We start from the raw sequence: 144,179 nt of genomic DNA, 5'->3' as shown, positions 1-144,179 counted from the left end.
AATATGACTTTTCCAAAAGTGACTTAGGCACTTCAGAGCCAAGATCTCTTTATTTGATAATAGGGCTGGGGCTTATCTATTCAGGGAGGCAATACAGCTTTGCTGCCTTTGGTGTTGACCTCCTGATATGTACACAGCCCAACACAAAAGCTCCTCTTGTACTTCTGAAAATGTCACCCAAAGCACACAGTGCTCTGGAAACCACGTTTTTTATAGGGCTAGTCCAGGATCAGTGAGCACAAACTTGCAAAGAGCAGACAGACTCTGCTCTGCCCTCAAGGGAGGGCTTGCCAGTGTGAAAGGGCAAATAATCAGGAGCCACTTGTACGTTGATTATATAGTTCAACAAACTGAGCACTGAGACTGTCTAAATTGTGAGAAGTTAGGTGGTCTCATTTTGCCCATGGGAGAGGATGTGGATTTTTATCTGGGCCCAAGTTAATGGGCATTGCAGCAAAGCAGGAGCTCAGCATCCCCATTTACTGGCCAAACTTGTATTGTGCAGGTGTCATGACCAGAAAGACCACTGGTACTGCAGAATAACATGACCAACCTGAGGTGACCATGGCACCTTTCCTGCTGTGTGCTACATCAGCTGGACACAGTGTGCATGCTCAGAAGTATAAAAATTCTATTGGCTGCTCTGAGGCTTCCTGAGCAATGACCAGGTTCCAGTGTCTGGTGATGCCCCAACGCAAGGTAATAAAATAATGTGCCCATTTAACACATACCTTATATAGTATCCAAGTACTTGTTTTAAAACACCCAGATTGCAGCCTTCTATACTATACTACACAGCAAAAACTGCTTAGAATGTGATGGTTCATTACAACAGAATGATCCAGTGAATCGTTCATTCTTAATACTTTTTTTGTTCTGGAATTGTGATGTTATTAACAGAACAACAAAACAATTCAGCAAAACCTTTAAAAATTTTTAAGTTCCTCCCATGGAAAAGAGCTCAGTTTTTCTTTCAAGAATATCTTGGCAACCCATGCTTCTGATATTTTTCATTAGCATTCTAATGTAAAATGTACTAGTTACAGTATTTTGATTTTTCAAAGTATTGGTAAATAAGACAACCCACACAATGTTTTTAATCTCTATGATTAGAATCACAAGAATTACACAAGAATTTATTGAAATGGAAAAATGTAGGCAATGCCAATATTTTCTCATGAGTATTTTAACCTATATTTAGCATTTAAAACTTTTTTATTTGACAATATTCAAAGTTTATAATGTTATAAGTTTTGTGGACTACCTATTTTACCTTTTTCCCCATTGAATCCTTTTGAAACCTGGAAAAGCTTTAATGCTTATATACAGATTCTGTTTCCACTGCTTTACTACTTCTTGAAGAGTGCTAAAGTTAGCTTCTTTACCTGAATGTCTTACTGCGAGATTCCTTTTGTAGTGTCATGAGGAATTATATTAATGGCATGCCTTAATTTCCAGTAAAAATTTTGGTCACAATTGCAGACTTTGAAAATCAGTGTTTTAACTTGATCTTATTTCTTGATATTCATATTTTTTCTCTTCCTTTCATCCACTCTGCTTTTGGTGTCACAGTATGTAATATTTTTTTCTGGTGAAGGATTAATTCAAACTCAATAAAAATAAGAAAACATGACACAAATACATACACAGTGAAATTCAGTCCATGGTTGGAATGCTGCAGCATTTATGTAGATGTCCCAAAAAATGTAGGATGTATTTTGGACATTTCTGGCTATCATAAAACTTCTGGTAGTTTCCACTACTGTATTAGATGTCTTTGTTTGGACATTTTCACAAGTGAGTGAATTTGAGCATGAAAGTAAAATCTGTTATTTATTTAAAAAACTCTATCTATACCTATATCCAACTTGTTTTACTTACATATCCATTTTACTACATAACCACCTCCAGTGAATTTGACTTGTAACTTATTTTTGTATCAATGTTTGGGTTATTTTAAACATACAATTTTTAAAAAAATGTACAACTATATCAGTCACAGTGGAGGTATGTGAGTTAGGTGACCCTCTGAGCAGGAAGTCTAATAAGAGAAATGAGAATCAGACATTTCTAGCAATTCTTGGTTCTTATCTCACCTTATCTCAGGTACATGACATCATCCAGTGCAGCAGCACAGACAGACTCTGCCAGGTCTGCTCTGTTCTCTTCTTGCAAATGTCATATGGTGGAGAGTTTAAAGACAGAATCGTAGAAAGGAGACAAGAATGAGGGACTGACAGAAAATGTGGGAAAAGAGGGTATCCTAGCCTAAGAATGAAAATCTCACTTGGCCTTGCTTTTAATATAGTCCATTTAAGAGCTTCCATTCATTCTGGTACACTGTTTAAGCACACTGTTTGGACACACTGTTTAAGCTAGAGGGACACGATTCCAGATTCCATCAAGTCATGATATCTCCAAAATATCTCCAACTGGGCACTTATTTTGCTCCTATTCTCTGATTTACATTTAATTAGATGTGTCTGATGTTGTGATTTAAAGCAGGAGTTGTTTTAGGTAGAACACTCTTCTCAAGGGCGATTAGCACCAGTAGTCCTCTTCTAACTCTGGCTCCTTCATCTGGCCTCCTGCAATGGTTATAAAGTTTGGACAGGGAGGAAAGCAGTCACAAATGAGAAATAACTCAAGTGTAATCCTCAGTGAAAATCTGTTTGTACACAATGCCTATTCTCCTTGCATGCCTCTCTGGCAACAGTATATCACTACGTAGTAGTAGCGTACAGGAAAGCTAAACTGAGTCATTCATGCACAGGAGAAATGCAGTCCTGACAGAAGCAAACAATCTAAAGTGCTGGTGTACCTATGCAATGAAATAGTATAAATCTTGTTTCTCCGCAGTGATTTGAGTGAAGAAGGGTTCAACTCTATATGCAAATACATTCAGAGTATATGATTCTGTTGAGATAAAAGTAGTCAGTAAAAATTATATTATTTCTGGTTTAGACATAAAAACAAGATTTCTTCTGAGCATTAGACAGTTGGCAGCTATTCCAATAATTTCTAATTTGGTTATATTCTCACATGATAACATATCCTGCTTTCATGCAGCACATTTTCTTTAGAGCGGTCCAAAATTAGCATTGCTCATTAAAATAAAATAAGGGTAGAGAGGGCAGTAGAGTGATGGGGTGGTGCAGTGGCAAATATAAGCCAAAAGAAATTATAAAATATCTTCTACTTTTTGAGTTTATGAAATATTACACTGGCATTTCAGTTCCCAGCATCCCATCCAGTTCCCACCTTCCTAGACTCATATGGGCACACACACCCTTCAAACTCTTTTCCTTAACCATGCCAAGTGAAGATCAGCAACAGAAGGAAATTTCTGTTTCATGCTGCAGAGTCTACATGACCACCATGGAAGGCTGACCAGAGCTAGTATGGGATTGTCTGCAAAGGTGAGTAGTAACACCAGGAACATGAAAGGCCTGGTCTATATCAGTGATAAGTGTAATTAATTACAAATGCTGTTGATTGAAGGCATATGTAAAATAATAAATTATTTTGATGATAACTCTAGCTACAGCTGTTACAGTTCTGAGTGGATCTGCTGATGTCCTGAGTCTTTTTCCTGGTGTAAGCTGCTCCTGTGTGCCAGTAAAGACCAAGTGTTGATGATGGTGACTGCATGAGCACCAAAGATTGGCGCTTTCATGCAGTTTAACTGGAATCTTTTGTACAAATATCTGCAATTGGATAGGGAGAGAAAATGCTAGAGATATTTGGGAGAAAAATGCCATTTATTAATAACAGCCATTGAAATGCATTCTTCAGACCAGAAAAAACCCTCAGAATCTCATGTGCATAGATTAATCTTCTGTGCATTTCTTACTAGGTGAAGCACCATCTTGACTGCAGTGAACAGCTGTGTACTCTGGTGAGGAGCAATCTCTTGTTCAAATTAAAAATTTCAGGATTCGACCTCAGGAGAGTTTTTCTTGACTGAGGACTTTGAGATCTGATTTTAAAAGGCCAATCATTTGTCAATAAATTGTCATCTTTCATCAAATAATGTGTATGATAAATCAGTTACTCTCATATTCAATCAACTTTTTTAGGCTGCTCATAAAATGTGATACTTGTCACAGAAAGCATTTGTCAAACAAACATTGTTGATAAATTTCTGCAACATCCACTCATGTCTAGTTTACAGGTTTGCCTTACAAAGCTCCTTCCATTACTTATAGTCCTGTCTTCCTCCTGCATGCTCCCCTCCTCTCCCCCCACAGTGCAGCAAGAGGAATAAATATTTTCCTTGTCATCACTTCAGTGTTTCTTCACAAAGTTTTGGAAGAAGAGGAAATAAGAAGCAAGGGCAAAGATCAGAACTTTTTATCTTTCATTGCAGTACTTCCTTCTAAAACACTACAATTTTAAACATAAAGTTATTTATGACTTCAAGAACCATTGGAGATACAGGTAGAAATGGAGAATCAGTTAAACTCCATTATAAATTTTTAGTTAGAGTAATTATATGTTACAGCATTGTGATTTGATCAAATGTCTGGGAGAGATTTACTATAAGCAAGAGACTCAGGAAAATTTGCACATGTCTGATCTGCCTGTGGGGATGGGTCAGGCAAAGTATGGGTTGTAGGACACCAGCTGTTAAGAGGAGCTTGACAGAGTCTAAGGAAAGAAGTTCAGTCTCACAAAACAAGCTCTGTTTCCAGAGGGCTGATTCTGCTGAAGAGCTCTGAAATATTCCTCATAAGTTCAGGAGGCTAAATTTTGAGAGAAGGTGTTCTCTGTGTGCGTCCATGTGTGTGGAGGTGGTGATGTGGGGGAGGTGAGAGTCTTCCCAGTGGAGTTTTGTGAATTCATTGTTCCTACATGCTGTGCAAAAAAACGGAAGGTCCCTACTTCTTAGAGTTTTCCATCACAGAATGGACCCATTTGTCATCACTGTGTAGCTTTGTCTTGTAGACCACATGGAAAAGAGATCTTGACCTGTCCACTAGGAATCCTAATTTTAGTGGGAGTAGAAGTTGTCTGTGGTATTTTATCCAGAGTTTTTGCCTAAAGGGCCACAGCTGACTCGTCAGACAGGCTGTCTGACACTAGAGCCATTTCTGCTGGAATCTGAGGTAAGCAGAAGTTGGTATGTATCCAAGCCAAGAAAGACACAGGGCCACCCTGTGTGCACTGTGGCTGCAGTCAAACCCGGCCACTCAGACACAGTGAGGGGTATGGTTTCCTTTGGTGGTATAGGCGTACACCCACATTAGCTTCTGAAGAATGTCTTTAAAATGTAATAAAGAAATCTGCTGTCTTTGAGTGCCTGTGTCCTTAGAAAAGGATCTTCATTAGGAGGAAGGAACATGATCCTGAGTAAATTAGCTTATCAAATTATGTTGTCTGCTCCGTCTGTCACTTTCCCTTTAGCTTCCTCCCAACAGCCCACACCTTTCATGCCCAGTAGGTGTGAAACCCATTCATCAGCTTAGGAAGTATTGGTAGCAGAAGGATAAAAAATATCATCCTGGGTAGATGGCATGAAATGGCTAGGTAGAAACCATAATGAATGTTCTGGAGAGAAACCCTGCTGGGATTCAGTCCATTATCCATTCTGAGAGGGGGCATCTAAGTGGCCAGTCAATGTATGTGCTGACTGGCTGAGCATTGCAGCATAGCTCTGAGCCAGACTGCTGCATAATGCTTTGTGTGTGGCAGGACAAATGAGGAGAGCAGTATGTGAAAGATTATTTTTTTGTGGAAATGGAAGGCACCGGAATTATTAAAAGAGTGAATTAGAGACACACAGACTTCAAGTTTCATTATGAAAAGAACAACATGTTTTTAAAGAAGTAAAAAAAATTATGTTGTGCATCATCCTGTTTATGGTTGCTGCTGTTGCATGCAGCCCTCCCACAGGAATGGCTACTTGCAGGGTATATTTAGATTACAGGGATCAGATTCCACTACACCACTCTACAGTACAGGTCAAAACTGTCCTGCTTGTTTCCATTTTCATTAGAAATGTTAAACATTTCATATGTGAATGCATAAATTCTTTCTTTTTAACTAAGAATATAAACAGTAATATCTCTTCCCAAGAACTTTTTTTTTTTGGTGTGCGTAAAACTAACTGCCCTCTAATAAGTGTTACAAGAACTGACTTTTTTTCATGGGATCAAAGCCATACGGCCTTAATGGTGACTGGACTATCTCTGTGCTGTCAATATTAACGCCAGCCTTGACTTCAGATGGCCCCCACCATTAAATATCTTACATGGTTTACAAATTCTGCTTGTCTAATTGGGTCTTCAGATGGAGAAATTTCTAAGAGTCTACAAAGCCTAGTAATTAGCTTTGCTCAACAGAGTTGGGACAATCCTCACTGCATCCATCAGGCATTATCAGAGATTTACTGTGTAATAAATCTTCCTTCATAAGCTGGTCAGAAAGTGAGTTGCCAGTGGTAGTCAACTCCTACAACTGGGTTTAAAATTCTGGGGGCAGGTCTGTAGTTGATTAACATTTTCCCATAGTCTTGTAGGGAGACTCTGAAGTTTAAATTTCTGGGACTACTTTGTGTTTTAAGGGAACCATAGTGAAAATGGTTGGATGGACAACTGGCTGGTCTGAGGAGCTCGCCAGGAACAAATGTTGCTGACAGAACATGGTATCTCAGAGCAGGAAGGTCTCTGAGGAGTGGTTCACCTCCCAAGCCTCATCTTAGATGTGTAAGCATTAGAGACCCCCAACTATCCATGTGTGTAGGACACTGGCAACCTAGACTGCACAGAAGACATCAAGCAGCATGATCTGGTCTGACAATTGCTGCAGAAAAATTAACACATGTGTAACTGGTGTGGCTGAGACTGTGTCTGCTGCATGCAGTGACAGGCTTCTGGAGGCTCTTGTTCACTCTGAACTCTGGCAATGAAGCTGTAGGATGGCTCTTCAAGTTGCCATCGGTTTCCTGCAGCTTGCAAATTTTGCTAGTTAGATGAGGGATGTCTTCCTGCTACGTCCCTTGGGGAGTTTCTGAGCTTTGGGTTGTGACTGGAATTATTGCTAGTAAAGGCACTGCAGCTAGGGATGAGGGCAATTCTAACATGCAGCAGTGACTCTCAGTGGTCTTGGACAGCCTGGAGAAGGCAGCAGTGCTTAAAGACCAGTGGTGGCCAGCTGTGGGCTCTGGGTTGAATTTTTTTCAAAGGCAGCTTGTGTGTAGGAGTTCCACTATGAAATGGGCTGGAATTCCTATGCCAGTCACCCACACCAACATCTGCATCCAGAGGGTCACTTGGATTAGCAGAATATCACCTAACCAATTGTTAGGCAGGCAGTGGTGGAAAAGAGCTGGAGCTCCATTAGCACTGAGTCACGCCAGCCGAGGCATGCTGGCTTTTCTTTTGCCTGGATTTGCTAGTTCTCTTCGCTCCCACTTTGTCTTGTCTAGAGGATTTAACACGTCCTGAACTTGTGTAATAACTGGCACTAATTTTATTTTAACTGAGGCAACCTAAAATGTAGGCATGTAGTCCATTTTTCTGCAGTTGATGAAAAAGCGTCCAATTCACATCCAGCATCTGACTCATCTGGTGTGTCTTGGGCACCTCTTCCGAGACACACAGAGTTACCTGTGTGTTGCCTGTTACCTCTACCATGCCAAATGCAGCTGAAATTAGAAAATGGTATTAGTCCAACTGAAGCCAATGAAAACGTTGGTGATGCTCTTTGCCATGGCTTGTGCTAGTGTCTTCAGTGGCTGTGATGAGACATAGTGATGAAATTTATTTTCTCCATGATCGATAGAAGTCTAGCCAAATGCAGAATGATACTGCTATCCTGCGTGGTGACTGAGGCGAATGCTGAAATCTTGGTCAGGAAAAGCAACCCACACAGGATCAAGAAAGAGACTTCATATACTGAGGACCATCTGGTGGATGCTGTATCAGTGTTTTGAACTACAGTTCAGTCTTACACCACATTTCTGAGATGTAACATATGATTGGTAATTATTCAGGAGGGGAAATGTGAATACAGGCTGGCCTTACTTCATCAAATGCTTTCCTGTCTATAATGAACTGTCACTGAGATTTTTGTACATGTGTAGATGTCCTCAGAGATTTGTAAAAAATAGTCTTTTTGTTCCAGCCCAATCAATTGCAGAGACTGTGTGTGGAATGAGTATGACTCCAGTTAGGGTGGCTCCCAGACCCAAAGTGTAGGATCTTTTTGTTGAAAACCCTTAGTGTGAGGTAGCCTTAGACAAATAAAATGGGGCTGGTGCAGGTGGGTGACTGTCAGCACAGAACAGTCAGCTTTTTGGCCAAGATTTCAGGGCTTAACTGCATCCCTAGAAAATGACATTAAGTCTTCCTCTCTGAATGACCAGAAAAAAAGGCTATATTTTCTAGTCTGTGACAAGCTGATCCATTGCTTGATTCTGGTTTATGGGTAATGGCAAAGTTCCACTCTCCAGAAAGCCCTGTCATGGTATTTTTGGGAGGTCTGTCTTCATTGGGTGAAATGAACTAACATTAGAGGGCATCCTCAGGCGCTCTGGAGTGCTCCCTACTAAAGGTATGCTAATCTTGCAGCACCAGATTGTCTCTTCTTTGGCTTTGTTTGTACACTTGTGGAACCCAGTCTTGGCCTGTCTTGTTCCAGGTTGCTTTGGAACCTACACTGAAGCATCTGTGCAGAAGAGAATGGCAAACAGTTTCCTAATGTGCACTGCCAGGGTTCTGGTCAAGCCAACAGCTCTGGTTTGGATACCAAAATACAGACCTTCAGGATAAGGAAAGCACCAAACAGACAAAAGCAGAGTCATGAAATGGACAAACTCAGACATTGTTTATGCCAGCTGCTGGGTGCCGAGGGCTGGCTCAGAGCTGGCACAGGAGTCCATGATCAAGTAAGGTTCAACCACAATGAAAAACAAAAATGGGAATACAGCAAAAATGGAAGTTCTGAGATCATGTTTAAAGAAGGCTGCTGACATGCAGAGTACTCTGAATATAAAGAGCAAGAATGGCAGGACTAGACCAAATGGGGAAGTCCAGAGAAACTCTTTCACAGAACAGATGTTCACAAACCAACATATCTGTATGGAAGCAGATTGTCAGAAAAAAACGGGTAAATTTTTTGCAAGCCTATGAGTTTCAGGCAGAGCTGGACTATGTGCTGTATTGCTACACCATTAAGTTGGAGAACTCAAGGCAGATTTATGGTGCCATCAAACCTGAGCCATGGTTTTACTAAATACTCTGTCTTTTTAATGGTACTTAAGGGCTTTACTGCATTTGGGCATTTTTACTGTGTTTAGACATGGTTTTATCAACTGAGTTAACTCTCATGATGCTGCCAATTGCTGTCAATGTGGAGAAATAGAAGTGTTTTTTTCAGGACCATAACCTAGTAGACAGGGTTATATTTTTGTCTTGCAGGATTTAAGAATGACTAGAGACCATTATGTTGAGCACAGCTTCTCCCTGTATTTGCTGAGTTCATATGGTGTCCACTAAGCTCATTTGTTAAGAATTTTACTTAAACCAGCTAAAAAATTTCTAATGGAGCAAACCTTTAGAAGTTTCTTCCACCCTTGAGTGACTCCCCATGGAGATTGTGAGTTGGGAGGAAGTGACAAAGAGAAAAAAAGAAAATGCAGGCAGATCCAACCTAAAGTCAAAATTGTTGCTTCATGCTGAGAAAAAAAAAGACTAACTGTTCTCTTCTAACCTTTCTTTTAAAATAGTTGAACTTGTTTGAAAAGTAATAACATGGCTTACTTGACTTTTAAAGCACAAGATTATTTCAATTTCAAAGGACAAACCCAAAATCTAAAAGTTATGAAAGGGAGAGAGAAAATTTAGCTTCTATTCCACAGCTTCCATGTTCATGCAGGAGTCATATACCCTGCAGGAGGCTGACTCAACTTTTTTATGACCCGTCTGTGATTTAATAGAAATCCTGATGTTGTTCCCCAAGCAACAAACATATTTCATTAGGCAGCACGAGATAGCATAATGGACTATCCGTTGTGTTGTTCTCCCTTTTATCACATTCTCTCTTCCCAAAATACAGTTATTATAATGCAGCATTGGGTAGGGATGTGAGTTCTGGAAGCCAAAAAGTCCAAGGGATATTATTTGGCATGGTAGCATTATACTAGGATTTGCTAAAATAAGGTGTGAAGCAGCATACCTTGGCTACTTTAAATAGGGCAGAAACACCCTAAATTTATCCTAAAAAAGAGTAGTGTAAGGTTACTATTTATTATTAGTCACAGCTGATTATTTCAGAGATAGCTTTGGCTTTATTCAGGGATAAATCTGCTGTCACCAGTTATACACTGTGGCCACTCTCCCTGCCAGTAGTCAGCTTTGGGCAGAGGATCAACTGAATACCTTAAATTCTCTGTTGAACCTTGGCATTATTATGGAAGAAGTCCGCAGCCAACTCGTCCCTGGTACAGCTCCAGCAACTTAACAGATGGATCACTAGCAAGCCTCTTCTCAATTTCTCTGTTAAATATTCATGGAGCCAGCATGTGCATAGGCCCAAGCGTGCCCCTGGAGGTGCCAGCAAGGGTCTCTGATCTGGGGAAGATGTCAAATTGGCTAGTGGAAGTCTGAGGGCAGAAATGTTTTCCACAAGGATCCATCCTTCAGTGCAGAACATGGAGTGACAGCCATATGTGCAACTGTGCTGGTGAATATGTCTGCAGTGCATGCTTATACAAGCTATTAATAGGCCAGTGCCACACCGAATGCTAATGTGGGGAAACAGGGAGTGAAAGACAATGAAGAAATGCCTTGGACTAAGTTGAAGCATCAACCAAAGTAAAGTCTTCTTGTTAATTTGCAGTGAAGGTAAAGGAAAAAAAAAGAGCTGCATTTCCCACTCACCTTTAGGATATCCCATCTTATTTTCTGAATGTGCTTCTGAAAAAATTGCTAAATGCAAGCTCATAAAGCCCTGGGGATTGTTTTCTGGTTTTAGATACATTCAGAGCTAAATAATGTTTTATTTGCTATTGTTTAATAGCAGTAAAGTATGCTTCTGGCATATCAGGGTCCATATATGAGTTGGACTAGGGTTTTGGGCAGTACTGCAAACCAACATCTAAAATTATATATGTATATATTCTTTTTTAAAGTCTGCAATATCTACAAAGTCTTAGGAGCGCTCTTTTAAGTCTGCCTGGGGAGGAAAGGAGGTTGCAATTTTCTTACTTTGACAAATTTCTGTTTCCCTTGCTTTACCAGAAAGAGTGTTTATCATTATGTCTCATTAAAAATGTTGCAGAGAAGTTGTGGTTGTTCCAATGGAGTGTACAGCACACAGTATGGAGAACTAAAAACCAAAAAAAATCCTGGGAAAGAACATACTTATTCCCTCTTGAAAGATTTATGTCCAGCACTCTGAAATTACACAACGCTGACAAGCTACTATATAACCAGAATTCCTAATATAACAAATTTGAATAAAAATGAAATATTTGAAGTCAACTCAATGCAAGCCTATTTGCAATATGATATTACAGAAGATATGTAATATGCATATGTTGTAATGAAGAAACAAACATTTCTGTGTTTTCCAGTGCTAGTCATAAGCACAATGTGCATTAACATTAAGGTGGGATACCTGGAAAAAGTTGAATTGTAGCCTCGTCGTTCCTTTTACTTCGCAGTGTAAATAATAAAGTATGACAACAGAATTTCATCTAGAAAAGTGAGAATGGACCGTGTCACCCAATGGTATCTGTATAATCTCAGGAGAGAAAAGTGGACTTTTGTAAATGAATATGCTTGAAAAAGTAAATGCCTTTGTACTTTAAAACCAAGATTATTTCTGCTGTGCTTACAATCAGCTGGATGGGGGAAGGAGAAATAGGAAAGTACCTCTAATGGAAAATTTTGTTTTTTTCCTTCAATAAAGATTTGTTCCCTGGGATTGCTTGTTCATATGTTCCATGAAATTCCTTGGTAGAGAAAAATAGTGAACAAAAACTGTTTTCAAATATAGCCAGAGTACTGGCATTCATTTCTGGAATTTGCAAGGCTGGCTAGATGGTTTCAGAGCTTCTAAGCAGTTACAAGTGATTTGACTTGCTGGAGTGTACAACTATTTGGTATATTTGACCCATTGTGTTTAAGATGAACAGCTTTTATTGCTGATTCTATGTGTGACCATGATGACTTCACTTAATTATTTGTATTTCACCATGTCTATTACAAAAAATGAGTAATAGTTCTTGCCTGCAAGTTGATTCATTCAAGCATTGAATCTTAAAAGCATGGATTACTGACTAATTACTGATTAACTGTATCAACATCTTTAGTCAGAATATCCCCTCTAAGAGTACAAAGAACATATTAATCAAGAACATATTATCATATGCTTTTGGGGAGTAATTTAGAAATTATTCTATTCCTTGAATACTAGCAATTGAAAAACTGTTTTTCAGAAATGTTGGGCACCTAATTTAAAACTTTTTAGAGTGTAATTTTGCTTAGCTCTTGAAATCTCATGGCTCATTTATTACACAAATGGAGTGAATAGAATAGGTCACTTTGTGAAAATTAATCCAGTAAGTGCAAATTTTGTTTGTTCTGGAATATACTTTTGCTAGCTGGGCCTTTAAATTTATAATCTATTTCTTAAGAAAGACACCTTTAGCAACCACTATCATCAGCCTTCTACCAGTGTTGGAAAATTTCAGTTAAAGCTCAGAAGGAAACAATTGTTGTGTTCTAGTAAAACATCAAAAAACCTGAAACATGTTAGCTGGCTAATCATGAAGTTTTTAATTTTTGATGACTGCTACAAATAAAAAAAATCAAAATAGGAAGTAGATTATAACTGGAGTGATTTTATTTTTGTAGATATTAAAAAAAATGTTGAGATCTTCAGAAAAATGTCAACAATTTTTCTGTGTAAAAAATGCATAAAACCGGATCTGTTCCCGGGAACAACTTTGGCTTTTGGCAGTCTGTTTTCAATAGAAGGCAAATTACAAAAAAAAGCTCTCAATTTTTCATTTTAGTAGTATTTTATTAGTATTTATTTCACAGTTGTTCTGTTTGTTAGATAAGTGAGAAGTGAATTTCACAAACACGAGTGTTAATTATAGTAAGCTAACATAATTAACTGAAAGTTCTCATTTCCACTTTGATAGCAAAATAGCCTGTCTTGTGACATTTTGACATATCTCTTTAAAACCCTCTGCTAAATCAAGATTATAGGAAATAAATATGTGAAAACAGAAAACAGAGGGAAAATAATATTTTAAGTATACAAGGAGGCTTGAATTATCTTATTATTCTCATAAATGTTTATGGCTAATTCTTCAGTAGAGTGGAATTTTGAGTCACAGTATGTCATATTCCCTGCTTGCTGGTTTGGTGCTACCACAGTATTTTTTTGGTCTGTCCACAGTAGGTCAGACAACATATGCACATACAGAGAGCTATTTACGATAGAAAAAGAGGGTAGAAATAATGCAATAGTGAGAAACCAATGTCCTTACACATTGCAACATTGTCATCTTCTGTTCTTCCTGATGAAAATCAGTCATTTGTACTACAGAGTTTTATTATGGATATTCGCGAATTGTGTAGTAAGCGCATGCTCCAGTGTGTCCCATTGGGTCCTATTCCTCTCATCATCCAGGTGTGTGGCCAGCACCATACCATGTTAGGCTCTTAAGGCCACCAAACTCAGTTTTCACTCTCAAAGGAAACAGTGATACAGTGGAGAAGCAGAATACAGCATAATTAGGTCTCGTTCCAGCAGGGATCTTGGCCAGAGAAGTAACTTGGACTTGTGCAGCTGAGAAGAATTCCCAGGTCCCTGACCTCTAGATGACAATGTTCATAAAAGAACCATCTAGATCCTTAATGAAACTCCTAAATTACTTTTAAGGAAACCACTTAAAATTTCTGTCAAGAAGCAACACATAGGTCCAAACACAAAAGGAACGCAATAGGTTTTCTTTTCTGCATTCATTTACGCCTTGTGAAATTGTTTTCTGCACTGCTGTGATATAGTTCCTTCCATTATTCTCTCAAAGGAATTATAGTCTCATATTTCTTTTCCCCCTTTGGTGTGTTTGGCTTCCTGCTTTAATCTAATTCTTACAGCTCAGGGGAATCATCAGACCTGGTTGAGATTTGTATCTTTTCAGAGAGCTCATCAATAGTTTACATAATGCCGTGGCAGGGCTAGGGTTCACACAGCTGGAGAGGTACTCGGCAACAGTCCCGTGTTAAGGAGAAAAAGCCTTATTGAGAATCTCAACTTTGTTTAAAGAGGTTTTTTCTTCTGAAGAAGCCAAAAAAACACAAAAGCAGTGTGTGCAGGTTTGCTGGCAGCTGGTGTGCTGTGACTGATGATGCTTGTGTTAATTATGCTCTCACTATTACCATGTGATCCACCCATCTGCTTTTTGAAGCCAGCTGTTTTCCTTTATCTTCCTGTTGAACTACCAGTTATTCAGGGCAGTGACCATCTTTATGCAGTGAGCAAGGAGAGAAGCAAGACCACTGAAACTCTGATTTGGGGGTAGCACTGTTGTGGCTCAAATAATCAAAGTAAAAAGCTAGTAAAACACAGGTTTGGCCACATTATCTTTTCCAGGTTTTATGTCTTTACAACTGGACCAAGAATTATTGAGAAGATTAACTTGTTAAGTTTGACCATTCTTGGAATTCAGAAAATGTCCCTAACCATCGTCTAATAATGCAAGTTTCAATAAAAATGTGTCTTCCATACAATTAATAAAAATGTATTTTACCCAATTAACTTACCTGTCTCTAATTTGTGACTGATTGCTGAAGTGCTGCAGTATTCTTGCTGCTCTTTATAGAACAAGCCGTACCATTTGGCCTAGAAAAGCCACATCCTTTAGTCTTTTGTTATATCAGAACACTGGCATTCATGTGGAGAGCAGCCATTCTCCAGGCAGTCATGCACATGCCAAAATAAATAAACAGATGAATAAATAAATGAAGAAATGAATCCTGTTCTTGTAAAATAATGGAAAAGGTTAAAACAAACGATCCTTCAGAACTAAAAAATAAAGTTTGTGAACTGTTGCTTTGCAGTGTTTGTCCTGTTCTTGATTAAACAGCCAGGGATATATATATATAAACACCCCAAACATAACAGCATAAACAAAGCTGTTATTATAATTCCAGAATTCCTGTTGTGGCCTTTAACAAACATGATCTTGTACTCTTCCTTGGAAGAGCACTCTCCCCTTCCACCTTGTCATTAATGGCTCCCTGTGTTTTTTCTTGATCTCTTAACATATTTCCTCTAACAAGCAAAAAATTCCAGTCAACAGCAAAAAAGAAAATTAGTTAACAATATTTCTAGAAGACCTTGCCCACATATAAAGGAAAAAAAAAACCCACACATTATTTAGAATTATCTTAATGCTGCTGGTGGAAATTTTAGTAATATTATTATTGTTCAGATTAACTTTCCTCATTTCACTGATTTCTGTGAACGACACTGCAGAGCCTACTTTGTTCTCTTGAACGTGCTTTGATCAAATTGGTTAAAAGAGAGTAGAATTTGGAAAGGAATAAAGTTGCATGTAAGAGACTGGGAATTTCTGCAGGATAGACTTGTTCGTATTGCACAAACATTTAAACCTTTCCTTTTATTATACCAGAAGAGTAAAACTATTCTGAATATATGTGTTGATATAAAGGTATGTCAGGAAAAAAAATTTACATTTATCAAGGTTTTTATTGTAATTGAGAAGTATCAGAGAACCTTGAGGTTTTCCATTGCTTTTCTTGAAATTTCATGGCATATTCACAAATCTGAGTCACGTGCTGTAATTCTTTGTTGAGTCAGTTTTTTCTAGCTTTTGTGAAGCAGCAAAATAACTTTTGTAATTGGAAAGATCTTAAGTGCACAATTTAAATCAGAATTTTAAAAATGCAAAAAATTTAAAACAAAACAAAGTATAAACAATACAATGTAAACCTTTGGAATTTTTGTAATGAATGAAAGCATATCTGCCAGTCTGATATTGCAATATAATGATAAAATTTGTTTTTCAACCGAAGGAAAATCTTATACCACTAACATACTGCAGTCTGTATTTCAAACTGAGAAGAAAAAGTTATCCAAGGCTATGAATGAAATAATTCTCAAGGGAAAACTGAAGTCCCTCACTTGAAGATGTGACTGCTATTGCTTTAGCTTACTGCACTTGAGTGGGTATTGGAGGGATTTATGAGGAATGACTTCCCTTTTTAGCAGTGGGTTACAAATAACTTCAACATGGCAGCTGAAATAAAGGTGACGATTCTTCCTGTCATCCTAGTCCTAATGCATTTAGCTCTTGCACTTCTCTTTAGCCCAGATTTTGGTCTTAAACTTCAATCTGAATTTTTCCAGATCTTGATTTTTCATAATCTGAACTGGTGAAATAGAGATTTTTCTTGTTTTATTTTTCTTGTGTTTTCTTTAAATCTTTAGCCTCTTCTTTGTGAGAAAAGTCAATAATTGCCATGTGAATTACTCTTGAATAAATAAACCAGTTCTTAGGAAAGATCCCATCAGCTACCAGCTGTCTTCAGTTTTTCAGTTACATATAAACATTTTTCCATGTTAATTCTTCCTGGCTGCAAATATTACTTTGAAAAGACAAGTGACTGGACTGCTCTGCGTGCATCTAACATCTGAAGCAAAGTGGACCCCTTACATGTATATCCGAGCAATTAACCTTCTTATCGTGTGCTTGGGAGCATGCAAGGTGAAGTAGCACTCTGGTGACATCATTGTCAGGTCACTGTACAAGAATAATGAAATCATATAGAGAGGTGTGCCCTGAGGCATACTCTGTTGCCATAATTAGGTTGAAGGCTCCCTTGGAAATGATGCCTTGTTGCAAGAACATTTGCAGGAACTAATTGTGGTATGTTTTTGCATCAGTATTGGCATACTGCATCATTTATGATCTGAAAATAGCTGTAATTGTGTGCGTGATTGAGTCATTTCCTGAATTTAGTATTCTAAGCAGAGTACATATTAAATGACTAACACACTCTTGACTTTGTCATCTTTTTTATCTCTGGATGGATTCTTAAAAAGATCTCTTTGTGCTTTTGCATTTTTAAACCAAATTAGATTTGGTGTATTTTAGTGCTGCTGAGACTGACAAGTTAGCAATAATCCTTGTTCCCAGACAGAGCTGCGCAGGTGCTGCAGGTTGTCCCCACCGTCTTGCAACTCTGCCAGTGCATTTCTGATCAGTACCACCTCTACTGTGCCAGAGACCGCAGGTTTATTTTGAACAGTAGGCGCAGGGAATTTTTGAAATGGAGAAATGGTCAGTAGGGGATGAGGCTGAGGTCATCACTCCTGTTTCATTTGCAGCTCAAGTTGGAAATAAATGTACTCTCCTCGGGTACTTCCACTCCGGCTATAGCAGTCTGCATCTTAGGAGGCCCGGCTTCCTCTGAATTTTTTTCCTGTGGTCCCCTCCTACTTGTAGGGGCGCCTTTTCTTTGTTGTGAGGTTGCACTCTTGTCTTTTTAACTGGCAGATCCTCCAGAAAAGATGAAATGACAGTTGTTTGCAGTCTTGTGAAAGCAAAATAAACAACTGGCACTGGTTTTTAGAATGCTGCTGAAGATCTAAAATCCTGCTGCCACTCAGAGGGTGCTGCATATTAATTATGAATCATCAATATTTTTGGTAGCATCATTATCACACACACAAAAAAAAAGCACCCTACAGTACTTGCATTCATATCAACCCTTTTTATTTAATTTATTTGGACTGCTTTTCTATCCTGTACCAGTTAATCGCTAGCCCTATTTCAACTCAGAATCTGAATGTTATTTACCATCTGTCTCCAAGGGATGCACTTGCCAAGTCCCTTAATTTGCTATAATTGGCAGGTTTTCAGTGTACATAATTTATATTAAAAAAAAAAAGCTGCAATCCTGAAAAAAAAGAAGATTAATTAAACCATTTCTTCTGGGCCCCTAGAAGTGTTCCAAAAGGATGGCTTTAAGGCCACAAGGTCTACTCTGTGTATGTGCTGTCACAGCTGATCACATTAAAAATGTATGTTGGGTTGGTCCCTTGTGCCTCTGCGCTGGTCAGAAGGATGTCACTGGCACCTGGGTAACATCACACATAAACAGCGAATTAAACATCTTGCATTTGCATTTGTGCCTTTTGTTCACACACTACAAAATCCTAGGCTGCAGTATAATTTATGGATACCTCCATGTAGGGAATTCTGTAGCTGATATGATAGGAAATGCTATGGAAAAAAAAAAATCAGCCCCCCAAGCAGATGTACAGAATACTAAAAGAGCTATGGAAAGACCACGAATGGACTGAAAGACATTGCACATGTGGTTTGTAAACATGATTTATACCTCAGTTTCTCTTAGCTCCTTGCTGCTGGCAGCACTGGGTGAGCAGGAGTGCATGGTGCAGTGACACAGTGCCCTGTGCAGGCAGCTGTCAGTCCAGGGGATGTCAGCAATGCTCCTGACCTACCCGGATCAGGATGACTACAGCTGACTACAATGGCTCTTCTGCTGCAGTTCTCCCACTGTCCTTTCATGGCACTGACAGAGGAAGGGTTGATGGAGAGAGGGATGGGTGTGATTCACTGTATTTGCCCTGGAAACAGAAAGGCACAGATGAAAGTGTAAATTTCCTTGTTGCCTTTACTGGATCTGTGATGATATCCAAGAGATATATGTGAGACCTTCACCAGCCTCAAAAACTGATATGTGACCATGCAACCTTCTTTTGTGTCAGTCACTGTACATTTATCTATATGAATCATCCAAAAAAAGCATGAATTAACTGAACTGTGTGAAAACAAACCTGGATAGGTCTGTTGTCTCCCTGTTCCATTACAATTCGGCATGTACCATTACAAAGTCACATGAAATGTTTTTTTCTCATGATGCTCCTTTTCCAGTGGCTCAAACTGCCCCTTTTTCAAAGCTGGGTATCCATCCATGTTTGATAAAGCTAACTCTCCAAACATAGAATGAAAATGTAGGTGATGTTGAAAGGAGCTTTCTGTTCTTCATTGACCTTTTGAAAATTCAGTCTTCCTTTCATCAGAGAAAACGTATTTTCAGAGAAAACATATTTTCCAATGTCATAACTATTTCTCATAGTATTGCAAATGGAAATACTTAGGCTCTGTAACTGAACATAACCTATATTGATAATGATGTATTTGGAAGTTATTCTGGAGGGGGAAGGCTGACTTCAGTGATTGTAGTGCATACTAGATTAGCTACTGTCAGTTCTTTGAAAGTTATTTTTAAGATTACAGAAAAACACATTCATGGGGTTTCATCCCTTCTCTTACCTGAAAGGCATCATTAAACAAAATACTTTCCTTGTCATGTTAAGGCCTGGGAAATAGACATGGTCTGTGATGGATGGTTTCTCTGTTTTCCTGTTAAAATGGGAATAGCTACTCAAGTGCTTTAGGATATTTCAAACTGTACTACTGTTCTGCAGCTGAAATACACTAATTCAGAGCCAAGCTTATTAAATATTGATTTACATCAGGGATGTCATGCTTTTTTCAAATAACATTTTATGCATATTTTGGGGTGTATATTGCCCAATTCCCAATGTAAAATTGGAAACATTACCAGTGCCATCGAGCACCTGTACAAGATTTGGGCAAATGGATGGCTAAATAGGTACAGTAAATATACAGAGGAGTGGACATATTCCCTTTTGCCTCTTTGTGAATTAATTACACCAGCAGTAAGTGAATATTCTTATACAAGTCACAAAGAAATCCAAATGGTCCAAAAAGAGAGGGTAAGCTTCCAAACACAGGTCTGTGAAAACTGAAATAATTGTCTAGACTTGTTTTCTATAATCTTCTATATTATAGGTCATATTTGAAGACAAAGTGCTTAAAATACTGTTGCCATGATGATCTGATTATTTTTCTGTTTCCATGCACATTCCTTTCAGGGACTTAAGTTCTTGCAAATGCAGTGCAAGTTCATTTGTTATCGCAGGCCTTTTTGCAGGGATAGCAGAACAAACTCCAGCTTTCCTGTCATTTTTGGTAAGATGCATAGAATTTGGTCTGCTCTAGGTAATTGCTCACAGTGTCTGAATCATTGACTGCTCAGTGCATTTTGACAGCTATGAGAGAGGACGAGGACCACAGTTATTTTGCCCAAACTGATATAAGCATGAGTGAGACAGATGGTTATCTTAGATAAACCTTGCACCTTAGGAGAAACTGTCCCATACATTACATGGCAGTCCTAGATTAAGTTTTCTTCTTGACTGATGGCAAAGTCCATATCACAAATCTGTTTTGAGACTGAGAGCACCTGAGGCTAGGGCATTTCAGGGAATTTCAGTCTGGAAAACCCAGCACCTCTCTGTGTCTACATATCTATCTACTTGTCTATCTACCTACCAATCTAATCTCATCAGACTATTGCCGTCGCTTTAAACAGCATTGAATTTCTCATTAAAATAATTTTTATCTAGCCTTTATTGCAAGGCTGGAAGTATCTGATTTTGCACGGATCTAACAAATGATTTGGAGGTTTTTGGAATTAGCAAGATGCCAATCTTAACAAATTATTTTTCAAAGCACGGAGATTAACTTTGATAAACGTGTCATGTTCGCCTATTCTTGTACATACATCTAAGTATCATCTAAGTGGGGTAATTTGAGTTTTAGTCACATTCAGAAGAAACAGATACAATGCAGAAAACCATATTGATCTTTTAAAGGCGGGAAGGACTTCAACTTTAATCTGCTTCTGCCTTGTTCTGTAAAGAACAGGCACTTTAAAGTGGAACATGTTTGTGAAAGGTCTTTTGCTGTGTTTATTTGGGAGATGTGAGGTTTTTTTGGTGGTTTTTTGGTTTTGTTTTTTTTTTTTTTAATTTTTTGATATTTCATCAATAACAGTCACATTCTAGAAAAACCCTGGAATTTTCCTAATTCATCTTCTGTAAAGAATATTTAGGAGAAAAAACAATTAATTCTCAGATAACCTGTAATGGAAGGAAAAATACAGAATTATTTACAGAGGCTGCCTATATATAGAGGCTACAGAGTTCAGCTAAAAACTACTTCCTTTCATACCTAGAATGTATCAAGCTGAATTAAAATGTCTTTTGCTTCTCAAATTAAAAAAAAAAAAAAAGGGGAAAAAGAGGAGGAGTAAGGAGAATAAGGGTAACAACCACATTCCTACATTTCTACATAGAATTCTCATTATGCTATCTATGAGGAGGACCTTTTTACATACAAACTTTTTATGGTACCCAGGTGGTCTCATCTAAATATCAGCGCTAGCCCTCTGAAAAATGTCCTACTGAAATTCTGGCTTGCTGAGGTCTTTAAACTCTGATAGTTACTCTGATAGTACTTCTTTAAGAGAAGCTGAGTCCTCTGGGAAATCTGGCCTTTGACGTAGGCATGGTGACATTTGTACACAAGTCAGTCTATGGGTAAGATTTCAGTGCTTGGTGTTTTCAGAGCAATGGCTCTGCTCTAACCCTGGACTATTTGTCCTTTGCACTATGGTGCTTTTATTTTGTTATCAGATTCATGCAGCTCTCAGTGGCTATTCCAAAGAATGTCTGCAAGGTCATGGGAGTCTTTGCTGATTCAGGAAAGACGTGTTTCATTGCAAAAGGCTGCTTTTATTTTGTTTTTGTTTTCCAGCATGTACGCATGGAATGCTGTTGTGGTTGTTTCAATGTTTACAAGATATTTCCTTCAGTGATAGTTTCACTTCTGCCAAAAGAAAAGTTAAAAAAAAAAATCCATTAATGAGCTGACAGTGCTTTTAATACTGCTTCAAAAGGAGAGGGAATTCTCGTGTGCCAAACAAATGTTTGGAGCAGTCTCAGACAGCAACATTTGTTCTGCAAGGGAATGAGCCACAATAGGACACTTCAGCTGCTGAACATCTAAAAGTACTCAGATGATGTAGAGTTCAGATGCCCAGCCAGCTTCCAAGATAAGTAGCCTTTCTGTTGATGTGGCAAAAGGCTGTGCTCTACTTAATGCAAATGGAGGGAAAATCTCCCAGCTCAAGGTTTAGGACTCCCTGCAGGAAAAAGTTACAGAGCTTTAGGCAGAAGTGTGAAATTGGGAGTATTACATGTCTTGGCTCATCAAGAAGGGGGATGCTCTTGACAGAATAGAGGCACATTCTTGATGTTTGTCAAATTTTCTGACACATTTTTATCCATTTTGAGACAGTGACAAAAACGTTGCAAGCATTTTTGTAAAATGTTAGTCTCATTTTCTGACCAGAATTTTATAAGAAAATGACAGCAAAAATTGAAAAGTGGGATTTCTTGCTCTCACAGGTACTACGCTGTCTCAAATCATCCCCAAAAGAATTACTATGAGCCAGAAAATAACAAATACAGCTTCTAAAACATTCATCCTCTTTTATTTTTAATTGTTGCTCTCTCTTTCAAGAAAGTTTCACCAAACATGGAATTTTGCATTGTGTTTTGAGGATTATTCAAGGGCACAGTTGCTCTTTTCTGGCTTTCACAAGCTTGGGCTAGCAGTCAGGCAACATAGTTCCTCTGTCTGAAGACCTGAACACTTGAAGTTGATGGCTACATTGCTTTTGTTCATGCACTCTGGGTGAAGTCTTACCTTTTAGACGATTTGCCTTTCTGTTGCAGGAGGTCTTAGCTCTGAGAATCACTAACTTGGAATTATTCTGATGTTCCTAACAAGTACAGGTAGCTAAGTTATACTTAGATCATGTTAAGGAGGGAATTTTTCTGCAGAGTGCAGTGGAAATCAGTGTACAGTTCCACCTGGGAAAAGCATCATAAAACGGTCCTGTGCACTCAAGACAGATTTGCTATTCCATCAGAACAAAAAATGTGGATAATCTTACTGATATTAAGGCACATGGCTTTCGATTTACTCCTCAGATCATCCTTTGGACCAATATCTCAGCTAGCGCTAATTGATGTAGCTCTGAATTTAATTAAATTTTGGAAGCTCTTACTGCCTGAGAATCTGTCCTATAGATTGCTTTTGGAATAAGCATATAAGCTTGATCTATTCAGAATTGCAATTTATGCTTTAACTGAAGGTAAATGATGGCTATTTGGTGATTAATATCCCGTTCTTATGCCAAGTCAACTTAAGATGTGCTAACTTAATTTATCACTAACCAGCAGTTACTATCTAACTGCAATTATTAAAAAAACTCCATATCATTTTGACCTTTGAGCAATCATGCGGGCAGACCATCCCTTAAAGTTTGCCTCTAATTTTCTATAACAGTAGCACTTCCTTTTCTACAGAAGTAGCATTACAGGGAAGTGGAGGCTGAAGTTTTGATGGTGGTTTATGAACCTGAAACTGAGGAGGGAGACTTTCAGAAGGATCAAAGGCAGCAGAAGACAGTGTTTGTTAGACAAAAAGATCAATTTCTAATTACAAAATTACCACAGCGCTGGTGGGCATGTAAGGGGTAGTGGTGTGTAAAGTGTTAATCGAGGTGCAGAAGGGCCTCGATTTTTAAACAAGTTTTAGGTCCCAGGGCCCCTTATGGAAAAATGCTGTGGGTGCAGTCAGTGCCCTCATCAACTCTGCCTCTTTTGGAAATGACAAGGAGTTGGGCTGCTTTGAACCTTCTGCGGAGTCCCCGCTCTGAGCACTGGTTGCAATGGCATGATTCACTGCTGCAATGGAAGAACTTCAATAATTATTACTAGGGGGTGCAATGGGGACCTTTTTGTTCAGCACTGCATTTTGAGATTCATTAAGATGAAAATTAATGTCTACTCAGATGTGCTGTGTTTTGGGGACAAAAATCTGTATGCATGTTCTCTTTTCAAATAATAGGAGAACTCCAAGTATAAAAAAGCTGTTTGAGCTCAGAAAGGCAGTAAAGAGGTGAGATTGCCTGCAGTTGGGTCCATGCCTGTCTTTTTCCAAAGGCAAGGAAATTATAATTTTTTCAAATTCCCTCAGGCAGCACTAACCAAGCCAAGTTGGCTCTAGCCAGCTCTTGTTTGTAAAATGTAATTCTGTGGTAATGAGCTGGTGACAACTTGAAGAAAAGAGTCTAAACATCCTGAAAACAATTCCAAACATGACTAAATATGAGAAGGAAACTTCTAATAATTGCCTCATGAGAATAAAGAATAATACATATAAATGCAAACATAATTTATTTTCTAGATAAGAACATATATATTATGATTCTCTTCCATTCTTTTTCTCCCTGAATATATGGGTAAGTATACATCTCTATACCTGTTATCTGTCTCTTCAAATGACCTATATTTCATGCAGGAGCTAGCAGTTTTGTCATTGTTGGAAAAAGCAGAAATTGAACTCTTAGCCAACACCTGATGTGACCGCAGGAGATGCTAGCAGATTAAACCTGTATGTGTGATGATGTATCTGCCTGGAGATTTTTATGCTATTTTTATGCTTGTTCTGATTTCACAATTTATAAGGCTTGCCCAAGGCAACAATGCAGCAAAAACAATCCAGTAATATAGAACAATATTGCATTACATATTTTAACAAATAAAGAAATAATCAATGTAATGCATGCTAGGTAGAACCAAGCCAGTTTTTTTCCCCTCTGAGAAAATTCACGGTATTTAAAAGCAATTTAACTCCCTCTTCTTTTTCTGATGCTTTCCCCTTTATCCATTTGTGTCTTGCTTACGTAAGCCAGTGTAAATTTCTTGTGTTCCTGATATTTAAAATAAATATCTAAGAGGCAAGGAATTTTAGTTCATTCTAAAACACTGTGAACAGTGGTTTTTGGACCTCAAGATCATAGCATCATCCTGGTGTCCTTGTTCTATGTCCCAAACCAGTAGGCTTCTTGGCATAATTTCTGTCCAAACCATGGTTTTTGGTTTTTTTTCAGCCTCCTGAGCAGTGACAAATGGTTTATAGAAAATCATGACTTGGTCTTAAAAAGTTTCAGACCAGTGCAAGACTTCAGGGACAGTTTGCCAGGAGTCAGTGCTGTCTGTGTGTGAGTGAGACTGTGCTTGCATTGGCCATCCTTGTTCAAAGCAAGGATACAAGCCCCAGGCTGTAAAACAGCTTGCTGGGGGTCGACTCTTCAGCGTTACCTGTTAGTGGAAAAGCAGGGCAGGAATACTCAAACCATCTTATTCCAGAGGAAATCACAAGCAAGTATACTCCTTGCGGAAACCTGAGACTCATCTGAGGCACTCAAAGAGCATGTCATCAATGATTGCATTTTAAGGAAGTTCTTGCTTAAAATAAAATTACTAAGGAAGCATGTGACGACTCATGAAACAGAAATTCAGCCTTCACTCTGCTTTCTACAGCTTATAGTACATGTTTAATACTTGGAAGTTCTTCTAGAGTAATGGGAAGGTAGGGGGGAAAGGGGTAGGAAAGGGAATATTTCAGATGGCAATCTATCCCTTTAATCATAAGCCATTTTTTTTTTCTCTGTGAGAATCATGCTAGGCGAGTCTGATAACCAGTCAGTAACATCAAGCTGAATTTCTATCATGGTAATTACTTTTGTGGTGGTTTGCAGTGAAAGATAATACAATGAGGTGGGTGGCTATTCAGTGTCTTTAATATCCACACTACATTATCACTAAATATAGCCTTGAAAGCATTTTATGGAGTGTGAGAGGGCAGAAATATAACTGGATGTTCTCAAACTTAGAAAAACAAAGGCAACAAATAAACTGTAGGAGAAATGAAGACCCAGTTGTAAGATCCATTGTATCAGAGACTGTGCTGGCCTTTATTGTCCCTGCAATATTAACAGAATAATAATTTCAAACATTTAATGATCCAGCATCCCAGTCCTATCATCTTCTCCATGGAAGCCAACAGTAAACTCTTTAAGAGCCTCTCCCACACGTTCTGAAATTACCACTTAGCACCACTTAATAGAGTGATATTATTTTTTTACATTACTGTGTTACAAATCTATTTAAACTCCAAATACCTATTGTATGCCCACGGTATGTGTAAGCACATGGATTAAGGGGAGCTGTACCAGGTTGTGTGAATGTGTTTTGCTTTGTTTCGCTGCAGCAAGGGAGCTCACTCTTTGCAAGGTTGATAGGAGAAATTTTCTCTGTGGTTGTCCAACTGGAGAGGTGGAGTATCTACACTCACTGCGGATGAACGTGTGTGCTCAGCATAACTGCCCTCCAAAATCTCTAGCTGGGTAGGTATATAGTTTAAAATCCACAATAGCATGAGGCATTTTTTCTTGCATTTCTGCCTCTTATTCAGGAGATGCAAAGCCTCCTACACCAGTGGGTAAGTAAGCCTCATGGATTCAGTATTAATGCACATCACGCAGCAAAGTTGGAGGGAGCTTCTTGGGGCCAGCTAGTGAGTCAGCAGCAGGGCTGAAAACACTCCAGGAGCCCTCTGAGGTAATCGCTCTTATCTATTTGACCACCAAACTGCTGCAAGTACTTGCTTAAGTGCTCAGCTGCTGTTAAACCCTGAACTTTCAAGGACAGGAGGACAGCAGATAAACGCTGAGGAGCCCGAGAGCAGACATCCACTTTTTTCAGCGGAAGGGAATTAGCAGCCAAAGGGTTAATGGTAGCAGTTGAATGCTCGCTGCCTTTTTCCCGGGGCTGTCTCTGAGGGATTTCATGAAAACAAGGCCAGGACTCTTTGAGGGAAGCCAAAAGGTACAAATGGCAGAGGTTTCTTTGGCCACTGTGGGAAAAAACAACTGTGTATCTATTTGCATTGTTTGGGCAGCTTTTATTCAGACTCCAACCCTCTTGATCCTGCTGCTGAGCGTTCAGGGCTAATAATTAGAGAGCCGGTGGTGGCCACTGCGGCTGGGCAGTGCCCTGGTGCTGCCAGACATGAGAAGGAGTCCTGCAAGCCCCTATGGACAGTGGCTTTCACTGCTTGCAGAAATATTTCCTTTATGGAGAAAAATATTTTTTCCCCTCTCCTCGATTCTTTGAAATCAGATTTACTCAAAGCCCCTCCAAGAGGTCTGTCTGTGTTGAGAGGGGACTGGGCAGATCTAAGCCCCTGAGTTTGGAAGGCACAAGCACATGATGTTAATGGCACCACTTGCTTCACATTAAATTAATCACGTCTTTTGCAGAGCCAAGACTATGATGAACTGTCAGAGAGTATAAAGCAGAAAAAGGGCTGATTTTACAGTTGCTGTGGATGCCTGATATCAGCTTCTCTGGAAACATTCAAGGATATTTTTGGTTCAAGATTAAGAAGTCACCAGATAAATTATTAACCAACTGAATCCTACTTATTTTATGTATATGAGCAAACTGCACTATTGAAACAATATTCTGCACTCAGGGCTGTCAGTGGATATTCACACATTGTTCTTAATGTGTTGCTTCTTTCCTAAAGCAATATCAGTTTAGATGTTTTAAACATGAACCTGATTTTACATCTTCATTTGCAGCCTTTTTTCCCCAATATTGACAGGATGAGAATTTTCTTTCTACAATGAAGCTGCAGACCGGATTTTCACTCTCTACCTATGGTACTGTACAATGTCACTATACTGGTGTAATAAAATGTTAATAAAGGTGTTTTAATGAGGTTTGAGCCTTTGCAGACTGCCTGCAACAGACAAAATGCTGCCATGGGGTTGTCTCATGCAACATTGTTGGGTGTCTGGCTCAGATTAACTGAAGAATTGTTAATTTTAAATTTGTTTAGTTTAAAAAGAAAGAAATGCAAATATAGAGGAGACAATGCCCTAAAATAGATAAGAGTGCCAAGTTATTCTTATTTAAGAAAAACTCCTGTCTCCTCATCTTCACCTCCAGCTGGATCTTTTGCAGAATTTGCCCACTCCAGCTCCTGAATGTCTTTTGATAGTCCTCTGCAGCTTCTGAAATATGGCTGTGAAAAAAAAAAAAACCAACATAATGAAGCAAAAGAATTCTCCTGGATGCTCCCGAATGACCTAGTGTGCCTCGAAAGGGAAGGACTGCCTGATTTTATCATGCAAGGCTTTCCTTGCTCTTATCTTAGAACGTGTAATGTCTCTTTTTTCTACCTTCGTATTGTTATGGTGATCCCTGGTTTCCTCCCCCCTCCCCCACCTTTCCCTCCCCCTCCCCAGTGGCAGTAAAGCTAAAGGGAGAAGGAACCTTTAAGAAGTGGTGTAATTATTAACGAATTTTGATCTTGGGAAGGAGAGCAACCAAAGTATTTCCTGTTTCCTATAATTAAGGGCCCAAGACTCAGTTCTGCCACACACACACACACACGAATGCATTGTTTATTTTTAATGCGCTCTCCATGGAATATAATCTGCTGTTTTATTTCTATATCTTAGGCCAAATTCATAATTGGTGTAAACAGCTGCTGCTCAACTCTCAAGTTCTAAAATGGGGGCAGAGGAAAAATGAGGTTATAAGATTTCATCTGCTTACATCAGGAATGCATTTGTCCTATTTGTTCTTCCCTTTAACCACCTAGTGCTCTTGGGAATAAACCCCGTGGAATCAGGTGAGTGTCTGAACTAGTATGAAGCAGAACAATTGGCCTTGCAAATTTAAAAGAACCGAGCAATCTATATATCCATGGGACAGGCTGTGAACATTTGGCTACAGGTACTAAGGACGCACAATCCCATACATCCTGCTGGTAAAATTTCCACACAGTCTGTAAGAGCTGGAGCCTGCTTAAGGAATCAGGCCAATCTGTAAATATTGGGGTGGAAAAATTAGATGCTATAACTTGGAATGACTTAAATAATTTCATTGGAAGACTCCTGTGCAAGTTGCTGAACATACCATTGGAACTCAATAAATAACAAACAGCCATATGTGTGCTGTTTTTAGTGTATTTTATGTGCTGCCTGTTTTTCTGTGTGTCTAAACACCACATTCTCCCCAGAATGGAACATGGGATTGGCTGAACCATTGCCTTGAACCATTGCTTGTGTTTGATCCACACTTGAATGCATTGCTGTTGAGAGCTGAATGCCAGACCTCCTGTCACAGTTAGGCTGCCATTAATGCAGGCTTGGTACTGGAAAGAGTAGAGTGATGTGCTTTTGGAACTGGGTGCTGATGACTAGCAGTCAGAGGAGGACATCACTGTGACTGTAATCTCTCCTCCCACCGACTTCCTGATGTTTGGTGTACCCATTTTCTCTCTTCTGGGGCACTGAGGTTATAATAAATACTAACAAAGAGTAGTAAATATTCTTACCAGTCACTCTTTCTCAAACAAGGGGCTTGAGAAGTGATGACACAGAATATCCATCTCTCATTTTCCCATTTTAGTCCTTCTATATTTTATATTTAATTTATTTGGCACCAAAGTGTTTGTTTGTCCACTGTGCTGCCTGCATAGAAACACATTTCCAAGGTTTATTCCCAAAAGCAGTCAAATTTTCTCAGCAGTATAAATCTGTATGCAGTGTATAAATATTATTCCACTTTAGCAGCTCTGTCACACATAAGTGACACTTATGACTTTTACTATCACCTGCTCTATGCATACTCACTATTTGAGTAATTTCTTCTTTACAGCATGTATATTCATTTTTTGCAGCTGAAGTAATTGGTTCTGCTTTACCCCCAAAGTACTGAAGTTGCTCATCAGCAAAATTTAGGCTGTCCTGCCCTGTTTAACCTCACAGCAGAGCAATATCCATTTCCTAACAAACAATAAAAGATATTTGAAAGCAGCAAGACCAAACTGGAGCTCAGTAACTGTGACTCAGCAACACTAAATGCTTGTGCAAATTTAAACCCTCTTTCATTGCAGCACAGATGAGGGAAGTGAATGAACTAGTGCCAGCTTGAGACTTCAAAATTAATAAAATATTAACAGAGTGACTAGAAGACTTTGGCTACATAGCTAGAAAAATCTCCACTAGAATTTAAGAGATCAAGTTTTGGGTTTCTATTTGGATTTGATAAGCATCCAAGGACAAGACAATGGACTAGGTGAAAACCAAGGACAAGACAATGGTCATGCTGCTTCTCTAGGACATAGACCCGATGGTGATGGGGATATTCAGGGATATCTCCAGCACCTGCATTTCTTCAGCAGCACAAGCCTCAGTGGTGCTTGAAATGGTGAAACTTTCGAGAGTACAATGTCACACAAAGAGATTTACTACCCAGCCATACCCTCAAATGAGAGGACTTGGCTTCCTGGACCACTCTGAAAGTGGGGAGAAAGGACTACATAGCCTCAGCTTCCTGCTGATTGAATGCCAAAAGATGAACTTTGCAGATCTTGCCTTGCTGTATTGTAAAAGAAGAAATTAATGAGTTTTGATCTGTGGACTCCTTCTGAAATCAAGATTATTCTCAGCCAGTTTGTTCTTCTTAGATTTTATTTGTATGCCATTTAGCCCATGGCTTTGAGGTGATCAAGGCTGGAAACTTGTTTTGGAAAATGTGTACCTGATTCCTTCCCCTATCTTCCTTTGTTCCAAGGAGTCTGAAAGTCATGAAGTACTTTGTAAGAACATTCAAGGATGTGAGGAATTGTGGAAACTGTCACTATTCATATTTTGGGATGATTTTTGTTTTTAATAGAAATTCTTACCACTTGGAAACTGATTCAGAAGAGTCAGAAATCCAAATTACTGGAGGGCTCTTATTTCCAATATTGATTTACTCTCCAAGGGTCATTCCAAAACACATTAATTACAGACACAATATACAAATTCACGATAACATATCAATCACCAGGCTGTTTGAATCAGGAGAATAAACTGAAACCGAGCAATATAATTCAATACAATTACTGGTGGTTTTATTTCTTCATTTAAGCTATAGTCTGCTCTTACATTTTTCTGTTTCATGTGTGATCTGTTTGAAATTTTGAGTGCTCTTGTTTCATGTAGAATTATTTTATTACTGTTACTCCCCCCGTCCCCCAAAAAATTGTGAAATAAGAACAGAATGGAATCTTGGATCAAAATGGACACCAGTGAATTGACAGTGCTGTTAACTTTTTTGAAAGTGCATGCATTTTCCCACGCATGTATCCTTACTCTGGGGTTCTGCAGTTATGTTTCCTCCTCATTTGTGTGTTGATATAAAAATACAGCTAAAAAGAAAAGGTCTAGGAAGATGACCTTATCCTATTTGGTCTAGTTAAGTCCTAAGAAAGCCCAGCTTTTCCTCAGCTGTCCAGGGATGCTATAGATTTTGCCAGTGATGGGAAGGAGCCTGGCAAAGGGATCTCCTGTGTCCCTCTCACCTGCAGTTACCCTGTCGTCATGCTGGCCCTGTGCTGTGGGACAGGTAGTGCCAGCCTGGGGGCTGTGGGGTAGAGAAGCCCCAGAAGGCAAACGGACAAGCCAGGCTGGCCCCTGGTGACTGGCATGGGAAGGCCATGGAGACCTTGCTGCAGAGCTACCTTGAGGGTGCTTTTGGTAGGCAAAATGAAGTTACTCTATCCAGGGTGGTATTCCTGGGCGTGCCCTGGCATGCTCTGTCATGGGAGGAGTAAGGACATGCTCAGAGACAAGGAGTGGCAGGGAAAGGTTTAAAAATCCAGCTTCATGGGGAAATGGGAAAGGAGCAGCAGGGCTGCGTTTCGTGCGTCTTTCTTTAGCAACAGCAGTAGAGTCAGACTATTAACTGAGAAGAAAAAATAAAAATAGAAGTAGGCAGTGGTGTCCTGGCCTGTGTATCTCCACCTGCAGCTGCCTCCTTTGTGTGTAGCTGTATCTGCATACACACACACTCACACAGAGTCATGTGTACAGCCAGATATTGCTGGCTAGGTACTGCACAATCCATAACCAAGCAGACAGGATCAAGAGATGGATATTTTAATCCCATGTTCCTACTCCTTGGTTTCCTCTGTACTTACCTTCTTAAGTTGGAGGGTCTTTACAGGGAATTTGCATGAGTTTTACATATATAAATAATTTGTGCATCCTGCTCTAAGCTCAGTTCTCTTTGAAACATGTACTCATGCAAACCTGTTTCACCCATTCTGGGATCTGAGCAAGGAAGCAGAACTGTATTCCCTGAGGGAAATGATCCAGCTGCTCTCTGCTAAGGCTAGAGCTTAAAGAAACAGTGTTATCTATTGTTAATTCTCTTCATTTATCAGATATTTTCTCATTTTCTTGTGTTGAAAGGCTAACAGGTAAAATGTGGTCTTGACATAAAATAACCATGTAAAACATGTATGAATATTCTGCTTAAGTTTTTTTTAGTGTTTTTTTTTTAGAGTAAATTATAAAACAAGATTAAAAAAAAGTTTCATTTGGTTTGGAATAGTTTTCCACTGTGCAGAAAAATGAATTACAACTTCCAAAACGAAATGGAGCCCTAGAGCTGCTTCATCTTTGTCCTTGAAACTTCTGAAAAAGTTTGAATCAAGGTCTACAGGAAACTTTTTTCCCCCTTCCTTGCAGCTGAGCTTCTTAGAATCGCATACACGCTTTTCTATTTTTACTTTCCGACCTGGGCCCATTTCCAAATGCGAAGCTGAGGAATTCCTGCACTCCTACATATGTGAGTCCCAGACTGAACTCAAAGGGCTGGCCAGTTTACCCCCCTTTTCCTCCCAGACAGCCTACTTTCATCACAGTGCACAATTGAAATTGGAGACCACTTGGGCTTCCTTACTTTGAAAGAGCTCAGAAGCAACCTTTACAACTTCTAATGAAATGCTGCAGAGAAGAACTGAAATTAAGTCAGCAGAGTTCACGATTTGTCTTGGAGCAGAGCCTAATTCAGTTTATAATGCAAGGTCTATGCTGGAGTCCCAGCATCAGGTAGGTTTGGGCTGTCCTCCCTGTGCTCTCTTACAGCCATCCAGTGCTTTAGTGTATTTTTGCCACTCTATAATCCAGTGCAGTGGTAAGCTCCCTTCCTTCTCTGTTATTTGAGGAAGAAAGATGTTGTCAATGCCTTTTGCCTTGAAAGGGATGACAAGCTTGATCTTCAAGCTGGGCTGGCGTGGGGGAGGAATGAGAGCAGAGCTCCCTTCCCCCAGCTGCTGTTTGTCTGACGCAGAGCTTGTACTTCTGTTGTTATCAGCTGCTTTGGTAAGATCACAGTGTGCTGGGATTGCTCAGAAGGTTAAAATATGTTGACTGAATTTTCTTCAGCTACCAACGCAAAAGGCTAGCTAACAGCATCACTGGCTGTCAAAAGCAGCCAGTCCCTTCATTTCTCATGGTAATGAAACACACTGGAGTTTTTCATGGTTTATATACATCATGATACCTGTGCTGTGTGTGTCATGTCAAGGATAGGAACAATAGGCATTCCAGCCAATAGATCCATCAGAGCTTGCAAACAAACACACAAAATTGCCTCTTTCTGTGAATTACTTGTTTTGTATTGATTTGTGATGATGTATGGAGGGAGATGAGGACTTTTAATTTTGAACCTTTTTCTCCTGGTCTTTCTCCTGTGAATATCAGCTTCTGTAACAGATATCCTGCTGTTTGCTTCGGTGACCTCCTGACTGTCTTCAAATCCCATTTCAAGAGCAATCTTTTCTCCCTGGCCTCTGACTCCTATGAGTCTGTCTAATAAAACAATCAAATGGTAGTCCCTAATCCTGCCAGTTTCCCATGCTAAGTTCTGCTCTCTAAACCCCTCTTTTCTTGTGTCTCAGCATCCGGTATCCGTGGATATCTAAAAATAGGCCTTACACAGGCATCAATCCCTCTCCCTGAAAAGTTCAGCTGTGGGCCATTCATACATGGTGTAGGAGACCTCACTTGAGCTCCTTTTGCCAAAGGTGATTTGAAATGATATCTCATCTGCCAGGAAAGTGCCTTGACATGCATGCTAGTCTGGGATGTGTTTTTATCAATTGTCCTGTTGATGTACAATTTTTGGGAGACATTTGCTAAGATAGGGTTACATCCAGAAATACCAGTGTTTAGGTAAGAAAGCTCTTAGACAGAATTTAAAGAACCAAGTCCTTAAGCCATTTTAATTCATATTTAAAGCCACTCCTATAAATCCATATTCATATTCAAGGCAAATACAGATTGAAGAGGCATCTTGTCTTTCTTGCATTTCTCTACCCCAGGGTACCTTACAGAACAGTCAGTGAGTAAGATGTTTCCTTGGGAGATGAAACACATGCCTTCAAATCCCCTTGTGCTGAGGAGGGATTTTAACCTGAGTTTTGTTCAGCCTCCGTAAAATCCCTACTAGTGAATCTACTGTGAAAAAAAAAGTCACTTCTGCTGCTTCCTTCAGTACCAGTGTGGATTTAGCTCTTTATTTCCTTTGTATTTGTTGCGTGTGCCCGTAAATGAAGTGCTTCAGAAATGTCAGAACAGTTCACTCAGATTTTCCACTTTCTTTTTCTTTGGTTGAAAGCATTGGGCAAAACATAACCTTTGCTATCAAGCAGTTTTGACTTTCCTGGAACAACTTATTAAGAATACGTGCCCAGTTTTACCAAGAAACTGTAGTCATAAACTAGGAAAAAACCCCAAACAGAACAACATTATCCACACCAGAAAAGTCCTGCCAGTAATCTATGATGAAATTTAACCTCATCTCAGCAAAATCATCTTGTTGCTCTGAGGAAGGCTACCCTGGCTTTATCACATAAAGGTTCTCAATAGTTCAGTTAGAAATGTTGCTTAAAATCCTGCTGTTGCTGGGCTCTGACTTCATTTTTCTGAGGTAAATACAAGACTTTTCGCCTTTTTTTTCTTTTTCCTTTTTTTTTTTTGGCTGTGAAAGGTCTTGCGTGAGAAAATATGTTCAGTGGTCCTTATTGTGATCAGCATAGATCAAAGTGTTCTTGACCCAAGTTACCCTTTCCCATCAGTTGAGGGGGAGAGCTTCCTTGGGGCTATGATTGCATGGCAGCCAGGACCTACTCTTTTTAACTGGGGCTATACTCTTATATCACAGCATTGAACTGCTTTGGGCCAAAAACATTGATGGAAATATGAAACTTTGTTTTTGTACTTAGGAGTTGGGTGATATGTACATTCCTATGGCACCATATAGCTCTATTAGATGATCCTGCAGTTCCTACAGAGGTGCAGAGGTTTTTACTGTGAGATCAAAGCCTGGGAAAAGGGGAGGGCAAGCACTGGCTGTAGTATTGTCAGGCAACATCACTCACAGCATTCACAGTGAGGAAGAATGAAGTCACAAACTCTTGCATGAGATTCCAAGGAAGAGAAAGAGAAATCGTATCTGCTCTTTATTAGACATTCAATTAGATGCTCTTTTGGGGAGAGTGAGATTTCCAGGCCTCTTATAAATAGAAGACTGCATCTCAGCTTGATTACTTCAAAACAGCTTCCTGCAACCTCCCACTAGGAAGATGAGCAATTAGTATAATCACAGCAATAACTCAAAGATGTTTAATGCTGAAACTTCCGTAACAACTTTTCTGCTCCTGGTTCTCTGCTGGGCTATAGGCAAAGAACAGTAAAATGCACATTCCCGTTGCTGAAGATGCATCATCCAATAGGTCTTCTTTGCTGGATGCAGTTAATTTGATGCCATTAAATGGTCTAGCAGAGATGTGGGTTAGGTGGGGGCCCTTCCTTATGAAGCACCGTCATGCAGGTGGAAGTGTTGTGAAGAAATGGAAAGCAAAGGTTCTAACTGTGAGTCAATCTGCTGGTAATAAACGTGCCACTGGAGAATATTCCAGTTAATTTTCTGTCAGAAATATTCCAATAACCCAAGGTCAGGAAGTCGTAACATTTTTTTTTTTTTTTAAATCGTGTAAAAAAGGAATGAACTAGCCCCCTCTTTTGGCTAATTGGGAAACAGTAGCAGGAATTGGTATTGGCTAAATTGCAGGTCCTGGAAGTATTCCTCCTCCTCCTCTCACACAGGAATCAGTTGTGCTTTCAGATATCATTTATCCATGTAGCCACTCAGCCTTCACTGTCAGTAGGTGTTATTTTTAAATGTAGGTCTTCCAGTTAAATCAAGATTTTGCATCTTAGGATGTAAGCTCCATATCTACAAACATTCTCTGCATCTACTAGTTCTGCAGCTCATTGATAGCATTTACTAGCACAGGAACTTCAGAGCTGTGTGCAAGGTCCTCCTAGCACAGAATTTACAGGAGTAAATGACCTGTGGGAATAATCTCCTGGAGACTGTTGAGGGTGTGGAAGGATATTCTGTTGCTGCATGGGAAGGCACAACTTTATATAACATTTTTGTAAAGGGTTTGAGGAGAAATGTTTATTCTTGAAAACCAGAGAATCTCTGGACATTAAGTCCACAGCTTCCTGCTACTGGAAAATGGCAGGAATTGGTGACAAAATTTAAGCTTGACAGCAGCTATTAATGCTTCCCTGGGATATCCAGAAGTACCTGCAATGTTTTATAAGCAATAAAAACAGCAAAGTAGGCCTAGTTTTCTGCCTTTTTAGTGGAACTGTTTTGAAAAAGCTACACCTTGCAGAAATTTTTTTTTTAAAATTAGTCTTCTAATATAATCCCCCCAAAATTAAAAAAAAATCCTGATATAAAATGTTTAAAAATTCTCTTCTTCATAAAGAGAAAAATACCTTTGTATTAATCACAGCTTTCAATTATCTTTAAATGGGTATGAATGTACATGTAAGTAATGTGATAATCCCAGAAGACAGATCCTGTAAAATATTAATAGAAACTGACTAACTGAGTTATATAGAAATATAGATGTATACAATAAAGCTTTTGCCTTCAATTTCTCATAATACTGTCATTTAAAAAGCCATTTATACAAATATGCAAAGATCTTTGTGCACTTAGCTACTGTTTTAGCACTTAGATAAAGTAACTGTTTCCAGGAAAAGGAAAAAATTTTTGCTTATTTGATTTTGTCACCACAGTTTTTAGTGGCAGTTTCATTCCTGTGTCCTCATCTAGTTGTGCTGGATCAAGAAATAATCACCTCCAGCCCTTTCCTCTCCCAAAAGAGTCTACCCATTGATCTGCCAGCTGAATTCACCTGCCTCAGTCAAAAAGAACAAGGTTACAGAGGTATCAGTATTTGTACTGTCTAAGACAACAGATGTCATTTTGTTTGAAGTGGAAAAAAGCATGAGCACCAGCAACAGACTAGGGGTGGCTAACGTGGGCAGTGGAGTGCTGCCAGTAGGACTTGGTAACCCAGCCCAACCTCTCTGACTTTGGCCCTGTGGCTGGAAGTCACCTGGATCTTGGTGTGAGCTCTGTGCTTGAAACTACTGACTCCATGTTTCTCTAAGTGAGCAAGCAGACCCAAAGAAATGTGGTATCAAGGTAGAAAAGTTGGTATAGGAAAGAGAAATAGGGTTAATAAAGAAAGTCAGGCTGTAGAAGATGTCAATTGGGTTGTGTTTTAAGAGTTCAAGTACTAAAAATTAAAAGTAAAATCATCCTTCCAAAGTATAAGTGGTCACATCATTTAGAGACTTTTTTTGCCGTATTTTTCTATGTCACAGTATGGATATTTACAGGACCTAATCCTTCATACAAAAACTTTGGAATTAAAAGCTGAATTACTAAGCTTCACAAACTCCCATGACTGAACTGCAGTCACGTCCAGACAAAATGTGGGAAGTAAGGAAGAAATAGTATGCATATCTGAACTTGATAAGAAATACCTGAAAAGCACAATGCCAAGAGTCTGGAATTAGCCCCAAGCTACCTGAGAAATGCAGGGTCTGATTTATGATTGGAAGAAATCAGGACATTATGAGAAGGATTCTTTAGCATCCCCTAACATTGCTAGGCCATATGTGTTTTGGGTAGCTTCCCAGGGATTGTGTTGAAAATGATGCCACAGCTGCTATTCCTACATGTTCTTAACCTCTTATCCAGGGAACTGAAACACCAAGTAAAGCAAATAAATGATAGTTAGACTTATTGTTCTAATCTAATTACTAACACACTCTTGCCTTTGCCTTCACTTCCATTTCCCTTTCCCTGCTCCCCAGAGTTTTTCCAAACTATTCTTTTGGCCCAGTCCTGCAAATATATTTCTTTTTGCAGGATATCATAACTTTCATTATCACCTGGCTGTTTTTCTTGGTTCTTGCTTTTTTTTCTGCAGTTTCAGAGCTCAAGTTTCCAAGCTGTGCTTTAAAGGAACATGACTAAGACTCAAAGAAACTCTAATTTTGTTGTTTTGGAAAAGGGCAGATCCTTCAGTGCTTTGATCCTTAGTGGGTGACACAGTTTGCAGTAGTCAGTGTGGGAACTTGAACCACACCCAGATGCCAGGGAGCCCAGAAAACACTAGACCAGCTCACCTGCTGTAGGGTTACCTCCTTGGCTCTCATGCCTTCTACCAGGTGATAGTCAGCTATCAGTGTGTCAGGGTACAGCTATTGGCACCAGCTGGGGATGGGTGATCTGAGAAAAGCCAAAGCTGTGGGCTTTTTTTAGTGTTGCACTGGCTGCTTCATGTGTCAAGGATTAAGAACATTTTTATAGATCTGTCTGACCTGTACTTGTCCATAATACCACCTGTGCTCTGTGTGAAGGCTTAGCAGTGAAGAGGACCTTAACTGGGGAAGCGGAGGACTCTCATGAAGCATTGCCAGATTTTTCAACCTCCCTCACCACTTCCAGCATGTGTGCCAAAAGGCTTAGAACATTTTTAATGATGCAAAGTTCCTTTCACATTTTTTATCAGTCTTTGAAAACATTTAGGTGAAGGGTCCCCAGGACTTTTTAAGCTGTCAGCTCTGTGTTGGGTTCATAGGATCCCCCCCATGGAGGACATTATGTTTGTGATGTTCCTACTTGGCTTTTTTGCAGGCACTGGGCTGGTGGGTGAGATCAACAGCATCTTTCTAGTGCTGCAGGAATTTCTGAGCTACCTGGAGGAAATACAGTCACTGGAGTAGTAATAGATTTCCTTGGCACTTTGTATCATGGTTAGATCAACCGGATTCAGAAATACCATCAAGCATCATCACTTTCCAGGAGCAGAATCATCTATTTGATGAAACTAATTGAATGCCCAATGTATTTCTAAGTTAGATGTTTCTTTTTATTTTACAAAAAAATTTGATACAGTAATAGTGTGTGCATTTCCATTGTTTGTTTTCCCTCACATGACAACTTGTTAGTACTATTTAAGACACATTTCTGTGCTGGGTCTTGTTGAGAACTTTTTTATTAAAAACATTTAAAATGAGTCAGTGAAATACTAATCTACAGTGACCCATATCTGATACTTTGTAAGTCAGTTAAGGCATTACAAGAAATTCCCTTGATCTTTATATTGACCAGAATAGTGCCAGTTCACTGGGGCTCTTAGTCATGCCTAGACATACTTCATGGCACAATAGTGAAGGTAAATATCTGCTTAAAAAGGTGGATTTGATAAGGCATAAATAAACTTTCTGCTTGAAGAGGCTGCCAAACTGAGGATAGATCTGTACAAGGGATGTGGCACTTAACGGTTGGACTGCAATGAAATTGTTATTGACCATATGAGTTGGGATGACCCTGGCAGAAGTTTCCTTGCTTCAGAACGATTTCTTCCAGAACTGCATTTAGAGGCACAATAGGGATGGCTCTCTAATGTCTTGATATCTTTACCAGGTCCTGAGACTATGAATCAAAGTAAGAGAAATTAATCAGTTTTTCTCCCTTGGTAAGTTGCAATTTCTCCGATGTATTTGTCTTCATTCTACACATGCTGGGCATAGTGCAGCTCACTGCTCTTTCTGCTGACACTGCTCTAGCATCAGCTGGAGAGTGTCTAATCAGAGGTTTTTCTTCAGATCTGCAGTTTGGTGGCCCCTTGTAGATGTTGAGGACATTTGTTTCTCCTGCCTTCATGACTTGACAGAAAGAATCCAAGAATAGCAGCTCTTGCCCCAAAAAAGCCCAGTGGCTTCTGCTGTCCAGCAGACTATATGCTGCTGAGAGGACATAGGATGGTTGTCATCATCAGTTTTGCACAACTCAGTGTTCAACAGGAAGAGTCAGTGTGCTCTACATGATGCTTGAGGGGCCTTTTGAAAATGGGCACGAGAATTAAAGGGGCCTCAAGTGTTCTGGAGCATTTTCCTTTAAACTACTGCTGGTGGGGATGTAGAAGGGCAGTGTTGTTTTCCACAGACTCATAATGGAGAAATGTTTGTTATTGCATAAGAATGACTTGAGGTTTTCAGTTTTCAAAAGCCTGAGTACTGCATTCCTGTAAAACACATAAGCCTTGAGTGGAAGGGAGGGGTGGGTTTCTGGGCCAGATCTAATAGAGGGTGGTGGTGCCCATAGGTCAGAGTCAAAGTGGCAAGTGACAGATAAAAGGCATCTACATTCCTCATTCCATACACTGAAGAGGAATGAATTTCTGGAGCACAGGTACTTGCTCGAATTCATTATTACAAGAAGCTCCACAGTAAGGCAGGATGTAAATTTGATGCTCTAAGCCAGGCCATGAAAAGACATGACAGATAAAGGACAGATTATTTTTGCATTCAAGGTCAAGTGACATTTAAAGAACCATTCTGCAGACACAGTGGAAAATTACAGAAGCTGAATTTTTGTTGGCCACTTCACTCTTTTCAGCTCTACAGCAGAACTGGAAAGAGGTGAAAAAAAAATCAGTCCCCGCTCCCTGCTTGTGATTGTTTGCTTATTGTGTCAGCATTTCAGGCTTTTATTACAGATCTGCCATTTTCTCTGTAATTATTTTAAAGCCTGATTTTTGTAGGATGTGAAGGCTTGTCCACTCTGAACATTCAAATTTTGTTCTTCCCCAATGCAGGACTGATGATGGGAAGCTTAACCCTCAGCCCCTTCTCTGGGCGCTGAAGTATTTCTCAACACTGGCTGGAGAGATTTTCATACAGAAAGATGTGTGTTCAGATTCCCTGCTCTCGCAGTCCTTGGCCTTTCAACTGAGACTGCCAACAAATGATTGCTGAACACTTGCCAGGCAGCAGTAACTTTCAGTCCTTAGTTTATAATAATGCAAAATCGGTATTCTGCTGTCAACCCCTGGTTTATAATAATGCAAAATCAGTGTTCTGTTGCTGGGAATGCCTTATTCATTATGGGCCATGTCCAAATCACTTGAACGTGAATCTGTGGTGATGCACATCAGCTAATCTGCCAGAAATTGCTTCATAAATGCAGTGCAATTCACCATACTGGCAACATATAATTTATGAAGTCTCCTTTTTCAGACCAAAATGCAGGTTGGCTTATTCCAAGGAGGCTAAAAAAGATAAACTCCCAACCAGCAATAAAATTCAAGGGAAAATGGATATCTAATTCTATAAAGCACTTCTGAAAAATCCCATCTGTTAATGCTTAAAACAATATATCTTCATAAATATTAAATTGATTCAAACAGCCAGCACACACATGCTCTCTCTCTCTCTGTCTCTCTCTCTCTCCTTCTTTCATATTTTTCTTTTTTCCATCTCATAGTTCATTTACTTGCTTTCTGGAAAGATGTGGGATTGATACCCAGGCTCGGGGCTGGCCTCATCCAGCCATGCAGTAGTGATTCTGCTCCCACTCCCACCAGAGCCCTCTTGGCACACATACAATTAACCTCGGTTAAGTATTGGGTATGCAATAGTGTGTAGGCAGCAGAAGAGCTCCTCTAGTTGTTTAGCACTCTGGCATCAGATGAGAATAAATACAGGGCATGACCTGGCCCTTCAGGGCACTGGCCTAGATCTAGTAACATACAGACTGAAGTTTTTCCTCTGTAGCTGACACCGATTCAATGAGGAAACTGCCTGAATGCTTAACATAATAGTACAACCATTGACAGAATTTCCCCAACCTTATTTAACATAGATGTGTGTTTATGCACATGCATGCACTCGCATTCATACACACTGTTCTTTCAAGATTGTAAAGGCTTTTGTGGAAAAAAGCATTATCAAACTTTGATAAAAGATGGAAACATGGAAACATGCTGTGGGATGGATTACGTTATCTTTGTAGTAAATAAATTGACTTGACTGGCCCTCTGCAAAGAAAAGTTTAGCCACTTATGAATTACAGATATACCTCTTGCTTTATATCTATCCATAAACATTTGCTTAAAATGGTTTAACATATGATTTTCCTTCATAATTTGTAGAAATGGCTTCATACAGAAGTTTCTAGTTATGAAAGGTATCCAAAGGCAGTAATGTTTTTATGTCTATAGTTTTCCCAGACATGTATAATGTGATTGTTTCCCTGTAAGTTTCACTCTTGCTGTATAATGGGAAAATAGTTTTGGTGTTTCTTCATAACCATATGGAGAACATTTAACAATATATAATTCAGAGGGCACATCTCTGTGGAAACAGAACCACATACTTCCATTCATGACCCAGTAATGGCCAGCAGGTCCAATACTGCATGAAGTGCTCTGCCCTTAGGGCTGGATCCTTCCTGCTTTGGGAAGGGGAAGAAGTGTGCTGGCTTGAGTACAAATATGATTTTAATGCCCTAGGAAAAGATGAATTAAACAGTATCTTCCAAGATTCTTTGTCTTCCCTCTTCCTAGTTCTGTCTCAGTGTTGTTAAACTGGTTTAAGTGCAAGAGATGAATCGGGCTTACTGTAGTCCCTTTTAACAGTACAAGAAGTGTACGGGGAAAAACCACAAAAATACACATAAGAATATCAACAACAAAAGTATTTGTACAGAGCTAAGCTTTATGTCAGGCTGTACTGGTTTTCAAACAGTCTCACTTCCAGCAGGCTAGACTCCCTGCTGATTGTGGTGTAATGAAGTTTACATAAAGGAGGAAGATAAATTTATTTCCATACCAAAAGACAGTGGGTTGAGAAAAATGTAAAGTCACTAAAATAATAATGAAACAGAATGGGTGGAAGAAGAGCCCCCTGCAGCAGCCCATGTTAATTACCCTTGCAGCTGGGAGATCAATTTGCATATATATTCTTTGAAGCCTGTCAGGTATGAATTGAACCACTGAACTGTTACATTTGATAATCTAGCTCTCCAAAGCATTTCTGCTAAAGATGTTATGTTTCATAAGACTAGTTATTTTTTCTGTCTCAAAGTAAAGAGCTGTACTTAATTTGTTCCTGTATAAACAGATCTATGTTTGTGGCTTCCTGGAGCACCAGGTTAGCAACGTAATCTCATCAAAAGCATTGGTACTGCTGATTAAACACGAAAGAGATATAGTCAAATAGCCCTGACAACCAGTGAAAGCAAGGAAATTAAAACTTAAAGCTAGTGGTGACAGGCATGACTCATGGGATAGTTAATGAGTTATGGAGATTTTCAGCTCCAGGACACATATTCCATTATGTTTTGTACTGGTGGTGACAAAATTGTTGCCATCTGATAGCTGCCTCATGGCTGGAATAAACCTACTGTGTGGTCCCAGGAATTTTGCAAGTCCATTTGTTTTGCACTAAATGTTAGTGTAGCATCCTGATGCCCGTGCTGCAAAATTGTTTGCAGTGAATGGTAGCAGTTTACCACCTGTTGGCAGCAGTTTCAGAGGAGCATCAGAGATTTATAGAACTGTCAGAAAACCTGTTTCTCTGTCTGAATAATCTAGAGTTGCTTGACTAAAACCAGTAGAAATAAGGGCTTCTATGGAACAAAACCCATGTAAAGGGAGAAACTGCATGAAAATGAATTTTGTGCAGGAACAGGATATGAGCTACAGCTTGCTTGTTCTTGTTTAACAAAACTGTTGGAACTGTATGCAACAGATTTCATACAATCAGATGAACTCATGTTTTTAAACCTTTTTTAAATAAACCGTAACAGCAACAAAACCCACAAAATCCTCCCAAAAAACCCAGAAGTAATACCTTATCTGAGTTCTTCAGAAAAACATATTACCTGTAACACATTCTTTTGAGCACAGATGAACCCTGACTCTTCAGATATTTCCTAGCGTTAGATCTAGGGCAATACATTTCTGATAATAATTGCATATAATATTGATGCAGGACAAATGCTCCTTTAGCAGTGATCAAGAGCCTGAGCAACTCCTAAGAAGATTAAAAACCCAGTGTATAACAGAGTGTTGATAGATCTGGTGTGGGGGACCAACGCTTTCCATGGTTTCACTCTGGACCTATTAAAAATTCTTCTTTTCTGAGGTTGCTCCTTTATGTGGTTGCCTTATCTTTTTTTGCTATTTGTGGCAAAAAGTTTTATACAGAAGTTCTTCCCTGCCTGCCTGCACAGACATAACAGCTCATCCCAAGAGTTTATTGCTTTCCCATTTCTGAAAGGGAAGAGTTAGACTCAAGGATGGTCAGGTCAGGACATGGTGCAGGGTAGGTGAAGACCACAGTTAATCTATGTATCCAGTTTGCTTGAAATTAATAATTCTAAACATCCAGCACCCATATGACACGCTTTTCTGGAAGATTTATTCTGAAAGTACAAGAGAAATACTTTGCACTTTTGCAAAATTTAAGCACTGTTGGGCCCAAGGAGAATTTTAATAGTCCTTAGTGAACTATAGGTTTGTTAGCTGACAAATTTTGTTCATGCCACTGGTTGTTGCTGGCAGTTAGAGAAGCTTAGTTACATTTTCTCTCTTCATTAACAATGTGAGAATCACTGGAAAAATGGGACATTTGGGGCTCCCTGATTGATCTAGTATTGAAAAGAGAGATTCATACTCAGGTCTCATGGAAAATTAGATGGGGTTTCATGGTATAAACTCAAAATATCTTACCCAAAGTCAACTGTGAATTGGAGTAATTTTATATCCCAGTGAGGACTGTCAGGATAGCATGTAAAATAATAGAGTTTTTCTGTTATTTTAGAGGGGGAGAGAGAGAGAGAGAGGGAGAGAGAAGCTGTTCTTATTATTTATACCTCTCTACATCAGTATTACTGTATTTCCTCACTTGTATGCAGTCTTTCAAAATAAAAGAGCTGGCTGATATAATTTTAATACTCTTTAATATGACAAATCTCTTGCATAAGAGATGTTTATTTAATGATCATATATTAAAGATAAGCACATTCCTTTCTTTTCCTGGCAAATAAAACTTCAGGTCTAAAATGAACTGCAGGTAGTTATAATGCAAACCATGCCGAGAAGAATAAACTCCTTCTGTATTAGCTTAAGCTCTTTGAGATTTAATGAAGTCTTACATTTGTTGATCAAATGTGCAAAAGGTGTAGTGCAAGCGAAGCATTCAATTCATAACAGGGAGAAAGTTTTGTACAGCAGAAATCTTACCTTACAATGGAAATGTAGGTAATTATAAGCATTGAACTTCAAGTCTTTTTGAAGGATGCACAGTGAATGAAATATTCCATTCAGAATGCCAAGGATGTAGAACTACTTATTCCCCTCCAACTTCCTTTATTTTAGCAAGAAGAGCAATATGAAAGTAGGGTGAATGTAGAGAAGGCAGAATATAGGTCACAAAAATATTTGCTGGTGTTTTGAAATTTCCATTGTTTATTTCCATTTTTAGAGATACTCTTTGTTGGATTCTTGTGGTGATTCCACCTGGAGTTTCTTATCCAGAATGATCCCATGCTTTTCCCCCTGTTCTGTTAGGGTTTTTCTTGACATCTCTATCCAGCAGCTACTTCATCACACAGTGTCTTACAGGTTTACTTACCTGTTAATTTTTTTGTTGTTGTTGTGTGCCATTTATATCATGTCTTGCACAAGTGTTTTGCACATATTTCTTTTATGGTTGAATTTCAATTGTTCATAAATATTTCGTATTTGACTGGGTGTTTTGTAATATATCATCAGATAGGGCACCGTGTACAGTATGCTTAATTAGTGATCAATAGTGTAATGAATATTATAACTGAATGAGTTACAGAAAACAAAAATTGATATATATAAACTAAGCAGGGTAGAAACCATAAAATTTTTGTCTTCAGATATGTTTCTTAGCTGAAAAGTCTCACTCCATTTAGCTTTCTTGCATGCTGAAGATTAACTAGAGGACATGAATCCCAAGAGGTATATGAAATAGAATACATGTTGGGTTCTGAGGTGAAGAGTTCAAGACAGTGTCAAGTTTTTCTGATATCCCGATGAAATCTGGAAAAATATTAAATAAAACAATCAGCTTGAAGGCTTATTCATTTGTTTTGTGCTGCAATGACAAGGCACAGAGAGAATGTTAAGAAGCAGCATTTAATAGGCATTTGCAAATAACCTTTACCAAGGGGAATTCAGAAGAAGGGAGGTCATCTGAAAACAAGACAACCTTGATAGCAAATCATGAGGCTTTGTTTGTTGAGTTCCTTCTTTTCCTAATGGTGACTACTTGTACTGTTGTTTATCCTTCAGGCCACAGCTGCTTTAACAAGGACACTTTCAGACTGAATTATGGGTGGAATTGTATAATAACAATAGCAATGATGAGAATGGTGAATATCATCTTGCCATTCTCTGCCTGTCCTGTGTATTCTGAGCAAACACTATTATCTTTTAGGCCCACATAATTTCGTCCTACTTTCTAACTTTATAAAGTTATTAATTTGTGAATTAATTTCACACTGTCATTGAAAATGTTGAAGACGACGACCTGACATCCCTTGCCACATTACTATTTGTTAACCTCTAACTGGTGGTTGTAAGAGCAAAAAGTACTGACTGCTTTCTAGGTTGCCTTTTTGTCAGCTGGTGCTTCAAATGTAGAAGGACTTTGGTTGATGATATCTACATTGTCAGAGTTGTACAGGACATATGCTACTTATAAATCATTTGGGTTCAAATATGACATTGTGCTTTCCCCATATATAAGAGAAGTATTAATGCTGTGCTCACCTTTCAGTTCTGTAGTCACCTTGTGCAGATTCTATAGCAGCATTCTTTTGTTTAAGGTTGCTGAAAAAGCAGAGTAGAAGAAACACAAATGTTAAGGTCTGAACTTCTGCATCTCTATTTCTTCCAATTTAATAAAAAAAGACCATAAAATGAAACTTCTGGAGGACAGGGTCACAAACAGCATTATGGAATTTTCCTTTCCAATATATGCTTGAGATACAGAAATTCTACATGTGTCACACGAGAAACTGGACAGCTAATTGAAAGAGAGATGTATTGAGTGTCATTAAACAGAAAAATCACATTAGAATTCGGAAATCCCTATAGCTGAAAGTAGCTGGGAAAGTATAATTTATTGTGTTGTTGCATTTCACTTTGTATCTGTTTATGGTCATTGCTGTAGGCAACATTTGGGTTGCATGGATGTTTTGTTTGCACCAAAATGATCAATGTAAGTCCCAGAGTCTTCTCTGTCCCTCTGGTTTCTCTTCTGTAGCATGGATACTCTCTTTGTTCACTGTGAAGTCAGTTCCTTTTTTCCTCAATATTCTCAAGTAAAAAACAATTTCCATTTCTTTTTGTTCTGCTCTCCTGCTGTGTTCCCTGTTTTTATGGGCATTCCTTTGAATTCTGCTTAAATTACTATAACTGTTCTAAATCCAGGATTAACTGATTTTTCTCTACACCCTCTCTATTTCCCATTCCAGAAAGTAAATTTCTCCTTCTCATTCACAAAGGCAATTTTAAACAAAACTAATTTCTTTTTGGTAGAGTGAACACCCTGTACTAGAATCTTCTCATTCAAGTGGGATTCATCTTTGATCCACCAGTTTTGGTTTGCATGATATAGGGTATAATTCACTCCATGTACAACTATGGTATTCATTGCTACACTTCATGTGCAGTATATTGACTTTACTCACCTTATAGTTCTCCTAATCTGAGAAGTCAAACCTTAAGAGTTCAAGTTGGGAGTAGTTCAAATGCTGGAGTTAAAGTCAAGGATGTCTGAAAGATAAGCAAGTGCTGAGTCCCATCTATTAATAAGATTTTTGGCACAAATTCCTCAGTTTTGTATGTTATTTCAACTTTATTTTTCAGGGAAACTTTTCTCAGTATATTTTATGGGTTCTATTGGCAGGTCAGGGGGAAACTTCCACTACTTTCAGAGATTAAAGAGCTTAACAGACTTACTAATGAAATTCAAGCTGTGGCGTGCTTTTTTTTTTTTTTTTTTTTTTTTTTTTTTTTTTTTTTTTTTTTTTTTTTCCTCAGAGGTGGAGAGCAGAAAGAGTGGGAAGTCAGTGAGATAAACTTATATATAGTGGAATTTTAGTTTTTTTAATGACATGCAGACTGATAGTCTTAGGGACTTCCAGAGATGATTATTTCCTATACTGAAACTCTGTCTGTACCACCTTGGATGAAGGTAGTGGTATTCATATTTCACCAAAACCCCTTCATCTACACCTGATTGGGATGGCACCTGTATGTTCAAAGACCCATGAGGAGAAAATTGCAAGTTGTTTTGGTTTTGTTTGTTTTGTCTAGCTCTCAGAAAGAACAGACACTACTACAGTTTTCTCAAATCTTTAGAGTCTAGGTGAACAAAGAACATGAAATTGTCTTTGAATAGAATTCAAAGTTAAATGTATTGATATGTTTGCTAGAGATAAAACATGAAGGTGTTGTGTAAAAACCTCACACGGAAATATATGTGTAACATATATGTATAACATATATTCATATAACTGTTAAGCTGAGGAGGCATTATCAATAAATGTAGTGTTTATATTTGTTTAAGCTTTCAGTCATTTTTCAGGCAATATTTAGACTGTTTTATGACATTTTGAGTATAGAAATTGCACTTTGGTGTGTGAAATGTAGTCAGTACCTAGTTTCAGGTTTTAAGTTATTACATGCAGCTTAATTATGCTAAATGTCTCAGAAAAGACAAGAGTGCTCTCTGCTCCAGCAAAGAGTTAACCCAAAATTTCAGAAGGGAATTTAATAGAGCCATACAAACTATTACCTCAGTATTCCACTCCAGTCAGTTGTTTGTGCAGATGTGAATTAATGGACTGTTATAAAGGTAATGTGATTTCTGTCTTTCCAGTTAAGGAGTGATCATGGCCAAAGTTTTGTTTTGTGTGCTACCATTAAGTAAAATCAATGTGCTAATAAAAAGTCTCTGTGTATCTTTTAAGAAGGAACTTCTTAAGAAATATTAAGAGTAGTGGAAACATATGCTCTGTGAGAAGAAGAGCAGTATTTGGTCTTCAAACATCAACTAAATCTGTTTAAAGCAGCTTACATCAGGTAGAAATGTTGAGGCTACTAGAACTAATGCCATATATGAATCTGGAAAACTTCAGTTCGTGTATAAGCATTTTCTAGTACATTCTGGTCTACTTGAGGTTATACAAAAATATATTAAAGAAGAAAACATTTCAAATTTCTGTCAAACTAGTAATCTGTTTTTATGACATATTTCTGAGGGTTGATCTCACTCTTACTGTGTGTCATGAGCTCATGAACATTTTGTCCTGGATATATGTCTCAAGTTTAAAAATCTAACTGAAAATTCTGTTTTAAAATGAACATAAATAATGCATGTTAATGTTTAATGAGTCTGATGTGCCTTCACAATAAATAAACCAATAATAACAACTTATTTTTGGTTTGAAAAAGGTGGTTATTCTCAGAGAGAAATCTGTTCTTCCGTGAACAAAATAACTCAGACCTGCAGACTTTTGAGCCAAACGTATAAAAGGTTGTTATGAGCAGAGCACAACTGTGGGAGTTAGGGCTCCCAAATTCTAATTCAAACACCCATTTGAGGTGAAGAAGTTCTGACTCTCTCATCACTCCCCAAACACTCTCATGCCTCCAAAATATAGTCTGAAGTACACAATAAGAGGCATCTAAACCTTATACTGTTCCTTGTGCAGGTTTAGATATCATTCAGAATTTTTACAGCTTTGTGTTTGTGTTTCAAAACTGAAAAGCATTGTGTGAGAACTAAATCTTCCTTTAATAGCTTAAGTAGTTCTAGAGAAATAACATAGATTTCCTCTTATCACTTTAATTACCAAAGGAAATTGATAATCTCTCTTTCTCCTTTGGTTGGTGAGTGCTTTTGATTTACACTCCTGTATATTCCATTGTTTCCCTAAAATCTAGTCTGCATGAAGTATAGAAACTGAAAAATCTTTGCTTCCTAGGAACAGCACACACAGAGCAGCACACAAACGTTGATGATACTGTTGATCTTTTTGGAAGGCTTACTTTCCAAAAATAAGAACTTAATTTTTTGAAAGCCATCAAGAAGCTGCTGTAGTGTTGGTTGAAGTGATATCTACTTTTTGTCTTACACCTTTGCCCTTTGATTCTCCTGGATAAGCCTTTTGTGGAAGTGAACTCTGTGTATTTTGCAGCATACAATCTCAGCCCTACACTTCTCTGAAGGTTACCAAAGTCTTTAAATATTTTCAAATTAGGCAGATTGCGAAAATAGTGCCTAACAGCAAATTATGTTTTAGGATCTATGTTCTAATGCTCCTTAGAACTTTACTATTCAGAACTTCTATTTAGGACTAAGATCACATCATGCTTATACATTATGGGTTATGTTCACAAACTTTAAAATTTACTCTGCTCAACAATCAGGACAATTTTTATCTTTGACAAAGATGGATAATTCATAAGGTGAGGATCGTCAAGGACTTAATTTTTACTGCTTCATGGCAAGGCCACAGAAGGGACATGCAGGGTTCACAAAGACATTGCAGAGAAACTCAGTGAAATCTTTGCATAGGCATTTAGTGCTCTGACTCTCATACCTGATGCATTTCTGTAGCAGATTGTCTATAAGAGAGAGATAAATTTGAAGTAAATGAACAGGAAATATTAGACCAGTCAGGCAGGTTAGGAAGGTCACCGGGACCAGATGGCATAAAACCAAGAGCTCTGAATATGAAATTCCCAAACTTCTAGCTAAGGGATGTAAAATGTCATTACAAATGGACACTGAACTAAAGGACTAGAACAGCTGTTGAATCTGCCATCTGTCAGAAGGGCTTTAGAGATGATCTTGGGGATGACAAACCAGTGAGCCTGATTTCCATTTCTGTTATGACTGTGTGTATAAGTATGAATGAAAACAACCTGTTTAGAAGAAGTTACATGGTTCTGGATTTGTTTTTAGTAATAATAAGGATAAATGGGATCAAATGGACATAACACACACTGTTTTTAAAAATTCATTGATCTGGTTCCAGGCCAAAGGCTCATTACAAAATTTTGTTGCCATGGGATTGGAGGAAAGATTTTTAAGGAAGAATCTATGATAGGCCTTAATAATGGGAACATTTTAGAATGGAATTGATACTGGACCACTTTTAATCAGCATCTCTGCTCCAGCAAGGGCAATGAATAGTGAAACCTGCAAGCTTGTGCATAAATTCTCTGGTGACAGTCACTATCATTTGCCTTCAATACCAATGGCAAGAATATCCAAAATAAAACTGAGCAGACCACAAGTCAGCAGGTCAAGTTCAGTCTGAAGAAATGCATCTAGAAAAATATAACATGAAACATGCTGACATGGTGCTGAAGAAAGAATTGGCACTTAAAACTCAGAAAGAGACCTCTGACATTTCTCTGAAGTCTCAGTGTCAAACAAAAAGGGTTAGGCAAGTTTAGAAAAGTTAATGAGATTATCCTTGGGAACAGAGAGTGCCTGAAATAAGAGGACAGCAGGGCATCTGAAAACTGATATGCTCATGTCCTAGGTATTGTGTGTAGTTTTGTCTTCACATATGGGGAAGGGTGTAGCTGAATCCAAAAAAGTATGGAGAAAAACAAGTAAAATGTTCAAGATAGTGGTACAGCTGCCTTTTGCAGAGACGCCTAAAGGCTGGGACATTTCATTTGAAGAAGACAAGGCTGAAGAGGTTATGACTGAGGTTCCTGAAATCATATGGGCAATAGATAAACTGAATACACAGTCCTAGATCTATGGGAACTTGAAGCCAGTAAGGCTTTTGGTTAAAACCAGTCACTCTAGTCCTTAACATAATGAATTTCTTGAACTGACACTCACTAGAGAGGTTGGAGGAAACTCCAACTCCACTACTGGCAGTAGCACCAGTAGTACTCCAGCCTCTCTAGTGGGCTGGTCATAAATTGTCATCTCTCACAAAGATGCCCTTTAGTTTTTTTAATACTGGGCAGGAGTGTACCCACTGACAATATTAATTAAACCATTCCCCACACTGAGAACAACCATGTGGGGAATAGGCTCAGAAAGTGATCAGCCTCCTTGTGTCTCTGTTGTTACTGGAGGCAACATACTGGGCTGTGTGAAGATTAACCTGCACCTCAGGGGCATTTCTTACTTACTCTTTTCCCTTATTAGGTCAAAGGATTTTATATGTAGTTTCTTTCAGTGAATACCAAATCTATTTTTTTAAACAAGACTGACTTTTTTATGGTCTCACAGATGAGGACTGCATATACCTGTGCAGTACCCAGGTCGTCTCAGCCACTGTGACAGTATTGCTTTTAGATAACTATTTCTATGCAGAGATCAAGATAGTCTGTAGGTTCTGCTTAATCTGGTAAATCATCAAGTAAATTGCAAGTCCCAAAAAGGTTAGGCAATGTTCAAAATTGAGTATACAAAAAGGGCAAAACCAGTGATCTCTTGGCAGAAAGGAGAAAGAAATTTCTTACGCCATTTTGTTTTCTCAGCCAGTAAAACAAGTAACAAATACAGATTAATGTCACAGACATTTACAGCTAATTAAGGAGAAGGTAACAAGTCAATAGGTTTCTGGATGTACAAGAATAAATATCATAGCCAAACAGAAAGGGAATAAATGAAGTCCAGTGTCACATTTTACGTCATTTACTTAACTGGTGAGTTACATTGCCACAGGCCTCTGTAAGGAAGAGCTGCCTGATTATGGGCCTTGGTTACATAATTCAAAATATGTTCACATTTCTTTCCAGGGCAAGGAATACATATATAATTGAGTTAGAGAACAAATACCAGGGCACAGAAAATTTTAAACTTCTTATTTCAAAGAGACTATATGGGAAAATAATGAACAGATGGCAAATAAAAGGAATATGTTGACATTTCCTCTACCTGCGAGGCATAGTAATCTCTCCTTCATTTTAGACAGTCCAAGGATCATGCACCATATGAAGTTTTTAGATACCAGGGTACAGGAAGCCTGTGTAGTAAATGTAAACATTTAAATCATTAAGTTGTGTACTGTAGTTCTTTTGACTAAGCATTGCAACAAATGATAAAGTGCAACTCTGTTATTCCAAACCATTCAAGAATTATAAAGCACAAACAGTTTCCAGAAGGTCTTGTTTGGAGAAATACAGGTAAAATTTTTCCATTCAGAAATGCTCTTACAGGTAATTTGGGTTGTTTAGGATCAGGGTGTTTAAATAAAGACTGTTGCATTATTTTAATAATACCTTTTATAAGTACTTTTGATAATGAGAATTTTAAAATTATTCAGTGTCTATGACTACACTCAGCTGGGTAACCTGTGAAAGGGATTCTATATGAAGATTTAAAAATAGTCAAATATTCTGATTTACAGTGCAATTTTATCTGAAAAGCTGGCTAAATATAATTTTAATTTTCCTGGGAAAATAATTTTTATTTAGGACACATAATGCAACAAACTCAATGGCTTTTATTTATGTTCTTAAGAATAAACAAGTGTTTCTGTGCTGTTTGTAATAGAAATAAAATTAGGAACATATTAAAATACTGTCCTGCATTGTCCTAAGAAAAACATTCCTATAAAGTAAATTGATAGTTTTATAAAATCTGCTATGTTTTTGTTTTAGATTTGATAGGAAATAATGCTCACATAAAACACCTAGCAGTAATAAGGCTTACAGACACAAAGCACTCACTGTATTAATAGCAATATGCAGGTAAATTTACTCTGTTATCTCACTCCCTTGAATAATCAGTAGATAGTAATATTAAACTACAGAATGACTGAACAGATTGCTGAATTTAAATAGGGTACCTGATTTTTCAATTGACACTCACTGAAGTACAGAGTTCTCTCTCTCCAATCAATATGGTTTGCATACTTACACAGCAAATCTCAGAAGTCATTTCAGACCCATCATTGTGTGCAAAAAACATTTCATAAATCATTTGGAATACTAAACAAATTAGAGAAAATTGTCCTTTGGATTAGAGAAGAAATTTGTTTAATAAAATATACATTCTGAATTATTTCCTCTTCTGTAATAAGCTGACTAGATTAAATTGAGAAGCCAGTATAAAAGAGCCACTGGGATATCTATTATTTCTTCATCCTTTTATCCTCTTGCAATTCTCTTGGGGAAGTGTACATGTATATGCTGCATGAAATGTTCTTAACTGACATTAAGTCTCTCATCCCCTTAGGCCATGGCTTTTTTTTCCCTACTGTACTGACCATTAAGCAGTTCTTGTGGATGTGATCTGGAAATTGTAGTATTTATACCTTCTCAAGCACATATCTAACAGTAGTATTGCATTTTGATATTTCATGACTTTGTAAGCCTTATATAAGTTATAATACCAATTATGTTTTAGTGTAATGACATGAACGTGGCAGGCTATTGGTTCTTTGCTCTAAACGGGTGCAGGTGTCTTTTAATACATTAGTTCTCATCTCTTGGTATCTATCTTTCATTCTTCTTTCTGTTTTAAATATGTATAATTAAGGACAAAATAAAACTGCCTACCCAGAGCCTTGGAGGAAGCCACATCACATGTTTTTCCTTTGGCTGATCTTTGTTGGGGGAAAGCTGTATTTGGCAGCTTAGGCTTTGAGTGGGAAAATTAGGAGCACAATTCATGCCTGTGCACACTTCTGAATAATGCTGGTACATTGATTAGTTGAGTTAGTGCAAATTGTTTGCTGAAAGATAGCACGAGAGGTAGCATGGTGAGAAGGAAATTAGCTCTATTGCACAAACCTCTTGGTTGCATTCTCCACCAATTATACTTAAAATACTTTGCTTTTTTGTACCCTGTTCTTGTATAGCAGCAGCTACAGAGAACAAGTACAGTGCATCTTCTATTCACTTTCCAGGTTGGCTTAAATGTCTCCAACCAGAAGCATTCCCCCAGGTTTAATATTCAAGTATTAATTTGTACTAAAATGTTATGCTCTTTTCTTCTTTTATTTTAAACTTCAACTCCTTCTCCCCACGGGAAAAGCAAAGGATGGTACTAGTACAAGAATCTCATTTTACATTACACCTGAACTGTCTTTCTGTTTTTCATATTTTATGGTCCTGCAGTTCTTTCTTCAGTCACACTGACTGCATTAAATTATGTAGAAACAGAGGCTTGTGACACCTCTGAACCTGCAAGAGAATAAAAAAATCTTTCTTTTGCTTTCAGCCTGACTGAAAATCAAATTCCAAAAATTATATACAAATAATATCACCAGTCTAATGAATGGAATTAAGGAAAGGCAAGGGTAAACCCATCAGTTTTATTATCTACCAGTGCTGAAGGATTAGCTCTAGAATTACTATGAATTTACATTACTAAATGGTCTTTGAAGGACACAATAACTGGGTGAAATTTGAGTTTGTTAATATTTCTAAGCAATAGCAGAAGATGGACTCTCTGCCTGAGGCGTAGGGCTGAAGCAAGGAACATTGAGTTCCCAGTCACAGACTTGCAGGGTGACCTTGACAAGTCACAGAACATATCTGTGCCTCAGCGTGAGATGCGGGATATTAAAACATTTCCTAGCTCGCAGAAGTGTTGGTAAGGCTCAATTAATCACAGTCTTTCAATATCTTCACACAGAAGGGTCTAGATAAGAGCAAAGTATTACTGTTACTAAAGCAGACTTCTCCTGAGCACTTAATTTTTCATTTTATATAAACTTTTTTAGCTTATATGCACTGTCAGCATACAGAGCCATAGATCCTTCAGATCTAGTTTGTGTGGAGCTTGTCAAGATACAGCTGTTTTTAGTGCTATATCCCTATTAGGATATGACACAATACATCATAACAGCTCCATCAGAGCCATTAGGGTGTAAGCTGTCAATGTGTAATAAGATTACTATGCATTACATCTCTGGTGGTGCTCAGATAATTCTGAACTAGGTATGCTATCTTAGAGTCTACAAAGCCTTTGAATATTGATGTTGCACTGTTAATGAATGCAACAGTATTATTTTGATGTGGAATTCGAATATATTCTCCAGTACGTGTGAAGAGCATTTTTTTTCTAACAATAAATAAATTTAACTTTTCCAGAAATCCCCAAAGATGTTCTCCTCAGCTTCTTCATGTACTGAAGACCTGCAGGTATTTCTATTTACAAATGAAGATTTTTCTTGTTTGAGGGAAGGACAAAACTCTCTAAATAATACCCAAAAATATTCAAATAGATGTAATCTAATACGTGGCCTTGGATTGCCTAGACTATAGGAAGCTTGCATTCAGAATAACGACTGAGATAGGAACAACTTACAATGTGTTCTTTGTTTCTATGAAAAGTGAAATTTTCAGACAGAAAAAAAAAGAGAAAAATTATGCTGCTTTACCCACAACATTAGTCAGGGTATATTTTAATTAAGAAAAAAAAAAAACCATTCAAGTAATTTAAAGTGCATTCAGAACATTCTGCTGGTTGTCTAACAACAATCTAAGATAGGTACTATCAATGAAAATCAAAGAATCATAGAATGACCTGGGTTGGAAGGGACTTTAAAGATCATCAACTTTCAATTCCTCTGCCATGGACAGGGATACCTTTCACTAGACCAGCTTGCCCAGAGATCCATCCAACCTGTCCTTAAACATTTTCATCCAACTACTTCTCTGGGCAACCTGTTCCACTGCCTCATCACCCTCACAGTAAAGAATTTCTTCCTTATACCTATTCTAAACCTACTCTTGTCCAGTTCTAAACCATCCCACTTTGTCTGTCACTACATGCTCTAATCAGAAGAACCTTTTTGATTCAGAGAAAGATGCTGTATTAAGTTTGTTCTTCCCTGTCTGCACAACACCTGAGCATTGGGGAACTTACTGTTCTCATACCTTTGTGAAGGATCATTCTTTGGGGGAGCTGGAGTGCTGACTTGCCTGGGTCACAGCAAAGTCTGTAGCAGAACAGGGAGAAAAAGTGAGTTTTTGCTGGTATTTTAAAGTCATCACCAGGAATCTGCAATTCTATGTATGAAACTCTTGTTCACAGTATCTCACTATTCCTGAAATTATTCCTTGATCAAAATGAGCAAGGTGACAAAGCTTCAGTAACAGATATGTGCCTGTATAGTTCTCCTGAGAACCAGTACATGCACACATGTGAGCCTGTACAGGAGGAGGCTGTGGTATGCCTTGAGGAAAGAGAGATGTGAAGGGTAAATACAAACTCCAAGTGCTTACAATATTCTCAAGTCTTCCCAGAGAAGACTGAGCTGATGGCTTCAAAGGAGCTTTAACATAGCACTTGGCCAGCAAGAGTGTTAGTAAGTCTTCAGGAGGTCTGAAATCTCTCCTAAAAAAGGGAGTTACAGCCTCTCACAATCAGTTGTCTTGTGAAAGTGTGAGCTGTTTGATTTTTCTGAGTCTGTTGGAGAGGGGGGAAGAGGACAGGCAGGCAGACCGAGTCAGAAAAGCTTAATAAATTTTCTAGAAATATATATTCCAAAAAGTTCAGGCTGAGTAAGAAGAGAAAGCAATACAGTCATTTTTCATAATGATAAAAAGTCTTGTTCAAAGTCTCTCTCATTAAAAATTAAATAACTTTTGGTGCAGGAATAGAAGGTAAATAGGAAATGCATTCAGAGACCTGACACTTATGCTGAATAACAACCAGGAAAACATGCTGTGGTCCTTGAAGGAGACATAGAGCACAACTAAACAAGGAAAAATACAGAAAAGAGAAGCTAAAATTAAAACTAAAAAAAGCAAGTGAAGTGAGAAGGAAATGTCAATGATCTGACAAGTAGCATGAGTACAGGCTCTTTCTGTTATTAGGGCAAACAGGAAGATGTAAGAAATTCAAATTCTTTGTGGGTACAGGCTGACATGGGGAAACAATGTGCTGAAGGAAAGATTTGCAGACAGAAAGAATTTGCACATTTGAAATAGTAGCTAGCAAAATTATATGGAAATAACCACAACATTCTATGTCAGTATTTGTGTCTTTACAGGAGAGATTGAGAAAAGTCAAAGACATGAATTAAATCTTCTACTCTAGAAAAAATCCCCTCTTATGAATAAAGGAGCTTTCAGTGGTATGGAAAGACACATAAAATGCTGGAAATTATCTAGAACAGGTAGTGAAGAGCAAAACTCTAAGAACAAATCTATCTCAAGTGTGAACATATTATTTCCCTCATGTGGACATCCCAAGAACAGGTTATGAGGTTTTTGAAAGAGATCTCCAGCTTTTCATGGTAAAATGTTCAAAACTCAAAAGTCTTCTGAAAGTGTTAAAATAGACATGAAAGGATGCTGTTCGTAACTGCAGTGTCAAGGACAAAATAAATGTGGAGAAAAAATTTTAAAACATTAGTTAATTCAAAAATCCTTCCAAACTGAGCAAGAACACCAAAGAACATATGCCTTCAAAAGAAACATTTGCTGAGACAGCAGGAATCAAATTCTTCCAGAAATTAAATGCTTCCTTGCCCTCACTACAGGTTTGTTTCATTTTTTCTGTCCTTTTTTTTCTTGGAAGGCTATTTTTGAACCACAGTCCCCAGATGGTTAAAAACCTTCTTCTGATTTCCAGACTAAATTTATTCATAATAAGTTATATTCATTTGTCCTTGTGCCAGCACTGTCCTTTAGTTTTAATAGTACATCTATATTGTGAAGCTATTTGTAGATTAAATTATTAATATTACAAAAGATAGTATCAATTTTTAAGAGACATCACTAGATGAGATTATGAAGATAAAATTCACTGTTTCAACAGCTGTTTGATCATAAAGTTATAGCCTAAAAAGATTATAAATACAATAAGAAGTGTTTTCACATCACTTAGAGGGAAACAGATATGTATCTTTTTATTGCTTTTTTATGATATTCAGTAATGAAATACAGTTAAAATAAATTCCACTAAAACAGGTTTTGAGGAAAAAGCAGGCTAGGTTGAGTTGCTGTTTGTTTGTTAAATGCAGAAGTCTGTTCTTCAGCCTTGGTACAAGTGATATGATGGGTTCTCCTTTGGACCACACTAATTATTTGGTTAATTTTGGTTGCAATATGACAATCTGCCACTTCATAGCGACCAGCTAATTTTGAAGTGGATTTGGACAAATGGATTGTTTGAGAGAGGGAAATTAAAATTGTTAGGATGAAGGAATAGTATCCTATGGAAACATGCAGTAGAGACTATATTGCAAAGTTTTAAAAGCCCTTTTGAGCAGTGAAGGTGCCTGTGAGTATTAACAGTTCTTGATATATTAGTATATGAATAACAGGCACAAATGGTTTCTAGATTTTTTTTCCCTTTCTGGCGTGAAGGAGGAATGCCGAGTAGCTGCCGTCTGTCACACCCTCTAGGATACATTACAGGGATTCCCCTGCAGTGCTTTCCCTTCTGTGAAGGATAGACTGAAGATGTGTGAAGAAGAATATCAGAAATCACATTTCTTGTGATGGAATGGGATGGAATTTCAAATTTACCTTCCTAATCTTGGTTTTAGTTGCCTGCAGCCCATACAACAATGCCTACCCACAACTGGACAGCTCATTCCATACGCTGTGTATCCTAAAGCATTGGTCTGTATAAACTCTGTCAACACTGAGCTGGTGACTCCTTTCCTTCTATCCCTTTGTTTTTCCTCTTGTGTTTTTGGGTATTACAGGGCCCTTCTTTATTAGCCTTTTCCACCTGAATAAGCCAGAGCAACACATGACTCCTGACCTGAAGCAATGCAAGTGAGTAGGCTGGCTCGCTATTTGCACTGCCTTTCTGCATGATGCCTCTGCCTTTCCTTGGCAGACACAAGCTACCAGAGATGTCTCACAGATGAGGACAGTGCATCTGTCTGCCTGCTCACCCTGTAGCTCTGGGGGACAAGTAAGGTGAATATGAGAATAGCAGTTTGTGTCCACAACAGTGAGTGTCTCACTGTGAGAGGAAAATGGTGTTGCTGCTTGTATTTCAGCTGATCATAAAAGTAAAAAGGATATAGTAGCCCAAAGGGTAAACCAAACTCAAGGGTACTTGTAGCTGCTCTGAAGCTTGTACTATTAAAAAAAAAGAAAAATCAGAAGCAAGAGATTCATTGAAGTCCCGGCTTTCATGCACTTATGTTTGGCATTGTTATTTTAATCTTCTGACCTCATTTTGTGTTTCTGTACTGTTTGTCTTCTCTGGCAATGTTTAACTTAGTAGGTTAAAATTAGTCTTGTGTTATGGAGCTACTGTGCTAGACTACTGGGATTTTTCTCTCTAAAGTTCCCCTGATCTTTATCAACAATTGCTCAACATCTGCATAACTCTGTCTTTCCTTGTCTAAACAATTACACTTGGGAGGCTGCCAGCTCATGGTGGTGGCAATTGGCACCTCTGATGAATGTGACAAAGGTATTATCCACTCAATACATTTTATCTATAGAAAAGAAAGAAACCCCCACCTCATGAACAGTAAATCTGTACCTGCCTATCCTTCATGCATCATCTCCACCTTCGCCAAGATCCTCTCCATGTTTCTGCATTCTGAACCAGACACAGATTAAGGAAGTTTCCTTGGAAAACTGTTGGAGCAGTTCTGCATTTCAGCCTACATAAGCTCTACCTGCTGCGTGTGGTACTTTGAAGATCCTTTCTCCGGAAAGAAAATGGCAAATTAATTCCATCCAATGATAATTTATGTATAAAACAAGTTTGGAAATTAACACAAAAGTAACCTCTATCTTCTGTGAGAACATATGCTGAGAAATATGTGATGGCATCCTATTTATGCCGTAATTAAACGTGATCTTCTTTATCTTCATCAGCCTCTGGGAAAAAGCTACTTCTACAGTAATTCTTTGGGCTTATGACAAGTTTAGCTAGTCCTGGAGACCTCTCGGTAAATTGGCCATTTATATCTATTATCATTCCCTTAACATCAATACTGGTATTAAGATATTATTATTTAGGTGGAAAACCTGCTAAGAATAAGAATTCTGATTATTTTTCTGATAGATCAGAGGTCCAGATCTTTAATAAGAATTATGAATGTTAATGTTCAAATGCTAACTTTTCTAAAAAAAAGACATTTTTTCAGAAAATATCACAGAGATGAAGTCTTGTCCATATGTGTGAAAGCATTGGAATTTTTTTGATTTGATTATGTATTTATGCAGAGGATTTTGAATTAGATTTAATTGATTTTTGGATAACAAAGAACAGTGCAAATAAAAGCCACATGTATCTACTTAATATGAACAGCAGATTTATTCTAATTTTTTTTAGTTGTCTATCTTTGTTTATGAGTAAAGAAATACATTTAATCATTAAATAGAGATTATATGAGATGCAATTAGCATGTTATATATTATGTACTATTCACCTTTTGTAGCACAATCGGATCATTTTGTGGATGCACAAAACCACTAAAACAGCTGAGGAAATCTAACTGATGCTTGAAATCACATAATGTTCTGGAACAGTAAGAAATATTCAGATTTTATATGTCAATCTTCCTAGAAAATACTCAAATGGCCTAAAAGCATACATTTCTACTCATGAAGCAATAAGAAGAGATTCTGATCTTATGCCTCCTGTTCTAATAATCAGTTTTTGTTACAAACATTTCTTATTCCTGCTACCATTTTGGACTGATCTGGAAATGTACTGCTCTTGGGCTGAATGCTTAATCAAACAGAGATGCCACTAGAGCCAGTGGGTATGCTGGAACGAAATTATTTTTGTCAGAGTTCATGTTCACAGGACTGCTCCTGAATGCTCCTGCTACTGGCTCAGTAGCAAAGCAAAGATATTAAATATAATCATTACAGTGGACAATTTCAAGTGCCCATGAGACCTTCCTTTAGATGTGTATGATTTCAGAAGGCAACCTTGGATATCTAGAGATCTTAATCACCTTGTATTTTCTTTGCTTTAGCTCATACCTTGAGGACTCAGTTCTTAGGCAGAACAGTCCCTTAGAAACCTAAATTTTCAATTCAGTCCTTGTTCAGAATTGCCTCATAGGTTTGTTCACCAGTGCCAGCTGAACCTAAACACCATTAAAATGCATACAGCTTGATGGGAACTAATTGTGAGAGAGGTTGAGTTACCTGATTATTTTTCAGTGCTGAGCACAGGAATGTTAATCTGCAGTGTAAATGAGTGTTCTGGTTTAGGGCTCAGATCATGCAGACAGACTCTGTCTATTCAATTCTTGAGTACAGGGCAACCCTACCCCAGAACTCCTGCATTAAAAGCAAACATAACAAGTACATTTTTAGGTAAAAAATGAGTACATATTTAAATCTCTAGAATGCTTACTAACTTCAAGTTCCATGAGAGACTGCAATCAGGAGAGACTCGAGTAAATCAGGAAAGCTGATGAGAAAACAAGCAGAGTGGAACAAAGTCATCTGACTCTCATTAATGGCATCTCCAGGCCAAGATCAGAGAAAGATGCTGAGAAAAAGTGATTATTTTCCCTTTCTCTTCTGAAAAACAGCTCCTTATTACAGCCATACACCTGATTTCAACCATCCAAAGCAGAGAAAAGCCCAAGGTCAACAGAGTCCCTTCATGGATGTTGAGTAAATTGAACTGGTAGAAATTTCATCTTGATTTACTAGAGTTGTCATGCTTTTTTAAAGTTAAGAGTTATACAACTGGGATCTATCACTTGAAGTGTTATTGGCAGGAAATCTAAAATTATGGGCACATATTACATAGCAGCAATGAACATTAAAAGTGAAAGCCTGTCTTTTAAGAAAACAGCATGAATATAAGGTTCTGAGTCTTATAGCAATATTGTTTTATGGAGATACAGTAGATCTTCCAGAAAGACATTGTGGTGCCATAACACATCCAGAGAAGGACAATGAAGCTGGTGAAGTGTCTGGAGCACAAGTCCTGTGAGGAGCAGCTGAGGGAGCCAGGGATGTTTAGCCTGGAGAAAAGGAGGCTCAGGGAAGACTTTATCACTGTCTACAACTGCCTAAAAGGAGGGTGTAGCCTGGTGGGGTGGCTGGGCTCAGTAACAAGCAATAGGATAAGAGGAACAAGCAATAGGACAAGAGGAAGGAACCTCAAATTGCACCAGGGGAGGTTTAGATTGGACATTAGAAAAAATATCTTCATTGAAAGGGCAGTCAGGCCTTGGAACAGGCTTCTTAGGGAAGTGGTGAAATCGCCCTTCCTGGCAGTGTTCAAAATATGTGTAGATGTGGCACTTCCGACATGGTCTAGTGGTGGACATGACTGACAGTTTAATGGTTGGACTCAATGGACTCAATGATTTTAAAGATATTTTCCAGCTTTAATGATTCTATGACCTTTGATGAAATGACTTGCAAGAACTTTCAAAAGCCTTTGGATTTCAAGAAGATTTTGCCAATGAAAGAAATTCGTTATCAGGTTCCCTTTTTTAAGAGGGGGAGTTACTGTAACTCTAGCATTGTATTTTTTATTCATCCCACAGGGACCAGACTACATCTTATGAATATGGGGTTTTGTGACAAGACCATTCTTTTAAAACATCCTCTCTTTGTATTATTTTGCCACAGGTGTGGAAAAGTGTCATTCTTCTGAAATTTTTGTGGAAAGATTTTTCCATGTGTTTCTTTACTTACCTGTTGTAGCTACTGTATTTTTTCAAACGTTATGTGCTCAAAGGCATGAGTATCTCTTAGTTATATTAGGCTATGAAATATACTGGAACATAGCCACTTTGAATGAGGACCACATGTTAGTTATTTCTATAAACAGAAATGTAAAGGACTGCAATTGACTTGGGTATTCCCTTGGGTATGCTCTCTTGTGATCCATTGTCAGGGCAGTGATGCTGCCAGGAAGAGTGTAAGTTAGGTTCTCCTGAATCAAAGTCCACACCAAAGGTTTATATATCACCTGTATCCTACAAGTATTATCCTTGTGATCAAATTATGATAGGATCTAAGTTTAAGAACTCTACTAATGAAACTTTTGTTCTCCCATCACTAAATTCCATGAACTGGAATTTATATATCTACCTATTTATTTATTTATTATATGGAAAAGCATTTTAGGGGCTTTTAAATATTCTTTCAGTTTGGAGGAAATTTGAAGTACTACATTGAAACATAAGGAATTACCTGTAAACTTATAAAATTAAAGCTTACCGGAACCAGACACTTGAGTCTGATGTTATGATTATCCAGGCTGGATAGTATGTAAAATGTAAATGCTATTAGAAGTTGAACATCAAAAGAAGTCTTAATATTCATTCAAGTCCAGCTACTTGTGGCAGCAATTAAGTTGCTATATTTTTTGATCCCCTATTACATATTACTGACCTCTGTCTTATTTCCCAGTGGGATAATCTCAAAATATGCTGCGAGAATAAATGCAAAATATGTGTATAAGAAGTGTTCTCTAATATTTTCAAGACTTCCATAAACTTAATGGAGTGAAAATGATCCTTGGCGACATTTCTAGAGGAGACTCTGCTCTTTCTGCTGTGACATGTCCACAGTGAATCCAGCCAGGTTAGGCCAAGATCTGATAAAAGAAGCAAGCACCTGATTTCTGATTGTAAATAGGTTGCCTGTTTGAAACCCCAGACAATATGAACCTCTCTACTTCCAGAGAAAGAAGAGATGAGGCTGTCCAGAGAAGAAACTGAAGCAAAATTTTTGTTATTCTAAAACCAAGATGGACATTTAGAATATTCCCATTGCTACAGTGCAGTTGGTTCTGTAGAGATTTAGTAGATAGGGCACATGGTTGGAAAGCAGTGACAAATCCTGGAGTTTTATCAAAACATTTATCCTGAAGAATTTTTTAATGTTTAATTAAAGACACATTAAAAAGCTTGATATGTTAATAAAACATCAGCACTTTTCACTGGAGTACATTAGGTGCTTTAAACTGCCAAACAAACAGTGAATGTATTCGGCATGGCAACTACTTGACATGTTGATTGTTTAATCATTAAGAGCTAGACAAATACTCTAAAATATCTTCTGTGCATTTTTGATTGAGTTCTATATCCATTTCCTATTCCTTTTGCACTTGCTTTCGACAAAGGCTTGAGCAAACAGGCTTTATTTGCACCATTCTACACAATAGGTGACATTTATTACTGTACAGAGGAAACAGAGAAGCAATACACCTGGGTGCAAAACTAATTCAAAAGTAGTTTTTGTTTTATTAGGGATTTACTGTAATCTAACTGGCTTAATGCTGCCTGTTACAGTGCAGGTTTGATGTCTCAAAAGAGCAGCTTCAGAGACACACATCACTCAGAGAGCTGGACAACAGTGGCACCCAGCTGTCCCACTGAGAATGGGTGACTCCTACAGACTGGGAGGCAGCAATGCAGTGCACTGACTGTAAAAATTTGTAGGTCCAAGAGAATGAAGATGTATGTACCAAAACATGGCCACTGAGAGTGATCTATCAGGCTTCTGTGGTCCCCCACTGCCCTTTCTCAAGTTAAAAAGTCTTCCATGCAAAGACTTTCCAACAGAGTGAAAGGAAAAAGTGACTTCAGCTCAGTTTTCAGGAAAGGTATTCTATAGAAAACTAGTATTGGTGGCTATGAATTCCTGAAAAGCTATGTGACTAAAGAGGATAAGAATTAAAGTGTTCTAAAATTTCTTAATCTTCTTTATCTACTGAAATTCCCCAAGAGGTTCAAAGCCTATTAGAAACCACAATCAGAGATCAGAACAATGCATCAAATAATCTGAACTCTTACAGTTTAATTTATGAAGCTCAGTGTTCTATTGTGCTGGACAAACCTCTGACAGAGGCTGTTTGCAATCCTTCTAAAGGAATAAAGCAAATAAATTCAGGAAAATCTAGATTTACTCTTGCACATTCTGCAAGCAGAAAAAAGCTAGGCTGGATGAATACATTGCTAATTGTGAATTATTCATCTCACTCTAGCAATCAGTAACATCCACATTAAACATTAAAGACCTAGATTCACAAGGAGAATGTAGGCACATAAATACTCTTCAGGCAGCCAGGGCTGACATTTAAATGCTAGTGGCATTCAACACCCCCGCATCACCCCTCCCACCTTTTCATAGGTGCTTAAAACTGCATACATACTCAAATTTCTGTTGAAAGGCATCAGAATAGCTTCCAAAAATTTAGCAGCTAGGAATTAGTAGGTACCCATTTTATTGTTTTCCCATGTCAAACTTCACACAATAATTCTCTTTCTTATCGTGGTTTTGCTATTTGATTTTTCATCTTGCTAAAGATACACTCATAATATGTTTCAATAAAATATTACAACTCTAGCTAAAGTCCAGAAGCTTAGTTTCTGTACTTCTCCCTGAGTGCTAACAGAAGATGCAGAGTCATTCTCCAATGACAGTGGTCTAATAAATATTTTGATCTTACTGAGACAAGGCACACACACAAATTGAGCATCAAGAATCAAAATGCATTTCATCTTGCTAGAATAGCTGTAACATCAATAGCAAAAATATTCCTTTTATAACTGTCTGATGATTTTTTGACTCTCGATGATACTGATTGCTTTTCTTAGTTTAACCCTTGGAGCTTGGTACCTTGGCTGGGTTTGCAGGGGAGAATGGCTGTGATTATTGATTCCCACTAGATGGTTCAAGCTCCAGTAGAAAGAAAATGTCCAGTACCATACGTGTCTCCTCCAGGGTGAACAGGAATCCTCTGGCAGCTGTTTCAGAATTACTCTAGTTCCTCAGCTATTGAAGAGAAGTATCAAGTTCCAGATTTAAAAGAGGGTTATGACCATCAAAAGGATATAAGACTTCATAATACCATGGGACTGTTCTTTTGTATTTCTTTTGGGGTGCTGTTCAAGGCCACAAGTATAGACAAACTTCTTTAAATGAAATATGGAATTTGTACTAACTTTTTATATCCTTTTCTGAAATAATTATGCAATCATTCATTCTCTTTTTTATTCAATCATCTACCCCTTTTCTGGGATTAGTGGTTTTCCCTCAAATATTTTCAGTGTGAAAAAGATAAGTCATCAGGCTTATTAAATGCAACTAAAGTTTCTGGGGATGCTCAGGTATAAGGATACCACAAAGCTTGTTAAGATAATTTCATTGTTGCATTTGAAGGGTCCGCACATACGTCAGCTAATCAAACACTCTCTCCTTGGTTCACTTTTCAAACAAGCAGCTGAGAAATAAACTTCATGGAGACTGGACTTTCCTGGTTAATTTTTTCCCTCTTCTCTTGTCAATTAGGCCTCAAGTCACTGCTTAAGGCAACTATTAGTTCAGCATGAGTCTGATCACTGTCATGTGAGTATGTCTCATATATGCCATAGAGAAAGTGATGGAAGACAAAAGCTCTTCAGTTGTTTAAACTTATGCTGCATACACTTCTTCTTACTGTATCTTAATATATGAAAATTCTCAATCAAAGATATTTACATGACTCAAAAGAATAAATTCCATCATAAATGTTTGAACTACAATAAGCATCTGTAATGAGGTTGGGAATAAGGAGAAAATACAATGGGAAGTCAACAGTCCTCATTTGATTTGTGATATCCTAGAAAGGAATGAGAAGGCCATGATGGAGAAAGGGGAAAAGTAAGAACAAGAGCGTGATGTGTTCGAAATCTTTAACCCCCTTTGAATTTTAGCATTTCAGGCATGAATCTGTGAAAGAAATATTTTAGTCACACTTGTTTGTCCTTTAAAAATATTTCACACAAAACCTTTTTTTATATAAGAATTTTATCAAGTGAATTCCAATTGTCACTAGCAAATAAAGTCTTTAAAGCCGAAAGAAAACATTACCATATCCAAATGGAGGGGACTGTACCTAAAGACTTTCCAGTTTTATATATAAAGCCTCTATTTATATATGCATAGAAAGTAATTTAATTGAAGCCAGTCTAAAAGGTAGGTCTGCTTTTTTAGAAAATGTAGCAATTTGTTGTGAACAAAATCCTTCCAAAAATTATTCTGCAATATTGGCTAGAGGTGTGCAGCAATTGATTGCTGAATTGCAAGATCTCTATCAGTGTAGAAATAATCAATAATATCACATAAATTGGACCATATTTGAACAAATAAATAGAGTTAATTTTAACAGAAGTATAATGAAAGCACAAACAACATTTGACTTTTTTCCTATTTTTAGTACATGATTAAAACCTTCGGGCAGGTATTCCTGTTGGAACAGAAAAATTGGAAACCGGAAATTGTCCAGCTTACCAGTGGCAAAGTAAATCTCAGTGGAATAATTATTTTGATATTAAAACACTTTTATTCTGGAGTGAAGTATTTATTGAATAGCTGTTCTGGTAACGCTTACAGGGAGAGCTTATTCTACTGTAGTTGTAGTAGGCAATTTTGCTGTGCAGGCATGCTTAAGGTTGTGCAGAATAGGGTCTTTGGAAATACTGCTCCATGCCAAGAGGTTTCATAGAATATTTATTTTTGCTTGTATTATAAAGCAAAAAAAATCTATCTCTGTAGATACAGGTTTGTGAATAGGATGAATGGGTACCTAACAATTAGTAGCCTGGCTTCAAAATATGAGACAGCTGTTTCAGCTGGTTTCCTCCACATGTGACTCCAAATATTGCAGTGGGATGTGATTTCTATATATAGTTCAGACACAGACCTCCAACTAAAGAATCTCCTAGAAAAAGATTCAGTTGGAAAGTAGGCACTTAGAATGGACGAGCTGCTTTCAAGTTTTCTGACTTCTGCCCTTTAAAGGAATTGTATCAAGTTTTTGAAAAGTGATATCTTCACTTTGAAGGACTGTGAAATATTCTGAACTTTTCAGGTCATCTGCTTTTTTCAGTCACAATATTGCACTGATATTTAAAATGGGAAACCATGGATGCTTTCCTCAGACTGTCAGCTCCCTCTTTTTTTCATGTGTTTGAGCAAGAAGCTATGCATGAGAGGGAGAGATATTGTCTATATTTTTATCACCTTGATCAACCACAAGCAATTAGTTTCAGCACAACTGAAATTTCATGAATTGCTGTGTCCAGCATAACTAATGAAGCTATGGATGAAGAGTGGAGTGTAAGTATATGGCATGAGAGAGCAACTTTGGAAAGTGGGATTTCAGAATTTTGAGCACAGTACTGGTTTAACACTTTTCAAGATTACTTTATTCTGCTTAGTAGATTAAGTTTATACTTTTGCAAAGCCACATGTCAGGTATGTTTATACTGTGTGATACATACTCTACGTAGTAATGAAATTCTGGTCCCCCCCTTATCCAATTACAGATGCACTAATATACCACAACTTCCTTCCTGCTCGGATTCAGATGTCCTTAGTGGAAATCTGGGTTTGTGGTAAGAAGGAGAGGGCTGATATTCACCCTCTTTCAACCACAACAGAGCACTCCTAAATCTCACAGCATGGCTCTGGTCTTTGCTTTCAAGAGAACTGTCTATACAGATAAACCACGAGGAACAATTTCTTCAAAAAAATACAAGGAGAAATCATGCAAGCAGCAATGATGTCCAACTATGAAAGGCTGGATCTGTCAGTCCCTGGCCCCCCCATTTACTCTTATTTATTTTCAGATCTGCCTTCTAGTTGTACTTGACAAAAGCAACAAGATAAAAAGGGGGAACTAGTTTCTGGACAATTAGCATCAGAGTCATGCACTGTTCCAGGCCTGTACAAAGCTTCCCATTTCCCACATTAACCATGTAGTAAATGCCACAATGGCAATCATTGTCAAATCAATTTGGTGCCTGGGTCTAATTAATCGTAGACACAGATGTTGTCTTAACCCAAATTCTGCTGCCACCATCATATTAGACAAGCACTTTCTAGATCTGCTTTGAGCAGCATGACTGATAATCTGTGATATGGAGATATATTCTGCAGTTTTCCTGCTGGTGAAATGGATGTAAGTTTGGAAATATGAACAATAATAATTATTTTATATCTATGAGTTTAACTCCTTTCTTTTCTGAAAGCAAAGCTAAGAAATATATCCTCTCTTTAGAAAAAAAAAAAAAAAACTGTCAAGATATTTTCAGTGTCAAATTAAAGCAAATTTTACAGCTTTGCATTTTAAGAAGCTTTTGACAAAAGTGATGATCATATGGGGAAGGATTAACCTACAGAAAGTCCTATAAGGTGGTGATATTCTAAGAAAAACAAAAAAGAAAAATAAGGTGTTGAAAAATATCTCTCTTCTTCTGAAGTGGTTAAAAGTAAAAAATAATGGTATTGGCCTCCAATGAATCAAGAAAATCCTGTAGGAAAATACATTGTACAGTTAGAATAAAAGAATTGGACTATGGCATTGTCAATCAGCAGTGAAAGTATTGCATGTTGTTTTCTCATCCCTTCTCCTGTAACCATAAATTAGTTTTTTTTCAAGATGACCCACAGATGTCTGTGCCAACTCTGCTCACAAGTGTCACCAGTTTGCATGGGCAGTCTTGCAAAATTTGGCCTTGGGAACATGTTATAACAAACACCCAAGCTGGAGGCCAGAGGGCCTTTTGGCTCCCAAGACCCAGATAGTTCTGCATGTGTTTTCCCGAATGTAAACATTTAATGTTTGCAAGCCCTTACAAGCATTAATCAACTCAGCCTTTGCACTGTACTGGCATGTGCTTGTTTTAAAGATTTGGAGGGTAGCACAGCTTTTCATCATGATAGGCTTTGGAAGATCAGATAGCTCAGAGCCAAGGAACCCAATGAGACCAGAGGCTTAGGAGTAGCTGCTTCTAGTCAAAGGTTTTTCCTCAGTAGAGGATAGACCTTCCAAAAGGGCAGAGAATGTGACTAATCTTTGATTCTTTTAGAGAAATCATTAAAAAACTTCCAGCCTTAATGATCAGCTGATAACTATTTACAGCTGCCATTAGTATCTCCAGATAAGGAAGTGCTAAGAACTAATATTTTTGGGGGTCCAAAGTTAAACATTAAGGTTTGTTGAATTATGTAATTATATATCTCCTTGCCTTTTAAGCATTTTTTTGTGCTAAATGCAGCTCTGGACTTTTATATCCCACCTTTCTCCTTTTTCTATAAGATCATAGTTAATTTAAGCCCTTGAACTTTCTATAGGGGTCTTCCTGGAACCAGAGTCTTCAACACACATACTTTCTTATTTCCTGTCTAAATTTCAGTTATTTTTTAAAAAATAAAACTTTTTTGGCTAAATTTCTATGAAATTTGTTCTTCAATTAAACAAGTTTGGTGTCAGTTTGTGAAAATTTCACATTAGCTAAGATTTTGACTAAGATTGTTTTGATACCCTCGTAACATAAGAAAAAATCAAGTGTACTGATCAAATATTCATTTGCTCAATATCTGAAAGACAAATATTATGTTGTTGCTAGAGAGGTAAATGTTCTCCCTTCTCTTTGTGTTTATTCACTTAATTACACCTGCAAAGGCTCCAAATCATTTAATGTATGTTACTATTGCTAAGTGCTAAATACAGATGAAAAAAGTGTTGAAAGGAAAATGTGTGATCAGCTTCTGTGATGGCATTCACATATGCTCTTAACCTAGCACTTGCATTTTGTATATTTTGACAGAAGAGTTAAGATCCTGAGCACTTCTTTACATACGTAATCATGCAGTTATGGTGCGTCAAGAGCACATGTTCCAATTCATTACAGACTTGGAATTCAAGAACTGAATTAGAGGCTCTGAAAAAATGTTGTTAGACCTTCAGAACTGAATTAAGGCCAGCTTCAAATGTCTTTACACTGAAGAGTTCAAGAGCTGCAAAAGAAATAGGATGGTATTCCATTCAAATGGAGATGTAAACACCTGTTTCATACTTAATAAATCTCCAATTGTTGTATGTACGAGCGCATTTCTTTCCCGTGTTTGCCTGTAGATCTTCAAGGGTCCATTGAATTCAATGGAGCCATGCAAATGCACATTGACCAAGCATCTGACTTCTAGTGTCATGTAAATTAGATATTAATAATGTCATAAGGCCATTTTGTTCATTTTTCTGCCATGTTGAGATTATAACCTACAGCATATTATGCAATTCAGATTATTAAAAGAATGAAATTTCTCTGACTTCCCAGGAAAATTGTTAATTCCAGATTTAGTTATGCTCATGATTGCAGACTTGCACCTTGAGGTTCAAAAACATTTCTTAATTTCCTTTCCTTTAACCATTTTTTCCCATAGATGGTTAAATACTTTATTTTGCTCAGCAAAATTCTCTCTTATTGGTTGTGTGGGTCACCGTGTTGGAGGCCTATTTAAACAAATACACAAATGTTTTAAGACACAGTGATACTCCTAGTGAAATGGGAATTTTTGCTTATTGGATCATGCTTTCTTTCTTAAATGCTCTATTGCCACAATCTAAATCCTCTTATACAATCTTAGATTTGTGAAGGAGCACTTGTCAGAGAATGAGAGGAGATTACTTTGGCATGAGATCAAACACTCTGAAAAGTAAATTCTGGCCAAGCACTTCAGCTAAATACTTGGTAGTTTTAGGCACTGGGTCTGCACATTCTGTTTTGGGTCATGTGCCTCCATCTTCCAAGGACATTCCAGGCTCAGTATTTTTCATTGCTTCTTTTGCACGCTGTCTAGGCAAAAAGACTTTCCGGCTGATAGAAGTGGGAAATTGGAGCTTCAGCTCTTTAAGACTAGCTGGTATCTAAAGGTTCCCAGGAAAACTTCCCTGAAGATTTACCCTGTCACGGCTCTGGCTAACAGCTCATTGCTTCTTTGACACATGATATGCAAACAGTCAAACCTACAAGCTTTGCAGAGCCACCTGCATTTTAGTTAGTTAAAAGAAAAATCCAGAAAGAAAAACAACTATGCAATACAGGGAAAAACATCAGATATCTTAACATACTTAAATATTTTGGGTCATTTACGAGTCCAGAAATTTTGGTGTAGTGTGTCTTCATATATTTTGACTAGTCTCTTTTGAATAGAAATTTCCTTCTTTCCTTTTACATTTCCTTCCTTTGTTGCCAGCTTCCCATTTTCTCACATGCTGACAGTTGAAAAGTCTCCATCTGCCAGAAAAAAACTTTCCCAATAGTTCTATCCTGCTCAAACATCTTTCTCTTTTATGCCTCTTAGGCATTTCTAGCATAAGGTTTAATTTTTCCTAATGTGAATGCCTGATGGTAGATCTGATGCATCTCAAAGTGACTTTACCCCCCCCCCCCAATTACAAACAGAACGCAGGATGACTTGCTCAGATGCAGGTATCTTCATGGCAGTGACCTAAATTTGAGTAGTAGAATTGTGCACCTGGGCTGAGTGTTGATCAGCTGAAATATGAAAACTTTTCTCACTCCTCGCAGATTTTTGCTGGGATCAAAGGCAATGACCAAAGTGCCTATGTTTGAGAAGATCTGCAAATAAATAGGTCCCTCCTGGAAGTGTTGCAGACTAGTATGGGAAATGCACGGGTGAGCCCAAGAGAGCATGGTGCATGCTTACTACCTCCAAGTGGGAGCAGTTTTCCTCTCAGTGCAGTTAGCTGACCTTTCAGGAGTACTGGATTGGTATGGAGCATATAAAAAGCCTCAAGCCTGAATGAAAATTTTGCCTGAAAGAACAGAAAAGCACAGTGCAACGTGAAGTATATTGTATTAGATATGTGTGGGAGGTCTGCATAGAAATTCCACCAATAAAACAGAAGAAAACAATTTAATGCCAAAGTTAATGTTCAAAGTAACTAAAAAAAAATTTTCAAGAACCAAAATGCCCTGCTGAAGATTATTTTCAGTTTATAGGGGTTTACACTTTTGAAAAAGACTTTAATTGCCTGCTTCCACCTACAAAGCCCATCAGCTTTGTAACCCAGCCTTCCACATGAGAAGAATAAAGAGAGCACTTATTAAAGAGCTCTTAGCAGTGTTCACCAATCAGCTCATTCAACAGCTAACAATCTCAGTCCTGTAATTTGGTGCCAAAAGTGTCCTCCACAAATACTGAACTATATGTTGAACTGCCCCTTATGGCGTGGCTGAGATGATACCTGAATTGCTTCCAAGACTCACAATATGAACTATCACATCTGATTTTCAAACATATACGGTCAGAGAGTCTCAGGAACATTGTGGTTGAAAAAAATGACAGAACCACACTATGATATTCATCTTTCAAATGCCTCTCCTTGCCCTAGTGACAAAGAAAAATATTCCAGGCTACACAGAAGGAAAAAAAAAAAGATTCACTACTGATTTGTTAAGAGAATTATGTAAGTTGTCTTTTTTCCCTCCGTTAAAAACATAATCAGTGATGTGATGCTGTTTTCTTTTACATAGAAAGTATTATAGTCTGTTTCTTTAATAAACACACTATAAAGTTTTACACTGCCATTCAATAAATTTACATTACAGTCAAAAATGTATACTGCTGATTCAAAGAGGAGCAGTAACCCAGTTCTGTACTTCAATGCTTCTTTTGAGAGGTGGTACCTTCTTCACATTGTACTTGATAGTTTCTTTTACGTAAAACCTGATTAGTTTTATTTGCATTTTAGTAAGTAGTTTACTATATAGTAAACACAGTCTTTAAAAAATAGTGTTGTCCACCACAAGGGGAAGTTGCCCACATATTTTCCTTGCGCTTTTTCTTTTAGTTATATTTAGATTCTAGCTCTGCCCACTCTTTATCTATTTTGAATGTGTTTTGAATTAGTCACATGATCTGACACTCGAGGTTTTCCACCGGCTTGTAAATTCTGTTTTCATCTGAGAGTGTGTGGGGGCTTAGGAACAGATGCAAAGGTCTAAATATATATGCTTAAGTACCATGTTGAGTTCTATAATAGATGTTCAGCAACTTTTATAACTAGCCAATTAAATCTTGGAACAAGTGATAACTTTGAAAGGAAAACAATAAGAAATGCTTTTATAGTACCAAACTGCAATTGCGCTGTTTCTTCCTCCTCTTGTTTCTGAATATAATGTTTAATTTCACAGAAATACTGATAGGACTCTATGAGATTCAACAGATTGCCTTCACGTCAATAATTTTGTTTCTGGTTTTGTTTTACCCACAGAGTTTTGCTTTCATGTTAAATTGAAGAGTACTAGGTTCTTAAAATGGAATCAGACTGGCAACAGTATTTTTGTTATGTTTAGTGACAAGAATAATTTTAAACTGTACAATTTGAATGGTTTCCACAACTTGAATCAAGTTTGCTCAAAACACAGCTTGATTTTCTTGAAATTTTGCTGAAGTTTATTGAAGCTTATTGATGTTCTATGGAGAACCTCTAAGTATGTCAAACTGCTCAATTTATTCTCCTAGAAGAGTATAATTAGAGCTAAAAACAGAACACATTTTTAGCAGAAAAAAAAATTATTTTTCAGATACCTCAGTGCCTGGTCCTTCTTTCATCACAGCGCATTGTCATTTAAAATGTCTCATTATAGTATCCATTTTCAGTGAGAAATAATAACACTGATTTAGACAATATAATTGCATTCACTGCTTTAACCCTTTCGTATTTTAATAACTTTGTTATCAAACATCTAGTATATAGTGCATTTTGCACAAGTTTACTTGCTTAGTTAGTTGCTTATCATTCAACGGAATGTAATTTTTTAATGTGCAGGAAACAATAGAAAAATATTTATATGCACTGCAGAATATGCAGATAATACTGAAATTCCCTGCACTTTTAAAGTGTGGCTGTCTAGGACATCTGCTCACTGATCTAAACATTATCTTACACATCTGGATTGACTGGCTGTGTATCTGAGCCCACAGTGTGTTACCTACATAAAATCATGACAGTTACCACTTGTTAAGAATCTAACAGAAAAACAGACAAGTGGATGAACAAATTTTTTATTGATTTTCAAAATGAAGATTGAGGCATTTTTCAGGGAAAATAATGGAAACTCCTCTTACTGCTGCTCTAAATTTACAGCTGATGAACACAGGAACTTATTCCCATAGATAATTATTCTATCATTTTTTACAAGCATCAAGTTGACACAAAATGAAATAATGGAATTAAAAATTATCCTTTGTTATTCTTGGACCAAATTTATAGCCTACTTATGGATATACTGTGTTTCTGCTTGTATGTAGACCTGCCACTTTATTCTATATTTGGGGTGGGGGGGAACGACACAGATTGACAACAGACAACTAGTGGGGATATTTTGCTTACATAGGCAAATGGTTGTTAACAGCTTCCGTTTAATTTCAAATTCTCAGCAAAATTTGTGTATCTCAGGTCTTTGACTATACAAAAACTCTCTCCCTAATGAAAACTTCACTCATGGGCAGAAAGCATTGTAAAAGAAACTGTGTCTTCAAATGAAGATGAGGCCATGGCTATGGGGACCAAGGAATTGGCATGTGATGTACAGGACCAATAGTTATGTGGATGGAATTAAAAAATCCCAGTTAAGTCTGCATCTGGAGGTATCTTACAGTATCCTTGCTATCATTCATCTCTCTCTCTCTCTCTCTCTAGGTGAAACACAAGCTGATGTGGCAAAGTGCCATGTGAAACAGAAATTAGCCATTATAGAAACTAAAGATTGATTACAGGTTCAAATTGAAATCTTTCTGATGGAAAGACACTTCTTCAATACAAACACTAATGCACACAGTATTTCTAAGTGAGATGAAATCATGAGCAGTATTTTCATCCCAGAATTTGACAAAACCTTTCCTTAGGAATAAAGAAATTGCTTGGTGTTTACTGAGAATTCAGGTTTAATGAGTCATGTCTTGTATCAAACATTGAATTATCCAAACAAATCCACATTTTAGAAAAAGACTCACAAATACAGATACAACTACATTTGCTGCTGATGTATTAGGGCCTATCACCTTATTGTCTTTAGAAGAACAATAGTATGTTGCTCTTTTGTAAACCAAGCTAATTAGAAGTGTTATCAACTCCATTTTTCACACATAAATTAGTGAGAATTTTAAATCTGTCATAAATATGGTGTACACACATGTTCCTGGGTGTAATTTAGGCCATGATTATTTCCAGAGCTGGCAAATGCTAGAAGAAACATACTGTGAACATTCATTTGCAATTTTAAATGAATTTTAATGACTTTGTAGATATAACTATTTTATTCACTTTCCATCAATATCCACTCTGACAAACAAGTTTCCTGCAAGATTTTTTTCTAGAGCACAGGGTTTTATATGAAAAATACAGACTGTTAGCTACTAACAGATTTTAAATTGGTAATCAAGGAGAAAAATGAATATTCTAAGAGTCGTGGTCCTCCAATCAGGAAATAAAAAAATCACCATGTGATTATTTCTTCAACCAAAATAGCTTGGATTATGAATTTCAGTTCTTCACAATGAACTATGGATGAGCTGCAGACCAAGAATTATAGAAATTAGTTGGCAAATCATTTCAAATAACAAATAAATTAGAGTGAATCATGATGCATTTGTGAAAATGTCACAATTACTATGCTAATAAGTTTAAATTTACATAGTGCCTTTCATCGGAATGGATCCTAATGATGTATAATCTCACCATCCGGAGGAGGCATGGTGTGACAAAGGCTGAGGAAAAAATGTGTAATATTACTTTGTTAATACACAGAAAATGATACTTTATTTTTCAAGCGGTATTAATGCATTTAATTGCTATCAATAAAAGAATCAACTGCTTTTTGTTTCTTTTTCTGTACTCGCCATTTCTTTCTTAATATGAGGGTTTTTTAGCATTTAATTTTTTTTTACTTCCCTGCTTTTAACATTATTTTTTCTTTCATTCTTCTGTTATTTTTTCTTCTTTTCTGCTGGTGTTTTGAAATTTATTTTTCTATACCCACATTTTTTTGGTATTTGCTTTTTGCTTCTCTCCCATCTGTCATAGAAATTGTTCTATGAGATGCATTTTTCTCACAATAAGCTTTTTGCACTCCAAGCTAGAAAACAGAAGTACCCTTTCTCCTCCACCCCATGCTCCTCCTCCTCCTCCTCCTCCTCCTCTTCTCACACTGCCGTTTTACTGGCTCTAAGTAATTTCACTGATTTTACTTTGTGTCTTTTTCACCATTCCCACTATTGTACACTCTTCTAGAATATTGTCTTCTCCTGCCTTAAAAATCCCTTCCCTCTGCATCCACAGTCATCCAAATGTCTCTGATTATCCTTGCCCATGATGCATCAAAAATGTAAGCTATATGCAAGTGCTATATATGCCTAAATAGCATATGTTTTACATATTGAACTTATGTGAGATCATATATTGATTCATAAGAGTGGTTCCCTTTAATTACAGTCCACACACAGACCATATGTTATATATAAAAAACCATATGTCAGACTATCTGTGTGTATGAAGCATTCATGCTTTTCCTGCATGGGCATGTCCTGGAACTATCTTGATCTCCCAAAGCAGAGTTGGTATTACTTTTGGTTTTCTTCCTCAGGCTCCCAAGCCCCACTGACATGTGTCCCCATGTGTCTCTGAGGTTTGTCACTTCCTTGCATGTTTGTTGCCTTCCTTGCTCCATGCTGATATGAATCCCAGTGGTTTGTTATTATTTTTTAAACCAGAAATACTTTTGGCAATTCGATTTACAGAATGCCTGATTCAAAGCTTGTTCATGGGTCTTTACCTTATTCTTTCTCTATAGTTCAGGGAGATGCACTAGTTCTGCAGCTCCCTTCCTTCTCAGAAAACTGCCATTTCCCAGATGTCATTTTTCAGCTGTAGTGGCAAGGGAGCTCAACGACTCCTTCCATCCACAACATTTCAAAAATTTCTTCTCCTAATAATTAGGCAACTATGACCATGTGTAGGGATAGACCGATGCCTGATAAAGACTATTTTCTGTTAGGATGTGGTTGTAGCCGCTCATATTCCTTGTGACGGCAGTAAAGTAACATACTGACTTCCATTTTCATTTAGAGAGGTTTTTATTTCTATAATTTTTTTTTTTAGGGAGATCTTTTTTTATACTAAACAGTAAGTCAAACAGGACGCGATCAAATAAATGCTGAAGTGTTGTGTAATGACTACAAGTGTCATGACAAGTGTTAGAGCTAGGACGTAACATGGTGTGTCCATAGATGCAGGACACATGAGGTCAAGAAATTAATTGGTAATCCTTAGTTATAAAAAAGGAAAACAGCTTGCAAATGAGGAATCTTAATGCAAGGAAATTAAAAGGAGCGGTTAGAAGGAGAAAAATACATGCAGTTAATGTGAAATTTTGACTCTTCAACACTAGTGGCTTATAAGAAACACTGCCTGTTAAAATACTTTAGGTAGAAGCTGAAGAAAGCTATATAGTAAGGGGTGGCAGGCTACCAGAAGCAAGAGAATGACCTTGAGAGGGTCATTACTTTGTGTGCTTTTCATAAATTTTGTTTGACTGCAACATTGCGCCAAAAAAGGCAGAACAAGACATGGATGAAAATGTTTGTAAAAGACAGCCCACCATAACTTTGTCACCTCATGAGTGTTAGTTGAAGTTGCAGGTTCATTTAAATGCTAGGTTAAAAGTCATTAGTCATGTCTTTTTAAGTGCATGGCAGGACCAAGTAATCAATTCTGCAAGTCTTTCCCTAATGTGCATGTAAGTGTGTTCAGCTGGTGCAATAATCATATTAAAACAAGCATTCTGAAATTCACAGAAACCTGCTCTGCTTCCCCATGTCTACAGATGCAGTCTAAGCCTACATGCCATGCCTGAAAGGTGGGAAAAATTTTGAAGGAAAGGTTTGTCTTAACTAATAAAAGTTTCTCCATTATTTGTTGAATATTTTTTTCAAACACTGATTTTGGGTTCTATTATTCCTTGGAAGTAGTTTGGGATAAAAGTTTCCTGATGTTGAGATGGACTGGAGAAATTGGTGATTTAGGTGTCAAATGAAGGATGTAGTCACTGTCCTGCATAACATAAAGTGAGTCATGTGGCCGAGATTTTTTGTGTAAGTCAAGAAAAGAAAACTGTTTGCCATATTTGATAATGCTTCCTGTGATACTAGACCCCTCAGAAATAAAAAAGTTACTGAAAAGAATTTTTCTTAAATTTGTTGTTCATTTTGAATTTGGATTTAAGCCAGGCAGCTGTTAATATGCCCCTGGGAATATGGAATGTTTTTCCCTAGCAAATAATATCGGTTTGTATGAGAGGATAAGTGGACCCAAAAGGTGTTTTATATTAGATTGAGAGCCCAATAAGTCAAAAGTAAATATTTAATACATGACACAGAATGTCACACTCCAGGATTATGGAGTAACATAAATATTGTGCTGAATGCAGACGGATTAGATTATAATTCTATTAAAAGGTTTATAGCATACAAACAATATGCTGTATTATTTATTTGAGAAATTATTTACTGTTCCCATGAGTTAGCATATATTTCAAGATTGTAGTGATGATAACATGCATGTTTTATGTCAAGAATTGACCATGATGAATTATGATGGGGAGGGTGATGTATTATATTACCATGAATGTGTATCACTTGCCATATTTTTTTGATAAAAGTAATTCTTTAGCAGCAAACCTTTCCCAAGAAGAACTGCTAGTTAATGACACTCAGGTTAGAGTCCTAAGGATCTCAGAAGCTGATACAAGAGTTAGTAGCCTTTAGGGTGAAAATCATACATGCTTTGCAGAGAAAATAGGTGGTACACCAATATCATGACAGTTCTTTATTATACAACAGTAGGTTGTAAACTCTATTGACCCTATCCTATACAACAAGGTGAATAAAGTTCATTTTTGTGAAACTGGGTGGTGGTGTATCTTCTGAGAAAACAAATAAAAGTTTTAGTGCTGGATATAATCTGAATTTATCCTGCTTTTAACAATGAATGTTTCCTATCAGATGAAATTTGAACTCTAGAAGCCATTGAAGGATGGAGCTGAATGATATTCTGTGTTCTTGGAAAAACTGTTTTCTTCTCGTGACATGGGAACATGTAAGTAAAATATATTTGTTCTGTATTTTGGATATTGCTCCACAGTTCTAGCATTCGTCTTGGCTGGAAGGCAACTGCTTGCAAGAACAGTTACCACGACATGATGCTGTAGTGTCTAGCTACTGTTGTGCTATCTGTTTTTTAATATTACTGATGCCTCCAGGTCCAATCCAAAGTTGATACAGGCAGTTCAGCAGTCCTCTCACGAGGCAGCTTCCTCCTGATGATGCATCCCAGTGAGCTCACCAGTACCTGAGGAGAATAGCTCACTCCTGGGGTGGAAGTTTGTTGTAGACATTTAAGCAGATTTCTTCTATGCTGTACTGGGGAGCACAGCTGCGATGAGAAGTAACTGTTCTGGTGCAGTGGAGAGAGGGTACATTGTGCTGTAAAAAGAAAATATGTAGGGCTCTGGTGATGCTCACACATTCACAGGCATGCAGGAAGCTGAAGGAAAGTGGACGGCTAAAGAACACTCCATACTCACTGAGTATTTTCTAAAGCATGTGTAGCTACCAATAGGTATAGGCAGTCCTACCTGAGGACTCAATGGAATTATGGTATCCAGGGGTATTTTCACAGATGGAATGGCTGTGACCCATTTATCTATGCAGATGAGTCTCAATTTTAATTGTCTAAATGACATGTGTCAGAACTGGAAGAGATTCAGTTGATATAAATGTCATATAGGTGAACAATCCATACAAACTCTTTCCTTTCTAAAGACTGTTGATACAAAGTTAGAAGCCAACAGATTAGTTCCTTATTTCAAAAGGTAGAGTTTGATGCCAAAGGTCTGAGGTACATTGCCTAGTGATGATGAATGTTTGGTATCAATTAAAAAAAAAAAAGCACAAAAGTGTTCAGTCACACAATCAATCTCCTCCTGCCTCCCAGTAAAATGTGGTGGCCAGATTTTCAAAATCTGCTTGGTTCTTTTGATAATCAGGCCATAAACACCAAAGAAAATATTTCAAGGGCTTGTGTAAGCAAAAGTAACCATTTAAACATTGTCTAAATTCCAGACTGGTAGAATAAGTCTAAATGGTCACTTTGTTGTCAATGTACTGCAAAAAAAATCTATAATGATAAAAATGCAAGAAAATTGCTTCCTTCTGCTAAATGTATTTTAGACCAAGAGTGAATTTAATTTCAAGATGTTGTCACATCCTTGTTGGAGATGGCTGTTTGTTGACAATGAAACTTGTTTCCTACTTCTTAATATGAACCAGAAAATAATCTGTGTACATTAAATCCCAAACTAAAATAAACAAACTACTAAACTAACAAAGGCCCTTTGCACTATTGTTGCTGAGGATTGATTTAATATTTTTTTCCTTTATTTTTTCCTCCTTTATCTTCTTCTTTTTGCTCATTCTGAGAGTTCTGCAGCAGAGTTCTCCTGATGATCAGCCAGGTTTGGGGAAAGAGGCACTATTTTCTGTGGGAGCAAGTCATAACACTGAAAATACAGAAATGTTTGAGCACATAAGCTCTTCTTTCTTGCTTCAATTAGCCATTTTCGAGGACTGAATGCATACAGTAGAAGGACTTTCCAATCATTTCCCATTTTTTTGTGATAGTGTTTTTGTCCAATTCTTCTCTCTGTTAAACCACTTTTGAAACCTGAGTGCTAAGCACTACCATCTCTCTAGGGCATCTTGCCAGCCAACCTCCTTGGGCACAGCCCTAGCACTCCTAAATAGGAACAAATGCTGAGCTGATCAGGTGGGAGTGTTTCTGATCTGGGTTCTGATCTGGAGCACCTATTCTTCCCAAAGAAAACCTTGAAAACATCCATGAAACGGGTGAATTTGTAGAATGTTTGTATTTGGAATGATATTTCTGTCATGTCATTCTTAAATGCTGTAAAGAAAAAAAAAAAGAAAGCAGCAGAACAAACCCAGTGGTTTCATTTTCATAGTAAGAACTGCAACAGTATTTAACAGACTGAGAGTGGGGTAATATAACCAGACTTCCCAGCTGGCGAATAATGGGCTATCTATTCATATTTTTTAATTTTTTTTTGTTTTTTGCTTTTAATAGTGTTATATCCATCTGTCCTGAGAAAAATCTGATGAGAATTTTTCCTGATTAAGTTCATGTCTTAGTCTCTAGAAGAAAACCTGAACAACCAGGTTGGTGGTGGTGGGTTTTGTTTTCCTGTGTTTTCCTGTGTTTTGGTTTGGTGGGGTTTTGTTTGTTTGTTTGTTTTTGTTTTGTTTTGTTTTGTGTGTTTTGTTTTTGGGGTTTTTTTTTGTGTGTGGGCTAGGCTTGTCTGGGTATTTCGTTCACATATGTCTCATAAACAGCCCCACCCCCACCTTCTCCCCTGTTTCCTGGCATACTTTGCTGTTGCATCTTCTCAGTGGTAGTGACTGCTTTCTCAGCTGATGGTCGACTTTTGAGCTGAGAGTTAAGATCTGCTACTTAGTTTGCCTCACCATGAGTTCAACCATGAGTAATAGCAGGAAAAAGATGCTCTTGTTTGTTTTAAAGAAACACTGGACGGGGTGTTAACAACCTTAATGTACAGCCATTTATAAGAAGTCTTCCAACCCAAGCTGTCACTTTAATAGAGCATCCCTAAAAAGGGATAGGACTTAGATCCTTGTATCACTCCTCCAGCTACCATTCTGGGTTTTGTCAGGATAAAAAAAGGAGGTGTTACAATGAGAGAAGGTTATCTCAGATAAGGAGGAAACCTTGGGTGTTACAACTCTGTCTTGCCTTCCTGATGGAGGCAATTGGGATGTATAAGAAGCACACTGAGGATTTCAAAATGCACAAGTGTAATTTAGATGCTCCAGAGTCCTAGAAGAATTCTCGGCACAAAACCCATTCTCTGTAGTCTGAGCTGTTGCTGTGGCATCCTTCTTTTTTGACAAGGGTCCAGTCATAGTGAACAATCTCACCTGATAGTGTGAGAGATGAAAGATGGAGCAGATCTTGGCAAATGTTTGCCAAGGCATATTTGACTATTCTGTCATGCATAAATTAATCAATTAGTAAGAGTAATTAAATTGTGCCACACCTGACAGCAACCTGCATTTGCAAAGGCCAAAATGGATTCAGCTCTCTTTTTGGCTTTGCATCCATCGCTTCTTTTACAAGAACTTAGCTTTCCCTGCACAATAACATTCAGGGGCTTTACACTGTCATGGATTTTTTCTTTGGTAATATAAGCTGCTCTTGAAGCCCAAGGGGCATGTTTTGACCTGTTTCTTTTATGGTGGAAAAAAGGAGCTAGGGGTGGTTCTGAGTTTTATAACCCTACTTCCAGGCAGACACCATCATTAGCATATATGAAGCTGTTTATCTAAGAAACCCTGTGTTGGCCTGGAGGGCAGAGGTTGTTTGCACTGAATAAATATCTTATTTGGGATCTCACAAAGTGTTAGGGGTAATAAAAGAAGCAGCAGCTATCAAACTGGAAGATGAGTGAAATAATTTCACCGTTGTGGAAGTATGAAGAAGGTGGCTATCCTCATCTAAATGCGGCAGAAATGAAATTAAAAAGAATAAATATTTGCATTTAGAAAATGCAGTAGTTTGACTGCCTTTGAGCACTTTGCCTCACTCCTTAGCTGCTGCTCACCCCTGCTCCTCAGAGGGTATCCAGGCAATAAGCATTGTGAGGCAGTGCAGAAAAGGGTTGCACAGTTGTCAGTCTTCAAAGGTGAGCATCTAGTTGAGGGAGGGAAACATGGGCAATATTTCAATATCCTACCAGGCTCTGTTGTGCTCAGACAAGAGCACTAAAAACTGTTCTTCACTGAGAAGCTTTTCAGGGCCCTTACTTACACGTGTCATCTTTTCTCTATGACTCTGAAGAGAATTGTATTAGATAGATAATATGTGAAAGAAAATATGTGAAACACAAAGTACAAACCAGTACTGAATGCAAAAAAGGAAAAAGTGAAACTCCAAATCATTTATTAGGCAATAGTTGCGTATAACACAAGCAAACATTCCATGATGAGCTAAAGTTTCAGGCCAGGGAATGATCCCCCACAGGACTGTTTAAGCCCTTTCCTTTTTTGCATGTTTTCTGTTTATGACAGTGAGTGTGCATATATCCAAATCTCAACATATGATGTTTCACATTTTTGAATGAAAATATTTTTACCCTTTCCACGTCTAATCTGTCCAGAGCAGCTGAACTTCATGAACCCCACACCAGTGACTCAGTGCTGTAAAAGAGGAGAGAAAATTTCCATGCCACTCTTCTTGATACAAACCTGAGCATACTCCTCTGCTGTATATAATGGGATTAGAGTTACTTTAAGGAATTTCCTCTAACAGTTTTCATTCCACCTGCATTTCTCAGCTTCACTTAAAACTGAAGAGCTCCAGTGGGCCTGGGAGCATCCTTAATAAAGTTTACCCTTAGGGAAAACACTCTACTAATTAAAGTCTGTATTCACTGGATGTTTACAGAGAAAAAAAAATTGGATAGAGCTTGTAATGGGAGAAGCTTATGGGGATTTCAGAAAAAGCTGATGAACGCTGCAAATAGGTACAGAAAAAAAAAAGAAAATTTGTCTAGTCTTAAATTATTATGTATTCTTAATGCTTTTTGAAAAATCAAATTTAAAATAAAGTTTTTCCTAACTTTATATAAAAAGACAAGAGCTAGAGTGTGGAGAGAATAGCTGTAATGGAAAAGAGTTACTTATTTTTATGATCATTTAAAAGACCTCTTTTAAAATGAGGTCTTAAACATCCTTGAATGCAAACCTACTTACAGAAAAGTAGCAATGAATTGATGTTGGTGGAATATTCATGCCTTGGAAAGAGGAAGAAATTACTTACCAGCATCTTGAACCTAAAATTTTCTCCATGGCAAAAGAGTTGTAGGAGAATAATACTGCTGGGTAAAAATGCTCCAAGAAGCGATAAACAGAAATTTGAAGTGATCTATGTCTGGGGTTGCAGTGCTTGCACTCTCTTTGGAGGATAGCACACAGCAGTGGATAGAAAACAATGCTCTGTGTCACTGCAGGCAGATAGCTAGCCACAGGCAAAATAGAGAAATGAAATCTGAATTAAGATTTCTTAGTCCTTCAGTTCATTAATTCATATTGCAAAATAATGGTTGTGGTGAGGACTGCTGTAACTCTAATTAAAGCAGTAGGCATGACACATGTGAGGTCATATGGGGAGCTCGCAAGGAAAAAAGGCATTAAAATTTGAAGGTAAAGTTTTAAAGTTATTGAAAGGTAGGTAGGTTTTAGCATGCCTCAGCTCACAAGTAGCATAATCTTTTTTTGCTAGCTAAGACTTCCTTTGCCTTCCTGATAGTAATCCTAAAAATGAAAGTAGAGCAGCAGAAAGTTCACTTGGCTTGTTTGGTTGAATAGACCTGGTCCTGAATCCTCAAATATTTCCTTTTTTCAGTCATTGGGCCAAATATAGACATGGGAGATGAGTCTGGAAATGTTTTTTGAGTATAGAGGTCAGTATCAGTAGCTCCAGCAGCAGACAATATACCAGTGACAAGGTACAGTCTCTTGCTGTCAATACGTCCCATTTATCATTAGAAATTTTCCATTTTCATTCCACTTAGAAGAGATTTCCTTACCAGAGATGGTCTGCATTACTCCTACTTGTCCTGATAGCTTGAAACTGTGTTCCTTCTCTGGCAATGAGACGCCAGAGACTCAGGGGGTGTTGTTGTGCAGTATAATTGCCTTTCCAAAAGGTGATGTGTGTGGGGGGAAATTTAAAGAATAGTTCACAGGGATTTAACTGAATGGTTCCCACCAATGTTAGCTTACCCCCAGTGAGTCTGACAGGGTAGATTAAGCCACACTGGGGAAAATAACATTCATGCTCAGTCAGTCACAAAAGATCACTGCTATTATGTCACTCTGAGAGGAGACAGTAGGTATTAGCCATCGCCGTCATAGTTCTCTCCATTTGAAGCTTGTTAAGCCAATTTTATATTCACTGAAGGCATGCTTGTAGTAATAAGCAACTAAGCTGATGCTCTGTGATCCTGTAGCTAGGGCTGATAGAGGTACTAAATGAGATATCTTTAGCTTAGTGCTGTGAGAGGGGCTGATTTTTCTTCCTGGAGTTTATTTGTTAATAAAAATAATCCAGATTAATCAGTTTAGAGCAATGTCCTGCTGTGTTCATATGGAGCATCATGGTTTGGGCTGGATCAAGCAATCCTTTCTTCCAGAGAGCTCCAGATACCTTTCTTCAAGTCCCTGAGATGGTTAGTCCCTCTCCCTTATTCATGGAGAGGATGGTGGATCTCTGATTTGTTCTTCCTGTCTACCTGACTCATCCTTCCAGACTTACTTTTTTTTAGTGCTTGCTGTTTGGTCCTCTTCTGCTGTCAGATACTAGGGAGTTAAAATGGTTTGAATTCACCACAGTCTCTCCTCCTAGTGAGGGAGGGGGAAAATAAATGTTCTGTTTCTTTATTTGAGATATGTCACAGAGATTGCAGAAAAATGCAGCAAGTGACAGCATCTTTCATGTTACGCTGTCATTTTTCTGAAATAAGAAAATTTCAAGTATTTATTAGTTAGGAACACTGACTCATTACCAACAGAAACAACAATTACAAATATCTGAATTTTAAAAAATAGAAAAAAAAAATCCCACAATGCAGCTGCGGCTGTCAAGCAGCAGAAAATAACCTGCTGATAATCTGTCTGTACAGCCTGACTTCCTGAAGGGCAATACAGACAGTATTTTTACAGCCAATGTGGACCGTGCTTTTCTTCTTCTTGTGCAACTTAAAGAAACACATGAAATATGTTAAAGAAGTACAATAACACTTAGAATTTATATATGTCCAGAAATTCATGCACCGTTGCTTCTCTGTAGCTTATTATGTTGTGGCTAAATACTGCAAAACATTCCCATGTATAGTTCAGTAAGTAAATGAAGAGCCAGTAATGCTAACTTGATTTTCTGTTTTGGATAACTGGAAAGAATTAATTTTGCACTTAGAACCACCGTATCTAAAATAATAACAAATTGTTTCCATCCCAGAAGTAGTTTGAAGTCTATCATTTATATAAATTCATCTTTTTGTGTATGTATGTGTGTGTTCTCTGAAATAGCTGTGTTCTGGTTAGGATTCCTTGTTTCTTGAGTGGACTCTGGTTGCCATTTTTCAATAATTGCTGCCTGAAGGCATTAATCATAAACAATTTTCTGTGAGTAGTTGATATGCGAACAGCCAATGTTTATAATTGTGTTGCTCAATTGTAGCTGGTCAGAAACCCACATGATATAATTTCTATTTCTGGACTGGATGACCATGTGTGCTCTTCCAGGGTGAGTATTTGCATGGGTGAATTGAAAATCCTATTTCTGTGTATACTTGAAATGCACTTCTGCATTTGTGCCGGAAAACAGGATTGCTGAGAAGGTGAATACAATAGGAAATTAATTTAAAAATGGAGTGAAGCTCTTTGCCTTGGTCTAGAACTGACATTGCAAAATGAATCTTAAGAGAACAATAATAACTATAAATCTGTTTACTTTTGAGTGGCAGTGAACTGTTCTGAAGGAGATGCTTCTCAGTGTATTTTTCCTGACCTTCATTTTTCTTTTCATGGGATCAATTAGATTTCTACAGGTTTATTCTTCGCTCTCGATTTTTAAGAAATTTAAAAGCATTCTTGGCTGTATCAGTAGATATGTTCTCATTTGTTGCTTCTGACTTCTTCTGACACTTGCTCATAGTCTAGGAAGATCAGATGGTTGCAGAAAATCATAATGTACTTGCAAAAATGATGCCCTTCCTTAACTGATCTCAATGTTTTATACACTAGAGGTTTTATCTTTAGCAATTTTCATTAACACTTCTGTGAATTTAAATTAGAGCTCTTAATAAACAGTTTCTGTTGCATTTTCCAAACCATCCTTCATTGATTTGAAAATCAATAAACCATATCTAAAAAATCTGACATGCTAATGAATGAGTATTTGCTCAAACTACTGTTTAAAGCCAAGGAAATTTTATATCGAGCCCAGGAGTGATTATTTAAATGTTACTTAGTTAGCAGGTCATATTCTTGAGAATGGCACTATTAATATCACCAGGTCTATTGATTTCATGCCTATGCAATCTGAATTGACAGCAACTTCCCAAGCCAACTGGTTTCAATTGATCCAGAAACTTGTTTTGACAAAAATATTGTGAAAAATTTGGACAGTTATTGTGCATTAACTCTTGCTTCAATGTCAATTTTTGTTTCACTCCAAAAAACCACTCAGATATGAACATTCAGACTAAGGGATCAAATGAAAATTATAATTTTGACCAAAATAATATGTTTGACATGCAGTGCATAATGTTGAGCAGAAGGTGAACCCATAGTTCTATTGAATGTTTTTTATTTGAATATTGAGCTGGAAATCTTTGAGGAGTACACCTCTGCATGAAAACCAAAAGACATCCTTTGTTCTCTTCACAGTACTTGAACTTAGTTGTTACTGCAACAAAGCAATTCAGAGCAACTGGTTTCTCCTCTCAATTTGCCCATTTCCTTTTCGACTCCCTTTTTGGATTCCATACAAAAATGGTCTGTCCATACACCCTAGAGAGAGAGTAGAGCTCTTGCATAAGAAATATGGATATTTTAAAATGTTTCATGGGAACATGATGGAATAGTCAGGAGAAGAATCTTGAAAACCATGGGAAAGAAAAGTGTTAAGTGAGCCAAAAACCTGGTGTGTGCACCTGGCTCAGAAGACTAGGCAGCATGAAGTATAAATTGCAGTATAAGGGTAAGATGCAGGTTTTCAGTGATCCTCTGAAGGCAAATCAGTCCAACGATCCATAGTTTGTGAGTCATTCTGTGTTTTTCCTCTTCCTTTTACGTATCTGCTTAGTGCTGTCCACACTTAATTCTGTGGCACAGGTAAACCTCCACAAGCTGCTGGGCTTGGATTCTCTCTTTTCAGATATCTGTGAATTGGATGCTTTGAGGCTTTCTCTGCTCTGAGTAAACTGAATCTTTCTTGGTTGTGTCTGAAAGCCTTTCAAGGAACAGGCAGGATGTTACCCTTCATAACAAAGGGATTTCTTAGCCCACTGCTGCTAATATCTCTTATTCCTGTCTTCCTCATACACCAACACAAACATGCACACTCTTTACCCTGGTGTTTTGGGTCTCTAAGTATCTACGGCAGTGGAAAAAGACTTAGCTTCTGACTAGGTATGTTCTTTGAAATCACATAGCTTTTCCTCTATGTGCTTCTGCAGCATTCTCCCTCAGCTCAATCCAGCAGCACTGGGACCCTCATCAACTATTTAAGACAGTTGTCAATTTTCTTATTGATCATCATAGCTTTATTCACTACCTCTACTCTTTTGCCATTGAACTCAATAGCCTTGCATATGTTGCCAAAACTGAAATGAAAGTGTGATGAATCAGGCTTTGTATACATCACTGATCTGTTCTTAGATCATATAACAAGTGAGCCACACACAGAAACACCGGAGGAGACGTCAGTCATACAGTGGAATTTGAAAGTAGTGATCAATAATTTATACCAGCGATCACTTGGGCCTTATCTAATAACCCACTCTGTACTTTTCACAATCTAATTTCATTTGGTGTTAGTGATCACTGCTTTTCTACTTATAGTGATCTGATTAGACCTTGAAATATTTCCGTTTTTCAAGATATAGCACATCTTCTGTAACTCTATGTAACATATATTCAGGAAAAATTTGATTAGACTGGGCAATTACTTGTGATTCATGCCTAGTTTAAGATACTGAAGCAGGCAGGAAGGCGCCAGTACAATTTTAAGCCATCCAGGGCACCAGTTAAAGAGCCTTTCTACATCCTTGATACATAATGAACATTTTAGGTACTTTCAGAATCACATCAGATTTGCTGATTGCAAAAACAAAACACAAACCCAGCTTCCAAGAGCCCTTGCATGTCTTGTTGGATTTTTTTGTTTGTTTGTTTGTTTTTGTTTGGGCTTTTTGGTTGCTTGTTTCTTTTTTTTTCTTCTTTTTTTTTGTTTTAAATATTCTTGTCAGAATTCTAGTAGGAAAGAGAAACATACACAGGTTATTGCACCAGAAAGGACTACTACAGGATTATTTTGAGGGGTGGGGCTAGAATGGGTTTATGTGTTTGAGCTATGGCTGTAGCAGAAGCTAGTACTGATATGGACAGATATCACCTGTGTTTTTATAGATCACAATTTAACAGTGGTATTTGTTACCAGCACAGCTAAACGTATACATATAGATATTTACATATGTATATATTCATATATTTTTCATGTATTCTGGTGTGCATTTGTATACATGTGTCCAGTGTGCATACACCTACAGACATATATAGGTATGAATTTTAATTCCTATTCCTCTACATGCCTATATGACATATACACACACAAGCCAAGAGGTGCAAGAGCCAAACCAGGCCAAACTGGACTAGGGCTCCTGCAGGATCAACCAGCAACAGCAACCAACATGAACTGTGCCCAGTCTGTGATCTCTAGCCATGGAAACAGCCCCTGGCTTGAAATTAAGACCCTCTGGTAGAGGCTTGTACAGGCAGACATGTCCAAAAGGCACTGTGCTCACACATGAACTACTAGTGAATGGCAATTTGGATCTCTTCAGGTTTAATATGGGCCATCCCTAAAGTCAAGGTTCAAGCCATGAGAGCCACAGTGTAAATGCTAGAGCTGGAAAGAGCCAGCATAAAATATGAAGGCAGACAACTAGGTTCAGCCCAGAGACTAGCAGGGATGATAAGTTTGTGTCACTGGTAGTTATCCCTGGATTCAAGAGGGTCAATATACCTGGATAGGCTTATCATCTTTTCAGTTTTATCATAGGAATCAATTTGTGGCTTGCACAGTTACAGGAATTCAACACTGGAATGGGTTTTGTGAGGAAATGTCAGCCCACCTGCTTTACTTTTAGGCTTCTGCCCAAACGTGTAAAATGGACATTGTAAATAAGGTGCTGGCACTAAAGTGACCCATGATGACTCTAACCCTTACTTTAAAATGAGACAGAATGTCACTTCAATGAACCTTCATCTCAGACCGTTTTTTCTTGTCTTTCTCTGTGTTTATTATTAGGTTGGAGTGGAATTTGCCATACAGAATTATGGACTCATCTTACATAACTACTGTCAGCAAATTTCCTCACAATGTCCTGATCAGTTTGTTTGCCTTCTACAGCACTTTGGCACTTTAGTTTGCTCTTTCCCTGGAGCTTCATATTCAGCTTTATGAATTTTGGAGGACCTCCAGAGTGGACTGAGACATAGAGTAAAACCTACTCCTCTTCATTTATTGGGATGGGTAAGAAGTAATTAACTGAAATTCATGAAAGTGTATTTCTTAGTAGATTCATGTACCTGTCTAAATGTTAATTTAATTCTGATTCCACAAGTTTCATAAAGGGTCTTTGCTTTAAAGAGGTACATTTCAAAATTAAAGCTTATACTAAAATTCCTTGCTGTCATATCTAAGGTGGCTCAGCATGAAGATAAAGAACCCCTGTGAGGTTTCAAAATTTCCTGACTTAATGCTCAAAATTTAATTTTTTCTGCCTCCAACTTTTCCCATGTGAATCCCATGTGAAAAAAAATTAAAATAAAAATTTATTTATTATGCTTCATCAGTCTTTTTTTTTTGTTGTACAAGAGCAGGGACATTTTAGTATTCCTGCCAGTCATGTTTGCAGAATACAACCAGAAGTGTATACCTTGATGAAAGTAATATACTATGTTCTTATTCCATTGGTTTGCTCTTTTTTACTGAAGCAGTGTTTATATTTTAGCTGGCACTGATGATATCCATAGGATGCAGGCAGAATTGTGTGGCCAGAGGGAATGTTATCTATCACAAATTATCTGCCATGGGTTACCTATTTCATTCTACTGTGCTATTTTGTCTTTTTGAAGTATTTCCAGAATTGTTCTGTCCTGACTGCAGTTATACCTGTGGAAATTCTTACTTTCAAAAATCTTTCACTTTGTCCTGGGTTTGATTAACATTTTACCCTTTACTCCAAGTTTAACTAACTCAACCTGCATTAAAACCTATAAGCATTATGGAGTGGAGTTCAAATATCACTAAATGATGCCTTTTACTTCTGCCTTGGTCACTTAAGGTCTTTAATTACTGCAGAAATATGTAAAAAAGCAATGTATAAAGCACATCTTTTTTGCTGATATTATGAATTAAACTTTTTCTATAAAGTAGGACCTCTTGTCTATGCTTAATTAAGCAACTAATGTTGTAAAAGGACAGAATTTCCTGTGTTAGTTATCTGGGTGCTCACAAAACTCACACAAAGATATTAACTAGATCCTACATTTGCTGAACTCAGGTCAGCAGTGATCCAGAGAGAGATCCTCATGTCTTCTAAATCAATGCTTCATCTAGAAAACAGAGAAGCAAACGAAGAAAAGCTTTAGAGAAAAGTGTAAGAACAGTTACCAACAAAATCATTGCAAATGAGCTACAACGGACACACCCATTTGTACTACGGTTTAGCTGCCTTTTATTGCACTAATAAACATTTGGAAAAGGTCTCTAATCTGTTGTGCTACAGTCACACCCAAAAGCTTTGCAATTTAAACAACCAAGAAAAATCTGTAAGTAAGGAAGCACGGGGGTAGATAAACCGGGTTTCCTGAGGGTGAATGATAGGTCCCCTAATGAACACTGGGTATTCCATTCCAGTGTCCCTCCGGAGTTCACAGCCGGTTAGCTCTTTCATCCCTCACACTCCTTTAAAGTAAAGGAGATTGAGAGGTGACTTGATTATAACATAGATGGAGTAACTTCACAGGGAGAAAACACTGGCTACTGAAGTGTTCTTTAATCTAGAAGACAAAGGTGTTGCAAGATGTAAGAGCTGGAAGCTGAGATCAGACAATGGCAAAGGAGAAATAAAATAAGCATCTAGACAGAGAAGGCGATTAAGCAGTGCAGGAAAGATATATCAGAAGATTTCACAACTTTCCTGTAATTAAAGATTTCCGTAGCATTTTCAGATGAAATAAGAAACAAAATTTCAAAAGAAAACCTTTATCTAGAAAAATATGTGTGTTTTTTGTTGAAAGCAGAATCTTTCATCTGCAAAATTTTCATTTTTGTTACAGCTGTTTAGATTTTCTTTCACCAACTGTTGTATTCAGATTAAAGAAAGACAGTATTGCAACTGCATTATGTATTTTATTTATTAGTATGGAAGATTGTCTCCTGAGTAATGAAATTAGGTCAGAAACCATAATTCAGAACAAAACTCTCAAAAAGCCATAAGATTCTAGCATTTTGGCTAAAAACTACAGGAGTTACTCATATAGCTCAAAGTCTCAGAAAACAAAACAAAAAAAAAACCCAAAAAAGACCAAGTAATATTAAAAATTATATGAAATTGTTGACTGCATTAGTGGCTTATTAAATACTTGAAAGGAAAAGAAACCTGGGTTCCAGGTAAAAGAAATTATGAGGTGTCTGAAAATATTTGAACTTAGTTTTTGTTTGGCATTTTTATGAGATTTATCTTTTTTAAGAAAAATTACCAAATTCCCCATTTTCAAATAATGAAAGAAACTCAGAGCACCTGTTAGAAAACATCTGAATTGTTGTAAACTTACAAAAACAGGTAAGTCTGATTTTCCATGTCTTTCCACTGTGGTTTAAAATTCTTTGTTCTTTCTTTAAAAATAGCAGCTTTGATCCTTCTGAGGAAGTTTTCACCTTCTGAACTCTAAGACTGGCTAGATGTTAAATACCACTAATGGAGGGTTTGCAGCAGTGGATGGGCATAAGTCCTGCTTGTTCTATTTTAACATTTATATTTTTCACTGGATTCCATGCTATAGAAGATACTCCAGAAAAAGTCTGAAATGCTGCAATGAACTGCTGTTTTTAAAACAAACAAACAAACAAAACAAAACAACCACTGGTCCTTTTTTTTGACTACTTCAGTGGCTCAGGTAAACAGGAATTATCCTATGGCAGTGTCCCGAATGAAAGTGTGTACTTGATCCCAAGCTGTTAAAAGTCTGCCAGCTGCATTATTTGTTTGTGCATTGCTGGGGGAGGATGAGCAGCTGGAGGTGGAGGGAGGAAAACTGCTCTGTGGTGCCTCTGCTTCCATTGTTCTCCTGTTACAACCTTATCTCTGTGCCCAAATAAAATGTCAAAAGCTGCAAGAGAAATGCCGAAGCAGAGCGGTCAGAGAGTGACAGCCGTCCTTGGTGCAGGCAGGGGGCAAGGAGGGGAAAGGTCATGCCTTATTGTAGAGTGTTCACAGTCACTACAGCTGCCCACAGCTCCCAGACTTTCATAAGAGGGTACATTTTTCCAGCACTACTCTAATTCTAAGGAAATAAATTAACAAACCTTTTCTTATATAATACCACTCATTAACTCTGACTGCATTTCAAAGGAAAAGAACCTGTTGTGCATGAAAAGTTGTAATTTTTGTCTTGCACCTGAAAGGTCTGGCCCTCTGCTGTCAGGTAGTAATTTAGACTGCAGACCCTACCACTTTCACACTCCTTCCTGTCCAGCTTCTCTCCCTGGAACCATTTGTTTGCTCTCATGGGAAAGGAAGGCTCCTGTGAGCAGCTCATTGCTTCCAGGATGCCATCTCTAGCTCAAGGTAGCTGTGGGAGGGGGTACTAGAATGGAAATGTAGGAGATGACAGGTGAAGTATTTTGAAAATTTGCAGCTATCTCTTTCTCCCTATTAAGAAAAGAGTCATAAAGCATTTTTCTGTCTTGCCCTGATGGACTTAGCTGCCCACTTGAATCAATATTATAGAAATGATTTTCAGTCTCAGCCTACAATTCCAGTTTCTCAATCAAAATATAGCAATCTCTGCACTCATAATAAAAAATGACTATAGTTTATTGTCTAGTAAATTGCTTGCCAAAGTTGTGTGGAATAAAAGGTAAAGTAGGAATAACTTTCTGATCTGTGTGCATTGTCTGTGACCACAAGTTCTTTGTCCATGACCAGAATTCACAGGTGTAATAACACATGAATTAAAAGACACAATTATCAGATATGGCTGAAACAAATGGAAGAGACATTTGCCATGTGTTCTTTAGCTGGAAGAGAAGAGGAAGAGAAAGAGGGAGAGATTGCAAGGTTATAAATTTTAACATGGTTCATGCAACCTTCTTGTAGCACAGCAGTCATCCACTTGATGACCAAGTCTTTCTCTCCTTTTTATCTCATTATAGAGCCATAATCATACAGCATTTTTGCTACTTAGGTTTGTTTCCTAATGTAGTCAGGAAAGTAATACAATGACAGCCCATACTTTAGGTTTCATCAGGAATCAATGACAATTCCTTATGCTGGGAAATGCTGACTGACACGCCATAAATACTGAACAGTGTGAAGTGTTGTAGCCACCACATACATTTGCTTCTGTAGTTCTTAAATCTAAGGGGTCTCAGTCTCTGGCCAGATGGAATAAGCATCATGGGGGGCATGTGAAGCCATGTTCTATATTTTGTCAGACTCAATGGGTACAAGATTTTGAAGATTATAAAGCAAGATTATAAAAGGGTTAAAATAGGGCTTATATGCCAGGATTGCTAGGATTGCTGGCATTTCTTGATTTTTTAACACTTCTGAAATTTTAGCAATGATGTTAGACACTGAAGAGATTCCAACAGAGGAAAGATGAACGCATAATTATCCTAATAAATTTTTCTTCCAAACATTAAAAAAAAGAAAGTCTAGGGAAAAAAATCAAAAACTATGCAGTGGGGAGAGCACAATGTCTTGCACAAATGGGTAGCACTGCCACTCATTCCTTTTCACATATGACTGAAGTTTCTTTCTAGACACAGAAGTGCACACCAGAGCCAGCTGTGGCTTACGCTTTTGGGTTGTCTCCTCTCGGGTTATTTGCCTGTTTTCTGCATTAAACAAGCAATGTTTTCTGTACTCTATAAGCCATTAGCAAGACAAATATTTCTCATAATCTCCACTATCTCCAAGGGCTTGTTACCTTCAAGGTATTACATAAGAGGTGAATAGTCAACACTTCACTGACTTCTTGAGGTGTTTGAATCTTTCCCCAAGACTCAGTGGATTGATGTTTGTTTCTCTAAATATCCTCATTGCTTCTTCCACATAAGATCTTTATGTACCTATTTCTCAATTCTTGGGGGGACTACTGAAGTGACTTCTAGCATACGCTGTCCAACACAGTGTTGAGGAGTCACAACGCTTAAATCCTTTTGGCTGACTCATTCAGTATCCTATAGATGCACCAAAATTACACTATAATTTGTCTTTGTATCTCACATTTATGCGTTATATAGCTGTACACTGAAATACAGGTTCTAAAAAATGCATTAAGTGCTCAACAAGGTGATTATGCATGGCTAATTCATTGCTGGTACAGTAAACTTTGGTTATAGCATTTTTTAGTATGGTGTTATTAAGTGTGCAGTCAGATATACCATACTTGGATTTCAAAAGCAAACATTAAAATTATCAGCCTGTGGGATTAACGCTGAGATATTCTATGTTATGTTTCTTTTTTATTAATGGCAAGTGTCATATAATTTGCAGCTAAACTCTTGCATAATTATGCTTTACCATGAAGTGCATCTTCTTCCAGAGTAAGTTCTGCAATGATTTTCCATAAGATCTCTATGCTACTGATGATTTTTTGATAGGGTTATCTCCATTCTCATACATTAACTAAATTCAAGCAGAGGAATTTCTCTCCCTGCAACATCATAAAGAGAAAAGAATGGTATTTTTTGTTCTGATGTTCTCAAGAAAATGCTTCTCTTCTGTTTTCCTTTGGGACGGCTTCATTATAAAAGGATTTCTTTTGTTCTTTCCTATTAAGAGATTGTGTCTATATTTCACTTTTCTTTTCATTTTCCCTTTTTATCTCCCCCCAAGCTTTTCTCTTCTGCATTTTTAAGCTCTACCATCTTCTGTTCCTCTCCCAATGTAATATGAGCTCTCTCAGCTCTCTCTACATGTCTTTTCTTAACAAAAAGTGATAAAAGAAAGAGAATGCTGGTCCAACAGATTCCTTGGAGAAACTTGTGTTTACATTTTAAGGTCTTTGGGAAATGCTCCTGCTTATCCTTTATGTTTTACTAAGCACAACATAAGACTCCAGGATCATGATGAACACTTGTGCTACTAAATTACACACAAGTAGTGATAGGATGTGCATCTCCTTATTAAGATGGGTACAGATCTTTGAAAAGATGAAGGGGATACAGATATACTGCTTTCAGGGAAATTAATTTCTTCCTCACTTAATGACTACTGAAGTTCACTGTCTAGTATTCAGGTGTAGTTTTTAGGCTCAAGATTAATTTGATCTGGTTATAAGGATGTGATTCAGAACACTACAATGAGCAATTAATGGTATACCCTATGCTCTCACACCTGAATTCAGCAGAATAGCCCAAAAGATCTTGCATTTTTATCTGTCAGAATAAAGTCTATTTGTGGGTTTATCAGACCATTTAGACACCTAAAATGCTACTATGTACCTATGTTTAGTGATCTGAATCACTTCCTTTAGTGAGTTTTAGACTTTTAGACAACACTGTGTAAAGACTTTTACTTAGAATCATGTGCACGATTTCTGTGCATGCAGCAATTGCTTTACACCTAATATGGCTATCAAAGGCTAAGACAAAAATACTACTAAGTTAAGCATTTTTAATTTTACCACTCTGGTGCAGATATTTTAGGAGTCTGTTTTGGTGAGGCAGCTGGGAAAAGCTTTGGCCTCCATTGCTCTTTGGAATGGGTTTATCCTCTGCCTTGCTAAATCACTTCTCTTTTTACTCTTCACTTTTTCTCTGAAAGTGTTGTAGCATTTAATGCCAGTGTTCCTCTTGTTAAACTGAATTCATAGGTTCTTATGAGCATAGCCTTACTCCTTCACTCTGTGCTCTCCTAATTTGTACAACTTCACAGTGAGCTGTACTCACAGATTAATGCTGATAGCTATGGGTCAAAGTTGGCATGGCCATGTCTACACAGTGGAGTTTCACACAGGTGGTCACACCCTTGACCAGGTGGATGAAGTTGAGTTCTCAATGGCTAGACTCTGTCTGAAGTACACAAGCCTTTCCAAAAAGGATGATTCAGCAGTGTTAGGGTGGAGACCAGCTTTTTGGAAATTTTAAATGATGTGAGATAAATCCCAAACTTACAGACAAAATATGGATGCCTGAGAGACAGATAACATGGTTAACATTCCGGAATCTACCTGACAACCAGCCAGCATGGCCTGTACTGCAGGAACCCCCACTGTGAGTGTGCAAGGACTGTCTTACTGTTCCAGATGAAAAATGCACCAGACCTGAGATGGAAGTGGTCAATAAAAAATCCTTATGGAAGACTATATGAAGAGAGAGAAATCAAACTCAGTCTTCCAACTTCCAGCAGAGATGTCTATTCTCAAAGTGTTTGAATTTTCTGGAATTAGGAAGTTCTTTTAAACTGAAGATGTATTTACTTAATTGCATTCCCTTAACTGTATTCCCTTAAATGAAAATGGAATCCCTTAATAGCAGGGATATATGGGGTTTACATATGGTGTTTACATATATTTATGTTCGTATTTTAGTTAAAACCAAATTAAAATGGAAAAAAATATTACTGCACTGCTTCATGGCTATTGGTTACAGGAATACTGCAATTTGGCTTCTGTTCATGTATTTATTATTTATTTACTTATTTCAGAGACTTAAGCAGCCGTGGAAGATGATCATATGCTTGCAGGGCTTTGAGCTCTGTGAGCTTGCTGCTCAAGTTATTGCTTTCTGTCTTGAAGCAGTTCATTCCAGCCCTGCTCCATTTGCTCCTCTCACCCAGTTCGATACACTTGAAAGTGATAAAAATTTTGCTTGGTGCTTTCACTGTTTATTGTTCTCACAGTAAAATCTCCCATTGATTCCCGTGGCCACTGGGTGAGGTCTGAAATTAATGGAAAAGGAAAAAAAAAGTTGAACTGACAGTTTATTCAAGAGACAAAATTATAGATGAAGGAAGGGCAATTACTAGAATTAAGAGTCCTGACCTGTGTCCAGTCATGACTCAGGAGTGACAAAGATTATCTAAACTGATCAGAGTTTGTGTTGGATTAAGATATGTTGAAGCTGCCTGTAGTTTTCTAAAAGGAAAACCAAGCCAACATGGAAATGATTTATAAAAAGAAGAAAGATTATCACAACAAGTAGCAAATGAATGAATTATTAATTTTTCAGTCCTGGGAGGAAATTATGACACTCTTAAAAAAAGCAAGAATGCTTAGGAAATGGAGCAGTAAGGAAAGCTGCTCTCAAAAAACCAGCAATATTTATTTGACAAATCTGCCAAGGAAACATGGAGCCAACCTCCTAAATTAAGGGAGAAAGTGAATACTTTGAATGAGACTATTAATACCATTAGAATTGATTGCCTTAAGATTTGTTGTTGTGCTGCTAGATTAAAAGATAGATCAAAGTCAGTTTTGTATGGGAGCCCCTCCCACACCGATCAATCAGTGACTCTACAGCTGCTGCTCTCCATCCCTCCCAGCACATTCTTATTTCTCTTCCACTGCTCGAACTAGGGGATGCTCACATCCTTAAGCCCTTTGTTTTTCCAGGAGTGAACTCTGGTCCACATTAGGGATGTTAAATAATCCTTGTTATAGAGTCCTCCTACATGGCACTTACACTGTACACCCAGGGTAGGTGCAAAACTGCCCTCTTGGTACCCCGAGTTGAGTGGGAAAAGGATTCATGAGGGCATTACTACAGTGCTGAGCTAGTGAAAGCTGTTGAGAGGTGAGATTATTAGCACACAATGTGTAATGCACTGACACAGGTCACTTGAAGGTTGCAGTTTTTTTTCCTGTGGTTCTGGACACAGGCAGAATCAATTTATTTGTGTCCACCACAAGCTCCCATGGATTTGGAGCATGTGTTGTAAACATACAGCTAATAAGTAGCTTTTTTGGATGAGGAGTGTCAAATACTGTTAACTACAAAATCTGACTTGACTCTAGTTTATATTGTTGACTACTTTTCTTGATGGCAATCTGACCTTGAACCCTTAGCATGTTTTTCTAAAACTTATCAATAGTATTGCTGACATCAATAAATTTTCAGTGTATATTCAGTAGTTCATCAATACATATTTTCAGCATCACAGGGCCTTGTGACATCACAGTATTTGTGCTTTGCTGTAGAAGCTCCTTTACCCTTTTAGATCCTAACTGGTTTCAGTCCCTGGGCTCATCCATGTTCAAAACTGCTCAAAAGCCATCTTGCATTATACAGGTATGAAACCTCAAAATGTGGGGTGTGCAAAGCCACCTCCTGTTGACTCCCATGGGTAGGAGGGGGTTGCTGTGGCTGCCTCTGGGCTTGTTGTGCTTGTTGTGCGCAGAAGAATTACTCTTCAGAGTCTGCTTCTGCCTCCAGGATATCCCTGCTGCTTCCCCTGCTGAGAACACTTAGGATAGGGGGAAGTTCACTATCTAGAGTTCAAATCCATTGCAGCATCTTGTGATGAAGTTTGAAGTACTGGTTGTGATCTTCTAATGGGCAGATTTAGCAAGCAGATTTAGCAAGTACCTGCCATGTTGCTAATGTTTTCTTTCTGCCTGTTTGTGAGAAAATGTCAGGAAGGGTGTCTCAGAGGGACAAAGTCATTGGAGAGGATGTTTTTAGAGTACCCTTAACATGTAACTTTGAAATTGGACTGTAGACTGCAACCTGAGGTATGACTAAACTACACACAGCTATATCTGAAGGACAGAAATGTAATAAAAATCTCTCTATATTTCAGTGGTTGCCCACAGCACTGGACAAGCCTGCCTTGGGGTGTGAGTTGCAATGGCTTTAGTGGTACTAACATTTGATATATCCAGATGAGGCATTTCCATACTAATAGAAGAGAGCCACAACCTTTTTTGATAACAGTGCCTATTCACCCAGGCAGAACCAGTGGATAACTTGAGCCATGATCACAGGAGACAGTGAAGGCTGTGGATCACATTAAGGGTGCCCCAGCTAAGCATCTGAGAACCCTAAAAAATGAAGGGTGTAAGTCAAATGCATATGACTGTTGGGTCTCACCAAAAACTTGTAGTTCCTGGTAGTACTTTTGAAGGTGGTGATGCAAACAGTGTGGAGTCATACAGATAAATGGTATGAAGTTGTTTACCTTCCACTAAAATATTCCCCCTGCAACGTCATCCATTCTCATCAGCTTATTTTTTTGTCTTCCCCTCTCAGTCTCCTTATTCATTGCACTACACAATCCTCTGAACTAATCCTAACTTAAGAAAGAAAATACAGGGTCAGTACTCACTAAATTGCTCCATAATGCACCCCATTTACCATAAAAGCAAAACAAAGGGTTACATCCTTCAGAAATATTGAGCTGAATGAATGAGCCGATACATGTAACAGCCACAATTCTGCAGGTGCTATTGTAATTTTTTTCAGTTAGAAAGTTTAGAAATAGGAATTTCTTCTTCCTAATGTTAATTTGAATTCACTGTTTTAACATAGAAGATATCTGTAGCACCATATTCTGTGAGTGTTTCAAGAACTGTGTGTGCAAGTCTAATCAATATGGTGCTAAAATGCTGACAGAAGTCAAGCTAGGTTTCCTAGTCTAGGTGTGAATCTTTCCCCAAAACATCCTTAGTGTAGACAAGGTGTGAAGTGCAAGGTGCAGCCAGAGCATGGTAACTGCCACCTTGAAGTTTTATATATTTACTCTTTTCTAGAATACATACTTGCAAGCGAATTGGCCTATTTACAGGAGGAAGAGTTCTTCTGAAAATCCTCTGGGAACTGCCTGCAGCAAATGTGATAAAGCTACATATATTGCTCAAAAATAAGAGGAAGAAAATGTGTCCCCTCAAGATGTTAACTAAAAAGGACACACTTTCCTCATCTTACACTGTAATTATTCTGTCTGTGTTATATCTTCTACGGAGATTATGGCAACAAAGAAAAAAAATCTGCATTTTAGAAGGACATAGTGACTGGCAGTAAGAATGGGAACACAGCGCTGCTATTTTCTTTTCCTTTAATGTTAACAACCACTCATCCACAAAATGAGGTAATACACAGAAATAAGTAAGAAAAAAAATTGAAAGACATACCTACGTCTCTGTTTGGCAGAATCATCTAATTAAATGAATCCCAAGTATTCCTTGTTGTAAATCTTACGGTGAAGGACACATTTTTTCCAAGTACTGTTCTTAAAATTTAATCCCAGAAAAGTTAAACATTGATTTTAAATAGACTACTCTGTGACAGAAAGCAAATATATGTACATCTTAAAAGAAACCTTTCTAGTTAGATAGCAGTTTAAAAGCTCTACTTACCAAAAGGTTTGCATGGCATAAAGTATTGAAGGTTTATTCTTCTATGTGTTCACATAGTGCTGTTCTCTAGGTAGTTTATTATGTTATTTGCCTCATTGATTTATCTTTCATTGATTTGTATGAATCTAGATTTCCCAAGAATGTACTCTGTCTTATTAGTTTTTTAGGAAGGTATTAAAATGATGAAAGCTGTTGACTTGATAGCCTTGGGAACTGAAGACATCTACTGATGATCTGTTGTTTAAGGGAATCTGATGTAAATTTCCCCTCACTAACCCATTAATTTGTCAGAAGTCTTGCTGGGAGGGAAATTTCCTGGGCTGATATTTCATCTTCTAAGTTCCTTACATACATGAATCTGAAACTGTCATGAAGTACTAATGACGACCGGACGTATGATACATGATAAAAAAATTCAAGCATCACTAACACTGGCCCTGGACACCATCAGATTAAAAGATTCCTTTAAGAATATTTTATGGGATTTAGTGATGAAAAGAAAAGAAAAACATTACACTGCTTTCAGAATATAATCTATTTCTTTCTTGGGTTATGCTCTGCTGTCGATTTAGAGGTGCAAGGCTTGGTAGTCTAGTATTATTCCCCTGAGACACCTAGTCTCTGCATCTGTGAACCTCTCTAGAGCAATTCTATGATCTGTAGCAAAATACTTATCAGGGGAATAAAGCTGATTAGCTGCAGATATTCTTGATCTGGAATTTATATATAAAATTGTGCAGCTTTTTTCTTTCTGTGCAGAAACCCTGCTACTGTTTGTTTTCTGTAACTGTATTATGAATTTTGTTCAGTAGTACATTCTACTCTTTGCATTGGTAAACACATTTCTTACAAGTAAAGTGGAAGATTCCTGTCTCTGATAAACTGAACTTTTGCCATATTTCCTCAGGGAAATATTTGTTCATATTGCGGGAAAAAAATCTCCATTTTTACAGTAAAATGAGTCTGCACACCCAAATGAATGAGAAGACAATAAGCCTTAAAAAACTGTGACAAAAAATAGGATTCTTCTCAAAATTAATATTGTGTTTACATGTATTTAAAATGTAATCTCTGAAGGTTGCTTTTTTGTTGTTGATTTTTGTCGTTGTTGGGGTTTTTGTGTTTTTTTTTTTTTGGTTCATTTTTTCCTAAATTAATCAAACTAGCAATTAACATTATGGCCTAAATATCCAGGTAGAACTTGGATTACTTGTCTCCTATATGTTTTAATGTATGAGATGTTGCTTTGTCTCTTCTTAGGGTAGACGATTACTTAAAGAATGAGAGGATCTTGAGGTCTAATTGACTTATGATTTTCAGAATTTAAAGAGCTCCAGCTTTTGACAGTCTGACTTTTGTAAGGTACTCCAGGTCAAGTTCCTAAGACCACAATGCCTTTTGAAATTTTTATTCAAACAGTTTTGAAAAGGTTAAGAGCCTTATTATTATGGAAACACAAATATACTAAAAAAACCCTTCAAAAATAAGCCTTAGCAACTTCCAAAAGAAATCAATCCTTAAGAAACTGCACTTGAGAGATTTGATTCAAATGATAACTAGAAAATGAGTAATAACATTATCAGCTTTTCATTTTCTGCTTTGCTATGATTTCACTTAGTTAAAAAAGGATGTTCATAAACTATGATTTATTTTTCACTGTGCATCCTTTTTTATAATGAGATTTTATCTTGTGACTCCTTCCTTCTTTGCTTCCACTACACAATTTGAATCTGTATGCTGCATATCATTTTATGTAATTAGACTATATTTAGATATCCCTCTGTGAGGTAAGGTTCTGAGACATATGCCTTTTCCTGGAAAAATTATTTTGTTGCAGCTTTTGTGAACTTCATTTGGACCTGATCTGTGAGCAGAGCCTAAATCTATCATATGATTTGCAACACCATTCTGTTCAATTTTAAATTATCTCAGTGGCTGAGAGCCCCTGAATGTATTTTAAGCAGACAGACATAAACAGCTTGCTCAAGCTGACCTCCAGATGTCCTCTCCTTTACAGCCCTGACCCAGTTCCACAGGTGACCAATGTAAACTCTGTGCAGTCTGTTAGCATCGGATGCAGCAGTGAAGTGGCATTCCCCTTCCCATGGCTGATGCCTGTCATGCTTCATCAGTGCTGACAAGCAATTATTACTCTTTTTTTCTTTTATACTATATATTGGCAAAACAATCATTGCAAGGAATTGTAGAGGTAGAAACCATTATCTTTGCACTATAGTGGTAACAGAGCTTTTAGGCTTACTGAAAATATCCATTAGCTTTTGCTTTCTTATCTACAAATGCTTTCTATTTTGCCCTCTGCTATTCCAGCAGTTGCATCACCAACTTTTGCTGCATTAGGAATGGAACACTGTATTCTTTAATTTGGTGATTTTAATTTTCTGCTGGCTTTTGTTCAGAACAGAAGGCATTCTTCATTAGTTTTAAATATAATTTGAATATCAGTTTTAGCCTCATTGACTTTGAAGATTTTGTTTTTCTCTTAGCAGTTGTGACATGATATGACATTTCTGTGCAAGTTTACAAACAAAAATGAAAAAAAAAAACCCTAGAAAATAAGACAAAATAGACTAAGCCAATTTTAGTTTCTGGGCTGGGAGGGAGCTTTTTGAGCTTTACTCTCCTTGGTCGTCATATTTGTATGATTCACATAAATCATTGTTTTCAAGGACTCTTAATAGCCTTCAAGAGCTTAAGCAGGATGCAGTCATGGAGAACAAAGATCTTTTTGTAGGTCTCTGAGCTACCTGCACAGCGCAGTTATGGTATCCCATCTAAATTAGAAGTTAGACACAAGTTATCAAAGGTTTCATCTCCAGCAGGAATTGTCCTTGGTTGAAGACACACAGTTGCAAAAAAAAAAAAAAAATTAAAAAAAATTGCCAGTAAAAAAAAAAAAAAATTAAAAAAATTGCCAGGGAAAAGAAAATCTCTCAGATCCATAGAATTTACTTCTCCTCAGCTCTCCAGAGAGGCCCAGTGCTGGTTCTGGCTATGAATTTTCCTTTTCTCAAAAAACCCACATGATTGTGAAACCTCTTGCACCATTCCCACAAGATCCCTCTACCTACTTGCTCCTGTCTCTTAAATGTCCCTCAAGTTTCCCCTGCTGCCATGCAAAGGTCATTTGGTAGTCTGTTTTGTTCAGACAGTTTATTTTCAAAGCCTCCTTCAGGCTGTCATTTTTTGGAAAACATTGGGTAAACTTAACGGGAAGGTTCTCCTTCAATCTCTCCCTGTGATGAATTAGCATATCTAATGAAGATGGAAAAGGGGAAAGGTGTGTGGACTATTCCTGATTTTAAAGAGTCCACTCTGTACTACAGTATTGTGAGAGTTACATCTTGGTCACTGTACCTAATGTTCAATCCAAATTTTAATCAAATTCCTTAGGTGTTACTTTGGATGAGGTTTTCTTCTTGAATTTGCTAAAGCTGCCAGAAGTATTCAACACATAGAAAACCAAAAAATTGCTTTTCCACACCTCATTTTTGACATGGTGTATGAATGGTTTATATAGAGGTAGTTATTGTCACCCATTGTTACAGTTTTAAAGGGTTTATTTTCTTTTATCTCAACTTCTGTTTCTTTTCTTCTGATACAGAAGGAAGGTTTTATAATCCTATTAGCTTTTGTACTGGCATTTGACATCTTTGTCTTTGACGCTGTCAATGAATGAGGAGAGGGTTTGTCCAATATACAGCTCAAGTTTATCCCCAAAACTAACGGCTAAGTTGTGCTTTTTTTTTTTCTCTTTTTCTAGTGGGTTTCTATCATCATGTTGTCTGACAGTAGAGGAATGAGGAGACTTTGGCCCCTTCTGTCACAAACAGAGATGTGAACTGATGCAGGAAAAATGGACTAGCTTGTCAGTGCTTTCTAAATATGAATTATTCTGTCTCATCATTCCAATCCTTCTCTGTTTGAGCACTGTCTGCTCCCCACTCCTTTTCCCAAGGTACTTTTATATCCACTTTCAATCCCATTCTCAGCCTGACTCAACTATAATTTCTCAGTTGCACATATTACTAATAAGCTATTTTATTTCTTCTGACTTGGGACAGACAGCTCTACTTCAGAAATACCTACTATATTTAGGTCTCTTTCAGTTGCTATTTTCTTCTAGTTACTTTTAGACAGAAGCACAGGAGACAGCTCTGCTGATTGGACGGTTCCTATAGTCATCCCCTTGTGTAATCCTGCAGGAAGGCTACTGCCTGTCAAAGCTTTCTCCCAGGTGTCCCTTTTCTGGATCACACAGAAGAAGGGAGGCTCATTCCTAGGCACTTCTTGAAGCATCAGGCTATATGCTGAGCAGCTGCTCTAGCCTTTGACAGTCAACTGAGTACCTAGGGAAGCTACAGACCTGCTTGTCACAACACCTTTCTGTCTTCTAGCTTTTTTTTTACCCATAATCTGTCTACTTCATTTAGGTGGTAAAATCTTAGACTGCTGTATCTCAGTCATCCCACCAGTAAGCCGAGCGTCACACAGAGGCCTTTTAGGCATTCATATTTTGCCACTAGTAAATATATGAATATGGTTCTTACATATAGAAGAAGAAGTATTGGTCACAAGCAAGTTGTCAACATAGCTTCCAAATTTTATCTGGGCTCTGGTAAAGCTGATCACTGGTCCTGCATAGAAATATTATTAATATATGTAAATATTAGTATTTTACAAAAAAAAAAACCCACTAAAAGGGATACTAAAACTGTTTACTAAAATGAAGAACATATAGAGAGAAGTAGTTTTATGTATTAAAAAACACTGAAGTAAATTCTTTGTATGGAGCTTTGCTCTGATTCATTTGAAGCTGTAAATCTGAGTCAGCAAAGAAAGTGAGATACTTTAAGTATTAAATTTATAAAGATTAGAAGAGTTCTTGCTTATATAACTATATATCATCTCTATCTCTATTTCTATATCTATCTATCTCTCTCAATTGAAAATTAAGTCTGTATTGTGGAAGGGAAAAATGTTGCCAGGTTCCCAGGTTTGTTTCTCAGTCTGGGTTTGTTTGAATGTTTCCATACAAAGGAAAGAAATAAAAAAAGAATCATGAGCACTCCAATTTTTACATTTCCTAGCTTCTACCTTCACAGATCACATGCTTTTCTTACAGGTTTTTGGTTCTGTTTAAACATCAGCCTTTACAGCACTTTCACTGCTATGTTGTGTGTATCCATCACCACTTAATGTGACTCACCACCCATATACTGACTTGCTTCTAAGTCAGCAGAATACTTCTTAGCCAACAAATTTTCTCATTTTTCAAAGTGACCTTTCTTTCCATTATCCTTCAATTCTCATTCTAGAAAAAGGAGAGTGAAAACTGAGACTACTGATAATACAAACAATGTGAGTTTATAGTGAAATAAACAAATAAAAATTACTCTTGTTTGCTTACCTGTTTTGTTGTTGCTGTTGTCGGGTTTTTAAAATTAATAATCTGCTCCTAATGAATGAAAGAGGGAATGCATGAGGAAAAAAGCAGCTGAGATAGAGATTTACATATGCAAAAAGGGTGGTTATTTGTGCAACTCTAACCAAACTCCACCAGTTGTGGATGAATGCCCTCTGTGTTTTGGAAAATCTCTCTCAGAAGTCCTCGTTTGTCAAGTTTGAGCCTTTAACCTAATTCCATGGTCACTATGAAAGCCCTGTGACTGGGGACCTAAGATGGGAAAACAAGACATTCCTTCTAACTCTGGTAGCACAAGCAGGGACTTCTGTATAAATAACTTGAAATATGTAATAGCAGTCCATGTCAAAGTTTTCAGAAATCTTTTGTATTAGGCCCAAATCCTCTTTTCAGGCAGAGGGGGGAGGGGTCAATTAGATCAAGATGCTTCCTGCTGGCTCCTGCTGCTGTCAGTTAGATGATTGTATACAATATTTATGTTCACCTTACCATTTCTAATTATACCTTTCCTTGAAGCCATTGAATGCACACTCATTCAAGTATTCTCTCTTGATTTGTAACTGCAGAATAGACTATGGTCCCCTACTTCATTATCCTACATCTGATTTAATTATCTTATTCTTTAATGAAACTTACAGGTTAAGATAAGTGCTGACTGGGTACTTACATGTATGTTTTTCTTTCAATTTTTAACCTTTAGTAGTGCAATGAGCATGTATCAGCAAGCATCACCCTAGTCAGTATGGAAATATAAATAACACTTTGCCTTAAGATTTCATGAGCACATATCTCAGTATACTTTTAGCTGGTGGGATAAGCACAGTGAACCTCCAGCTCCTTTTAGCTGCATGGTTTTCTGAGGTTCAGCCATGTAATTTAGCTTGCAGTGGCTTGGGTTACAACAGTACCTATGATATTATTAGAATAGCTATTCTCATAGCTATATTGTTTACTGGGCAAATTAAGACATACTTGGCCTGCCCTAATGATTTTTTTTAGTGTTACAGTCACAAAAGCCCATTTTAAAAACATGTTATTTATTTTCCTCTCACAGATTCTGCATGGTGCCAAGTATATCAAAACAGCAAGGGAAAACTGGATATCCAGCAGGAATGTAAAATAAGCAGGTACGCAGGCTATCAAAAATGAGAAAATACTTCATAATCTTGGCAATTTTCAAAATTTTATACACTGTAAGATATAATTTTTTGTTATAGATGGCTGATTTTTCCAAGCTGATTGTAATTTTTGGTAGCTCACCTACTTTCAAAGTTTTCAGTTCCAGAGTGATGTATACTGAAAATCCTATGCTTAATATGTCTCAAGACATTTGTGCCTAAAATTTTAATGCATAAAAACTTTTATATGGGAAGAGGTTGCATACTTATTCCATTTGCCTTAACCCAACAAATAAACTTGAGAAAAGATAATTCATATTTCAGTAGTAACATAATGAATGAATGGGCTGAATTATTCATGGTCCTTCCATCCTTTCAAACAAAATGAATTTTAGGAGAACATAACTGTTCTCAAGAAGGCAATCAGTAAAAGAACAGACCTGTCAAACAAATACTCGATGTTAAATTATTAACTGCTCTCTAACATTTAATTAACAGAAGAACACAGTTGTCCTTGCTCGTGTCCAGGTATTGGAAACCATTATATGTTCTCTGCCACGTCTCTTCACTCAGTTAAATACTGCAGAAAGATCTGTGTTGTGAGGCAGCTGGAGCCATCCATGTTTATTAATTCATGACTGATGCTCAAAACACTGACCACAGAACTAAAGCCATGAATTTGAGAAGGAACTGCTCATGTATTATAGCTGGCCCTTAATGGTTGTTTTGTTCTTGGCTCTGTGTTTCTGTTCTCTCACTGCTGACTGATGGTGTACTTCAAAAAGAGAAACCAGCATTTAGGAACAGTCGACCTGTCTGATTGCTTTTTGGATAATCCCTGCGGTACTTCGTCACTGAACAAAATAGTCAGGCGTATGGGCTGCAAATAAAGACCTTTCACTTCACACATTGCCATGTTTGGGATTTTTGGTTTCCTAGAATTTATTTTTTCCTTTGTATATGAATCCTTATTTCTGTCAGTTTGGGTTGACATCTACAGCAAAAGAATTGCATTTCATCTCAACAAATTTTTATCCGACAGATCTAATCTAAAAAAAGTCACAGTTTGAACTTGGGACCATTTGCTGCTGAATTGCTGCAGAAATGACACATGCTCATTCTACACTGAGGAAAAAAGTATTTAAAAGCCTGAAAAATATTGAGCCTCAGGCTACTTGTCCTTTATGTATCTGATAGTAAAAGAAAAAGACTTTAGGGGATGGTTCTTTCAGTTTTTGCAACAGACTGACAGTTAAAAGGGAAATAAACTAGAAATAGACTAGAAATATCTGGAACCAGGCTTGTGATATGATTCAAAGAGGTACTATATTTAGGACAGTTATGATGAAAGTTGAGAGTTATCTGGTGACAGTTCAGCTCAGCAATAAATATGACCTCTCCCTTTTATACACTATACATAGACTTTTTGTATTGTTGTTATACAGATATTTGTGCACCTTTAAAAATACTGAAGTTCACATTTCATTTGCGAAATAGTCATGATTATCTTAAGCTTATTTAATGACTTTCTTTTCAAAAACATATACATGACTATTACACATTAAAATTACATATTAAACCTCAATGTTTTACAAATGCATTGTTAATATTTGTGAACAAATACAAGTTCTACTTTTGAATGGATGGCTTTCATTCTGTTTCCATGTGAACTGTGTAAACTCTTTCCAGAAGGAACTTGGCTATTACTTCCTAACATGCTGTTTATATAGTTTGGAAGATAGATGATGAAACAGCAGATATGTTTGTTTTCATTAATAATCATAGATTTTAAATTCAGAATAGACTATTCTGTTATCTGCTTGCGTTTCCAGTAGCACTGCTAAAATTTGAGTTACTGCTTGGGTTCCTCTCTTACAACTCATATCTAAGACTGAAACATTTCTGTACAAGATTAAATCATTACAGTCTCCTTCATTTGCCTTTAGCTATATTGGTAAGGTTAGGGGCAGAAAGTCTTAAAGTGCAAAGACATTTGTGTTTGCATTTTCTCTGGTTTCACCTGTACCTATTCACCACTCTTGTTTTGACCTGCTAATCCTCTGCAGTGAACTGGCAGTGCAAGGATGCCACATTTCTTTAGAGGATGTTGTCCCCAGGCAACTTCATCTCTGATGAAGCTGGATATGACACAATGAAATGTAAATGCAGGGCGAGTCAGACCACTTCATGAGCTCTTTGATACACCAGTCCAGAAAGAAATAAACACTCTTGAAGGGCTGTGGTGATTAATGGGCTTTTTCAGAAAGCTGGAAGAAAGGGTTTCACCATATCTCAACATGCAAAGGTGATTATGTATAAATAGAATACAAAAAATTCTCATCCTGTGCCCTGTGCCAGATTTTTTTTTCATCTGCTTCCAACACAACTCTGTAAGATATCTAAGAGACCTGTACCAGAGTTTGACTGCTGGTCCTTTCTGGGAAGCAGATTTTGAGTGAAATACTGGACAGAATCTAATTAAGGTGCTTAGGAGAGCTTGTGGGAGAGAGAGGTGGATTGGTATAAGTTGGTCTGGGATTTGTAAGAGAATAAGGGCTGACCTGTAGAGGAAGCAGGAAGATAGAGAAGTATGAGAACAATATTTTTCATGTTGCACTGAAGCCGTTTTTGTGTCCCCACTAACACTGTTGTTCAGGTGCTTCTGCAGACTGGCAGAGTAGAAATGTTAACTATTTGAACCTGAGCTGGAAGCTCATCAGTTTCATATTTGTGAAGGGTGAGGAGTCATTGCTCACATCTCAGGGTGAAGGCAGACTTTGACTGTGCCCCTTGGTGTTCATCTGGAAAGGCCAGAGCTAGGACCCAACACCCCATCCCTAAAAGTGGGAGTAATGAAAATTTAGCTACACTGACCTCTCTGGGCTGATCTCTACATAAGACTGTGCGCTCATGGGGCCACTTTATTAGTGAGAGGTTCCTGTTTGCTGTGATCAGCACCTCTGTTGTGATGTGTGTGGGAGCAGCACAGCCCCGGAAATGTGGTAGCCCGTGGCTGGGGATTTCTGAACATCAGCTTAGGTAGCTACTGCTGACGAGCTGTAACACAGTCAGGAAGGTGTTGAAGTGGTATATACTGCTCAAGCACTGGCAAATTCCCCAGGAGAGGGATTGTATTTTAAATGTTTCCACTCACTCTATATGGAAGGCATCAGCATGCCCTCAAGCTAATCAATGTGGGTAGCTGAGGAATTTAATGCTCACAATATACCAAAATGTCTTCTTGCAGGTCAGCTGTTACACCAAACTCCCATCTTTCATAAAGGAAAACACCTAGTTTTGAGACATTAATGAGACCTTTCCCTGTTTAAGAATAAGAGATTGGGTTAAATGTGCAATCACCAGCAAAACAAATCCCAAAACTTTAAGACTAGACTTATTCTGTTACACTGAAAGGAATTAAGATTTGGGTCCAGGCACAGGCAAAAAATATTCTGCACAGAGATATTGTTAAAATAAAATCCTTGGGTTTCTGAGGGCAGCCAGCTTGTACTCTTTCATTTCACTTCTAGGGACAGTGTTGGGAATTAGTAGAGAACATGGACCATTCCTGTTAGTAAGCTACAGAATTAAAGGAGCCAGAATATAGCATTGTCCTCAGGGCCAGGGAATGGGCCCTGACACTGTTAAGTTTAATGGTAAGCTCAGGATCAGAATCTGTAACTCAAGATGCTTAAGGAAACTGCATATTTAGAAAGTAAGTATCTCATGAAAAGGTTTGAACAGACTGTTGTGAACTTCCTTAGTCACAATAAACTCATAAACTTACTATGCTTATGACACCATGATGTTTCAAAGCATTTTGAAAGTAGACATCCGAACTCTAATAAAAATGTAGTGGGTTTTTTATTTGTTGTCGTGGGTTTTTTTGTTTGTTTCTTTTATTCAAACTGTCAACCAGGTTTCAAATGGGTGCTACAGTTCTTATTGCATTGGGATGCTGCATTCTAGTAATTGGTGTGCATTGTATGATAAGACCAATAATATTTTATTTAACCATAGGAATAATTTTTGCCTCCACAGTTTAAGCTGTCTGTTTCTCCTGGCAAAGACTGTTTGGTTAGGAAAACACACAAATACTACATATGGGTTTTGAAAAACTTCACATCAAATGCACAAATTAGTTTAGCCTACAGTACAAGTATCTGGAAATTAAACTGCAGTGCTAAGAATAATTTTTTAATATAATTTTACCATTATACAGCTAATCTGTATCCATTAGCAGGTCCAATTAACAAATGCAAACCAGTAGAATGTTTTTCCTTCCTCTCACTGAACACCAAACATCAGGGGCCATTCTGCTTAATAGATGATAATAGAACAACATAACCCAAGTCCACACCAAAGGTGCCCAAATAGTGTAAAACACACACTGTAGTCACTTTCATTCAGAAACATATTGGGGAGTCTGATGTTATCATGCAGCACTTCACAAGGACAGTGCCTGCATGTTGACACCAGTTGTATCTGCAGGTTGCACCAAAGCACTACAAAGGAGGACAGAGATAATGTGCTCATTGAATATCAGCACCTTTCAATGCATCAGTCTCTGGTCGGAGTTTGGAAGGAATATCTCTCTTTAAGGAAGCCAGATTCCTAACTGAATACCTAAAAGCAAGATTCCTTCTCAGCCTGATCTGGTGGTTGCAGTGGTGGTTTCTGCTGCTCTGCCCTCTTCTCTCACTGGATGTGTGGAAAGGATCTCAGTCACTAGGGCTCCTCTCAGGAAGTCCACTAGAAGAGTGTATTCCCCAGAGCTGTGTTCTCTTTAGCATCTGAAAATGATTCTAGAGTGGAATAAAGTCCACAAAGTGTATTGGTTGTGATAATCAAACAATACATAGCAGTGAGAAAGATTTGTTTAAAATTCTGCTTTGAACACATTTTACAATAGAATTTAGTAAATACATAATATATGATAAATACATATGTATGATGAAAGTAACTGCAGCTTTAAATATCAGCTGCTTTTCAAAATCCTCAAACTATGTATATTTTCTATAAAGTTTAACTGCCCAGCTGGCTTTATAGCAGCCAAACTCATCGCGTTTCTGGAATAAATTCACAAAACCAAGGAGATGGAAAGCTTGCATAACTGGACAGTTCTAGTCCTCTGCTGACTGTGAAACACTTCAATTTAGCATTAACAGGCCAGCAAATATACAGAAAGAGACAGTATTTTAGATATTGGAAGATAACAATGTCCTCACTTCTTGTCTGAATAGCAAAAACCAGTAATGTGAGTAATACCAAAGCTTGCAATGCCAAGCCACCTGCCCTTATGTCACTGAACAGAGTAAAAAATGCTGGGTGTAAAGTGGATCATACTACTATCAGTAGGCTTATTCATCATCCACTTCATTCTCCAGATTCTATTTCCAAGTACCTTCTGCAGCATATTGTTAAACAATGCCCATGTGAAAATCCTGGTACTTCCGTTTGGATTCTCCTGCAGATTTAGCAGGTGAAGCCTATTATGTGTAACACAGTATGGAGGAGAGTGAAGAGGTGTTCTGAGCAGCAGAAGCTCAGAGATGTTGGTAAGTAGGAATGAATTCCACCTCTTTTTGTTCCAGAGAGTGTCAAGGTACCATGTATCTCAAAAGTAGTTCTGCTCTACCTACTTTTACAAACAATTTATTCTGTATTTTATAGAAAAGTCACTTAAAATCTATTAGTTACAGCTATTACTACTGATTGCACCGAAGACATGTTTCAGGGTGAATAAAAAATGGCAGTATGTCAAACCACCTAATAAACAGACACATTTTAAGATAGTGAAGCAAAAGAAATTCTATTTTCTTGTAACCAATTAAACCCTGAAACTGTAACAGGCTATGAAGCTATCACCTCCACTAAAATCTCTTTCTACTGCTTTGGAAGTTCTGTGAGCTTGGGCAGATTTTTAACAAAGACCTTATGCACCTCAGTTTCCATAATTGTTATTGTCTTTCCTGACCGCAAAGGGAAAACCACATGAAGGAAAATAATGATAAATTCTGAGGAAAATGTCTGAAGTTCTCTTGGAAACTAACGAAAAAGTTCTGAATAGGAAATTGCCTCTGCCAGGAATCAAATTGTTCAGCAAGGTCAAATTGGTCAAATTGCCCTTTTTAGGCCCAAGCAGGACATAAAAACTTTTCAGATGCTGGTTCAAGGGAAGAAGGGAGGTGAAGTGGGCTGTCAGCAGCAGCACAGGGGGGAGATGGTGACTGACTCCAAGGAACACATAAGCAAGCTGAAACAAAACAGTCTCACCTACTCCCACCTAACCTGAAGGTGGAAGTAGCAGGAAAAGGCTGAATTTACTGAGGCTGGGACTGAAAGATGAAAGCTGAGGTAAAGGTCTTTTGTTTGCTTAAGCCTAAGCCCTTTTCTCTGTGTTTGAGTGAATAATGCTTTGTTTTTGAGAAGCTGGCTAGGGGTCACTTCAATTCATCTGCTGTTGTAGGCTCTTGGAAGTAAAGGCATATTGATGACAAACACAGTTGGGTCTGTCAGTTGAACATGAGTAGTAAATGAGAGCTTGCCGCCAGGATTTCCAGTCTGAGAGTGGTAGGACCATATGGCTCTATCCACAAAAAGTTGAAGGTAACAAACCTCTTCTCAGGAAAGTGTGCTTGAGAGGTATGAAAAAGCACTTCAGTACAGTTTATCTGTAGTTGCAACTAATCTTACAATTCTTTCAGTTTAATAAAGCAGAATATTCTCTACTGGAAATCCTTTCCTCTAATTTAAGCAAACTAAAAAAGAATAAACATTTACTTAAAAATGTGTAAAATGCTATCTTCTTTGGTTTCTTGCCAACAGTTGATGTGCTCAACAAATGATCCAGAACTAGCACATCCCAGTTCACTGCTCAAAAAGGAGTATTTGGGAGATGTGTTAGTGTATGTGGTTTTGTTCTGAATAGCTGGACTTCTGCTCACGTGGTTTAAAAATATTTGAAGAATTGTGCTTTCCAGTGGCCTTAAAAGATTAAATATTTATATTTATTTAAGGATATTACCTTCCATGCATTTTTTTTTAAGCATGACCTGCAAACACCCGGTAGCCAGTACTGATTGCATGTTCCCAGTGAATAGAATGCTCCTCATATCAGAGACCTGCCCTGCAGGCAGAGGTGAGCGTGTGGCCCAGGAAAGTTTCAAATCACCTTTTTTAATGACTCAAGATAGATGTTCAAAATGACAAGTTAGGGACTCTTATTTTCTGTGTGTGTCAACAAAGAGGAAGAATGCTGAGTCCTCATTAACATGTATGAGCCATTACAAAACCTAACAGCAAAATTGGTTTCAGTTTGCTTTAAAATTTGTCTCATCATTTGTTGACTATTAGAGGGCCACAGACATTATGTGAAGGAAAAGGCAAGGAAAAGGCAAGCTGTTCACCCCAGTGTTACTTTCATATTTGCAGTCCAAAGGGATTTTCTTTTTTGACTATTAAAAAATGAAGACTATTGAAGAATGATTTGATCTTATTTTGCTAACTTTGGGTTATATAGTCTGTTTCACTGAATCTGGAAATGGACTGTTGTTCTTTTCTTGATAAATGACCTGTAAGTAAATGTTTAAACTGGAGCATACAGGGATAGAAATTCATATTTAATGTTATTGCAGATTGATCAGTGTATGTCTTACTTCAGGACTGATATACCACATAGCAGATTTTTCTTTCCTTTGAAGGGAGGAAGTGGGATGTAAGATACAGGAAAAATATTTTTCCACTGAAATAAGTGTCAGAGTTCATGATTAATGTTTAATCTGAAAAAATATTTAACTGCCTCACAAAGGGAACGTACTATGATCTGCCTAGAATTAATGTCCTACCACCTCTACAGAGAGGAAGGCCCACAGACCTTAAAGTACAAATGATGCTATGGAGTAGCAAAAGAAGTAGGCAGTCCTGGGAGTGACAAATCTATAAAATTCACTCTACATATATATTTTGTGTTCTTTCTTTTGGTTTCAAGTGGCATATGGTGGGAGCTCTAACAGAAGTTCTTGCTGCTGAAGCTTTTTTAAGGGCTATGTGTGGAAATAGATATATATTGTCAGAATCTCCATTATTGCATCACTTGATAATGGAATACATCCTTCTGGTCCACTTAATTTACTGAAATATTATCTTTCTCCATTCCTCAGTCAGGTTTGGCTGAATCTTCAGCTATCAAACCCAAGAGTCACTGGATATGGAGACAGTTCAAGACAAACTCATGTGGACGTACATGCAGGTATTTCTAGGCTAATTCTTTACCAAATTAAAAGAACTATAAAAATATCTTTTATTATGCATCTAGCTTAGTATGGGCATAGGACTTCAGCACCTTCTTCCAGACATCTCACTGGTGCTAAATGTTTTCTCAGTCAAAAAAACAATATGTAGAGATTGCTCTGGAACCATCAGTGGCAGCTGGGACAGGTCCAAGTTTTGACCTGGTGTCAGCTCCCAGACAAAGCCAGCTGTTTTGGAAGGCTGTGGAGATGTGCTGCTCATCATCTATCTCTGAAACTCTGTGTCAGGGAGCAAAAGACATTTTTCAAAATATAAATGTTATTTTAGAATAAGGGTCTTGAAACTTCATACTCTAAAAATTTGCAACTAAATGCAAAATCTGTCGTTTGAATTTTTTAAAGGCGTATAATAAGATATATAAGAAAAGAACATTAGGAAAGTTAGGCCCCAACTTACTGCAAAAACTTTGTCCCATGTTCCTCTCAAAGGACATTGTAGGAACTGAAAAACATCTTTTTTTTCTGTCTGTAGCAAACAAGCAACTAACACCCTTGCAGCATGGAAATTGCTGGTAGAGTCCTGATTTGGGAAGCTGAATCATTATTTAGAACCATAACTAAGACTGCATTCAGATTAAATGTACCTGTTACCACCTCAAATACAGGTAGTCTACCATTTGGACTCTCCAGATAAAATTCTTGAAGTGTTTAATCACTTGACCTTGCTTTAAATAGGAATAAGGCATCTAATACCTTTGAACTAAAGCTTTGAAGTCCTTGGTCACAGTGTGTTTCTACTCTTTCTATATCACTGATCTACATAACTGCTCATTTAATTTTTCCTCATACAGAGGAACCCCATGGCTGGTCCAGGGTTTTGTCTAATCTCATCTTTCTCCTGTTGGACTAGACAAAATCAATACAGTAACTTTTTTCTCTTTTATTTTCTCTTTGTTTGTTTATTTGTTTTTTTTTTTTCAGTTAACCTGATTTTGTGCAATTAAAAAAATCCAAAGTCAACTAACTAGTTGAAAAATTGCAATTTCTCTTCCCTCTCCTCTTTTTTTTTTAAATAACTTCAGGCTCTACTAATGATAGATTATGCTATCCTTGCCCTTTTCCATTTTAGAACTAGTTTAGAACAGTGAAAAAAGTATTTTGTTTGCAAACCTCACTCTTAATTCCTCCTTGTGGTACATCTCAGTCACGGTGTGACACTGTGATGAAGTTAAACAGTGAAAGAGGATATTTTCTGGGCAGTGCTTAGGCTGCACAGATACCTGAGATAAACCTGAGATAGGGCTGGGAGGTTTTTTTGTGGTGTTTTTTTTTTTGGTCCCGTAGCTGCAGTGCTAGAAGCATTTGGGAGGCCACCTGTCTACTATCCCTCATTTTGCTTATGTCATGGGTTGAAATAAGGAACCCTAGAGAACTCTTTTTCCTTCCCTTTCTAGCTCAACATTTAGTCACAGTCTTTCCCAAAAGACCATCCTGTAGCATCCTTCTTGGCTGCTCAGAAAGGTCACAAAAATTTTCCTGAATGTCTTCTTCTGGACTTGAAGGCTTATCACAAATGTTTGAGAACTGGCTGTTAATTTGCTGGGTTTGAGTTTTAGAACCTTATTATGGAACTCTGGAGGTATTGTTCTGCCCCAAGAGGAGCAGAGCTCTTTCTAAGTCCCAGAAAGACAGAACAGGAAGTAGAATAAGGTAGAAAGTAGGAAGAGAAATACAGATGGCAGGCCAATCTTAATGTTCTTTCAGGGGGTGGGAACTTTACTGGGCAGAAACCAGTTGGACAGCCATGATGTGCTGTGCAGGATGACCAGCTGTGGAGAGGTTCACCCTTTCTGTATATGATATCTCCTTACATCTGTAGCAGCAAAACTTTCCAAGTTCTCTTGACAGAGTTTGTTATCCTTTTCTTAATGCCTGGCAGAGCATATCTAGCATATCTAAATGCAGGAGCAAGATGTTCCCTCCCATTCCCTTACACTGTTGTGTGTATATGGCTGTGCTGTGGTCACTCATGCTGGAGTGCAGGTTTCTCAAACCTTGTGTAGAAGGCTCCATATAGCAGATGGGATTTGCTCAAGATCTTTAACTTCCTGAGCACAGTGGCTTCTGCCAAACTCCTGGTACAAGTACTTGTTTCTGTCCTGAAGAGTTGTTTTCTTCAAGTTAATTGAAATGGATCCAGGGGAAATCCTCTAGCTATTCTAAATGCTTTAAAAAAATTCATCAATTGCTTTTCTGTTGCTGTATTCCTATAAAGATCATTAACTTTGTCATTGCAATGTAGTAATAAAACTGTAATAATTCTGCTATCTGAGAATGGAGGCCTTCACAAATTTAGAAAAAATAATTATGTAAAGCTTTTCAGTCATTGTATTGGCTGATGATCAAAATTAATTTCCTTAAAATTTTTAACAGAGATTATCTCCATCTGGGAGGGAAATAATTCTCCATTTTTATTTGCCAGTATGATGGCAACAAAAATTCTGATTCCTCCCTACCAAATAAAGGAATGATTGGTTAAAGCACATAAAAAATTGAAAATTAAGATATTTTTTAAACTATATCTTTTTGTGGTGTCTTTGTGGGAATGAAGAGTTAAATAAAATATAAGCAGTTTTCTGTGCAGTTACTTCCACTGATGGGATCAAAATGGGTGCTTGTTGATTTTTCTGCTTTCTTTCCCCTGTCTCTTTCAATTGTATTTTCCATTGTATGCCTTTGACAATTCCACTGTTCTCTTTGTGGTACTTCAAGACAGAGAAAGGATGATCCATTAGATCATTTCAGCCCTTGAAGGAACGTAGTTTTCTGGTAGTTGAAGTAGGGTTAATTAACAAATTCTGTAGGGTGGTAAAATTCATGATTGTTTACAGGGACTTGTGGGACAGGTGGACTTCAAAGTAACATTTTATTCAGAGAAAGAAAATCTGCCTATATGGACAGATCCTGTCAGAATGTAGGGCTTGTGGCTTAAAGTCAGCTGAATGCATATGTCCCTTGTGTGGGACACAGAAGTGAGGGGGCAAAGCCTCTTCCTCCCTCAAGGGTTGGAAAAGTTCAGTTTGTTTTTTTTTTCCTGAATTTTGAAAGCATTATTTCTTTATATTAAATGATTTGAACATTTAAAATATTCTGAGCAATATTCCTTTTCCTTTCTTTTTCATTCCCACTTACCTGCTCCATATATCTGCCCAGCTGTGCTAGTAAATTTGATAAAGTATTTTAACAGTCATCAGTGAATTATTTACTTTCAGTTTGATCTAAGAGCATAGCTGTAGAAAATAATCACAGCTTCACATTTTGGTGCATAGTGTCCTATTTCCTTATAGGTTTTGATACATCATTGACTTAGTTTCATATCTCATTTCTAGGGTTTTTAAACTAATTGTCTATTTCTTGAAGTGAAGCAGATCATATTTTAAAAATCTTCTGACATAAGCTATAATGTGTTTCTTTGTCTCTTGATGCAGTTATGATGACACAGCTACACTTGTCTGATTTACAAAATTTCTGGTTGGACACAGTGTGCTTTGGTGGTGCTCCCTCTGATTGGATATTCTCCCTCAGTCACAAAAATTTCCCCATGAAATAATGTGTCACAATTTGCTTTTTGGTACACCCTGTATAGTCTAAACTTCTCTTAAATTTCTGACATAAAAGAATTCCATTGATTTAAGAGTTCCGAATAGAGTTTCAAACCTAGAGACGCATTATTGAACATTATTGAATGGAACTGGATCAGAAGTTGCCTTTTCTGTGAAATCAGAAGTTGCTCAGTATTTAAAAGAGAATCTAGGAGAAATACCTGGATAATATTTTCTTTTTCTCCCCTCAAAGTACTGTGGGCTTTATAGTGTTACAAATTAGCCACTACAAAACTGTGTGACAATTAGAGGTAGAAATGCTGATGTTTTGGTCTCTTAAGGTCCACAGCCTGTGCAAAATATGAAGGAATTTCAGTACACAGAATGACCATAAAAATAATAAACTAGAATACATATTTAAAATTTACCCCTTATTCCTGAGTTGATTAGATTTCTAAAGCCAAAAGGAATAATTAATCTGACCCAGTGTATAACAAGGCCATTTACTGCCAATTGGTAATGACTACATGATTCTCAATAAGCTGTCTTTCAGAAGAAAAACTACTATACTAAATATAAAGACTTTGAAGAGATACCTACTTTACCACTGATCAAAAAGCATTGTTCTTGGGTATTCCCTACTGAAAAGTCCTTGGAATTGTGGAGGAAAAAGGGGTAATACAAAGTACCTAGGTTTCCTTTTCTTCCCTTGTTTATTTCATGTACAATGCAGAAGTTATCAGCAAAAAACCTGCCCACCAACCCCCACCCCCCAAAAAAAAAGAAAATCTTACAAAAAAGTGATAAAACACCAGTGTTGATTTTAGACTGAAATTGTTTTTTTGAACTTCAGCCTGGAATGCATATGTAAGAATGAGTTATTAGCTGTTGTTATCACTGAAGATAGCAATTTAGGACAGAAGTACTAACCTAATTTTTGCTAGAAAAAAATAAAAATGTCTGCACAGCAATCTGCTTGCAAAGTGTTTTAATTTTAGGGTGTTTAAATAAAGGAAATGAATGTTCTGGTTTATTCGGAATCATCAAACCCTCTTTTTGCTGTTGCAATTGTTGGAAAACTTCCCAAATAAGCATTTCAGCAACGAGTGCACATTTTCACGGCCTTTGACATGAACCAATGTTTTATGATGTTCAATTGAAGTCACAAATCTTTATCCATATTTTCATAAATATCTACTATTGGGAACCTTATCAGAGAAAAATTTAAAATTTTCCAGGTCATTATATGGCTAGACTGGGATAGTCCTCAAATATTTAGTTCCTACAGGTGTTCTGCATTTTCACATTTATCAGAATGTGATACCCACAGTTAATTAAAATAAATTAAGCTAAAAGATTGTACATACAGTAGTCCTTTTTTCTTTCCTGCATTTTTAAAAACGTGTTTGTTCATGTTCATCCTACCACAGCAAAGCTGTGATGAATATGGTGTTCAGCAGTTTTCCATCTGTGATTCTCTACATTAAGGCTATGACATGGGGCTGCCATGTTGATTTTAGACTGTGATTTTAAACTTTCAGTGTAAGTTTTGTCATAATGGGTATATTTGTATGTACAACCATTGCTTTGGAGCCTTCATAAAGGAGCTTGAGTCATCACCAGAGGATATTTTCTGTGGTGCTGGCTGTCTAACTCCCGTTGTCTGAGTGCCAGTCACACTTCTGATAAATGATAAGTAATGTTATCACACAATCTTAAATACATGAACTAAAGATGCCATCACCCATAGCTCATCTTGCAGTCTTGCAGTTCTGTGACTCTCTATCTTCAACTATGTTAATTTATGTCAATTTTGTCACTACACGCACAACTCATTGATATAAGATTGCTAAAATACAAAGCAAAATCTTCCTTCTTGTCTAGGAAATCTCAAAGTCTCTGCATGAAACAGTGCTCACACATTCCCACAAATATTTCTTTCTTGAAATTAAATTTTCAACAGACACCCAGAAAGATCTTCAGCTTCACTTGTCTTTCTATGAATATTGAAAGCAATGATCTTAAGATCCTTTTTGACCAGTCTTGGCACATGCTTTAGGGAAGGGACATTGCATCTTTTACTCTGGAAGCAAAAGAGCTTTTCAGAAGCCTCTGAATAGGTATTAATCTTTCCAGTTTTGGCATGAAAGTGTTCAGTTATGACTTTTTTGCTCTTTGCTGCAGTCAGCATAGAGCTAGACCTGACATAAGGAAAATCAAGCAAGTTCTTCAAACCTTGGAGAATCTTCTTTCAACTAAGATAAGATAAATACATTCAGAAATTCACATAGGAAAACTGAGACACACTCAAGTTTGCCATTTTTGAATGCTCCCAGAATGTCTTCCATAAGTACTTCCTGCAGAGCTTTGTACAGACAGAAGTTGCACTGGTGGAGTGTAACCAAATCAGGCTTTGGGCTTTCCCTTGAGAGGATGAAAAAAAGAAATTTATCGGCTCTTATCTTTTCCTAATAAATCTTGTTATAAATTGTAGTGAAATAAAAAGTAATCTCTATGACACTGAAAATGCATAATTCTTATAAATTTCCCATTTCTTTGCCTGCAGATGTGAATATAACCTTTTGTCAGCAAAATATTTTCTGTGCTAATTCCTTAATTTTTTAAAGGTGTTTACTTTGACTCCTTCACTCACTCTTCTTACTTAGATAGTATTTAAATAATCTGAAGTATTGCTTTTGTGGGCTTACACGAGTCATTTATCCCATTGTACTGATTGTGGATTGTGTAATCTGAAGCTGCCAATGTATGTGCAGTACCTTAAAAATTATACTTAAATTTAGGGAAAATGTTATACCCTTCTTCCCTGAAGCTATCTGTCTATGTGTGATCTCATGGACTTGAAAAATAATATTTTTCCTTTGGTAGTACTTTTCCTGTGAAATAAAATAATTAAAATGCATATGATAGGCGGCTGCACAAAGATTCATGTGTTGAGTGTCACTGTTACTTTCTGAGGAGTGACAGAGTAACAAAGAAGTAATATTTCTTAGGCTGAACTATGAAGGCTACTGGGCTCATGTCACTTATGATACAGAAAGCTACTGAATTCTAATTACTTCATATCCAATTTAGTAGAATTTTACTAATTTGTAGTTACTAAATCTTGTAGTCTCTGAAAAACAGGCACTGCACGGTTATCCAGCTGGTCCATTATCAACATACACCACACGCATTTTTCCTCAGGTACTGAGAAGCGGTAGTTATCAAGAGATCTGTTTGTAGTGATTGAAATGTAGAAAAAAAAGAACCCAAAATGCCATTAATGAAGCCGTACTCTTCAATTGAAAAATATCTCCCTGTTTTCCCTTTCATGAATTCATTTTTTTCCTCCTTTGCTGCACTGTTTCTGTTTGTGCAATGTTCAGTATCCATAATGAGCTGTTAATGAGCTGTCGATTATGAATGCAATTTATAGACAAGAGAGATTGAGGACTTGAGGTGCTCTTTCAAAACAAATAATTCTGTATCTTAGTTCTCTTTCATTTACAAATATCCACTCTTTCTGTTACAGTATCTTTTATACTAAAATCTTAATCTGAGTTACTCTGAATGTAGTTGCACATTTAATGAGTTTCCTTTAATGATATATTGACTATATCCTGAATGTTGCACTGAACAAAGAATACAGTGTAATGAAAACTCTTTGTGCAGACTCAAAGAATTATGGTCATTAAACTGTGATCCTGAACCAATGAATTTAATGGAAAATTTGCTGTCAAATTCAGTATGAACAGAACCAGAACCTAATTTCCTAAAGGCATTCAGAAATATGGTCCTTAATAACAGTTTTGTAATACATCATATACAAATACAAAGAGAATTAGTTACAAGCAACCTAATTACACTGTAGGATGAACTGGCTAATGCTCTGTACACACAGCTAGGACTTCCCTATGCACAAAACTTGAAATGATTTGCATATTCTGGGTTTGGTTTTAACCTTTAAAGTCAGGAAGGCTGAGGCACAGACTCTAAACCAAAAGCCAAGATTATATAAACATCATCAGAAATGAACCCAGATCTCTCAGCTGCTAACCCATATAATCATGCTTGAACACAGCAGCAAACCCCAGCACAAGAACGGGCATCAGGTGGTCTGTGCACTCATCAGGCAAATGAGGTCTAGCCACTCCATTACCATTAATTACAGTTTTAGTGATCTGAAATTGAAGCAGCTCATGAAACAGAATTTCCCATGAAAAACTAGTTCATAGACAGATTACCTTGAACGAACCCTAAGATTTTGTGAGCTCCATTCCTTCTCCAAGAAGAGGAATTCCAGGACGACCTTTGCCACCATTAGAGAATTAAGTATTTATTAGAGGTTGTATGGAGCTGCTTTAGAGAAATCAATTATCGGTGGTTAGCAGAGAGGATGCTGAGGTCCTAACTTGGTTGGTTAAAGAATGAGAGTTAGCCCTCCAAACATTCAAAGTAGTCAAATTCCAAAAGGGTTGTGTTTTCTCTATTCATTTTATTTTGATTGATACCCGTCTCCTTAGTCAAATGTTGCTTGTGCACAGCAATTTTGCAGATCTGCAGTACTAGAGATTTTAGTTTTGTTGTTGTTTTCTACTGGCCATAATTCACCCATGCTGAAGTTTTGGAAAATCCTGGTATTTTATCTCCTGTCAGGATCAACATCTGGCAAGAACCAAGGGTATGAAGCCTTTCAAATATTTGCTCTGAGAAATGCAGCTGGGATACTATACCTACAGCCCTGCACTACTCTTCTGAAACCTGGCAGGAAATAAAAAGAAAAAAAAAAAAAGAGAGAAAAGAAGCTGTTTAAAATCATATGACAGGTTATTATTTTGTTTAATGTGAAATGTTCATCTGACAAGCTTATTGAGCTTGATTTGTGTACCGAAGCCTTCTGCAAATCTACAGTCTATCTGATTTCCCTTCCCCCTCTTCTTCGCTCCCCGCTCTGCCACTAGCATTGACATCAACCATTGTGCCATATGAGGGGAAAAAAACGGTACCTGGAGTATTCAAGTGATTTAACCAGTTTGATTTATGTTAATGGTACAGAAGAGAATATTTTTTGGTCCTCAAAAACATAACAGGCAATTGATGTGCCATATTGCAGTATGGTTTTAGCTATCAACATGTCAAGATTTAGTTTTGCTGTTAACATTTTACGATTTAGAAGGCTATAAGAATATGTGCAGTGTAGCAACAACTCAGGCATCATTCTCCCAGCTATATTTATTGGGCTTTCATTTTTCCCTTTTATAGAGAAATTGAAAAAGAAAAAGGAAGGGAAAAAAGACTGACATTTTCTGTCTTTCATTTTCTTCGGTCTGTCAGGTTGTGAGAAGAGAGAGTAAGAAAACTGAGTACTAATGGTTTGTTTTCACACCAAAGTAGATTCAGGGCATAAGAATTCAAAGGTGGAGTTTGTTGATTTCTTGCTAAACTAAAGATAACCTGTGCATAAACTGCAGCTTCATTGCATCTACCCATTCTATTTATCCCTGCTGTTGAAAGCTGCATGTTTAACATGCTGTGGAGATACTGATCTATATAAGTCAATTGTCTGAAAATCTGGAAGTACTGTGTGCAGTGTACATGGTCATAGAAACATTTATTTTCCTTCTAGACCTTCATTTCCTTCTACTTCTGCTGTGGAAAATCAATAAGATGTACTTCTTGGTGTTTAAGTGGGAAACTAATTTTTTCGTACTGGGAGAATGTCACAGTGGCTGGAGCTGCTAAAATAAGATCTAAATTCCTCTTTAGTGGGTATTTTACTTCCCCCAGGTTTTAAATTGATGATAACTGGATAAAAAATTTTGCTGACCATTTAGAACTAGCACTAAAAAGTAAATGGGACACATGAAAAACTTACCTACTGAAATTTCTGTGCTTAAAATTCCAAGTTAAAAAAGCAACTTGAAACATGGGTGATAGGAGACAGTATAAATTTTAGAAGAATTTTCAAACTTCTCTCAATGTCCATTTCAAATCCTCAGACTCATTGCCAAGAAGGTATTGAAATTCTCTGTGAAAATCTAATTAATACCTTTTTTTTTCCCCAGTTGCTCTGGGTAATGAAGAAATGCCTAGTATTTGGGACATTACCCCAAGAAATATGTCTTCCTAACATGTATATTCCCACTACATGTTGTTTTATCATGTCAACAGTATGAAAATGGACAAACACACTTATTTCTGCCTCATCTGTTTCACAGTAAGCACAGTGTATGGGAAAAATACTTAAAATGTCTTTTCAAAATTCTTTTATTGCTTTCAGTCTTAAAAATTTCATAAATAATTTAACATTTTTAAACATAGCAGCTTAAAGTTTAACAGCATCAAAGTTTTTCTCATTGCTTCCACTTTTGATATTCCAGAGCTCAGTTTGGCATGCACTTATCTTCATTTAGCTTTATTTTACTATGACTGCCTTAAATTGTCTTTGGTCTTTCTTGCTTCAAACACTGATGATTGTTGTGTCATATTTCTTTTGTGTGAAAATCTAGGGCCTGTAGCTATTGTCTACAAGAGAAAGATCTGGGCAGGCTCCTGTGAGTCCCTTCACAATCTTTTTCTTTCCTTTTTAATGTGAGCTGTTGCCCAGCTGAGCTTCTTTGGTGAACTACTGAGAAATCAGGAAAAGATACTGAAGTCTGTTCCTACACGTGTGAAAAAAAAAAAAAAAAGTGCGTCAATTATTGGATCTTTGGTCTCTGGCCAAGTTTAAGCTGTGGAACCTCAAAAAGCTGCCAGTTCCAGAGGCACGACATCCAAATTAAATGGGGCTTTGATGTGTGCTACTTCTTCACGTCTGTTTCCCCATTCTGTGATTTTGGTAGAAGTCAAAAAGCATGGGCCAGAGGAACGGCCAGGAGAAAACAACTTTCAGATACTACCAGAGAGCAATTGTTCCCTAGGTCTTAATCCTCCACAGGTTTTACCTGCTGAGGATATTGCAAAGATGAATTATTTACCTTTGAGCTCCTCTGTGGCAACAGCAATATCACAAAAAATTCTATTGAGAAATAAATATTTTTCTGCTCAGTGAAGAGACTATGGAATAAATAGGGTCGGAACTACACAATAAACAGGAAGATAAAAAGAAATATTGATTATTTGCTCATGAAGAGAGAGCTAGTCATCCTTTGCATTGTGTTGAAAAATACTGGGTAATTACCTAATTAAAGATTGTATCAGCAATACACATAAACAGCACAGCTAGGTGAATCATGAACAGGCAAAATTCTGATGTCAAAGCAGATATGTAAGAAAATGCTATAAACTCTGTGAGGATTTTGCTATTGATATTGATTTTGTATGAAAGATATTCAGCTCCCACAGTGATGGACTTTGATTTAGTATGTAAAGTAGAAGAAAATTTCCATCATTTTTTATTATTTAACTTGCCACCCCAAAGTTCTTTGAATATATCGTATCTATTAAATGAAGAAGAGCACATGCAATCTTTTATTTAAAAAAATACTTTGTATGGGGAAAGGTAAAGTAGGCCATGCAGATCTTTTTAATAGAACATCTAATGCCAGCAAACTTTTTTTTTTTTAAAGAGGATTCCTTTTCCTTCAAAAAAACTGGAGCTTTGTAGTTATTTAACATTCAGGTTTACTGTAGAGAAATTGATGTACCTTGACTCAATCTGTATTTAAAGAGGGGAAATTGTACAGGGATAAAATAACCTATCCCACAGTTCTCAACTGAACTGATGCTTAGGCTTGAAAAGCAAGAATTTTAGTTGGTTGATAATTTTTTGAGTACATGTTGTGATAAGGCAGGCTTTTCATAATATCTTTTTTTTAATTAAAAAACCCCTACAGAATGATTCAAACATGTCAGTCAAAATGGAGTTAGTAAAAAGTCTGAATGGACCTAGATGATGTAATTGAGGTTACAATCATGTAACAGTGTCTTCCGAATATAACAAAAAATAATAATTAAAAAAAAGGTAGATACAGTAATTTCAGGAAGTCCTTATTAACAAAATATGTTATTCAGTATGGAAATCAGATTGTATGTTTTGACTTTATGCATGAGGTTTGGTACCCTTGGGTATTCCTTAAGGAGCAAGAGCATCTGATTTCTTCATTTGCAAGCCAGAAACTTGACAGCCACAGATGCAAACTAGTCCAGCTTAAGGTGTGAAAGCTGTTCTGTGAAGCCAGAATCCAGGCAATTAAGCAGGTTTCCCTGCTCCCCAGGTAGGCTGGTATTTAGCTAAATTGTCAGTACTGAATATGCTACTCTAGGAGGAAAGGTAGACTGTGATAGACAGAAGACTGGAAGCATTTTTTGAGAAAAAAGATAAGACAAGCACCTAGGAATTGAGATTGCATATCGTAATAAATGCATTTTTGCCTTTGGTTCCTCAATATTTTCATCAAGATCCTTAGAAGCATAAATGACACAAACAGGCCAGAGCACAAACTCTCAGTGTATCACATAAAACAGAATATAAACTGAGGCTGTCCCTGAGATATAAAATTATTTACCCAGAGGTGCAAGACTAGTGCAGGGCAAACCAGTCTGCCTTAATCCACCTCCACATCACTCCAGCTTAATAAGCAAATGATTGCTCAGGTTGGTGGGTGCTTTGACAATGGATTAATTTGTGTAACAGCTACATGCATGACTTCTGATTTTTGTAATCGGTTTGTTTTAAAAGTGTAGGCTTCTGTGACAGGAGCATTGAGAAGTTAACATCAATACGAGCCAGAACTTTCTGACAGCTCTTCACGAATGCCAAGGGGGCCCCCAAACCCTTCTGCCTGCCTTTGGTGAATATGACTTAGAGTATGTTCCTCTCTACTCTGATGTGTAAGAGAATGCTCTAATGAAAAGTCTGGTGGTGTTTTGCCAATGTAAAACAGATCTGGTATGTGGAGTACCACTTGTGAACTTAAGGCCTTGGTTTTCTCTCTGTCCAACTGAAACCTTTCCACTTACATTGTAAATGTAATTCTGCACCTCATAACTTAGACCTGAGGCTGAGAGCACAACTGTTCTTACAGTGCTCCTGATCTCCTGAAGTCTTGATATCTGTGAATTAAAGCACTGCCTTGTGAAAGGACTGCATGCTGGGGTTTAAGAGAAGGGCTTCCCTACGTGCAGTGTCACCCACTGGTGGCAGCCCAGGTCTTGGACTGTATGACAGGTGAGTAGCAGATTGAGAAGCAGACAGGCACAAAACTGGGAGTGGGAAGGGGAGCACATTTCCTGACCCTAACAGAGCATGTAATTCCTTTCTTATTCCAGCCTCCTGCTGCCAGTGGGGTGCTTGGGTTCCTGAAATGAAACACTATGACAGCTCTGTGCTACACCTACTAACATCATTCCCAGTGGCCTCCGTAACAGGAGAGAAAATCAAATTAAGAGCCTTCAAATGAGTCACTGCAGGACAGCTGAGCAGTATGCATTTAGTTATTTGCCTTGTTTAGGTGCCTGGTTTAGTAGTAAAGCAAATGCAAGGCTCCCAACACTAGAGGTTAAAAAGCCCTGAAGTTTGACAGGTTAAGTATCCATGTTTTCACCTGTCAGGTTTTTGAGTAATATTAAAACCCACATCCAATTAAAAATAAAACCTGCAAAACCTTAAAAATAAGTATCAGGAAATAAATAAATAAACTGATTGGTTGAGCGATATGTAGACAGAGCATAATCTGATCCTATTTCCTATTCTCTATATATGTATCTGGAGTGTATCCACAAACCTTCTCCAAAATAGCCCGAGTCAATTCAGCCATGCAGGCATCTATTGACAAGCCCATTCGGTTTCAAAAGAGATGAGATAACATTTTCAGATGTAAAGAGAGGTTTGAATAGAAATGGATCATTTAGCAAAGCGCCTTCATCATTTAGATTGCAGTCTCTTTTTCAAGAGCACCATAGTGGGTCAGAACTAGCATATAATTTTGCTGTTAGATTAAGGAGTTATTTTTTCTGAAGGATATTAGAACATAGTTTACTACATCCCAGATTGTTTCTGTCTTATATTTTACAATGTCTCTTCCTTTGAACCATATCTAACAAAGCTTCTGCTCTCTTACCCATACAGAACATTATTTTCTGGACATTCTGATAGAGGACAAGGCAAACTGTAGACTGGCTTTAAAGCAAGCTTTATTTCTCTGCTGGGAATTCAGTAGGGAAGACAAAAACCTAATGGTTGTCACTTACAGTTTACCCAACCATTTTAAAGTGCGTCACAAACAACTGTGCTCTTTTCATGAGCAGTATCCTTCTGGCGTATGAAGTTCAGTGGACATTTCAAAGGATATCATCTTCAAATTTTTTTACAGCTATGAGTGAGGCCTGTGATGATAGACAGGATTTATAGCAGTGGTTGATTTCTTATTATGAAAGAAAATGCAATATGAGCCTGGAAAAAAGTTAGAGAAATCTCTCACAGTTTGCTACTGAAAAGTTTTGTTTCCTAGAGTGAAACCATTAGTATTAGGGATCAGTGTAAATATGCACCATGAGGAGTAACAGCCATGGCCATTCACACTTATCCAAAAAGGCTACATGACCATGTACTATGAATAAGAACATCCTTTGAATAAGAACAATCAAGCAACAAAGCTTGTTGTAGTAGAAAAGCCTGCAGTTTTTGATTAATAAGAAATAGGTTTCATAGCAATGTCTGAACTGCTGGAAACCTGCAATAGCTCTTTGGAGAGTATAAAGTGGCATTGTTGCTCATAGCTCTCTGCCACTGCTGTAAGCCATCTGAGGTAGTGCTATTTTAACTTTTTTTGTTGCTTGACGTTTTCATATTTTAATTGTGTAATCTCTGTGTTGGACTGAATTCGGGCATTAAGAGGCTCACCACCCCCTCTTTTGATTGTTTCTTTTCAAAGCAAGAGGAATAAAATTAATTGCTTCTGATCCACCACAATGGTAATTACACAGTCCCAAGTGGGACCTGACCAAGGATGAACTGCTGCTTTTGCTTTCTGGCTGGAGACACGAGACAGGGATAATGGAGAAGTACGTCTGTTTCAGTGGGCTGGTTGTTCCCTGCAGCAGAGTATGATAGAAGTCTATTGCTGTACAATTACACTGTGGCATTTGCAGGTTGCAACAGCATCCCGCAAAGACTGAGAAGAAGAAAGTAATTTCCATGATTGTATATCTCACTTTGCTAAGTGTGTCTGTGAAAACTGTTGGCCTGCTGTCTCTTTGCTCCTTGAATCTTTGTTAGAACATACACTGATATAACAAACGTAGCAAAACCATTAAAATACCTTGTACACTGCATGGCCCTAGAAGAGAAAAAGAAGCAGTGATAGAAAACAAGGCCAGGAATAGTTGGGAAATGCTAGCATTACAAAGGAGCCACAATAATTGCATTTGGATGCAGTTGTCTAATTGTTACTTTTTTAAGAATCTTAAACAGGAAGGCCATTAAAAGCATGAATGTTTTTCTTTATTAAAAATAAATACATTATCCCTTCAATTATTTCTGTAGAGAAGACCAGAAAAGAAACTTTGACAGTAAGTAAAAGTGTTTTACCCTTCCATATGTCAGAAAGAAGAGGAGGAATTTTTCTGATCCTTAAGAAACTCCTAACACTGTATTTTAAATGGAATAAAGCATGTATATAACAAGATTGTTCAATGAACATTTAATGCATCACATTGAGTTAGGTCCCTGAAATCATGCTGATGACTTAGAAATGTTTAAGCTACTAAAGTATAATACATTTTATTTATCTTTCTGATTTCCGTATGTTCACAGCACAATTTTTGTCTCAAGCAGTGTATTGAGCAAATCAGGAAAGATTTTTTTCTTTTGAAGCTGATTTTCTAATATGCTCTATTGACATAAACAATCCAAACCTGTGACACTTGCCATTAAACTAAAAGGATTAATAAGATTGTAAGAAACATTGTCTCAAGTACAACAAAAACTGGATTAGTTTACTCATTCAATTATGTGAGTTTTTCAAAGAAGTTTTACAGAAAGAATATATAAGATGTAAATGATGGTGTGAGATTTCTTGTTGGCATATAGTCTTCAGAAAAAGAACAACAAGACACATATCTAAATACTTCTATAGCTGAACTAAGGCTTTACATGTCAGAAATGTTTGTGTTTTCAAATACACGCCTTTTGAAGATTGTAGCATGGATTAGCTAACATCTATCATATATATCAAGTTGAAGGCAAACTTTATGTTGGAAAGAATATGCTGAAATTCCACAAAGATCTTAAAATTATTGTGTAAATGTGACCGAGGTTCCAGAGATTCCAGCCTCAGCCTCCTAACGCTAAAACTTTAAACATCTTCCTTCCTGAGAGATTTGGAAAAGTAATTTTATTTAATTAGATTTCTGGATTAGGCAATTTCAAAGTGCACCTGAATATTCTATTAAACATTTTCCCTGCAACGCAATACTAGAAATTTACTTAAAAAACAAAACATGATTTTTTTAGACATTAATTCTTCCTGGAGGTTGAGACTCCATGCAAGGTAGCAAACATTACCAAAACAAGTCTTATTGAATGTTATACTAGCTCTTTGAGGTGACAAATTTCACTCTAAATAGGTTTTTATCTTTTGGAAGCTCTCATCCCATGGCATACAATTATGACTTTAGGTAACTGCAGCTTCAGTAAGCAAAGCAAATACATTTTTACATGCATTTTTACAAAGGAAAACATTACATTTTTACATCGCAAATATATGTATACATACATATACTGAAACCTGTCATCTAATAAATACTAGCGATTTTCTCAAGGTGCAGTTCTGGATAAACCTCCCTTTTCACCTGATTACCAGATCATCATAAAATCTTATGATATGAGTAATGACTGCAATATCCTTAATCTCACCTTTACAGGCACTTCAGCCTTCAGGCAATTATACATACAGCATGACTTCAGTGGGCAAAATGCTATCTGCTTGCATAGAGAGCTGACATTAACTTAGGTTTTCTCTTGGTAATTTCTCTTGGTAATTTCACCTTTACCATGACCAGTTCTGCCCCCTGGACACTGGACTATACCTCACTCCCCAGGTGCATCACCTTTGCTGGACCGGGTCACCTCTAGCAGACTCAGTGGCCTTAGAAGTGTGTCCAGCTGTTAGTGACCTCCTGCTCTTATGCCAGCAGCAACTGCAATCTCTAAAACGTCTGTCAGGCCACCTGCCTGACTGCCAGAAATAAAGCACACTCCAAAAACATACACGGCAAGTTTAAAGGAATGTTGCGCAGAGATTCCTAAACAACACTCAGTGATAGCCAGAAATATCCAGCTACTTATTACCAAGGTTGAGTGCAGTTCAAAGAACATACTGTGAGCAAGCAGCGTCTAGAGTGGATGTGTCAGGACTTGCCATGGATTCTCAGGGCAATCCAAACCCAGAGCCGGCAGGAGAACAGCAGGTCTCCCTGAGCAGCACCTCGCTCAGCTGATCTGCGTTTCTAAGCCGATGCCAGTCAGGAGGGAGCAGCATAAGTGAGCAGAGTGCTTGGCGGTGAGACAGGAGGAATGACTCCACCTTTGTGGTGCATCACTGCAGCTCTTTAGGAAGGTGCGTTGGTGTCAAACACTCTCAGTGTATCCTGCCTTGGCTGTGAAAGCCAGTCTGAGTTAGAGCCCTTCCCTCTGGCAGCAAAGCACAGAGCTGAGGTGGAGAATTTGTTTGCAGGTGCTGGCATACAGGTGGGCTTCTTCTGTTGGAACATGTATGTAGCTCACTCTATGGTCAGGAGAGCAAAGAGGGGGCAGCTAGCTGCCCTCTTTGTCCTCAGAGGGGGCCACAAGAGCTGCCACTCCCAGGCTCTCTTCTGAGCATTCCTGGGTAGTGGTGCTGTCTGCAGCATGGGTGACACAGACGAGTGTGTGCTGCGAAGTCCCGAAGCAAAGGAACGAGAGAGTGGACACTTGTATGAGTACCAAAAAAACGCAACACCCAGAAGGGACCAGGGACAAGCATCAAGGGAAAAGGGTCTGGGGAGGCACTTATAAAGGGAGTGGGCGTGATGAGAAACATAAAGCAACCAATAAGCAAAGGCAAGGGGAGGAGTATGAAATACAGCTAAACCAATGAGAATTACACAGGGGAGGGAAGAAGCTCCAGAAACAAATCATGTATCAGGCTACGGATGATTGACACAGAAAATTCTCAAGGTAAAGGGGGAGGGGGTGGTTACAATGACGGGCAGGGGGAATGGGCAGCACCGTGAGGATTGACAGAAATTTATAAGGGGAGGAGCAGGGGATTAATCACTTTGAGGGGCATCTCAGTGGCGGGAAAAACAGGTGGCAACTTGGGGAGAAACAGTGGACGGGAACAGAGGATCGAACCATTCTTCAAACTAACAGAAAATAACTGTCCTTTTATACCGAAACTAACATTAACGTTTAAAAACACGCGACGCCACACATGTGAAGCTGAATGTTTCAGGCTTGCTCCTGGCTTCCTCAGCACTGTTCAGCTGGAAGGAGAGAGAAGCTGCAGCATAAGCCATGCATGCCTTCCTTTCATGGATGTAACTGCCATGAACAAATAAGAGATGTGAAAAGCATGTGCTATCTGCAGAAAATGATGACATGCTGTTCAAAAATGGCAGGCCCTGGGAGTATTCTGTTTTTCAAAACACTATCCTACTGACTAAAAAAAATGTTACAGATGCAAAAGTGTGTATGAAATGAAAGAATAATTGCTAGCATGGATTTATAATTTTGAATTAATTTCAACTACCATTATCTTGTCTGAAAGACCTACTGCTGTCTGTAATTTAGATACTCACATTTAGATTTTTTTTTAGGTTTTTAAAATTTTCTTCATTACTGGAAGCATTTACATGATAACAGGATCCTTGCTTTGAAGAGTTCATCAGCTCCAGCCACTTAGTTCCCACTTGAAGTCATAATCTTCTGTTTATAATTTCATAATTGTTTGTAGCAAAGGTGATTAAAATATTGCAAACATAGCATTATTTCAGCTTCAGGCATGGAACAATCAACAGATGAACACTTCAGGAACAAAGATGATGTTTTCATGTAAATAGCCCAACCAGTACAAAGTAAGAGGAAGAAATGAGAATACAGAATGTGCCCAAATGCAATGTTTTTCACAGCTTTCTTTTAGACAGCAATTGCTCTTTGAAACACATGCTTTTCAGAACCTCACATCTTCCAGTAGAATATTTCTCTCATCTCTTATGAAGTTTTTCTACTGTATGAAATGTTTCTAAATACACACAAAAAATAAGTAATGCATTAATTGGCACAATAAACTCTCCTATGCATTAATTGGCAGAAAGTTCAGAACTCTTCCAGACAAATATTTGAATTTCATCCTTGCAGAAACTCAAGTCAGTGTGATGGCAGCATCAAGTATATTCAGATATTCTAACAGGAGACACCAAATTTAGGAGTTCGTGCTGCATGTCTGTGCTCCTGCATGTCTGTACAGCAGGCTCTGAGGGCTCTTTCAGCTCCCTCTGCAGACCCTGGGTTTCCAGCCCCAGCCACTTGCTGGTGCATACTGTAAGCATCCTCCTGGGGTAGGGACAGCTTTCACACCGTGTAATCAGACCATACTTGGAAATTCAGCACATCTAGGACCTGTCAGATGTGTAAGACAACAAATTTGGGGTGACTGCTTTCTAAACATGTCCCCTCTTCAGTTGCCAAACTGCAATGCAAAAGACTGATGTAATTTTATATGCTGTTTAAGTTGCTGAATACCCAGAAAATTCATTTCCCTCCCTCTCACAAACCCCAAAGGAACTTGTAATCCAATGATAAGTGGTTATCTCTCAGAAACATTAAGTGCAGAGATATGTGCCACTCTTTTAGGCACATAATAATTCATTAAATTCACAAGAAGATGGACTGATTCTGCCATTTTATTTTTTAAAAAGAAATGTTGAAAAACAATGAGGTATTTTGATTTTGCTCCTCAGCCATTGTTTTGCTGCATATATTGCTTTCATGAGAAGAGCAGGACTCTGAGAATGAAACATTTATCTAGAAAACTATATGTGCTCATATGGGCTATTTGGATAATGCTGGAAAAGTTTTTTTAGAAAAACCCTAAGAAAGATTGACTCTGAGGGATAAGTAATGGGAACTTTTTATTACACTCTTTGCCTGATGACTCTGTTTAAAGGGTGAGAGAGGAGTTCATTAGTCACTTAGAGGCAAGATATCTGAAGTGTTATCTGAAGGTGCCACAATAAAACAAGCTTCTCATGGCTGGTTCCAAATCATGCCAGGGCCTCTTGAATACAAAGTTTGTCTGAACTGTAAAATGTGAGCCCTGGTGCCTAAAGGCATCATTCACAGGAACCAATGACTTTGGCAATCAGCTACCTCAGAGAGTAAGAAATACCTAAGACGGAGGTAAAGAAGGACCCTCAATATCATGGATGAGATTTATGTGTAAATTCAGAGGTTGAACAGGCTGTCCCTGTCATGGCCAGTGTGTAGGTGCCATTACATCCCCTGGGTTGCCCACTCTCTGACACACCCTGTGAGGACATGACGTGAATCTTCTCTGTTCTCTCACTCCTTCCAAATCCAGTCACCTGGCAGCCTCATTCCTGGTAAGTGTTCAAAAACCATGGCTATGACACCTGAGGACATGTTTTAGTGGTGAACATGGTGGTGGTTGGACTCAATGATCTTTAAAGTCTCTTCTGATCTTAATGATTCTATAACTCTGTGATCTCTGTGTTGGACATTGCCTAAAACTATAGATAGCTGACAAAATATACCTGTGTATATTTAGTATTAAATTCCTAAATAATTTATGCTTTCTGAACATAATTGCTTATTGGAATAAGCTTTTCCTATATCAGTATGACTTTCCAGAATAAATTTTGTAGTGAGAGAATTTCCCAATTTAATCTTTTCAGGGAAATTCAAAAGAGGGAACTAGAATATTCCTTAAAATATATACAATTTTAAGTGAATTATTAAAGGAACAGAATTAAGGCAAAATAAAATAAATGAGTGAGGGTTCTTAATTCTAAATTTCAAAGACATTTTATGTTGATTTATGTGAGTTGAGCTTCTGGTCTGAGTCCAAAATTGTTGCTGGTGGAAGCTACTGTTTAGCTTGGAAATGTGTTCCCAATTTGGTCAGAATACTTTTTTTTTACCCTCTGAGGCATTTTTCAAAAGGATAGGTAGAGAAGAAGAAGAGGTTGATTGGCCTATATTTCAATAAGATGTCACTTCTGGGAAGTAAAGGAAGGCAGAAAAGAGGGAGGACATTCTTTTTCTCACTGTCATTACTGAGAACAATACAGTAGTACCTATGGCCAGAGATAAAGTTACCTAACCTTAGTTTATAAATTTAGGGGGTAGAATATATTGGCTAAAGCTTTTCATGTCAGGAATACAAAAATGTGCAGCTGTTTTGGCTCCCTATTTTTTTTTCTTTTTAAAATGTCATAAAATTGATGGTAGGGTTTGCAGATATCATCATGCACTAATTAAATACATGTAGAATTTTAAAAGGATGGACGTGTAAGTCTTTCTAAATACTGGTGCATAAGCTAAGACTTTTCTTGTTTAAAAAGTACCAGCCTATGAGGAGAAAAAATGTGCTCTAATTTAGCTGGACAGATTTGCAAAGATCTTTGAAAGTGTGAAAAAAGGGATAAGAAGGAAATGTCTCCTTTACAATCTGTTTATGGCTTTGGGACTGTGCTTTATCTTGACAAATAAGATAAAGATCATTTGACAGGAATCCACTTATTCTTATCTTGCTAGCAACTTAAAAACTGAATTATTCATCCTCAGTGTGAAACTCTTGTTTTCTATTCTGAATTCAGCTGCATAGTTCACACCTAGTCTCCACAAAAATGTATCCAATGCAATAAAATAAATGTAGTGAAAATTACCTCTGTAACAGCAACATGACCAAAAATTACGAGCATTCCATGAATGAAAGAGCTTTAATGAACTAGTAATAAGTCTTAAAAGAGTTATATAGATATTTCTCTAGTTTCTTCCTGTAACTTTTAGGTTTGTGGAGGGGTGAGTGAACTCATGAGCTTTGCTAAATCATGCAGGAATTTTCCTCTATAAGAGAAGTGTTTAAGTGAACTCACTTGGGCCACATGAAATTGCAAATATATTAACCTTGGCTGTGTCACACAGGTATGTGAATAAGCATGATGGCTGGCTGCCAGCTCCAGACCTAAAAATTCCATATTATAGACGCAGTTGTACCACAAATTTTATTTTTATAGAAACATTTCATGAAGACTAATATAAACTCTGCCTGTGACAATGTTACATTAATAAAACAAATAACTAATACAAACCTTTATTTCTGTAATAAAACCTGTGTTTTGCAAGCACAACACATCTATAATCTATCTTGAGTAACACATCTATAATCTATCTTGAGTGCTGTTTAAAACTGATCCAAAATATGAGACCAGACAGTTTAAGAAGAGATCTTTCATGCTTCTTAGTGATTTTGAACCAGCGTTTTTTTCTCAAGAATTCATTTTCTCCTGCATACATTTTCTATTACTGAATTTTATATATATATATATATATATATAATATATATATATATATATATCAGTTAAGCATTTGCATCTCTTGAATTAAAACCAGTTGCTTAACACTTAACACATGTAAGGTCAAATAAATCAAGTTAGGAGTCACTACTCCACAATTTGAGTCACTACTGCTCAAAACTCAGTTCCATGACATATTTAAATGTCTTCTGCTCCACGTTTCCCCCCAGTTTTTAACTGAATGGCACGCCTTTGTTAATGTGTACGTCTGTGTGCAGAGCTAAGGTGAGCAGTCTCAGCTCAGGAGGGGTGGGGTGTGATCTGGGGAGCTGTGAGCAGCTGAGGAGGGATTGTCGTGGGCACAGCATTTGAACAGGAAAGTGGTGGCTCTCTTTCACAGGACAATAGAAAGGAAGCTGCTAACAATGGTGTGCTATAAAAAGCAAAAGAACATTCTTCTCTGTCAAACAGCCGCACCTCTCTGGCAGTGCTGCTGCTGCACTACACTGGCTGGCAACCACTCTGTGTTTGAACTCTGCTGTTACTGAATTTCACTTAAAACTGAAAACCACACAAAGGGAGCAGGCACAGCGAGCACCAAAAAGAAACAAGATGTTCAGTTCCTTGCTGCTTTTGTTTTAGGGGTTTTCTTTGTGTCATTGGGAAATAATGATCAAAGTGTGGTGGTGAGGGTTATCTGCTGTCTGGGCCAATTTTACCTCATTAAAGAAAGACAAGAATTATAGCAAGTTCTTCCAGAAATTCAGAGCAGCCATTCAAAAGCAAAAGTTACACTGGGATGCAAAATCCCTCCAGTTCCTGCTTCAGTCCATTTAAAAAAAAATATGTATTTGAAGCCTGGGGGAAGAATACAATTTAAGGGAGATTTTCCCCTTATGCAATGAACCCAACAAGGCCTTATGTATGCTGCAGCAAACTCCAGTACCTGCAGGGTGCTCATCTACCATGAAAGTCTTCTATTATCTCATTCTTTACATTAATGAAATGTGAATATAGTTCCTTCTTTCTCAAAAACCATTACACTGATTGGATTGTGTCTGGAAGCAACAGAATGGGTTTTTCCACACAATTATTTTCAAGAGATTGAAAATGTATGGCTCTCCTTGTAGGTGCTGATAGAAGGTATACTGGAGTTTCAAAGACTGTGTGAAAAACAGTAGCTCCAGTAACCTTTAACAATGTTCTAAGTAGAGGGGAAGAAAGGAAATTTTAAAAGTTGTTAAAAATACATATTCTTTGACTGTGGAGTTGTCTCTTGAACTCAGTGGCCTTTATTGCTTCAAGTTATTGCTATTGATTGTAATTAGATCCCAAGCTTCACAAATATTCATTCATAATAAAACAAATTACTTGTGAAAAAATTAAGAATATTGTGGTATTATTATTGAGAATAAAAAAGAAATCTAACAAGATGATAGAGTAGTTGCAGAGGGACTACCAGATATATTTTCTCAGAACTGCTGGCTATAGTCACATCATATAAAACTGTTCTGGGAAATCCATATTCTAAAAGAAGGACTATAGGTAAGTTTTTAGCTAAGCAGTAGCCATTATGTTATCACAGGAAAAAAAAATTAAAAATTATAAAAAAGGCCTTTCACATTATCTGAGGACACGTGTGTGTCCGTGTTTGTGTGCATGTATGCCTATATGCATAACTATATGTGAAAATATTCACATATTTTCTGAAAGCTTTAAAACTGGTGGAAAATTGAAAGGAGCAGAGGAAAACTTAGTTTGGTTAAAAGCTACTCATTCCCTTTTTCTGCCTCCTTATTAATCATATCAATATTTTAATTACATCTCCTTCCCTATTTCTTCCTTTGGATTTTCTAAAACCTATTTTCTAATTCAGTCCAGCAGCTCATCTTTTAATGTCATTTTAATAGACCTTGTCTTGTGTTCATGAAACAGTAAAAGCAAAGGTTTCATTGTAAAAGAAAATTGCCTTACTTGCACTGAGTTTTCTAATTACTGTGTCTGGTACCACCATTGAGTGTTTGGAGAATGGGAAAAGAGAGAGGAAATAGAGATGGTTATTAATCAGCCCTTACTGGTAATTAAGGCCCTCGGCTTCCTATTGATTTTTTTTTCTTTCAGTTTTATATACCTTGATGTCAGATAAAGCAAATGGCAGGAGAAAAATCTCAGCTGCTGACAAGTCACTTATTTTCCAAACATGAGCATTCCATGACATTATGTGAAGGAGGATGCAGGACTGTGGACCTGCAAACAGACCTCCTTTTCCTCAGAAGGGTTGTGTAGTAACATAAGGTGAACAAATCAAGAGACACATGGCTTCAGCAAAGAACAGCATCACTGAACTCATCAGTGAGCTTGGATTTGCAAATACCTCCTGTGGATTTGCTGAATTCTATATTTGCAAGGATGAGACAAGAATAGGGTCTTTCCTGTTAGGATGAATGAGCTGTTTGCTTACTTTATATAAAGAGATATGTTCCCCTCCACCATGGACATCATTTATGTATGTGCCCATGGCCACTGTGAAAGTGACTGCTTAGCAAGAATGAAAATTTGAATTTATGTAATATTTTCTTGTAGAGTCATGAGGTAAAAACAAGAAGCTGGGAAGAAATGCTTCTGTATATAGAGGGAGAATGGCAGGCCACCTTGATGACAATCACTCACAGGACTGATGCAAGGGCAGGGGAAATGCTCCATATCATGACAATTTTCTGCACTTCCTTTTCTTATTTTCCCATTTAAATTATACAGAAGCTCAGCATGTAGCCATGGCTCTGGTGAGAATATGCACAAAATTAAATATATTAATACATTTTTGAAGAAAATCTTGGTGGGTGATAAGAAGAGATAAAATTTATTAATGTTGGACAAGTATTGATCCCTGATCTTTAATCTAACAGTAAATTTGATCATACTTCTTTGTTTTACCAGAACTACTTGTAGAATATGAAAGTCTCATAATATGTACTGCACATCTTTTTTTCCCCCTGCAAGTGTATCAGCCGTTACATTTTTCATCTCCTTCTCATGGGATTATGGCACACTAAAGACAAAATACGACATGAAAACTAATTTACCTCAAAAAAAGAAAAAAGAAACCAGGCTATTTCCAGGAAAACATAATTTGAAATTCCACAAAAATGTAAATACAATTTTTTAGATTTTCTAATACTTTAAAAAGAGAAGAATTAAGCCCCAAAAAAGTTGTTTAACTGTGTGTAGAGGTCATGACAGAATTTATTTTGGTTGGGTGACCTCATAAAATTATTCACCACTGCTGCAATTTTTTTCAAGACAGCTCAATAGAGTGTGATTCCCAGTTCCCATTAGAATTTAATGAGAACTGGGCCTATAAGTCCCCCGGATTCCTTTGAAAATAACCCAGCCCATGATAAAATAATACAGTTCTGTGCATCCTTACATCCTTAATTTTTGACAGTTTGCTTGTGACTGGAATATTGATTGCAACAGCTACTGCCAAGCACACAGCTCCCATCACTCTCGTCTGCTTTTCCATTATGTCATAAATAGATTGCCCAGCTCAATAGATTATACAAATAGACCAGGCTAGACCTCTTGCATGGGTTTGCTTAAAAAAAAAAAAAAGAAAAAAAAAAAGAAGACAAGCCTAATAATAACCAAGTATTTATGTTCCCTGAACAAGTTAATTGTATGAATTCTAAATGCTGTGAAATTAGTAACTTCAAAGACAAAATAAGGACCAAAGTAAGACCAGGTCCAGCAGTAGTAATTAGAATCAAGTCAAAAGTAAGCCTGATTGGACAGTTTAAAAATGTTTGTTCTGTGCAAGAAACCTGGCAAGTGTGTGGTACCCAAAATGGTAGTTCAATTAAAGCTTTGGAAAGGCACAAAAATATGCAAACAGAAATATTTGGTATCCTGCTAAGCTGAAAATGCATTCAAACTAAAATGAGAATTGAGGTGATTGAATAAACAAGGACAATAAAGGAAGTGAGTCGTCAAAATAAAATATATTTGGGAATTGCCAAAGCCTGGCAAGTCCTGCCTACCTGCAATTTCAACGGACTGGATTGATTTGACATCTCAGGGAAGATTTTGGTT

The 144,179-nt window shown here is 37.6% G+C and overlaps 1 long non-coding RNA gene across 1 annotated transcript; it reads left to right on the top strand.

The window, feature by feature from the left end:
* Positions 1 to 32,528: 32,528 nt before the first annotated feature.
* LOC119699945 lies at positions 32,529 to 92,004 on the top strand. Its single transcript, XR_005256603.1, has 3 exons — positions 32,529 to 32,762; positions 82,827 to 82,918; positions 91,872 to 92,004. It is a non-coding gene; the product is annotated as an uncharacterized LOC119699945 (long non-coding RNA).
* Positions 92,005 to 144,179: the final 52,175 nt, after the last annotated feature.

The sequence above is a fragment of the Motacilla alba genome, chromosome 3, assembly GCF_015832195.1.
Source record: "Motacilla alba alba isolate MOTALB_02 chromosome 3, Motacilla_alba_V1.0_pri, whole genome shotgun sequence".
NCBI lineage: Eukaryota > Metazoa > Chordata > Aves > Passeriformes > Motacillidae > Motacilla > Motacilla alba.
The sequence above is the reverse complement of the archived record's forward strand: the minus strand, read 5'-3'. Positions and strand labels throughout refer to the sequence as shown.